This window comes from Parus major, chromosome 2 (genome assembly GCF_001522545.3).
Source record: "Parus major isolate Abel chromosome 2, Parus_major1.1, whole genome shotgun sequence".
In the NCBI taxonomy this organism is placed as follows: Eukaryota; Metazoa; Chordata; class Aves; order Passeriformes; family Paridae; genus Parus; species Parus major.
In genome coordinates, this window is record NC_031769.1 from 107,770,783 (window position 1) to 107,914,961 (window position 144,179).

Consider the following 144,179-nt stretch of genomic DNA (forward strand, 5'->3'; position numbering starts at 1 on the left):
AATCTGAAAATGACAGGATTGGTTTTCTTTTGCCATCTCAGACCTCTGTGGAATTTCTTGTAAATTCAGTTGCAGCATAGACACCAGAGCTTGTTTTGCAAGATATGCAGAAGAGGGCTGATAGCATAACTAAACACACCATAAGCCTTGAGGCTTCTTTCCAGCCAGCTGTCAAAGCTTTGAAACTATTGTGTGTTTAAGGCACTGAAAGAACCATGGAGCATGAGCCTGCTGGAATGCACGGTATTCATTTATCTCTGGAAGTTTACATGTCCTGCTTGATGAATTAGAGCTATAAAGTGATGAAGTGAAAGAGGAACGAAGCTGCAAAGGAGTAAGAGTCTCTGCAGTTAAAAACTGCTTGAAAACTTGTGTTCACAAAGCAAAACTTTTGATTGAAAATACTTCAAGGGATGAACAACTGATCTTGTACCTGACCAGATTGCACCCTGATGGTGTTTGACTCCAGTATGATTTCTAACAATTGCTCTAGAAAAGGACAATATTTTTCATTCTGTGGACAGTGTGAGCTCTGAAGCTGAATAATGAGTAGATGTCTGATCCTGTGTCATAGGGGAAGGGTAACAGGACAGGGAATGAGTCAGAAGTACACCCTAATCACAGAATCTTCTGCTTTTTCAGGCATCAGCTGTAGCTCTGTGCTGCATCTACAGTTTTGCAGATGGCTAGGCAACCAATTTGCAGCTGACACTGGATGTAAACAGCCTGTACTGCAAACTTCTTAAGAGTTAAGAGTGGTTTCTTCATTTGTATATTTGTTTTGAATTTAGCCTAAATGGCAATCTGATGCTGCAAAAGGTGACTGCAAGAACTGCTGAAGAATTCATTTAAGCACTCAGAAAACAAGGTCTAGAATGCAGCTCAGTTAAGTCATACAACATTGTTTCTGTAGTCACAGCATGTGGAATAACTTCTATAAGGGGAGAAATACATGTACAGTGTATTTCTTCAGAGGGAGGGAAAACCAGCTCACTGTAGTTCTTCAGCTGATGCTGTGTCTTGCTGACTGTCATCACCCTGCGCTCCCTCTGTAGTCACTGGGAGGAGATAAGCATCTCCAGCAAGTAATTGGGAATTTGGACACCCTGATTCATCATCTACAGGAGACTTCCTCTCCAGTGACTGCCCAGGGAGGCAGTGTTCCTATTTCTTTTACTCAAGTTAAGTGTTTACAGTTAAATATGTTAAAGAGTTCCCCAGACTAGCCAGGGAAGTCCCAAAGTTTTCTTCCATCTTCATTTCCTTTTCTGTCTTAGAAAGCAGGACAGGAATTTGTATTTAAAATACATGCGCTTCCTTCTGCAAATGAGAAAGGCATATCTAGACTGCCACAATATCTTTTTCTCACAGAAATAATCAGATTTTACTAATTGTTATCCCAAACTGCACTAAGACTTTATCCAAATGATTTTGGGAATAGTTTGGGCCTACTCAGCTCCTTTCCTCTTTAGACATAAATTTTATGCTCCTTCAGCTGAAGTTTCCGGTCTCACTGATGGATTCAGTTTAGGGGGTAGAAGGAGACAAAAAAACTACTCCTCCTATTCCTGCTCAGATATGTATATTACCTTTCAGGTACCTCCTCCTGGGAGAAGTAGCTTCTCTGAAGGATCACCTTTCCAGTGAAGGGTTGACTGCATGAGGAAAGGAGAAGGGTGAGCAAAGCACACTGTGGCCTGGAGTTCAAGGGATCTATGGTGGGTAGAAAGGGAATAGCACAGGAGCATTTGGAAACCAAGTCTAACAGACCCCCATCAATCACTCTTTGTCACTTACATTGATAACCATTTACAAAGTTTATGAATGACTGTTGACCACCTCTTTTGCTTGTCTCCTCTCAAAGTCTGTTGTTGGTAGCATGTAATCAGCCATCTATGTATTTAAGTCTAATAGCATATTTTAGATGCAAAGACAAGGAAAACTGGGAGCCCTTGATTAAAAGATGGAGATGGCTTTTGCAAACAGAGAGTGAGGAAAATGTCTTGCAGCTCATTACTTCCAGGAGGAACAGCAAGCTGTGCCTGTTGCTGGTGTTACAACTTGTAACTGGGAGCAGCAAGGTCCGTAGATATTTTCATGGGCCACAATTATGTACATGAGTAGAAAATTTGGTCATTAGAGGACTCTCTAACTTCAGTGAACTAAGCAAGAATCCAAAGTTGAAATCTGTATTCTAGAAAAACACAAGCTGTAAATGCAGTACCAATTTTTCAGATGGGAGTAAAATAAACATTAGACAAATAACCAGGGTGAGCAATGGAATCTCCAGCATGCAAAAGCCTTGCATCAGGACCAGATATATTCTGAATTATGTACTTTGTTTGAAATGCATGGCAAGTAAAATTATTGTAATGGTCCCCTCTAGCCTTAAAACTATGAACTGCTTCCTCTGGTGCAGCAACCTAGCTCAGCAGGCCGACAGGAGAAGGAGTTTATTGCACCAGCTACTGCTCTTAAAACCACGCCCCAAAGGAAAGGTGCTTGCGAGGAAATTGGTGCGGTAGGTTAATGAAAGGCAACAGTGACCAGCACAGAGAGAGGACTCATTCATCCTGCTCTCTGAACAACCACAGTTTGCACCAGCTGGGACAGGATGACCAGGAGAAACATCTGAAAAATCACAATTGAGACTGAAAACTGGGATTCAGTATTCTTCCATTGGTTTTGGTGGTCCAGCTCTCTAGTTTTGCATTCTATATCAGTGCAGAGACACTATCCAAGGACCACCTTTCATAAAGGTGATGCCTTTCTTCCCCAGAAGAGTTTTAAGTGCAAACTCAGTTCACAATACCCACCACAAATTACTTATTTGCAGATTCCTCAAACATTTCCAGATAGCTTCCTCCTACTCAAAGAGTGGTTATTCATGAACTGTATACTTTTTTTAAATAAGGGATAAAATCAGATGTGATTTAGAAAAAATTTAAGGTTTTAATTACCTTTCTCAAAACCATTTAAAGTTTACTGTAAAATGTTACTTTTTTCCTTAAAATGAGAAACTGCCAAGAGTTATAAATGCATCAGATAAGATTTTCCAGCCATTTCTGGAGATCAACAACAAAGAATACCCAACGTAGTGTCCATAGTGGGAGCTGGTGGGTTAGGTTGAGTTTCTTTTTGAAGTATAGGCTTTTTCTTCTTGATAAATCATGACTGAGTTTTAACAGGATTCTTAGAAACATTGTTCCCCCCTCTAATCTATGGATTTGGTATAAGTGGAAAGAGCTGTGTTTATTAAAGAGAATGACAGTCTGCTTTTTGCTTACTTAGCAATTTCCATACCAAACTACCAACTGCGTCACTGTCTTTCTCAGCCATTTCCTAAATCCAGTTGTACCAGTAGAGTGAGGCTGACTTATTGCCCTTCTTTTAGCTTTTTTGACAGCTGTTAAAAAAAGACTATTAACTTATTTTAGACAATCAAGTGTTTCACACAGAGGGAACTAATGGCATTCATAATATACAGAGTTTTCCTATGAGCATATTATAGGCACCTAGTCCCATTATCCAACATATTCAGCATGCCTTTATTCTGATAGGGTTCATTTATAGATTCTTCACATTTCAGGTTTTGTTTGCTGTTCCTTCCAAGTCTCAGCAATTGTAAATCCTTTCAAATATCTGAGCAATTGCTTAGAGTGAAAAAAAAACCCAAATATTTCTTTTAAAGAAAGATTCTATTGCACACAGCGCAGAAATTTTCATGTTTCCAGAGCCAGAAGTTAGACTCAATGATCCTTGTGGAACTCTTTCAACTCAGGTTGTGATTCTATAATTTCCCATTGTTATTAACATTATTAATAATATTGCTGCTATTATAAAACATTTATACAACACTGTGATTTTTATGAACATGACTAAACCCAAATTCTCTTCCACAAAGAATTAAAAAAGGGAGTTAGAGAGGTGCACATGCCTTCAGGCTATGATCTTATTGGCATCATGGAAACCAGAGGTGTGTGGGATGGCTCCTGTGACTGGAGTGTTGGAAGGGAAGGTCCTTTCTTTTGGAAAGACAAGGAAGGACAAGTAGGGAAGAGAAGGAGGTGGTGTTGCACTCCAAGTCAGTGACCAGTTGGAGTGCATGGAGCCCTAAGGGACAGATGAAGAGCCAACCAAAAGCTAAAGATAAAAAGGAGGGCTGGGAAGGTGGTTTTGTACAGACCATGGGACCAGGAAAACTGGGAGACCCTCTATGGACAGTGGAACAGCCTTACATTCACAAGCCGTGGTGCTCATGGGGGGTCTTCTGCTGCCAGGATGACTGTTGGAAGGGCAACACGGCAATACAGGAGGCTCCTGGAATGGTGTCAATAGTGAATTCCTTCTCCAAGTGACAGAGAAGCCAACAAAAAGAGGTTCTGTGCTGAACCTTATTCTACAAACAGGGAGGGTAGAAGCATGGAGAGGTGGTCTGGAAAGAATACAGAGAAATTGTCCCAACAGCCAGAGATTAGGTTAGGAAAGCTAAACGCCTGAGAGAATTAAATATGACCAGGGACATAAAGGGCAACAAGAAAACCTTCTATAGGTAAGTCAGTGATAAAAGAAAGACAAAGAAAAACATGGATCCTCTCAAGAAGGAAATGTGAGATCTGATTACCTGAGATATGAAGAAGACAGGTGTACTCAAAGGCTTTTGGTTTTAATCTTCATCAGCAAATGCTCCATCCACACCACCCAAGTCATTGAAAGTAAAGGTAGGAACTGAGAAAATTAAGAACTGACAGCTGTAGGAGATCAGGTTCAAGAGCAGCTAAGGACCCTGAAGATGCAGAAATCCATAGGACTTGATGAGATACACCCCCAAATCCTGAGGGAATTGGATGAGGAAATGGCTGTTACTATCCATCATATTTGAGAGGTTCTGGCAGTCCATGTCACTTATGGGAAAGAGGTAAACATAACCCAAATTTTTAAAAAGGTGAAGAAGAAAGACCTAAGGAACTATAGGTCAGTCAGTCTTACCTCAGTGCCCAACAAGACCATGGACCAGATGCTCCTGAAAACTGTGATGAGGGAAATGAAAAATAAGATGATTGATAGCAGTCAATGTGTCTTCACTTAGGTAAATCATGCCTGAAAAATCTGGTGGCCTTCTACATCAGGGTTACAAAGTTGGTGGATAAGGGAAGAGCAACTGATATAATCCACCTGGACCTCTGCAAAGCATTTGACATTGTCTGGCACAACATTTTTGTCTCTAAACTGGAGAGACATAAATTTGATGGATGGTCAGTTGGTCAATAATGAATTGGTTGGATGGTCACAAATGAAAAAATTGTGGTTAACTGTGGCTTGATGTCTACATGGAAACCACTGATGAGTGGCATTACTCAGAGCTGATACTGGGAATGGCACTGTTTAACATTCTTGTCCATATCATGGGCAGTGGGATCAAGTTTGCTGCTGACACCGAGCTGGGTGGTGCAGTCAACAAAGGGAAGGGATGCTATCCAGAGGGACATGGACAGGCTTATGAGGTGGGCACGTGTGCAACAATGTACTGAAAAGTGCAAGGACCTGGATCAGGGCAATTCCCAGCACAAATACAGGCTTGGCAGAGAATGGATTAAGAGCAGCCCTGAGGCGAAGGATGTGGGGCTGTTAGTTGGTAAGTTCAACATGAACCAGCAAAATGCACTTGCAGCCTAGAAAGTCAAGCACAACCTGAACTGGGTCAAAAGCAGCATGGCCAGCAGGTCAAAGAAGGTGATTCTGCCCCTCTGCCTGCTCTTGTGAGGCGCCTGTAGTACTGCATCCAGCTCTGGGGCCCTCAGCATAAGAAGGGTGTGGACTCATTGGAGAAAATCCAGAGGAGGGCCACAAATACAATCAGAGGGCTGGAAGATGTCTCCCATGAAGACAGGTTGAAAGAGTGGGAGTTGTTCAGTTTGGAGAGGAGAAGGCTCCAAGAGATGACTTACAGCAGCCTTTCAGTGCCCAAAGGGGGCCTGCAAGAGAGCTGGAGAGGGACTTTTTACAAAGGCATGTAGTGATAGGACTAAAGGGAATGGCTTTAAACTGAAAGAGGGTAAGCTTAGATTTGATTTATAAGAAATTCTTTACTGTGAGGGTGGTGAGGCACTGGAACAGGTTGCCCAGAGAAGTTGTGAATGTCTCATCTCTGGAAGTGCTCGGGGCCAAGTTGGATAAGGCTTTGAGAAACCTCATCTCATGGAAGGTTTCCTATTCATAACAGGGAGGGTAGAACTAGATAATCTTTAAAGTCCCTTTCAAGTCAAACCATACTGTGATAAGACACTTGCTATTAATTAACAAAAAGAGATAAACACAGTTACAGGCAGGTCACAGTCCAAAGGTAGGATGGCAAAAAGAGTATATATGGTTAGCAGAGTTTCCTATCCTTGCAGAACACACAGTACCCTCTGTGTTGCTTCCTGGAGTTGCACCTCTCCCAGTCACCTTGAAGTCAATGCCTGGTTGAAGTCGACTTTAGGTTTCACACACCTTTCTAAAGCTAGTTTGGCAGACCTACACTTCTGAGGTACACAGCTGAATCAGTGGATGAAGCGTTCTGCCTTGCTGGAGTTCAGCTTATCACCTTGGATGTGGGGTACAGAAACTGTTTATCACTCAGTTTCCTGAGTGACTGGTTGTTTTCTTAGGTGTGTGCCAGTACTCAGTGCACTATAAAGCCACACCTCTCCATTTTCACCACTCTCATTCCTTGTCTAATTATGTGTGCACTGTCATATCTTGTGAAACCAACTGGATAACTTGCTAATATCATGACAATGCTTCCTTCTTCTATTTTTTGTTGTTGTTGTTGAGGCATCAGTTTTATATTTAACAGTGATTGAGACCTTTTTAGTATTTAATCTTTGCTTCTTCTGACATCATTTATGCATCAGAGTCCTAAAGGTATAAACTACTGGTAATGATTTGGTTTTTTACAGAAATAAGCACCAGTGTGAAATCCAATATTTGAATACTTATCCCTATTCTTAATACCTGCTTTTCTTTTGTTGGCTTCACCTTCCCATCCTTTGTCCTTGTGTAAAAGAAACAGAAATGGTTTCAAAGTGCCCTGGAAGCTCAAAGATGGCATGTGGGAGGGTTGTGTGACAACTTAATCTTGTCTGAAGCTGCATAGCTGCATAGGTATCTCAACACCTTTTGACAGATGCAAGGTGTTTATACGTTCCCACCATATTGGTTAATTTCTGAATGTGTGTTCAAGTACATTGTCATATTTCATGCATGGGTTAGATATACCAAATGATCAGAGAGTGCACCTGTGTATCTTCCAGAGCTGCAAGGGAGCTCTCCTCAGCGATGACACCAGAGGAGGAAGCTGGGGGCTGGGAAGGGTGGAGGGGATGGTAAAGTTCTGGAGAGTGAAAATCCCCACTGCAAGTACCAGAGGAGGATCTACCACAGTGACCTGCCCTGAGGGACACCTCTGAGACACCCCCTAGGATGCCACAGGGCTCCATTCCAGTCCCTGCAAGCACTGCAAATTTGTACTGCCACTGGGGGTGTGTATCAGGCACTAGCAAAAAAAATAGATACTTTTAGATTTGTATGGCTCAGGTCTGAAATATTTTAGCCAAAATGCCACGCAAACAAAATTAGAAAAATCCATATCTGTTGGTTTTAAAGGGTTTTCTGGAGACAATTTTCCCACATAAGCCACCAGAAGGGGGGAAATAGCAAAAAAAACCCGACAAAACAACCAACCAACCAAGCAACCAAAAATTAGATTAGTCAACATGGAGCATACTTATTTCCTTAGATTTTCTCATGTACCTAGAATGCTTGTTCAATTTAAACTAAGCATGACTTAAAAATGCTCATGTGTCCTTTAGATAGCATACACAGGGTAAGTGAGCACTTGGCATCACCTGCTCCCACCATGCTCAGAGGCAGAGCTGTCATCATCATGGACATTGGGAGCTGTGGTGTCTGGGAAAACTGAGGAGACAACAGAAAGCAGGGAGTCCTCACAGGGGTAGTAAAAGATGTGTTAAACTGGAGAGCAGTAGGACCTGAAACTTTTTAGAGGGGCAATGTCTTTCCTCCATGTGATGGTGACCAAACAAGAAAATTAGTCTTTTAAGATTCAAAAGGAAACAGATCTGAATAAAATTCAGAACTTTATAAGAAATATAAAGCTCTGCATTGTATACACAATTAAGGCAAATTAATAGACAAATATTTTTGCAAGAAGTATTTTAAAATGAAGCTTCAATAAATACCGAAGGATATTTGCTTGCACAGAATCTTGGTCGTACATGTAATCCCAGTAATTGCTTCCTTTTAATTAGGCTTGTAATAGGTACCCAACCCAGTCTAGATGTTCTTCGGTGACTTGTCTGAGATGTCCATGGGCCAGATTGCAACAGAAGCTGGCAGAGGAACAATGGAATAACACACAGTGAGCCTTCCCATCATCAAGTGACCAGCACAAGGGTTGGTCATATCTTCAGCTCATGCAAAGTTTGGAACCCAGGCATAGATAAATCCCACCTGGCTAACTAAGTGCCTGCCCAATAAAGGCTATACAAACTGTGGTGATAGAAGGACAGTCATTTCAACTTTCTCAAGAGTCAGAAAGAGCCATCTCTGGAGACTTATCTTTGACCTGTCTGGAGCAGGTGACACTCTACTGATAATAGAAACATTTGTGATGCCTAACCTCGGCAGGTGACATGAATCTAGGCCTTGGAAGGAGGTAAGGGAAAGCTGGTCCACACAGCAGGTATGATAGCCATAGTGGACAATAGTGGACAGTTTATTAAGTGCTTCTCCAGCCTCAGGTTCTGAGGCTCTGGGGTACCCTTTAGGCTCTGGGGTATTTATTTCTTGGACTTAGAGATGAGAGAAATCTCCACCGTCTGCTCTTTGGCAGAGTTTGCAAGGCCTAAAAAAACTAGACAGGTGTCCAAAAGTACCTGTGTCAAGAGAATAAATTTAAAGCCTGGTTCACATAATTTAGGACTACAGCTTCATGGATCTGCATTCAAACCTCCTGTAGAGATGCTTCTTGTTATACTATATATGGGAAAACCCATTTCACCTACAGTAACAGATTTCCCCTCATGGGACCTATTCCAAAGTTCCAAAGGAAACCCAAAACCATCCACTGCCATGAATTCAATAATCTCTGGGTCAGTCACTTCCCAGAGATGAAAGACAGAATCCAGAACAACTGGAGAGATAAAACAAGCTAATCTTTATTTCCAGCAATGCACCACATTAATCCTTAATGGTACATAATGATGGTTATTTACAGGGAAGGCTTCCTCTTGATTAAAAGAGGTTTAGTTGTCATTCTTAGAAGGTGTGCTCCTTATTTTGTTGTGTAAGGCCCCATCATTTAGGAAGATGCCACTAAATAACTTGGAAAAGGTGACTAATGAACAGCTACTTATTGCTCTCATAACAGAGGGCATTCAGTGAAATCATCAGTCCTCATATTTAAAACAACAAAAGGAAGAACTTTTTCACATTGTAGTTAACTAAATCTGAGGAACTCACTGCCACAGGGTGCTTTGGTGGTGTAAAAGTGTTCAATTAATGAAGAAAGCTGCATCAAATACTGTTAGGTATAGCTGCATGGGTGCAATTTCCAGCTCATGAAGTTCCTAACCACCAATGACCCTCTTCCACGAGTTCTGTTCTGAACTTGGCTATTGCACCGAGCAATTGTTGTTGGCCACTCTCAGACTCAAGCTGGTAAGTTAAAGGGAGCTATGGTATGATAGTGATACATTTTTATGTCATTAAAATGAGACAATATTTTTATTAAGACATCTTCTCACAAATTCAGTATGCAAGCATAGAATATACAAGATATATTTAATATATATTCAATATATATATACAATATATATAGATACAGCATAAAGATCCTCAGCCAGATGTAATACTTTACAGGCTTTGAAACATAAAAAGAGTCCAGATGCCAACATTACTTGTGCTCATATAAAACCAGAAAATAACAATGCCACTGCACTAAAGAAGTTGATGTCTAACTTGTTATGTAAATAAAATGTAAAACAGAAGTAATACATTATGGAAAATATGAAAATACATATTCCAAGGCTTAAGCCTGGCCATTGGCTTTTTCACCGAGAAAATTCATTAAAAATCTGTCATCTTAAAGTATTCTAATTTTACTTAGTGATTTTCATGTTTAATTACTAATTTTTAATCAAGCACTGTGTTAGAGAGGTAATTTCAACCTTACTGGTTACTGTTGTCAATGGCAATACTGTAATGATGATTGCTAAACCCTATGACTTCCACTTTCTCATTGATCCCTAACACTACAAGCTACAGATACAAGCTACACCACAAAAATATGCCTTGAGAAAAGGACACAGGTGTCCATTCACCAAAATAATTTGGAGGGATAGGGCAGAACCTGAAGTCACTATCAGTGTCATGACTAAGATGGTAAAAAGCATCCGAGCAAATGGCTACCTCTTCAGGGACTCAGTTCATACTTGAATAAGGCTGGATTCAGAATATCTTTGTGCTATTAGTCATGCAATTCACACAGCAATCACTGCCTGAGCTGTCAGATTAGACAAGAAACTGCATGTTTGCATGTAGCTCACATACCTGGCCTATATAGTCAGTTGAAAAGAAGTGATCACACTCCCAGTAGTGCCCTGAGAGCTGGTTTGTTCGTGCTGTGGAAGCGCAAATGCTCCCTGAGCCTCGGCAAAGGCAGCAGATGAAGATTGCTGACCATGCCCTGCAGCAGCATCTACAAATACTTGGTCATTGCTATATAAAGGCAGTGCTGGGACTTCTCTAATCGCAATCAGGCATACCCATTAATTAGAGTACAGGCTCTAAGGGCTAGAAGGAAAGGCACTGCTTTCCTTTTACTCATCTCTCCTTCCTTTTTTCCCAGGAAGAAGGGGGGGTTGAAGGATTAGCTCTCCTTACACCACCTTTGAAGGCATTGTGAGGAGCATTCAGCCAGCAATACTGCTACCCCTCCTCTAGACCTAGTGTAGTGAGAGCTGGACTGAGCAGGCCTGTCTGTCTGTCTGTCTCTCATGTGCCCATCCTGCTTAGCAGTTTTCAGGAGGAAGGAAACACCTCAGGGTGTCAGAGATAAAGCTGTTGTCCTGCAAAAAGGACTTGAACCAAAATGGGAATGAGACATCTCTTGGCAAGAATGGAAAAAGTTGAAAGTAAAAGCAGGATGAGAGCACTATGCTGCAGGAGTTTATTTTCTTTTGGGTACTGAAAGCATTAAAACTAAGTAAAAAATACTGTTTAGGGCTTCAAATCCATGAATAATTTAACATAATATACTTAAAGATGGTGAACTTGATTGTTTTAGTTTAGACATACAGTCCTAGCTCATCTGGGGCCTGAACATGAATTTGGAATTATATATCAGAAAATATATGTGAATATTTATCTAAAAAATCTGAATTATCCTGTCATGAATGTTGAGCTCCTCAGGCTTATACCCAGACTCTATCCTTGGAGTTATCTTCTTATCATGTACACAGAGTTAGCAAGTCAGCTGAGGCAGGAACACCAGAAGAGTGAAGCAGGGTTCCAGACACAGATTTATAGCTTTGCCCTTTTTGCCCAGACATGCTTCTGCTGTTCCACTTGTTTATCTGAAGCCAAATCTGTTGAAAGTGATACCTAACTTTTCACTATCTAAATCAAATTCACCTTTAACTACCATAAGTATAAGGGTTCGTGCTTCAGCTTTACAAGACAAGGTTTTCTAGTTGGTTTGTTGTGCTAGTTTTGGTTTTTTTACTGACTGATGAAATTAGATTGCTTAAATCATCTTCTTTTGAAGTGATGCTGTGATGCTGTTACCCAACATGATTTTCTAATTGTCAGGCCTGATTTTAGCAGCAATAATTTGGTGGTGGTTTACAGGTTTCAGTGTCATGCCACTTAGATGCTTGGATGTGACTTCACAAGTTTGTTAGCTGGTAAGAGTTTTTAGAGATGTTGCTTAAAGTTCAGCCTCTGCTTGTCATAAAATTAGTCCTGGGTATCTCCATATTGCTCCTGTCCTCCTAGATCTTTATTTTCTTGGCACTTTCTCCCTTAAATCCAGGATTATAACTGTTTTTTGTCCCAGCACAGAGGTTCTCTTCTGTATATGTAAGCAGGACAGCTCATGAGATTTCTAATTTATTTTTAGTTAAACAAAATATACTGTAAAAGCAAAATTTCCAAATTAATATCAGTGTTTTATTCACTAGACACTGAAAAAAGTTGGTCTAGACACTCTAATATAGAACATATTTCAAACATTATGCCAGAGTTTTATTTATCCACATGGTTTTAGCCATCCTACTCTTCCCCAAACTAACCTTAACTTCCCTCGCATGTGCTTTACTGACTTTTTTTTGTTGCTTGGCATTTTTTTTAAACCTATGTGGATAAAATGTAAATTTTGGCATTATTTTATATATATATATCTATTTATTTCTTTTATATATTAATATTATACTATATATTTTGATATTTAATGTAATGTATAATTACATATATTAAGTTATATATACTATATTATATCTATAATATATAATATTATAGATATAGATATATAATGTATAAATATATTTTATATATTTATTTCTATCATGTGCATATATATGTATAATATACATATTATATCATATGTATTTAATATATATAATTATATTAATATATATTTATTATATACCACTAATTATCTCTCACATAATACTGATGATGCAAAAAAACTGACATAAATAATTTTTAAAATAATAATGTTAAAATATTTGCAATATAAATAGTAGATTGTTTCTGGTTTCAGATGGATGTTTCACTAACATTACAGTATCTTCAGCTCTGACAATCTTTCATTATTTATCTAGCTGCCAGTATTGTCACAGGTACTACAAAGAACAATTTTCAATAGCTTTAATGAAGTAAGGTATTTTATGAAATAATTCCAGAAGCATATGTGGGTTTCTTCACATATTCTTTTTACAGAACTGCTTTTTACTTTTTCATGTGTTTTAAGGGCAGAGATCAATTCCCCTCCAGTGCTTGTGAAGCCAAACAAATAGCAGTGTTCCCTTTGCTCCTCAATTCTAAGTGTGGTCCTTTTTCTCCAACCCCACATCCAAATAGAAATTTGCCATGGATTATATTCAGATCTTCAAAATGCTGTCCAGACATTGTCACAGCACAGGGAAGTACACCAATTTCATCCATGCCCAAGGCAAGTCAGGAAAATTATTAGCTGAAATATTTATAAATTGGCTGCTCTTCATGTAAAATTGGTAGATCAGTGTCTTTGATTAACAAGAAGGAAGTTAATTATATGTTGTAAGTGATGTTTCACGCATTACATTTAAAAAGCAGTAATACAAACCGTTTATTTTGCACTCACATGAACTTTGCTTACTGTCTGAATGGAACAGTTTTACTCTCTCCTATTGTATCAGAATGTTTTATTTTTATTTCTTTATTTAGCAAACTGGGAGAAAGCAGAACAATGTACAGGCAGCTTTATTCTTACGTGCAGCATCACAGATATGAGCAACCTGCAGCAAAGCAGCATACAGTTCCTGCCACTGACCTAACTTGTACTAAGACCATTTTCTCCCTCTAGTAAGCAACAAGTACACCTCTCATCTGGTTTCAGTTCCTGGCTCCAAGGATGCTTCCCTTCATACCTAAACATCTTCAAAAAAAGGCAGCTCTAAAATCACCATCACAGGCCAAAACCAGTGAAGGTACGGATTCATGATGACTTTGCTAATCCCACCAGGAATACAAGATGTTCAGCTTCCATTATATGAACCAAAAATTTCTAGGATTATTATATTCTATGATTCCTGAGTAAAAACCGCAGAAGTTTCTGAACATCTCCTTTCTTTTGTTTGACTTTGAAGTAACAGTTAGGCCAATGCTCATGTTGGATGCATTCAGAAATTCTCTCTGTACCAGGAGGCACTTCTGCATCCTATTCAGAGAAGTGATCCTGGGACTTTCTGTTGATCTCTCTGGTGAGAGTGAGATAAGATCAAGGGAGAGTCCACTCACCACTGATACTCTTCCTCCAGAAACAAAAGCAAAATCTAGTCTGGACAAACACCAGAAATATTTTATACACAACTGCATCTACAGTTTTGGAGTCCTGGGTGGCTACTAAGCCAAGGCCAAGCATCCTTAGATCTTGCTGGGGCAAGTGAGAACAGCTATATCTGGTTTCTGAAAACCAAACACAGGAGTAATCAATCAGCAGTAAAATCTATAAAATTAAATTAAGGTGATCATCACCCCATCTTTAAAGGAATAATTTGTGAGATTGACTACTGCATATTAAACTCACTCCCTAAGTAAGTTTGAATTAAACTCACTCCCTAAGTAAGTTTGATCTTTATTGCCCCTGGATTGCTGCTGCTTTCTAGAGCCTATTTGATGACCATTGCCCTGCCTTCAGGTCTTCCTTTCTAGGTAATGAAGATAGGCTAAGTGAACTCAATGAGAGAAAAAGAACCTGCTTAGCATCTTTTTCTCTAAGAGGCAAAGAAAGTGAGGAAGCTTGGGACAATTCAGTAGTAAGTGAATTCTACCTTCTCAATTAAGTCTTCCTTTTTAGGAGATAATAATTAATGACAGAGGATAACTTTGTGGTTGGAGGGAGATGGGGAGGGCTATATGGTCAAAAGACTTTCTTGACTTTCCCAGACAATACTTGAGGACCTCTGAAGAACTTCTGTGGTCAGCACCTCGTGTATTCTCTCATATCACCTCCCAGATGCTGCCATGCCAGTGAATGTTCTATTTTATACCAGAAGTCAGTGCTCTGTCACTGCAGATCTGCCTTATGCAGAAAATTTAAGGGAGTAGCATGGTTTGGACATGGTTCTTAGAGAGTTCCTGGGCTGTGTTTTCAGGCTCAGAAGCTGGGAATTACTCCAGTGGTTGTAATAGTAGAAAGAAGGCAAGACTGTCTTTCAGTGGTGGGACTCATCATTCATGGGGAGCTGTGTCAGTAACTCATTCAGACATCTGTATCCTTCATGTAAGTCTAGACCCCACTGCAAACCCCTGTACCACTGAACTTCACTTCAGCAGAGGATGAAACTTACTAGCTGTTCATTAAAAATAAAAGGAAAATTGTACCCCAGAATGGGAGAATAAGAAGGCAGCCAGGAGGTGCTAATTGCTGGGAAAAATAGCAGGTGACTGACTGCCACTCTTATGAATCCAAATGTTTTCCTGTTGCTGTTGAATCCAAAGGTTTGGTAGAGATAACAGGCATAATGTCAGAGTGAGCAATTTTGTGATTGCATTGCTCTATTCATTCTTATTTCTGCATGCTTTTTCTCATATGTATTTTCTAGTTTAGTTGCAAGATTGTCTTTCTGATTATGTCCCTAGGTTTGCCTCACACATTTTCAGCAACTCAGAAACAACATTTTTATAATCATGATTATTATCAACAGTCACTAGCAGCAGTATGCTGAATGAATAGGCTGCAAAAATTATCTATTCTGAGGAAACTGAAAATTGCCTTTGTCGTGATCCTGCCAAAATCAAATTTTAACATTCAATTTCATTCCCAGACAGATGGGTTGATAATATAATGAGAGAAATTCTTTTGGATTGATACACATGCTTAGCAATCTAAAATAGTGTTGACAGGAGAAGCCCATGCTGCATAAAAGCTTTCCCAGAAAAAAAAAACTGTGGTCCTGATATTAAAGTGAGATTCCCAGAATATGTCAAAACATAAGTATATGTTGAATCAGAAACCCATGTATCATAAGCATCGCAATGTGTGTCTGTGTGCCGTACCTGTCAAACAAGTCCCGGGAGCTTCAGCTCCATAAATGTAAAATAAGGTATATCAGAGGTGAGTGCATTGACATCTGCCACTCATAAGTTATCTTTAAGTGCACCAGGTGAGACAGAGTCCTGCCCCTACTTAGCTGAGATATTTCAGACAAGTCACTGCATCTTGCTGTGCTTTGGGTTTTTCATATTAGAACAAGGTAAATCTTGCCAACATCATCACACATTGCTTTGATAGAGTGCATAGCATTTCCTATTTGCCTTCCCTTCCTATTACAGAAACTCCCCTTTGTAGCCTTCCATATAGGTCTGAATATAACACCAATAGGATATAGGCTGGATTTCTCTTTCAGAATGGAGGTCTTTGTTAACTTAAGTATGACAGATTCTCCAGGTAATTGCTGAGTAAATAAGCTTCCTTTAATCAGGAGGGTAAAGTTAGAGCAGGAAAGTTTAATTGTTTCTGTTGTTGGGGTTTTTCCCTTCCCACACAGGGAGGTTAGTTTGAGACTACAGTATTAGGGTGTGTGTTCATTATTATCTCATGTAGATACAAGACCCTCGAGGGGGAAATTCCTTATTGCTGACCTGGATCAAAAGCCTCCTCACTGAACCCCACAACAGGGGCAAACGAGTCATATTGGGCACTTTGTGCCAGTATGGGTACAGGACCAAATATTTTCCTGTGAAATGTTCAGAAAGCTGACTGAAATTTGTGTACATGTATATATTTGTCGGAAAGTAGACTGCATCAAATATGGATGAGGTGGGTTTGAAATCAGCTGCAAGCTTGGGCTTTTGAAATCTTAGAGACCCATTTTAAAAAACTGACTCAAGAACTGTGTTTTAAAAGTAATAAGACCAGTGCCACATAAAAAGGGTGCTTTCAGAGGTACTTGAATACATCAGTTAATTCCTGAAAATGAGAAACACTAGGATGTGGACTCCTAGCTGGCTCTGTAATATTAGTAGGTGACTGGTTGAATTTCAGATACAAAAAAAAAAATCATTGAAAAATCTTTCCATGAAAATAAAAATTTTAATTAACTTCATTATACACTAATTACATTTTTAATTATGTATCTCTGTTTCCAAAATGATCCATGGTCCTTTACTGTTTTGTAAGGTGCTAACAGGGGTAAAAGAACAAACATAAAAACATCCAGCATCTAAAGGAGAGAAAAACACCAAGAGTACAAAATGAGTGTTGGGTTGATGCCAGTAGTACTGTTTTATTAGTTCCCATATTCCAAAAGGGGTCAGCAGATTAAGATTTCCTCTTCAAACTGCATCAAACTACTGTACATTTTTCAGTCATTTTTAGACTAAACTATTTTTTAAACATTGTAAATGTGCAAATTATTTTTTGAGCATGTATTTGAAAATCCTATTTTAAATTTCAATACAATTTTCCCATTGAAGAATTTTTCTTATTTATCTTTTCTCATGTGCCCCCTTCATAACGAGGTATGGCAAAGAAAGATAAAGTGTACCAGCTGCTACTTTTTCTTTCACTTCTACTGGGGCTATTGTTTTATGAGGCATTTTTTCATATTTTATAGATAAAATTATCTTCTGTTATAATAAAAAAATTGACTCAGCAAGGGATATTTTGGTCTGTAAAAGAACATGCCTATTTTGCAGTTGCAAGATATAATTTCTTCTATCCAGTGGTCAAAATAGAATTTCAGCATTGCCAGGAGCAGTTTTGAGTGATATATACTGTCCGCTGCTTTTAGCTGTCAGTCTGGTATGAAAGAATAAAAAATACAAAAATAATGTTTCAAATTCTGCAAGCAGAATCCAAACAAAACATCCAAATAGGACAACTAAACAATCTAAAAATAAAAAATGTTTTTAAATTGACTTTTTTTAAATATATGATTAAGCAAAAGTTCTGAAATAAGATACTTGTGTTCATAAAAGAACATGTATATTTTATATGTACAGCAATTAACTTCTTACTTAAGCCAAAAGCAAATTTCAGATTGTTGAGAATTTCCCAGAAAAGGAAAAATGCAGATATGATCCATTTAACGTTGCTTGTCCAGGTCTGCCTCATTGACTCACTGAAGGGCCCGTTGAGCTCGGTTCCAAGAGCTGAGTGACAGAAGGGGACACACACGACTGGCTTTGGCAGCCCTGGCCAGTTGCAGGACAGCAAAGTACCCATGATAAGTGGCATGGAGACACGGCAAGCTGCAAAGCTGCTTACCCAGCAGGAGCATGGGACCTCACCCTGGCAGGGGCTGAGCAGCCCCAGAGGTGCTGAGCACACTTTTCCCAGCTCAAGTCCAGCCCCAGGAGATGCCAAGCACCATGGAGGGCTCAGCAGGCTCAGGAGCACACCAGTGGTATTTGCACTTTTGGGGATGAAGTGGGCTTCATCCCCTCCCAGCTTCAGTTACAGAGCAGAAGGCCACTCTAACTTTTCCTTGTCCATTAAGGGGTGGCTCAGGTGTCCCAAAGACACAAGGAGGCACTTAACAATGCTTGTGCTGCAGAACAGGCAGCAAAGTAGGGAATCTTCTCTGATTTCTTTGTCCCCCACGCAACTGTGCTCTTGCCATCAGCAACGAGGCCAGAAGAGAGCCGTGCAGCACATCCTCTCTCTCCTCCACTACCTGTTGTTTTTGAGCAGCTCTCCAGTTTCTCTAACACTCTCCCTTTCCGCTGTGTCAGCTAGAGCACAGCCCATTGGAAGGGACAAGTATGGCATGAGGAGGCTTTGCAGCTGGTAAACGGAGAAAACCTTCCTCTGCTTCAGATAGTCTTGCAGCCCCATGAATAAAGCATTATTTTTTCTCCAAAATTAATATAATACTTCTTATGTGACAGCGCTATTCTGCTCTGAGTGCTTCCTTTCTGCAAACAATGTGCATGGAACTCACTCCTTTGTGCCTGGAAGTAAACAAATGGGCTTCTAATTTAAATTAATAATTTTTTTAAGTCCGTACTCTTTATGGTAATATTCATTAAGTTCTTCTGCTATACACGCTGCAAAGAGAAAACTGGAAGTTGCATTCAAAGCAATGATAAGTTACCATTTTAATGATTCCTTATGTTGTGAGTAATTTATAAATCACCCGGTATCTCCTCAGTGAAGCTTGCTTTCAGTGTTTAAAACGTACCTTTTTGTATCCAACAAAGGGTTTCAGTGCAATAAGAATTAAGGTGTGTCTCTTAGCTTTTACCTGCAAGCAATAATGATGTTGTCAAGCATTTCAGGTGAGACCAGCCCAGGATTTTGGGGTGGGGAAAGACACTCTGTTATACAGCATCTTCAGTTCTTCCCTCAGAGGGAGGCAGAGACACCTTGAAGGGCTGAGTATAAGGACATATACGGAGTGTCTTTTTAAATAGTCACCAGAGCTGGGGGGGGAGGGGAACAGGAACAGGCTGGTAACCATAACTCAGTTGGACTTGTTTCTGAGAAGTCAGATGCCATGGATTGGCTCCCTCACCGAACGGCTGCTTTTCTGTTCCTTTTGTTGGTAAGTCGGATTTTAAAACGATATCTGTAAACTCTGTGACTACGCCAGCTTCATCTTCCTCAGCAGAACATTGCATTCTACAACGTAAACTATTCCCCAAAAATATATTGTGAAATTTACCATAAAAACCAAAGATTTGCTCATTTTAAACAGCACTTCTGAACATTCTATAGAATTCAATTACTTTTTCATTAAATACTGACAAATGTTTCTTTCTAGACTTTTGGCGATCTGTTGATGTTCAAGATGTGACTTTCTATGTTTACGGCATGATTTTTCAGGCAAATATTTTCTGTGGCTGCTATTATAGTTATTAATAAAATGTTCATAATTATAAAAAATTTAATGGTTGAATATAATTTGGTTCTATGTCTTTACTTTTTTATCAGTTGAGGAAATACCGACTCCTAAAAAATTCAAATCTCTTTTTTCTAAAATTATTAGCAAGATCACTTCAGAGCTGACAAAATCCTACAGCTGTATGCAAGAGAGAAAAAAAAATGACAAAATTTAGAGATCTCAATTAAGTAAAAGTCAAGACTTGGCCTATTATTTCTCATTGCAAAGGATTCCTGTGTTGTTGTGCACTAGTGTCTGAGCCGCCATGTGCTGAGCAAGTGAATACATGATGAAAGTGTTGCTCTGGTTTTGTTTTTCTCACTGTAAAAGGCAAGTTGTGGCTACAGTCAAGTGGAATAGTTGTTCAATGTGTTCATCAAGGCATGGAAATTATCCAGAAGGGACTTAAAAAGGCTACGGGTGCCCTACTGCTCCTGCAATCTGATTTTTGTGTGGATTAATTTTACTCATCTGTGCTGACCTCTTGAAATTCGGTAGGGGTTTAAGGCCCAGAAGATTGAGAAGAGCAGGATTTCTACTATAGTTTTGTCCTGTGGTTTTCATGCAATTTTAGATTATACACAGTGTATTACTATGCTTAAATGTTCGTTAACTTCTCATTACTGTCTTCTCTAAAAATGCTATAGTTTGAGAAAAAGTTTGTGTTATAGATTAAGAAATTCTAAAACCATTAAGAAAATACAATCCATTAATTTTATGTGACAGCTCTGCAATCAGTAAAGTAGAACTAATTAACACAGAGCAGCTGCCAAGCAAACAAGGGCAAAACTTGGCAAAAGCAAGTTATGGTTCGGATAAGTTTCTGCTTGTTCAAGGCAGCAGAGAGGTGTCTGAGACAGGCCTGTTGCACATCACACTAACACTTCTGGATTTTCATGAAGCACTAGTGACTATTCATTTTACTCAGTTACCTGGTGATGCACACTCCCAGTGTGTTGAAGTTCAAAAAGCTTGACTGTTTTATGTCTATGATCTGCTCATTCAAAAGACATTTTGCTGCTTTACTTCTCTCAGCATGTGGAGCCATTTTCATTCTTTCAGTATATTGTTGTTAAAATTGTGAGTGATGGAGGGTAGGTGTTGGGTCAGAAAAAAAAGAGAGATTCTGAAAAATGCTGTTGTGTTTTGAGCACTAACAAATACTTGAACTTTTACTACCCAGAAGAAACCCTTGTTCTTGTTATGTGTTCTGCCCAGCAATGCTCATGATGTCCTCTACAGCTTAATAGCATCTTTCAATGCCTAATAGAAAGGTGACAGACAAACTGTCAAGATCAAATAAATTCTAAATTTATGTGTCCAGTTTTAGTGTATTCTGAGAAACAATTTTGGCTTTCAGCTTAACTAATCATTCATGAAAATCACCTGTCTGAATGGTGTGTCAGGTTACTATGTTGTTAATAAGTTGCATCAAAAAAAATTACCACGGAGTTATACGTATTTTAGTACACTCCTGCACTTTCAAACAAAAAGAGAAAATTTTCCAGCCCTGAAACAAATCATTTTCTCTATGGATTTCACCATTGGTGGGACTGATTCTGCAACCCCTGCTCATGTGACTTCAAAGCCATTATTCTCATGAGTAAGGGAGTTCTGTTTGTGATACTAGCACAGACACGTTTTATGGAAATAACCTGTTTGATCAGGTATGACTCTTCTCCTGCCAGCTATCATGTGACAGCCAATAATTTTAAATTCACCACATCTCTTATGCACTTTTGTCTGGATACATTTTCCCATGTGTTATCTAGGCTTATTTTCCACCCCCCCCCCCCCCCCCACTCCTCTTGTTAGGCTATGGTTACACATCCTACTCATAACTTGATTGCACATAAAAATAGTCAAAAAGCTAAATCCTCTCCTTGTATATTCATATGAAACATCTGCCAGGATTGAATCAGGAACCTGCAGGTTCCTCTGCCAGATAAATTTGTTGTAGAAAGAGAAACTAAAGCAATTCCACATCCAGGAATTATCACCTAAGATTAGGTACTTAAACCTGAAATTTTACATTCCTAGGTAAAATGGCTGTTAAGCAAACATGCATTTGCAGACAGAACACCCTCAGTCATATCAGAATTCAGGTTTTATTGAGGAGATTTATTGAGGGCACTTAGCATGACTAATTTGAAAAACTCAAATTTTAATGATAATGGCATACATCCTATATTGAAATTACTTTTCTGTTCATTTTTCTAATGATTAAGCTCAGTTACTCTATGGAAATGTATTGTATCTCCATACAATACAAGATACAATAGCAGAACAGAAACAATCTCAATGGAAACTTCCTCAAAGTGCTCAGTTCTTTGAATAAACTTATTTTAAAATAAATAAAACTTCAAAGTATATTATTCTGCCTGACATGAGCATTGACATGAGCAATAATTCTTGGATTATTCCTGTCATGATTGTTGAAACAGTAATGGATTCTCGATCCTGGCTGCAATTCAAAGTATTGCTAACATAGGAAACACCTGACCTCCTCTGAATTAGAAAACAAAATTCCAGAAAAATCTTTCCCTTTAAATTGGATGAAGTACATTCAAAAGTGACATATGAAAAGGTGAAGTGTAGAAAAAGAAAATCAAGTTTCAATTAAAAAGTTATCAAATGGCATATTTTTAAAATATGAGGGTTTGCCTTATATTTGAATTCTGCTTCTCATTATTTCAAAGGCACCGATGTATCAATTTTTTTAAAGAGATGCAGAATGAATAAAAGGGAAGGGTTCATTATTGCAACCCTTTTCTAGTCAGGGCTTTGGATGAGTAAGAAAGACGTAAAAGTCCCAAAACGCTGACAGTACCAGAGCTACCACAGCAGTCTGATGACTAACACAATACGTGTGAGTTCTCAGCACTCCTCCCATCCAGGCCAGCAACAATGCCACTGTTGACTTCAAAGAGAGAGAAGCAGATCCCATATGAATAATGCTGGGAAGATGTTAAAGGCGTGTTCAGTCATTTAGATTTGAGTAGGTGGAGGAGGGAGGATTCCGTAATTACGTATGATATTGCTTGGTACTCAATTAATGATTAGTTAATTCTTGTTTGTAAATTGCTTTGAGGGTGCAAAGAATAATACACATCCTATGGGCCTAATTCTGTCCCCAGCTTCATCAGAATAAATCCAGAATAACTCCAATATGTCCCTAAGGTGTCGTTTTGGACAAAGGGTCCAGGTATCATTACAATAAAAGACAAGCTTTCAGACAGAACACAGTGCAAATGACAAAAACCATAAACTTGTTTCCTGCCTGCCCACCTCCCAACCTGAAACAGAAACAGCTTGTGCAACCAGCCTCGAGATTCTCTGCAGCTTCCTTTTTTTCACTCTCTCAGAGACTAACAGGACAGCAAATCTTGGCATCATTCTGACCAGCTTGGCTACCTCAAGGTCCTCAGGATGCATCCCACACATTCCAGTGGCTCCTATTGCCTTAATTATTGTTTGTCCCTGTGTCTATGGAAAGTACTATACTTGAATAGTGGTTTAGAAGGGAATTTTTTTAACTACCTAGAAATTTGCTGGGGTTAGCTGCTAGGAGACAGAATTTATCTGCTGGAAATAGCACAAGAAATAAAAGGTTTGCATCCCTGATAAATATTAGAAATAGATAACTGGGTTAGGGGAAGACTTCTAACTGCTGGTGACAGGGGAGAATCAGAAAGTATTAGTTGGGGAGGTAGAGGAGCCTCCCTCCCTCTGGAACATGTAGGATAAATGTAACTTCAAAATTGTTCAGTTTTATCTCGTGAACTAGACATTTTTGTCTGATGCCTGCTTGCGCTCCTTCCTATACCACAGCCATAACTGAGAGACATAACAAGCACAGCCACCGAGTTCATTGGATCAGCCTTTTCCAATAGTAACATGAACTCCATTAAGGAACCTTATTCAATTCAAGAATTCAAAATCTTCCATTACCAACAAGTAGCAAAATGGGGTTTTCCTTAACTATCAGAGGACAAGTGTGAAAATATAGGGCCTGAATTTACAATCCCCAACATCACCAATGGACAAATTTCTGATGTTCTCATTTCTGGTGCTCAAAAGCAAAAGATGAGACTCTTTTACACTCCAGTGTAAAAGATGTATTTTTACTACTTTACTACTTTACTTTTACTACTAAATCAGAACTGCCTGTAGGCTGGAATCAAGAGGATTATGAATACTCATGTCCTTAAGTAATAGAATTCTTTACAGATATGATTCTTATTTCAGAAAAACTCATAATAGTTTTTCAGAGTATGAGAGTGATGTGGCTGGGTGTGAGGTATTAGTCTCACTGTTAAGTAAAAGGATAGGCCACAGGATGCAGACAGCAGACAAGATTCACTAGAGTTGCACTGGGAGGTACATACCCATACTTTGCTGGGTCAAGACAATTGTTTGCATGCCAGAAGGGATTTCAGCCTAAGGGTGGAGAGGATTTCATTGTGCTCACCAAAGGAGGTGGGACAGACTGATAAGAGACGTTCAATTAGCGTTATTTCTGGTGGACCTCATCACTCAGGTTCTCTAGTGAGTGTATAGTCTGTCCTCCCTTTGACTTTTCCATGTCCCCCTGGAACAGGACATATAAAAGAGCAGGACTGAGCTCCCACTGGGGTGAGCAAACTTTGCTGTTCACATGGAGTCTGATATTGTCCCTTCTCTGAGATGAGGAAGGGAACGGCTGCACGTGAATTTGAACCCTACTACTGAAGCTGAAGATTTAAACAGTCATGAACTCAACATAAGTTAAAAGATGTGTTGATGTATTTAGCACAACATGAATATATTGTAGTGATTTTCCTGTGGAGTACTTTTCTTAATCATTTATGTCAACAGCTTGCTCAAACAAACAAGGAAAAAAAAATCCTTACTCTAGTAAACAGTCAAAAAAATTCAAGCTATATTCACATGAAATGGGCAGATCCACAGTTTAAACATTGAGAAGCAGATTAAGGCATCCATTATAGGCCAAGGTCTCAAAGAATGTTTTGGGCAAAAACAGATAATTTGAAACATTGTTTTGTAAATGACAGATGGTGAACTTTTGCAGCATAAAGGCAAATGGGGAAAAGAGAGAGAGAGGAAAGAGGGTGAAGCTGCTGTTCATTAATCTGTTGCATGTAAGAAGTTGTCTTAACATGAAGTAAGTGGAAAAAATTCTGTGTCCGTGTTCCAGTCTTGCCAGTACAATGCAATAAATTTGAAGTGAGGAAAGTCCCATGATGTAATGTAGGATAAAAGATTGTCACAGATTTTATCCAAGTATAACTGACATAAAACTCCACAGATAAAACACATCAGACAAAAACAAAACAAAAAGCTATGGGAAATTATAGGGAAGTTAAATACTCACAACTGCAGCTGTTAACATTTGTTGAGAAAAGAGAAACACTGCCATAATTTTTGAGTCACCTGGATATTTTGTTTCTTCCAATGATGAATGAAACAAACATCCAGTCCTGCAAACCCCACATTCTTCACCCTATTGTCTGAAGAGAGCAGAAGCAGATCCTAAATTTGAAAGAGATGCTCTGTAGCAGGTACATTCACCAAGTGAACTCAATTTTCACACCTTATTCAGGAATAAAGTTAAACTGTGCCTTCTTCTAAATTGTGCTAATCAAGAAATTGAGGCTCCTCTCATTTAAATGTTAGTTTTAAAGTAATTACATACTGCATCTGATCCTGCTACCTTTGTTTACTTAAGATTAGTTGCATAGCTGGGTCTCAAATCAAAACCTACTCCACTCCAGGGAAATCTGCCTGAAAACTACAGGTGGGTTTTCATCTCACATTGAATCTCTTCAATCTCACTGGGAAGTTCCAAAAAACCATTTTCATTCTTTTTAGTTAAATTACACCATTAAGTACTTCAGGCTTATTTTTGACTTTGTAAATAAGAAAAAATAAAAAAATAAAAAAATAAATTATTTAGGATAAATACTTTTCTAGTTTCCTAGAGAGTTTGGTAACAACTCTTGTAACCGCTTCTTTCTTCAGCTGCAGTGTTAAAAATCTGTGTGAAAGCTTTATTTTGAGGAAGATATAGCTTGGAAATTGCTCTGGCATAGCCATTCAAACTCAAGGTTCTGTCTTGGAAGACAGAATAGATTTTGAAGGTTTTAACTGTCAGGGAATTCAGGTGCTGGATATGGAAAAAAAATAATTTCACAAACTCATTTGTGGAAATCTTGCAGCTGGATATTTCAAGCCTATTGCAATAGGCTTGAAAAAAGTACTGCTCCAGGCCTGCAGTATAGCCATATCTTGCAGCTGGGTTTTGCTTGCTACATTTTGCCTTGCATTTTTACATGCCAATTTTTTTATTGTTCTTGCAGGTACTCTTGGATTTCAGCACAGGATTTCATGTAGAGGTAATATATATTTCTTTAGAAACTGGTTTTCTGATTAAATGAAATGCAACAAATGAAAAAATTACATGGAAAATACTCAGCTAAGACACTTCTTAGCTTGAAGATTGAAAACATATTTAAATATTAAACAGCTGCAGGTAATAACCTGCTCACCCTCTCAAGAGAAATTCACCTAAATCTAAATTAATATCTTATACAAATGAGTAATTTTATAATAAACATATACAGTCATAGAATTTGGGACTCACAGACATTCAAAAAAGCAGATGGTCTACAAAAATCTCTTCTCTCCTTATTGTTGGAAATTATAATTGTCTGTATTTTTTTAAAATGGATTGAGGTCATATGATACTGGAACTTTCTGTCAAAGGTAAAAGAATGGGATGAAAATGGAATGGCAAGATGGAAAACCTTTAGAAGACAAAAACGTGAATGGATCAAATTTGCTGCAGCTTGTAGAGAAGGAGAAGATAATTCCAAGAGGAATCCAATTGCCAGAGTAAGTAGAAAGAAAAACACAGATATTCCCTGGCAAGGAAGTTTTCCCAAAGACAGGCTGATAAAAGCAGAGAGAGTTAAAAATAGGTATGCTTGGAGTATCAAAGCAAGGAATGTAGAATAAAAAAAGATGATGCAACATTCCCAACTCTGCTGAGGCAGTCTCACAGGGTGAACCCATGTGGCTGCTGAGGAGTGACCAGAACACTGCCATGAGTCTACTTGCCAGGCAGCTCCAACCAGTGCTTATGTTCTAGATCATGACATTTTTCTTCTCTCTCCCTCATCCCGAGAAACCCCTGAGCAGAAGTTCAAAGATTTTACATGACCTGCAGGAAACAGAAAAAAATATATACCTTCCTGTTCTCTCACTATGACCATGCCTTTACCAGCCACAGTGGACCCTTGGAGGTTTCTCTGTCCAACTCCTTGACAGATTTAAGAGAAAGCCTATCCAGTCCTTAAGAGGAGATGGATGATAGGTTGATGCTTTGTAGAAGAGCTTTCCATTGATTCTATCAACTGAACCTTGTAAAAAGTGATTGAGAAACTGAAGTTGTATAGAATTTTTTACAGGAACTAAGAATAGGAGAAAAAACCCTTTAGGTGTTCCTTGGTAAACTGGCATAAATTATTATTATTTGTTACTGTAGATCCGATCTGACTGTGAAGAAGACAATCCAATCACATACAGCATCTCTGGAGTTGGAATTGATCGTGCGCCCTATGGAATATTTGTTGTTAACCCGAGAACAGGAGAGATTAATATAACATCAATAGTGGATAGGGAAGTAACACCAGTATTTGTTGTAAGTACTTCCCTTTTTCTTTACCTTTATCCTGGATGGATCCAGAGTGGGGCAGACAACAAGATTGCTTATTTCAGATTGCTACTTTGCTTACTTAATTTCTGGATTTAAAAGAAGTAAATCTCTTTATTTAGATACGTTGCTTTGCTAAACACTCAGTAACGGGTGTTGATTTGGAGCCACCTCTTGAACTTCGAGTCAGAGTCCTGGATATAAATGATAACCCTCCTGTATTTGCACAAACTGTATTTACAGGATCTGTTGAAGAGAGCAGCATGGACAGTAAGTAACTACACTGTGCCTTTTACAGTACTGCTAGTGAAGCTCACAGGATACAGTTAATATAAACCTGGGGTGCTCTTTCTGCTTTTCTTAGGCAATCGCATATATTGGTCAGGGTCACTGCAGAGGAGGGAACTGCAGATGCTTCTATTTTGTGCTATTTCTCCAAGTGCTATTTGAGCCAGGGCCTGGGCTAATTGCTATAAATTAAACAGCAATGCTTCCTTCTCCCTTTCCTCCCACACACGAGTGCTGCATGTTCCAGTTTCTAACCATACCATCATGCAAATGCTTTCAGATGTGAAAATGTAAAATAAATAATTTCATTCCTTCTCATTAGAATAAAAAATATCATTGCACTTGCTTCCTTTGAGGGTATGTAAAACACATTTTCCCCCTTTTTCTCTTCCAAATATTTGTACTTTTGGTCTGTGTATTTATAATTGCAGCAGAATATTATTAAAGAACTCCATATTTAAACCATTAAAATGGTTCTTTTTACCAAAAGTGCAGCAATCAACATTAGACATGCAAATAGCACTGAGGCAATGGTGCCTAACAATAATTTTCTTCTTTCTAGAAATTCTCATTTAAAGCTGGGATTCTTATAATCTCTACAAGCTCAGCACTTATTGTATTTGCATATTCCCCATGGTGATTTAAAGAAGTTCTGTGAAAGTCTGCATTATTCCTTCTGACTTTGATTTTTAATTCATTTAAAGTCATCAGCATTGTCAGAATCAGTACTACAAAACTAAAGTTTTGGTTGTCTTTGTAAATGTCAAGGAATAGATAGCCTTCTGTCATTTTCATACACCATTTTAGTATTGTGTGAGGGTTTTTTGGTTTGTTTGTTTGTTTGTTTGTTTGTTTTGTGGATTTTTTTTAATTATTATTTTTTTTATTTTTAGACACATTGGTGATGAAAATCATTGCAACAGATGCAGATGAACCCAACCACTTGAATTCTAAAATTGCCTTCAAAATAGAGAGTCAGGAACCTTCTGGTCCACCCATGTTCATTATGAATAAATATACAGGAGAACTCCATCTTGCAAATTATCTTGACAGAGAGGTAACATTTTCCCTTCCAAAGATAAATAACATGATGTTGTAGTGTATATGTGCTATGAGAGCAAGAAAAACATAGAAGAGAGAGCAAGGTTGTGGTTTTTACAAATAGTAATGGAGAATTGCATGTTTTTGATGTGTCACAATAAAATGCCTAAGTCAAATTCCTGCCTTAGGAAATAGTAGCAAGCATGAGTTATTTATAAGATGCACAGATGGTCTTCTAACATACTCATTTCTGTTTTTGTGACAGCAACATAGTAGCTACACTCTGGTTGTGAAGGCATCAGACCGGGATGGGGCTGCAGATGGAATATCATCCCTTTGTAGCTGTAACGTTAAAGTTATTGATGTTAATGACAACTTTCCAACTCTTGCTCAAAGCTCTGTAAGTTTCCAGCAATAAAAGCAGCAACACTGATTTAAAACCCTGTTTAAAAGCCCTGTTGATAACAGAGCTCCTACTAACCCATAGAGAACTTTCACATTTACATGCTCCATGGGATTTATAGGGTTGTTCCCTTGAAGCATGCTCAAAATACAGTCGCTTGTGCAACAATTCTGAGAACATACACATAGATTATTTTTGCATTCAGATATGTAAATTGTGACACTGTCAGGACTGACTTCTTTGTATTCAGAGAAATTTTGTCATTCAGGTGTCCAGATTCCTGCAATATGGCCAGATTATATAGAATAACCCAATCCTTGGAAGATCATTTCTTACAGAAAGCACAAATCCTTTTCCTCTAAGATGCCTCTGATAACCTTGGAGGTGACACAGCTTTTCAAATCTGTAATCACAATCACAGTTTTTCCAGAGCACACTTTTTTTATTAAATTGGCATAGACTGTGCTGAGAACATCCTTCAAAAGAATCTCTGCAGACAGCTGTGTTTCCCTCACACACACACACACACACACACACAACATATATATATGTATATGTATATATGTATATATATATGTTTGCTAATAGGTATTTATCTGTCATTTCAGTTTTCAGCAAGCATTTCAGAAAATTCACTCAGTTCAGAACTGCTACGAATACAAGCTCTGGATGCCGATGAAGAGTTTACAGACAATTGGTTAGCAGAGTTTTTCTTTATATCCGGTAATGAAGATAACTGTTTTGAAATTGTTACAGATCGAGCTACAAATCAAGGAATCCTTAGAGTAATTAAGGTATGGATAAATATTGTGATTCAGCTCTTGACTTAAAATTTTAAGTAATTGTTAACACAATTAAACAGGCAGTAAAAACACTGTCACTCAACCAATTAAAATAAAAAATACTTTTAAAATATTAAAGGATCTTTTATGTATGATCTAGTTCTCTGTGGTTTACCTTTTAGGAACTGGACTTTGAACATATCCGAAGTCACTCACTGATGATTGGCGTGAGGAATGTAGCTGCCTTCCACCACTCTGTTGCACATGAGTACCAAATATTTGGAACACCCCTCACAGTAGAAGTAAAAAATTTGATTGAACCACCAAGATTTCATCCATCTTCAGTTGTGTTTTCCCTGGCAGAAGGGGCAAGAGTGAATTATGTTGTGGGAACATACACAGCCATGGATGAGGACACTAGAACTATTGCAACTAATGTTGTGTAAGCTCTGCTCTGCTTTAAGTCCCTGGATGGAATAATTCTTGAGATTTCAATGGGATAAGGAATAGGTATTTTAAAGGATGCTTTAAAAAACAGTGTTCATTGATTAGCAATAGAAAAATGGCAATAGAATAGTACTATATAGTATCAAATAATATTATATATTATATAGTATTTTATATTCTATATTATTATAGGATAGTATATAGCCCATTTTTGTGATATAATGGCTTTTCATTCCTGACTACTTTCCTCAGACTTATGCACAAGATGAACAAAATATCATTTTTCTAACAGGCTGTAACTTAAGTAGACTAGAATAGGGTTGTGGGTCTTTTTTTTTACTCAGCCTAACAATGTTTTTTCTTGAAATATTTTCTGCAAAGAGGGAATTCAGTAGCAGCTCAAGAAAAGCAGGCAAAATATCCCAATAATCATCAATATTATCCAATCAGAATAGAAGAGGTCCCTGCTAGCTCATTCTCTAGTAAAATAAAAAATTTACACTTATTTCTCTTGAAATTAACAATGATAACAGAGACCATCATTTGATTTTCAGTGTATGTAGTAATAAATACAACCTATTTACAAATATTTGAAAAAAATTTCCTATAACACAGAAATGTGTCAGCATATACAACTGTAGAATGTTATAGGAAGAGCTGTGGATTTAACCATTGATATCAACAAGGGTTCTAGTAAAGGTTTACAGGATCCAGAAAAATTTTACTTTTAGACTATGATGCCACTTTCAAAATAAAATGGGATTCTACACATTTGCTTTATTCCTAATTACTTTTCTAGTCTACATCTTTTGGAGTGGACACGGATTTGGCTTGAACTGGGTAAAATACAATAGGATCTAACACAGCCTAAGAAAAATGCTCCAAAGTGCCAAATTTTACCTACAAGATAAATTTGTAATACATATATTCGTAACATAATGCTGAGTATTTTTACTTCACCAAACACAGATATAGTATAGGACGTGATCCAGCTGCCTGGTTCAGAATCAACCAAAACACTGGGGAAATCACACTGAACAAAGTTATTAACCGGGATTCGGTCTACGTAGTCAATGGGCAGTACCAAGCAGAGGTTCTGGCTATCACCAGAGGTAAGAAAAGAGATTAAGTTTTCTGAAATAAACTCTTTCTATTCCAGATTTTTCTCAGTGTTTTTTTCCCTGTTTCTAGTTCTCCAACCCTAACTGCATAATTTATATTATCAATATTCTCTCTTGATCACAAACATCTTCTTTTTACAGGGGTTCCTCGATATACTGCTACTGGTACTGTTGTGCTTTCAATAGATGGCATCAATGCCAACTGCCCAACTATTAATACTGAAATGAGGAAAGTATGTATGCATTCCCCATCAGTGATTATCTCAGCAAAGCATAGGGATGGTAATCTCTATGCTACCCCCTTTACATTCAGCATACATGGTGAACCTCAGACTACATGGATTATCAGACGAATAAATGGTAAATTAACCTACATTTTATAACAGAACAAATCATAGTAATAAGCTCTTATCTAAGATAACTGGTTAGGATGTTACTTTATTAACAAACAAAACACTTATTAGAATCTATTCAAATCTCAGTTAAATAGGAATCTAAGAAGTTTGAAATAACTTTTAATTTGAATACATGCATGCATACATATACATATATTAGAATATTTAAATCAGAATTATTACATGTGTTATATTTTAAGGGAAACTGAAAATTTACTGATAAAATTAGAGCAGCAAGACTGTACTTTGAGTATGACAAGAGCTGTTACTGGTCTAAATATAATGAAGTAAATCAAAATGAGTAATTTGATAGTTTTTTATTTTGGTGTTATCTAACATATCTAAAATATCCTAAGCATGTAAAAAATCTCAGATTTGTTTATTAGAGTATAAAGTTACCAGTTACTCTTTTTTTTTACTCTTTTTTTACTTTTATGAGAAGCATATGAAAATAACAAATTAAGATTACAACTTTTTTAATTTATTGTACCAGTTATACATACTTGTATTTTAAAGAAAATTTAGTCAGTGCCCAGTGAAGCTTTGGCAGTTCGACATGACAAAATGATTAATTAATCAAATCCCATGCATTACTAAATGACAGAATTTGCATAACTTACTGTATACATAGAAGACTACATTAAATGGCAAGTATCACAATTGCAAGTATTCTTGAGTCTCCTACCTGTCCTAAACAGCTGCAAATATGCATTTTTAAATATTTTAAACCTACTGGAAAACTTTCTGAAAAACATATATGAGTTCCTTGAGAGAGGAAAAAGAAATGCATAAAACTTTCAACTTCTATCTTTACCATTGTGCAAATAAAATTCAGGAAAAGCAGCAGTGGGAATAAAAAATTTAATTTTCCTCTTTTGTATTTCTCAAGTTTAGAAGTGATAACTAGACTGATTTGGCTCAGTTTTTGCAAGAAAAAAAACAAGCATAGATGAGTATTATATGTTTCAGCTTTGAGTAAGTACTGTAGATGCATAAGTAATTGAAGTACTTAAAAAGGGAACACTTTGTTTCATTCTGTTCTATGAATGTAATATACAAGTAGTATAGATTTGTAGAACACTTACAGTCAATACCTTCATCCAAATACTTTTCTCTCTTTTTTTTGTTTTTTCCCCTCCAAGATTCATCTGCAGAACTAGTGGGCCAGAACATAGACTTTTACCTTTACAGGATCTATGTGGTTGTAAGAGATAGCCAAGGCCGGCGCTGTGCTAGACCACACATAATTCCTGTGCAAGCTTGCCAGTGTGACAGTCGGAATTACTGCACCAGTGGGGCCACAAGAATTATCATCATCGGTGGTGGTGGCAGCTCTGGTGTTGGCACTATTGATGATGGTGGTGGGACTGGTGGAGGAGACCGGGAAGACGGAGGACAACAAGGTGGTAATGATTATGGTGAGGTTAGACCTGGAGGAGATTTTGAGGACCACACAGAGTGGCAGGGTTATACTGATGGCTACGATGGAGGTGAGGATGGATATACTGCCGCCATTGATGACGGTTACACTGGAAATGAAAATATCGGCAGACAACTGGAATCAAACACCACCCTTAGTGGTGCTGCCATTGGCCTGATGTTTCTTGGTGGATTAATATTTGTTTGTAAGTATAAAAATAAGAAAATAATTTTATTATTTTCTAAATAACGTAAATAGTGCATTTTTTAATTCTTCTAAAATACCTTTTCAGTTGGTTGTTAATCCATTGGTTTCTATTGGCCATTTGACAGAGAAAAAATTGTCTTTTAAACAAAAAGAATTTCCATAAATTTTATGTTATACATACACACATTTTTAATTTAAAATTAAGCATTTCCTTTCTAAGACTTGTTATCCAATTCTTAGACAGAGCTGTCCTGTCACTTACATTTTGCAATTTGTACTTCCATTACATTACTAAAAGAAATGAGTAAGTATCAGCCCCAAGCTGGGTATCAAAGGATCTGAAGATCTAAGAAGATTCTTTTGAATTCAAAGCCAGATTTCAGTAGTAGAACAATAAATCACAGATTTTGAAACTTTTGGCTACTCCTTCCAAACATTACATCTAATACAAAAAAAAAAAAAGAAAAAAAAGTACCATTTATGATAACAGGATCAAAACAGAACATTAATTCATTTGTCCTAGCATTCATGAAGAATTATGAGCTTCATGGACTCAAGTTAGAATTTATGCAAGCAATTATTTCTCAGACTACCACAATCATAGGTCATCAACCTTCTTTCATGGCCTGGGCATCAAGTAATCAACATCTAAAATTCCCCATTGCAGAAATACTGGCTACTAAACCTGAGGCAATTGATTTTCTTTCTCCCTGATTTTTTGAGAAGAGGAGTTTGGTTCGAGTTTTGATCTTTCTTTAGTAGACTTCAACACAAAATTTTGAAGCCTCAAAAGGCTGTTCAATTTGTAGTCCCCAGATGGTTCATCTTAGAGCAGAGACTGTCTTTCTGCCTTTGGAAATCCTCCCTCATAGTCCGGAGTAAATACGCCCTTAGTCATGCCGTATGAGGCAGCACTTTGTACATAGTATAGTCCTTTCCCCTGTTCATTTCTCTTTGATGTTCAAGTAATAAGAGGGCTGCAGTGACTTTCCTATGAAGACAGGCTGAAAGAGCTGGGACTGTTCAGCCTGGAGAAGACTCCAAAGGAAACTTTAGGGCAGGTTTCCAATGCCTGAAGAGGGCTTAGAAGAAAGCTCGAGTGGGACTTTTTACAAGGGCATGTAGTGACACAACAAGAAGCAATGGATTTAAATTGAAAGACAGTAGGTTTAGGAAGAAATTCTTTGCTGTGAGGGTGATGAGACAGAGACATATGTCACCCAATGAAGTTGTGGATGTCCAGTCCCTGGAAGGGTTCAAGTCTGGTTTGGATGGGTCTTTGAGCAGCCTGATAAGTGGAAAGTGTCCCATGGCAGAGGAGTCAAAACGAAATGGTATTTAAGATCTCTTCCAACCCAAGTCATTCTATGATTCTATGAATTAATATTGCATTGCCTTTCAAAAATAAGCTGTGTTTTGATGTTGGCCATTACAAGCATTCTGCAATTTCCAGCACTGAGTTCTTTAAACAACTAAGCATAATACAGCTGTTTGGGAAACCTGACTCACTCTACGGAAACATTTGGTGAAACTAGGGCTTGGAGTTTGCCCCTACTGCATTTCCAAATCAAGCATTATGTATATGTGAAAATTGCAACAGGAGCCTTAGCCAAAGATCACTGTAGTCAGGTGGATTCTCCACCAATTCTCATATGTCTATTATTACTGATGTGTATTTATTTTCAATTACAAAACTTGAAGAGAAAAATGTATGCTTATATATCAGGAAAGAATAACACTGAATGCTATACATAGTAACACTGGTTCGGTTTGTTTTATTTTCATATGTATGCAACTCATATTGGTTCAGCTGAGATAGATCAAAGTCTCTTCCCAGGTGTATAAGCATAAATTTGGAGTAACAGCCCCACCCCTCTGTTGCTCTGCTATAACTAGAGGTACAAATTATTCTGAATTTCCAAATACAGGCATCTCCATAAGCAGCTAATGATTCTGAAAGTCAGACTTAGAGGCTGCTTGGTTAGAAATATTTTAAAGGCATATTTTCAAAAGTTCATTAGCACCTGCCCTCTGGGGAGAGCAGCTATTCCTGTGAGGAAGAGATATTCTAAATCCTTGTTTCTTATTCCTTTCCTGTTAAGTGATTCCAATTTTGATGTCAATGAGCGACTGTTGTGGCTGTGGACCTGGCGCTGCAGGTGGAGTTGGAACTGGATTTGAACCTGTACCTGAATGTACAGAAGGGGCAATTCATCCATGGGGAATAGAAGGTGCACAGCCTGAAGACAGGGTCAGTACAACCCATGTTTCTAAAACCAGAAGTAATTCATACTTAGAGTGAACCCTGTATTTGACTATAAATAGTAACACTGTGTCATCTAAAACCAGTCAAGCATTGTCAATAATTGCCAGGCAGATATGAAAGATGATTCTTAATTAGCATTCACTGATGGGGTTTATGTGTTTTAAGCAGTGGTCAGTTTGGCATAACAGTTTGGTGCCACTGTTCCTTCAAATAAGCGTAATAACTAGCAAACTTCTTCAGTGCAACTTTAGGAGAAGGGAACACAAATCATCTTCACTGATCATTGTTCGTGCTGACAAGGAAAAAAACTTGTCTCTTTTTTTTTTTTTTTTTTGTTTGTTAATGGAGATGGTGATAATAACTATCATTAACAGTTTAGACTGCTAATTCCTTAACATAATTCACAAAGTCTTGGTCTTCATATGGGAATTTCAAGGTAATCATTCAAGGAGTCACAATGTTGTTTTCCAGGATGTCTCGCACATTCTTGCCCCAACAACTGCTGCAGGAGGTGATTTTGGTGAACCTTCTGGTAAGCAAATCCTTAAATCTTCTATGTTATGCTGTCATAAAGCTGTCTTCCAGAACTTCATGCCTTCAGATTCATGGAGTCCTTTGGTTTCCCAGCTATATAACTCAGCCCTTTCAATCTCACATCTGCAGATATTAAAACTCATTCATAAGACCTTCAGTATGAATATACAAAGTCTGGGGTTTGAGCTTTTGAGCAGATTAATTTCTGCAAACTACACTTATTTTGAAATATCTGCCAAGGCTTTCAAATCCCAGGCAATTTTTCTCAATCAGCACAGCTACTGAATGGAGAGCCTTTTCAAAATACCAGTTTTAGCAGAAATCAATCTTTAGCCAGAATAATATTTGCTTTCAAAACTTGGGTAAAATCTTTAGTTCTTCCCAGTTTCCTGCTTCCCACAAGGGAGCATGTCAAGTAGCTAATTAATTACTGACAATTTGTGTGTTAACCTAGACAAGCTGATACATAACACAATAAATGTATTCTTCTGAGATAAGGTTCCTCCAGGAATCCAATGATCATAGAGAATAAACTCAGATGCGCAGTGCCTCTTTCTCCTTCTCCCTCATTCCTTAGTTCAGAAGAGGAAGGAAAGATGCTGGCACAGATCTATTTGTACTAGCTTCTGACAGGAAGAAATGTTACTCTGCAAGACAACTTCTCTGCTATTTATTATACAAGAATGTTCTCAGATTTCTCATTTCATCAAAAATGAAAAAAATAGATAATTTAGCCTATGTTTCCCAATCAAACCATAGTCAAGACTACTGTATGCAATTCTTTTATTATAATATGTGCTGATCATTAGTAAAATTATTTCTTTGTTATCATGTATTAAAAAATACAGCTAAGATAAAATCCTTTAAGTATTACTTTATAATTTATTTTAAGGACCATTTCCATTCTGGATTATAAACTGGTGGTTATTATGATCCATTGTTGTTCTCCCCTAAAAAAATCTCACTATTAGAAAACATAGAAGTAGTTACAAAACTCTTTATTTTCTAAATGTGTAAGGGAAAAAATTTCAATGCCAATATGATCACAGATACGCATTTATGTATTTGCATAGATAAACATCTGATTTTCTAACACAGAACCCATGACAGCATATATATACACTAGACAGAATAATCTTTCCAGCCAATAACAGAATAAATCACTGATTTTCAAAAACACATGTGTACATGCTGCCTAGCCTCAGGAATAAAATCAAGCGCTCAAGTGTCATTAATATGTATTTAATTATTACTGCAGTTTCAATGTTTGGTACCTGTGCATGTACCTGTGACTGAAATTGCTCTAAAATACCTCTAGAAAATCCATAGTGTCATTATAGCATTTGTAAAAACAACAGTTTGTGTGTAAGGTTTTGCAGAGCATAGGAAGGATATCTTTTTCTGTTTTCAGATATATATAATAACACATATGGAGGAGGAGGAGTAGTAGCTTCTGGTGTTGAAGAAACTACAGGTGTTGGCTATGGCACTGGTACTGGCTACGGAACAGCTGGAGGAATTTCTGGAACAGGGGAAGCAAAAGGGTCAATTGGAGGAACAATAAAAGAGTATCGAGAAGGAGGAGTGAACATGGCCTTCCTAGACAACTATTTCTCTGAGGTAATTAGTTGCTATTCTTTGAGTTAGATTTGTCAGCATGCTTCCTGTTAGAGTCTCCTTCCCAGGTTACATGGTGGAAATCCAAATTAATTCTACTCAAATTGAAACTTCTATGATGTAAGACTGCTGTGAGAGCAAAGCTGATCACACTGGTAGCAGTACTGACTTTGAGCTGCTGCCATAGTAGATGGATTGTTCAACATCCTTTTTGTAAAATTGGTGGACACACTGCATGGTAGGAAGTAATTAAATGATTTAAACTTCCTAAGTACCCACCAAATTTATGTATTTTCCACCTTTCTCAGTGTATAAATTTATAATACCTTTTTGGAGTTGTTCACTCCTACTTCCTGTACAGCTTGTTTCATGAAGTAATTTTAATTCTTAAGAAATTTAAACATCAGTTTTTGCTTATTTTTATTGCCATTTCTGCTCCCTAAAAGACTTGTCAACTACCAGCGGCACTGATAATGTAGTTTTTCAATTGACAACACCTTAATGAGTCTTTACATATGGGATTAAAAATGGTATGGAATTTACATGATTAATGGTTTCATGGGCTATATTTTTATTCATATGCATGAACTGTGAGGCATAAATTTTATAACTGCATGTCACCAAAATATCAATTAAGATATAAGGATTGCTATACTACAAATACAAGGTTCAGCAGATGAGAGAACAGAGCAGTCCTGACATCCTGAGCATGTATTTCTCCCAGACTGCAATCTTCTTGCCTATTTTTGTTAGGAAGTGGCCTGGACCACTACGTATAAATAGTCTGCCAGCCATAGGCTACACATACTATTCCTGCTATCTTCCTGGACCACCTGAATCCTCAAACTCACTGACTCTCCCTCCCAGGCCTCCCATTCCATTCTTTTTCTGCTTCCTCCAACCTCACTCTGCACTCACTTTAAATTCTCCTCTTTCCTGCCTGATCTCCCTGCAATGACCACACCAGGATCCCCAACACCATCCCCATTTGGCAATTTCCTTCTTGCTCAAAATGGACTTCCCTCTGGACTCACCAAACCTCCCCCACTGTGGACAATCTTCCATCCCATCTCCTCTTTCCTGGTCTCTTCATTTCTCCCCTTGCCACCCTGCTTCACTCCTCTTCCCACCAGTTTGTTCAGACACTGCTGCTCAAAGAAGGCATCAGTTTGCTTGTCCCTTTTGCCCCATAGACAGAGCCATTGTTGACAGACCGAATTCAAAATGCTACGTGTTGTCAGAAACAATAAAACACAGTAATATTTAAATAAACTTATTTCAAGGTTAAAAAACGTTGAAGGTATAGTCTGTTCTGTTGATGTCCTGTTTTTCAGGTTAGCTGGGCCCTACTGTGGTTAGGGAAGCTTTACTGTGGTTTGAGAGCTCATGGTTAAAAACCTGACAAAATTCACTCTGTTCTTCTGTTCTATTTTTTTCTTTTTTCATTTTTTTGTTTTTACAAACTCCAGAAAGCATTTGTGTATGCAGATGAAGATGAAGGTCGGCCGGCAAATGACTGCCTATTAATTTATGATCATGAAGGAGTAGGTACTCCTGTCGGCTCCGTGGGTTGCTGCAGCTTTATTGGAGAAGATACAGATGAAACATATTTGGATACATTAGGACCAAAATTTAAGACTCTAGCAGAGATCTGTCTAGGCAAAGAGATTGAACCTTTCCCTGATGTCAACCCACCCTGGCCAGGCATCAACATTCCCTTCCCCAGCCCTGAAAGTGATTTAAACCTGCCGCCGCCTGGCACCACCATCGTTGTCAATGGAAGTGCACCTATGCCTCCTCCAGTTGGCACTACGACGGTTGTTACTGAAAACACCTACACGTCTGGGACAACCATACAGCCCCCGAGGCCAATGCCAGATCCCTTGCTCCACGGCAACATGACGGTGACCGAGACCTACACCTCCGGCTCCCCCTCTCTTTGCGTTGACCCTCTGCGTGCATCCAATGTCGTCGTGACAGAGAGGGTTGTCGGGCCTGCGTCTGCCTCTGATTTGCGTGGCATGCTCGATATCCCCGATCTCACAGAGGGCTCCAACGTTATCGTCACGGAAAGAGTAATCGCGCCTAACTCCCGACTCCCGGCATCTCTGAGCATTCCTGATTTGGTAGATGGGTCAAATGTGGTAGTGACAGAAAGGGTGTTCAGGCCTGCCTCCGGCATGCCGGGCAGCCTAATAAATATTCCCTCAGAGTTATCCAATACCCACAATGTGGTGGTCACAGAGAGAGTAGTGTCAGGGTCTGGGATGAGCAGCCTGGGAGGAACAAGCCTGGGAGGAGCAAATCTGGGGGGCCTGAGCAGCACGAGTCAGATGCTCAGTGCCGACTGTCATCTTGGCCAGGGAATGGGCACAGCATCTCCAGGCACCTCCCGGAGACGAGTGACAAAGTACAGCACCATGCAGTACTCCAGTCAGTAAGGCCTCTGCTGGCACCCCTTCCTGCTGAAATCGCCATTTACACCGACACTCATTAGCTGCCACCCATCGAGAATATTGTTATTATTTATAACTAAGAAATAGCGCTAGAATTTCAGGGATTCCTGCTTGTGTGAGGATCTCTGATGGGTGCCCCATTTTGAGGTCAAATGCAGGACTTTGTCAGTGAAGGGAAACTAGAAGTTAGCTTTAAATTTATTTCTTTCTCTCCACCTAGCACTGCAAGTGTATAAAGAGACTAGTATCTTTGGAGAGATATCTAATGACTGAGTGCAGTGAGAGGGCATCCTTGCATGCACACAGTACCAACATGAATTGATGTCTTTCAAAAGCATGTTAAAATACTGTGCAGCTGAGTGATCTCTCACAATAAGCAGATTTGTGTTAATAGGCCCTCACTGACAAGAGAGGAAAAGAATGTATTTAATAATTAGTCAACTCTAGACTAAATAAGCACTTTCAAACGCATCATTTTACTTTGCATGTAATTCAAGAAGCGCTACAAAACGGCACTTTCAACCATTTCTCCCACCACCAACCATAGTTATAAATAATAATTATATGAATATAGTGCACTTCCATTGCTATCTTAAGTTCTCAGTAAACAAACACCCTGACACAGCCTGCCATGCTGTTCCTGTCATGGTGAGGAGCGATCCACCGCAGCTGGTGCTGCCGCGTTGACAGTCACCCAGGAAGATGTTGGCTTCATCCTTTCTCCATTGCCATTACAGCTTTGCTTAAACCTAAAAGGACTTCAGTGACAACAGGAACTCTTAGTCAGATTTTTTTGCCAAACTATGACTACCGTTTAAATCACCAGTGTCAGGTTATATTAAAAGGGCTATAATATATTATGCCAATTCTTGTCTCAAATACTGATAAGACAAGAAAATCTTGGAAGCTTTGGGATGTGAGAAGGCAATAACAAGTATTGTATTACTGACACTGGTAGCTGAAGTCTTCCTGAAAAGAAAAAAAAAAACACTTGGAAGCAATATAAATTTGCTAATAAGCAATGTGGAGAATTTTTATTTCATATGTCAATGTATTTTGCATTGATATTTTGAAAGTTTATTTGAATGTATTAATTGAAAAAGTCTTTATGAGTCTTTAAACTTAATTAAATCTGGCTTTTATTTTCCCACAAAAACAGCTCTACTGGACTCTGTTATTCTAATAATACCTTAACATGTCTTAGAATGTGATCTGAAGGAAAAAAATACTGAAATATATCTTCTATCTCATTTTACTTCTGTATCATATGTATAGTAACCATAGTGTACCCAATATTGCTTCAGTGTAAATAAAATAGAGTTATAGGGAGGACTAGCTTTTTTTGCTAGACCACCAAATCAGTAGTTTCCCCATAAATTTTGCTTCTTTGGCTTTGACAGATAGGTTGTTGAAAAGTTTAAGAGTTGTCTGTGAACCTCCCACTCTATAAAATGGAAAAGAAACTCAGTTGTGTATCCAAACTTACATAAGTAGGGATGAATGACCGGTTTCTGAGCCTGATGCCAAGAAAGACTTTTTAAAAGATGTTTTTGGAAATGCAGCTAGATCTGCTGTGAACAACAGCCTGCAGTGCCCCGAGTCAGTGCCACTGTCAGCATCAGTAATCCCCAGGAATCATGACCAAATCCAAGCCTACCTCCAGGAAAGGTCCCTTCCATACCTTCAGGTTTTTTTCTATGGCAACTGAGCATGCCAGATGCTCTCCCAATAAAATCTGATGTACTGCTGGTTTTGCTTCTATCTGTAGGCTTGATCATCATCTTAAGTATCAGTAAAACTGCATTGACTTCAAAGGGATTAGTCTTTCCTATAAGTTATGTACCACCTGTAATTATGGTTCCTGGAACCATTCTTTAAAGAAGGAAAGTAAGTACTAATATATGAAGCTATATCCTTTTTCATCTGGAGAATTTGTGCAGAAGTTCACTAAAATGCTGACAAACTCCTTTTCATTTTTAATGTAAACCACCTGTTTACATTAAAAAAAATATTTTAAACATGTATTACTATCTGACATATAAAAAGCCTATGCAATACACCCAAACCTCACTAGACAATATTTTAATGTAAAAAAAAAAAAATAAGCCTAGTGTAAATATTTCCATAATCATCTTAGGCAAATCAGAAATGTTTTTCTGAATTGTGTTCAAAGTAATGAAAATAGTCTTCCACAGCACATGCCAAATTCCTTGAAAAGGAATGCTGTGTGAAGTATGAGTGTCTGAACTATGGTCTCTTGCATGTCTAGAAATAGGGGAAGAATGAATAGAAAAGAATGGATAAATAGAAAACTAATAGAGAAATAGAGAAAAAAATGTTGTTTCAAAGGACAGATTTTGGTTATGTGGTGGTTGTCTCCTTCTAGTACTATCTTTTACCAACTTTTATTATTAATTATTATAATACAAGTATTATGATACAGTATTATAATACAAATTGTAATACAATTTCTTGAAATATTTTTAGCATCTTTTAATATTGGTTTCTCACAACAAACAGCAATTTCATTATCTAGTTCACTTCTGAATGTTAACTCCTGTTGCTGTGTAATTTTTACAAACTTCCTAAAAATTGTTTTCTCAGTGAATTGAGGATTCTTTTAGCAGTTACTACAAATTGTGGAAGAAAAAAATACATGTGAAGATGTAAACAAATACTTGGTTCATTAAAAATTCTGTTCAAATTATTTTTCTAGCTTCATTGTTTAAAATATAGCATATAGTTTACTTCAGGATAGCAGACATTCGCTTGTTTCTTTTCTTCCAGCTGTAATTTAAAAGCCTGTTTGCTGTCTTACCTTTAATTGTAATGTTTAACAATGAAGAAGGAATGGTTTTCAGGGAAGAAAAACAGTAGTGATATCAGTTCTACTCTAAGCCATTCAAGAAAATTGCTCTTACTTAAAGTCAGCAGCATGCAATACCAAGTGCATGTCTTGCTTCAATTTTATATTTTTTTTTAACTCGGGTTTATTTGGGAATAGGATCCTACAGCTTCAGACAGGCTCTTTGAGACCTTGGCATGATGAGAAGTATACTGACATGGAAGAAAACAGAGCCACAAGCTGAGGGCCTTGTTAGATTTCTGTCTTAGGAACACTGTCTCAATTTGAACTGCAAGTCTCCGTACCTTTTACTCTGTCCTAATTCTTTGGTAATAAATAACACTTTTAAACTGTTGTGAGCAGCATTTACTATGCACAATATGAAAAAGCCACACAATTTAAGCAACAATTAAAAAGAATTCCACCATTTTGCTTGAATTAACATAACTGCATAATTCAAATGCTCCTCACTACTGAGTCACCAAATGCATCATTTTAATTTTATTTAAAATATAAGTATTATTACTATGGGCTTGTGTTTTCATAAATAAAAATTTAGAGATTCATTTGTAATAATTTCTGAATGGCACTGAAAAAATACAATAAATGATCATTTGGAACATCATATTTTACATAGAGTGGCTCAAGATTTATTTTTTTTTCCCATTTATCAGTGGGAAATACAGTTTCCTTAAACTGATGGGGTTTTTTTCAGAAAAAAATCTCATTCTTTCATTACAAAAAAAAAAAAAAAAAAACAGTTTCCTTAAACTGATGGGGTTTTTTTCAGAAAAAAAATCTCATTGTTTCATTACAAAAAAAAACCAAAAAACAAACAACAAGAAACAGGTCTTGATTTAGAAAGTCAGGACATTCCAAAACAAAATTATTTCATGTGTTAAATTGGCAAGAATATTTTATTTCAAATTGTCAAGCAGAAATGTGTGTCAGGTCTCACAAGAATTTACAGTATAATTTCCTCAACCCATCATTCTCTGCACTGTTCTCTGTCTTTAGACAGCCTTTTCTGTGATATCCTTTTCTCCTGCAGCTCTGAAAAAGTGCTTCAGAGGAGCTGTAAATTAATGCTGGACTGCAAACCACAGAGAGGAGAGCAGAAGTCTCTAGAAACCCAGTATTTGGGCAGCACAGGCATCACAGGTACATTCACTGCACACTGGTCAAAAGGAGCTGAACTGAGGGAAAAGCACTTTGGTTCTAAAATTTCTTTGTAATGTTCCAGACCAGTGCTCATGATAATAATTATTGTTTGTACTGAGATATTTTCAAAAAGTTTTATCTGAACTCCATAAATTACTGCTTTTAAAAGAAGTATTATGTATTAAGCAAATATATAATCTGTGATTTTATTTTGCCTTAACACTTTGACATCTTTTTTCTACAGTTTCATACAGAATGATTATTGGCACTCACACATATTTCAGCTAATGATTTAAGTGTCTTTTCAGGAAGTCAGAAGAAAAAAATTGTCCATCTTCAAATTTATAGCAACTTTGCTATCAGTCTGATGATACTACCCATTCCAATGCAACAAAGATAATTTATCATTTATATTTTGTGTATTTAGAACCTGTCGAGACAGAAATGAACCAAAATTGTGTTACATACCAGTTTTTATGCTCAAGAAATTCTAGTTTCTATAAACAATGTTATTTCATATTCCAAGTGCACTTAAAATTTATAAAAAGGAGAATAATGTCAAAATTACAACTGATGACAGTTTTGGATGCATATTTGACCAATTGCTAAACAGCATCATGTAATTCAGCATACAGTGCAATGAGTTATGATATAGAACATGATGATAACTTAAGAAATGATAATTTAGGAAACAAAAGCTGCTCAGTTGACATCCATCATGTACTCCAATTATTGATGTTCATCATGTGCTGTTTGGCCTAACTGCAAATTTAGATAGTTACCTGCTTAATCTTTTTATTTTTCATACTCTTTGGAAAAGCTCTAAAAAAAAATAATAAAAAAAATACATATATTATTACAGGCTTCCTTCCAGCTCCTTCATTAAAGATTTTTCTCAAGTCAGTAAAAATCTAGGTAAAACGAATGGTAATTTTGTACCTGCAGGCTTTGATTTTACAGTGATCCAGTACCAAAGAGCTAGGTGAAGGTCTGTTCCTCTGACAGTCACTGCAGGCACAGGTTATCAGGGAGGTGAATTGTGACACCAGAGCCAGACTCATGAGACAAAGGCTCCCCAGGATTCCCTATAGGATCTTGGTAAGTTGCTTAACTTTTCTGAATTTTCAATACATTGTCTTTGAAAAGGGGAATTGCAGCTTAATCTCTTCCCCTTAGGAATATGATTACAAACTCATCAATGAGCAAAATGCTCAGGTGTTAAGGTGTTTTGGTAACCCCCATAAACACATTGTCAGTAATGTGCCTGAAGCACATATGCAGAGGGACATCTTGAGTCTTTGATGCTAAATGTCTATTTTAATGAATGCTATTTGACTGTAAAATCCACTCAAGATCAAAAGTTTGAATATAAATAGCAAAATAACAGCTATCGAACATGCAAAATTTATAAATACTAGCAGGAAAGTAATGCCTTTCTTGTGCTGTACATCTGACTTTTATCTTTGTGACCTTCCTAGTTAATATATTACTGAATAAAAGTGACCATGGTAAGCTGTAAGTGCAGCTAGAGCCTTAGGTAGGGACTGGAGAAATTCATGTGTAACAGGTCAACAAATACAAACTAAATAGCCCCATCTGGGTGAGTACTAGGGGATGGACTGCAAACAGCGTCCAGGCTTGTAGACACTTCCTAAATGGCATCTCCTATTGCCATTCCCAGAGACAGAATGCAAATAGTCCCCATTTTTATTCTGAGACTTACTAGTTCTGCTCCACTGTCATGTGAGGGCTGCTCTACATTTGATTACACCTAAGTTGAGAGTTTAAACTAAAAATTCAGCAGGATTTCCAGGACTGAAAATAGTTTTCTACATCACCTTTGAAAAGCTGTCTAGTCTCAGTTCTGAGAGATTGTCTGGGATTCACAGTTCTTGTGAAGGAATCATCTGAAAGCATCTGAAACCAGTAAGTCTTAATGGAAAATTGTCAGTCAACACCGATGTTAGCGAATATGGTTTTCACGTTCATAGATGTGTAACCATAAGGGAAAAATAAAAAAGCGAATGCAGCCCCTGGGTTATTTGGGATTTTTCTTTTTTGCCATTTAAATCAAAATATATTTTGATTGAACAGAATATCAGTGGTCTTGAAGTGGTGGGATACATATCCTGTAACCATCCCACACAGTAGTGTGCATGTCCATGGCCCTCTCTGACGTCTTACCAGAGCCAGCTCTTACTTTGTTCTATCACCATTTGTGATTCACAGAGTAACTCACTTGATATTTTAAGCTCCTGAAAGTACAGTTTATTATTTCCTCACTTATTCTGGAAATCCTTTGTTATTCAATTTAGCTAAGATTAAAGTATGTTCAGGCCTTATAACACTAATATTTGGTGACAGGCATGAGTCTTTTTCACAGCATTGCTTCTTTCCACTTTTTTCATCAAGTGAGCGCTCTTAAACGCTTTTAAAACTGGTCACAGGACAACCCTACAGTATGAACATAAATAAATGAAGAGTGAATCTAGGAATTCAAAGTAAAGCATACAAGCAATACTCAAGAAAACAAGGGCCAAGGTGCAAAGTTCATGTAAAACTAGGCAACATGGCAAATTCTTAGAAATACATATTCTTGTTTTGAATTGTAGGTTAAAAGTGAAAGAGAAGGTGAAAGAACATCTAGTCTTTTTCCTGGGGGAGAGGATGGTCAGGTACAGTGGGACAAAAGTTGAAAAGAGGGGGGGAAAAAGGTCTAATTCTGGGAAGTGCTTTAGACCACAGCACCATCCATTCAAGTAATTACAAGAAAAATAAGTGCACATGAAGTTATAATGTCACAGTTTACAGCAGCCTTCCAGTACCTGAAGAGGGCCTAGAAGAGAGCTGAGTGACTTCTAACAAGGGCAGGTAGTGATAGACAATGAAGAACAGCTTTAAAACTGAAAGAGGGTTTAGATTAGCTATTATGAGGAAAATCTTTACTGTGAGAATGCTGAGACACTATGCCCCCATCCTGGAAGTGTTCAAGGATGGGGCTTTGAGTAACCTGATCCAGTGGAAGGTGTCCCTGACTTTTTGCAGGGCTGCTCTCTGGTCACTCCTCTCACAGTTAATACTCATTCCCAGTTTTACTCCACCATAGGTGCAGAATGCAGCATTTCAACTTGTTCAATTCCATTCCATTAATCACTGCCCAGTGCTCCAGTCTATCTAGATCTCTCTGCAAGTCATCCCATCCAGGGAGGTTGAAATTAGATGATCTTTAAGGTCTTAAGATTCTGTGATTCTACACTAATCTAATCACTAATAAACAGCACCTGACTATCTCAGCAGCCCCTCTCATGTCACCAGGAGATGCTGAATAGGAAAGCTCGATGCTTTAAAGAACTGGAGTTCACTGTCCCATCTAACTTGCTTATGTTTTATTCAGTCAGACTTGCCTGATGCAAATGGGAGCAGAAGAGACCCAACAGAAATTCAATTCAATTCTAGCACTATCTTTCCTGTAAAATGACCATCCTAACCCTAAGAATTTCCATTAAGGAGGATTCAACAGGCTCTAGTTGTCCTTTTATTCCTACTGGAAAATTCAACTGGTAGCTTACTTAAATCTTCCTTTTTTGCAATTTCTCCTTCTTTGTAAATGCAGAGAGCATGTAAGTCCTTTCTAACGTACCTTTTAAAAATCATGGAATCATAGAACAGAAAAAGGCCTCTTAAAAGATCATCTAGTCCAGTCTCCTGGGCTTGTGATTGCTGCCTTACTGATGTTTCCTGAAGCCTCTAAGAACATGGGAACCAAGATTCCCTTTTATCTTCAGATTTTATTAGTGTAAATCATGTGACTCCTCCTGAGCTTACTTCTCACTTTATATATCAAAGGCCTAGAAAATTTGAGAATATGTATATATAATGCATCCTGGGGGGTTTTATAGTTAATTTGGAATTATTATTATTAATATATTATTATAGCCCAATCTAGTTGAATATGCTCCTCTTCATTGCATTGGACAAAATGACTTTTAAATGTCCCTTTCAATCCAAACCATCCTATGACTCTATAAAAATGTGAAATGATTTTGTTATGACCACCAGTCCATTGGTAACTGGCATTAGAATTATAGAATCATTACAGAATCTCCTTTATGAGTTGACTGAAATCTGCCCCAAAAATCCATTGAGTTCTCATCCCTGAATTTGCAACCAACACACTCCAAACTCCATCTATCAGAGTTCAGCATTCCTCCAATTTCCAGGCTAAACTTCAGGTCAGTTGATATCTGGTTTCCTGCCTGCATTGTTCTTCAGTTTTAAAATTGAGCCCTCTTTTTTTGCTAAATGAATCCCTTCTAAGGTTACCTACTGACATAATGCAGAGGCACACACAGTGGTTTTATGTTTATTAGCTCATGTACCTCAGATGTGATAGAAAAAAATAATAGGATAATGCTCTTTTTCTTCTGAGACAGGGAATGCCACATTCCTGTACCTACAGTCCCTGAAAACTTACACCATACCATTGCAGCTAATACTGGACTTGACAGATTAGAGTAACATCAGCAGAGATTTTATCCAAGGTGCAATTTTTCTAAAATAACCTTTCTGTTGAATGCAGTTCGTTGTCCAGCACTGATGAAAATTCACAGACCAAAAAGAAGCTAATATTTCTACTTCCACCAAACACAAGTACAACATGGGAAAGAAGTGGTTGCAGAGCAGCCCTGCAGAGGGGGATCTGGGGGTGTTGGCTAGCAGGAGACTCAGTGGGAGTCACCAGTGCACTGGCAGCCCAGAGGGCACCTCCCAACCTGGGGTACATCAAACACAGTGCACCCAGTCAGTCTTAAAAGGAAATTATTCTGCTGTGTTCAGTGTTGGTGCAGCCTCACTTGGAGCACTGTGGGCAGTGGCCTCACACAAATCACAAAGTATGTGAAGGTTGTTTAATGTGTCCAAGGAGACCAACAAAGCTGGTGAAATGGCTGGAAGGAATGTTCTGTGAGAAGTGTCTGAGGACTTAGGTTTGTCTAGCTTGGAGAGAAGAAGGCTAAGGGGTGACCTCGTTGCTTCCTACAGCCTCTTGAAGAGAAGTGGAGAGGGAGGTTTCCACTGTTGATCTGTTCTCTCTGGTATCCAGTGACAGGACATGTGGGAATAGCTCAAAGCTCCACCAGGGGAGTTTCAAACTGGATATCAGGAAGCTTCTCTTTCAAGAAAGGGTGTTCAAAGACTGGAACAGGCTTCCTAGAGAGAGATGGTTGATGCCCCAAGCTATCAATAGTTAACAGGCTTTTCAACTGTGCCCTTAATGACATGCTGTAGCTTTTGGACAGCCCTGAAGTGGTCAGGCAGTTGAACTGATAGATTGTTGTCTCTTCCAGCTGAGCTATTCTAGTCTATTTATTTTATTCTATCCTATTAGCTGCACAGCAGAGCAATTGTTTATATGTACACACCTAAATGCTCTCTGTCGTGAGTTTTCCCAGAAAGAGAGCCACACCACCTTGAAAAAAGTCTAGAGGCAATTTCAGAGCAGCTCCAGTTCCTCTGCAAAGGAAAGCAACAAAAGGGTTACTCTGCCACGCCTTGTTTCACACACACATAAAAGGCGGTATATCACTCTGTCAGTAACAAAACGCCTGTGTTCAGGACAAGGATCTGGCCGGGCTATTTTACAGCTCTGCCAATCCCACAGCTCGCAGCTCAGCAGGCTTACTCATTTCCACAGCTGCACCTCTCACCCAAAAAGTTAAACAACCTGGCTACACCAGCAAAGGGGAAAAAACAACCAAAAAAAAAAAAAAATTCAGGCAAGCAGCAAATAGAAGACTGCATATAAGGGAAAGAGCTGAACAGAGAAAAATAAGGAAAAAGCATTTAAGTGAGAGAAAGGAGGAAAAGCAAAAGAAAGGGAGGGATTATTCCTTCTTGAATTTGTTTAAGGTGCATGACAGGAGGCATGGAGAATCAAAAACATAGTTAGCCCACACAGGAACAACGACTCCATTTTTAGAATGCCAAGTGTTTGCTTAAAGTATCAAATCCTGGTGCTAATCTACTCTCCTCGGTTAGAGCATTTTTGCCCACAAAAAAAAAAAAATGCATGTGCTTGGTCCTGTGAACACTTCGAAGCTGGTGACTGTGCCTGTTGCAATTGCTCCAGTCTCAAGAGCTGTCTGGGACCTAGAAACCCTTTGTGATGTAGATAATTTTTAACATATTATGCATTATCCATTACCTATTTTGAATAAATAAATGCTATTTTGATATATCCATGCACTGCCCTGATAATCTGTTTTTTACTGGGATCTTTTCCCAAAAAATGAGCAGCTCTGTGACCACAGTGCAGTAAAGACTCTTTAAACAATGCAGGAAAGATTAATGATATAATCTCAAACAATGCAAAATATTTGTATAATAGCTTCACATGACTATAAATGAATTTCAACATTTCATTACTAAGAATATACACTGGGTTTTCCACCTTAACAGCATTTGCTAGGTTCCACACTTGTGTCATTTGGTTGAATCACTTGTCGGGAAGAAGAAACTATTGTTCGAGAAAAAAGCAACAACAAAAAACATTGTTGTAAAGTTAACCTTGCTTTTTTAAGAAGCAGAGATGGACTCTGCTGGTCTGATCAAGAATGTCCTTGTCCTCCACCCCAGGGAAGCCAGAAGCTTCCTGGCACTGCTGTAAGGAAGATTAGTCAGCACGAATAGGGAGCGGCAGGCAGAGCTGGGGGCAAGGCAAGGTTTCTGGGGAGTCACCAAGATCCAGCCACTATGGCAAGGGTGGGATAGTAACTTGCTAGAACACCCATGCTTATGGCTGTTATTCCTGAGAGCAAACACTCTCCCTCCTGACAAAAGTTAGGCTGTTATAGATGTTCATTAATTTGCTGTTAAAGTTTATCAAGAGAATTTAGACAGATGTTTGTATTTTGAGACAACGCAACCTGCTGCATACCTCACACCTTGAAAGGCCCTCTCCTCGCCAGGCACCAAGAAGGACTCAGCTGCTTTCATGGTTTAAAAAAAAAAGATTAACTTTCTCTTTGTTCTGCAGTGTCGGAGAACGCCGAATTGGTGCTGTCCCCAGCAGGAAAAATCTAATGCTCAATGGATCCTCCCACGCAAACTGCTTGTAGGGACAGAAGTGTGGCCTGGTTGTGGGAGGAGGAGTGTTTAGCTGCTGCCAGGTTAAAGTGAGAGAAAGGCAGAAATTCAGCTTCAGTGGTTGCTGACACACTTACTAGCTGTTTTAAAACAAAATTGATACTGTTTGACATTCTTTTCATAACAGCAGGTGAACTATTTTTGTAAAATAGGAATAACAGAAGTTTTTTATACAAGGCAGCCAAGTTAAAGAGAAAAAAAAAAACAAACAACCTTTTGGTGATAGCCGAGATTGTTGTAGGATGTCCAAGACATGTAGCTGGCCCACACTTCAGCTATAAGCAACTTAAGAACAGACATCTAAGTTCTGGCAAGGTAATTTGCGGAAGAGGTCCTGTACTATTGAGCTCTGGGAAAAGATTATTCTACTCATTTCTCCTGTAAGCACATGTGACTTCAAAGGGAAATCAATGCTAAGGAGCTAAGGATTTTTCAGAAGGAATTAGTTTAGATTTTTACTCCACCATATCAACATTTAAAGTTGGCAAATAGTTGTGTGTATATATATATATATATATATATCTACACACACATATATATACTATCCTCTCATTACAAGTGTGTTGGATAGACAGTGAAAAGCTATTTTAGAATTCCACAAAGCAACCTGCAGATTGAAAAGAAAGTTGCAATACAAGGTTCTTCTCTTACAGCCTTTTGATGAAAAGAAATACTTAAACATCAGTCTAGGAAACATAATATACATTTGAAAACAGAATCTACTTCTAAATCGCCAGATTAAAAGGGTTGTAATATGAATGCTCTTCAAGACATGCTCTGCCTCATTTATCTCAAACAGGAATAGCTAAAAGAAAATTTCATAGTTCTTCTACTACCATTAGCTGCAGTAGCTACAATGGCTGTTAAACCTGGGCCAAAATACCTCCCTGTCCTCGAGAGCCTGAAGATCTTCACAGGATCTGTGCACAGTTCTGTGTGGTTATACAGTGACCAGTCCAGCACAGTGACACAGTGACAGAACAAAGCCATACAAAAGCCCTTAAACATGTGCATTTCACATATATTGGCTTGTTTATGCCTTTTATTTTCTTTAAATTAAGACAACTATTTTTATGCAGGAGTATCAGCAAACTCTGTAAATTGGGACATTCTAAGTAAGTAATGCAAACAGATATAAGTCACTTCAGAAAAACCTTTGAGGTAAAACTCTTCCCCTCATGATGGCCATGGAAATTATAATTTTTGCAACTGACATTGAATTATTTATTGTGCATTGTTACAACATGCAGCAAAGGTACATAATGTGATTGGAAGGACTCCCGTAAGGCTGGTTCCCCTCTCCGACCCCAGTAGTATGACAACCAGCAGGTTCTGAAGTTACTTACCGCAACTGAGTGTGATCCTGGCAAGATTAACTAGGCAACCGCCTCAATGAAGAGAGGATGTACAGAAAGCACATTTAATTGTTTCACCATCATGAAGAATCAGATACGCCTTCGTAAGCATCAATTACTCAGGTGTATCCAGGAAAGATCTCTGCCAGATAAGAGCAGGAAGGATATGGCTCGGAGCGCATAAAAAATGAGGATTATAGGGAAGGCTGTCCTAAAAACGCTCACGATTTTATTTGCCTATGAGTCTGCGCTCCCCCCAACCAATTACTCGTTTGTTATTTGTATCTGAGAGCCTCCTGCACGCTCCGGCTCGCCTTCCCCGGCGGAAGCGGGGCAAACAAACCGCAAACTCCGGGAGCTTTGGGGAGCCGGAGCCTGGCGCTCGGAGCGCTGCCCTGTGCAGCCTCCGCGGGCGGAGCTCGCTCGGCGCGGCACGGACGGGACTCGCCACCGCGGGCCGGGCGGGGCTCGGGGCTGCCTGCCTCTTGCCCCCTCCCGCCAAGGATCCCGCCCGGCACACTCCACCCACCCGAGGCTACTTGTGCCCCCTGCACGGGCCGCCGGCATTCCCGGCTTGGGCGGCGGGAGGAGCTCAGCCCGGCCCAGCACGGAGGTCATGCCGCGGGGCCCCGGGGCGGCGGTGCGGCTGCTGGCGCTGCTGGTGAGTGCGGGGTGCTGCTTTGCTCTGGGGCTCCCTCGGTACCGGGGCGCTGCTCTTCTGCGGGATGCAGCCGCGGGGGTCCCGAGTGCGGCCGCCGGAGAGAAGTGCTCCCGTCGGGATTCGGCAGCCCTCCCTACGCCGCTGCCTGTGGCTGGGAATGGGTTTTCTCTTTGGGAATTAGATAAAACAATCGCCCTTTGCTACCTGAAAGCAGGTGGAGGTAGGAAGTCCCAGCAGGAACAGTATCTGGGATGGGTGGGGTTGCTGAGGCGCCGCGAGGAACAGGAAGGCAGCGAGGAATTCACATTGTTGCCGTCTTAATGTTCAACATACTCTCTATACTGGTAAATTGCACTTCAATTCTGAGGGAACAACGCTAGCAGGAAGATGAAGCAAAAAGTTTGTAAGTTTTTATCGCCTTAGAAGAATTGCACCAAATTCTTAATAATCCAGGAGACTTCAGGCTTTGTCCTGCCCTTCCCTCACTGTATTTCAGCCATCAGCCTTTAGATCTTCCATCCTATAGGATACTTTCTCAGGCTGAAAGCAAAGACTGTCTCATAACAAACTGAGAACGAAACGCTTGGTTTGTTGGATTTGGACTGATGCTTTCTAGCTCTTTCTACCTGGTTTACAGCAAACTCTTTGTTGTATCTGCGGCATTTTCTTTTGCTTTTCACCTTTCCAGGCTGGCAGAATGCCCTGCGGAAGTTGGGCTGCCGCCACTCCATGGTGAGGGTGGCGGCCGTGCCCTGGGCTGTGCCGGGAGCTGCCGGGCAGGGATCAGTAAGGACTTGTTACATGGACAGAATGGAAGGTGCTGAGGGTCGGGACCTTGTTCCCTGGGCTCGGGAACCTGCAAAATCGGATTTGTTATCGGAGACCTGTTGCCTGATAACTTTAATACTGATGTATGGTTGCGGATAAGTTGGCCAGCAACAGTTAAACCTGTTTTTACAGCAAGTAAAAGCAAGTGGTTGGGGGTTGGTTGGAAAATGTTTTTCCCTCATTTTGTCCCAATTAATGATGGAAAATGTGGAGTTCCACTTGTGCCAAAGGTTTTACATACTCTGTCTGCAATACCTGAAGCCACACCATCATCCATTTTGATGGGCTTGTGCTGGCTCAGGATGCTGATAGTTTTTCCTGAGGAACGTTATTTTTCTCTATCCTCATTATCCTCAGTTTCAGCTAAAGTTGGGTCAGGATATGAGGTATTGAGAGCCAAGTCAGTTTGGCCTAAAAGACTCATTGTTGGGTAGAATATTAGAATGAATAAACCTTCCTTAGTTGGAGGATGCTAGAAGAGAAAGAGAGGCACTGCTGGGTTTTGAAATTTTGTTGGCTTTTTTTTCCATTCTGGGTATTCATATGGCAAAAAGTCAAGTTTCTTATTTGAGAGTATTGGAGTAGGGTAATTTATTTTTTATGAATCTTAAGAAACTACTTAAAAACAAATTTGGTCTAAGAGTAGTGTCTTCTCAAAGCATCTTCTACCTTAGAAGCATCAGGAATGGTAGGTTCTTCCTCTCTCAGTTTTTCCTGGAAGTATCTCTCAGTGTTCCCTCCCTGCCTGCAGGCTGCTTCCCTGTATCATCATCCCTAGGTACCTTGTAGAGGTCACGACAGATTTCCCCAGGCCCCTGCCTTTGACCCTTTTCCAGGAATGTTTGTCTGTGCTGAATACTGGTGCACCCAAAGGGTTGGGCTTGACTTGGAGCATGTCCAGGGCACACACCCAGAACCATGGGCCTGCTGGGCGGGCACAGCTATCGAGGATTATTAGACTGGGAGGTTTCCCGGTCATTTCTAAAGGGGGTGGACATCATGTCTTCAAGAGAAGAAGTCTTGGAACATTTCCTGCATTTGAGTGAAAGAATAGTTGACAGAGATGTATGAATCTTACTATGAGAGCAGCAGAATTTACCTTTTCTCTGAATGTCTTCCTCAGATTGTACTTCATTGATGTTTGGGATGTTAGACTTCGGCTGGGTATGATGAAAATCTGGCCTGCATATATTAGATCACTGCTGTAATGTCAGAGTCAATAGCAGTTAATTTTCAGAAGTCATAGAAACAAGATAAATAAAAACCATCAAAAAGTGATGTTTGATTTTATGAAGAGCAGAGGTGAGCTAATTCAAAGCAACCTAGCTTCTGTTGCCAATAACATGTTGAAACGTGGTAGAAGTATTTACAAGCATCTGTGGATTGATTCAACATTTTAATATTGTTCCAAAAATGAGGGAAAACCCAGCTGTGGTGAGGTCTGAAAGCAGCTGAGAAATATATAAGGTCTAGTACTTTATTCATCCCATTGAACTGAAGTGGTACATTACTTTTGATACCAGATTTCAGAAAAAAAATGAATCTATCCAGGACAGACTACAGACCAGTAAAAAAATGCAATCTGAAGTCACAAAATCCTGTTTTATGGTTGTTTTAAGGGGTACTAAAAAACTGGTATGTGAGAAAAAACAGTGAGTAAGATGTTTGATAAGTTTGCAGATACCTGAAGGGTGGAAGAAAAGAGCATTGAGAAAAGGGAATTGCACCATACAATGAGAGCATTGTCAACATGACAAAGGAGGTTAGTTTTGAGGCCAAGACATCTCAGTGTAGATGTTGAAGTTTCTGTTAAGGTATAAGGAGATGCAGTGGATACTGAGTGCACCTGTTTGATTAAATCAGACTGTACTTTTGAAGAAAATCTCAAGAGTGTGTGAGTGGTATCCCTCCTGGGTGAAACCATGTTGGGAGATGCATCCATCTTCTTGTAGGTGTTGGATCTGTGGGAACAAGCTAATTCTAGTCTGAAGGATCCATCAGAACATGAGTTGTGTAGTGTTGGGTTCTCTGCATCAGATGCTCTGCTCGACAAATCCTCCTGTGTTGGGTTTACAGTACATAATTGCACATGCTTACAATCAGTCGAGCTCAGAGAGAAATAAATATGGACTGGCTTGGGCACGAGTTGAACAGCGCTCCAATCTCTGTTGGTATTGGCTTGGCTTCTGCTGGTCATAATGAAAGTTTAGGCACTTAGCTTTCATTTAGATACACAAATTTGTGTGTCTTACTCTGAATATCATGCAAGCAGCAATATGGCCAACTTGCAAGGAGCTAAAAATTAGGATAATAAAATGAAGATGAAAATTAACAGCCTTTTCATCTGTAGGACTACCTAGGCATCCCCTTAGGTTAGTGAGGCTGAGGGACCTCCATCCCTCATTTTTAAGAACAGGATAAACAGTTGTCCAGGAGTATTTGGGTGTAATTTGTTTTTTCTCAGGGCCAGAAGATGTACTAGTAGATGACCTTGGTTGGTCCCCCTGCTTTCTTCTCTGAGGTCTTCACTTGTCTTCATCACCAAACTGACTCACAGGAGTGCAAGCTCCAAATCTAAGACACAGCACATGGAAAAGACCACATTTCTAGGCACTGCTGTTTCATGATGTAGTAAATACAGACACATACCTTCTTGGTTACTCAGTCTTTATAGCTTTACAGCTTAAATCTGAGCTTTGTGTTGAAAATCTGTCCTTTAGTCACTTCCTGACTGATGAACAAGGATTTGGGCAAGAGCAGCCTGGCAGTCACTCCCTTCTTTCCCATGCCTTCTTGCCTATTCTTGCTGTTTTCCTGTAGTATTTTAGTATTTCATTCCAATTTCATTACTTCAGGACTCAGACTTTTTTTTTTCTTGTAACCATCCAGTTTTCTTCTGACAAAGTGTTCTCAGCTCTGGTCAACAGGTGTTATCAGTAGATGTCTTGTTTTTTGAGCCAAGGCTATGATCCACAGCAAATGACAGAGCTTCCCTACTCTGAGCCATTTAACAGCTGTAAGATACTAAAAAAAAAAAAAAAAGTGGGGGGAGGGGGAAATTCACATGTTCAACAGGCAGTAAATTCTGACATTTCACTTGTTTTTGAAAAAAAATGTCACTGAAAAGTGCTTTTCCCCCTATTTAAAATTTTTGGAACCTTTAAAAAATTTTAATAAAAAGGCTGGATCCCTTTATGTATTTTTTTCTCCTTGTATTTATGCATCTTGTAAATAAAATTGTCATTCTTAAACATTTTCTGTAGATATCTCCTAAGTCCCTTATGAGGCTACCTGTGGACTGTAGATTGAATAATACCAGAGCAAAAGTATTTTTTACTACCTTAGCATTAACCAAGAATGTTTTGAGGGACATTTGCTGCCATGCAAACAAATTGATATATAGTTATCTTAATGAAAGATTTCTTTTTATTATGACTAGTGCAATTTTTTACACATTTTTGACACACATCTCAGTGGAAGATCTGCTTATTCTTGATCTTCAGACACTTTTGTTTATACTGGGCTCTCGGGTTTCCAATACAATGAAACTTCACGTGCCTCTTGTCTCCATTCAGTTTTGAGACAGAAACAGTTTTCCCTCCAGTTTACCAGTTAGAACAACCAAGGATGTTTCTGATGACATCTTGACAATTATTCACCTTCCAAAAGAGCAGCAGCTTCTGTGGAAAGCCTTGACTATAAAGCAAAATTCTCCTGTCACTCTTGCTGGTATAACCTCATTAGCCATGAAAATAAATTTTGAAAATCCATACAATTAGTAAAATCAAGTAAGACTAAGAACATCCATGAAAACAGCTTGGTGTGAGAGCCTGTACTCTTCATGATGCATACCCATTAGGAAACTTACTGCTTGATAATTTTTGTCTTCAGAATATATACGTTGGGAAAAATACCATTTGTAAGACAGTTTTGTTGAACAAGTTGAAACAGAAATCTGCTGTATTGCTCAACATGGTCTGCTGGATTGTGTGGGTTCAAGATAACTTTTTTTTTAAAAAAAAGAAGCTGTTATCAATTCAGTAATCAAGGCTGAGTCAGAGGGAGGACTAGGGAGAGCCCAGTGAACAGACTAGAAACCAGTCAGAGACTGACTTATTTGAGTAGAAAACCACCTTTTCTGAGCCTGCTTTGCCTTAGGGAGTAGTATGCCTAAGAAAATAATCACCCAAGTTGCAAAATATAAGTAGTAATAGTTTTCAGAACAGTATTTGCAACTTGTACAAAGTTCAAAAGCTTGATTTGTAGGTTTCCCATGTTGTAATAGCCTACTTTTTATTGTTGCTGCTTCCTAATACCTACATTTTTTTGCAGTTTGAGTGGTGTTGTTACTTGCAGAGTCTTTGGTGCCTGGAGAGTGGACATAAACATGGGGTCTCTGATAAGTGGGCTTCTTCCCCCCAGGGTTTGTCACCTAACTGAGCCATTCAAGGCCATGCATAGCTGTCCTGGCCTATCCTGGTGTGTGAAGAGGTGGGCAGTACTGAATATTTAGTATTTAGAACTTTGCAGCTAGCCTGCAAGGTTTTGTCAGAGCAAGCACCTCTGCCTTGTTTAAATAAGTGATGTCCTTTATCCCTCCCAGCAAGGTTCTGAGTAAGAGAGCTGCTTCTGTCATGTACACTTCAGCAGATGTTTGGGATTAGTCCTTACCTTTAAACACCTTTTATCAGATTTTCTTCTCTAGTGTGATTGGTAGACCACCACAGCCACAAATCCAAGGCTTGCCCAGAAGAGGGAGCTTCTCCAAAGTGCTGCCAGCAACCAACACTTGTTTCCATCAATGGCACATCCTCATCGTTTTGGAGTACTGAAGCATTATTCAGCACAAAAAACCATGGTTGTTTAAACACTACTATGAAGTCTGAATTTATTAGAAAAAAAATATTAATTGCTTATAATCTGGAAATTATAGGCTAAAGGTGCCAAAGTTGTTTATTGTGTAGTTGGAGTGTATGTTTTTAATGTCAATGGTTATGGGTGAATTTTTTCAGAAGCTGTTATGGGTAAATAATAAATATGAATATATACAGGTCAGAAGCCTTCTTCCTTGTGGCTTTGCTGCTCTTATGAAGCAGGTCGCAAAAGTTAAGTTTTAGTGCTGCTGAAGTTGACATGGAATTAACAATGACTATCATAACTTCCATTGCAGATCTGTTTGAATTATGGACATGGGCTCTATGTGAAGGTAGGATATAATGGAAAGATTTTTCTTTATCAGTGCCTGTGGAAGGGTTCTCTGAGCAACATGTCAAAGCCACACCTTATTTCAATTGATAAATGTCTTGAATTCTACCATTTTCTGAAATGTGAAAGCTGCATAATGAATAGAGAAATGAAAGCTGAAAAGTAAGTGAATAGATTCCTACATCCATCACCTAGAGTGGCATTGAACTTTGAGAAACTTCCCCTAACACAGTAAAAATGTAGATTGATTTTTGAACCCAGTAGATGAAAAACCACTGTTTTATTGAATATGTTAATCTGGGAGTCAACAGAGACAGTAGAAACTAAAGTGGACAGAAGGATGAGGGGTGTCATGCAGATTGAGAATGAGGTGTAGTTAAATGGGGATAATTAATGTAGTTAATGGGGATAGCAGAGACATTGGGTGAATTGAATAGAAGCCTGTTCTCCATGTATTGTTTCAGAGAAAAGGTTAAATATGCAAGGCAGTATTGGTGGGAAGATAAACACGATGGTAAGGCAGAAATGGTGGTTCAAAACAGCCTTAGTGCCAAACTTCTTCCCACATCTGATGACAAACATTTAAATCCTCCAGAGCAGGTGCATTTTCACCAGCCACTGTCCATGAAAACTTGATCATACTTTTAAGGCCTGTCTTGCCTTATTCTGTATTGATGAAAAGACCAGAGCAGTTTTCCTCTTCAACAGCTTGAGGACTGCATAGCTCTCAGATTGTGACTCAGAAGGGTGGTGCTGCTCCATGATTTTGAAGTTACTAGCTATTGAAAGAGCAAAAGTTGCTCATAAGTCTTGGCTACAGCAGCAATAAAATGTTTATCTGAAATGACTAAATGTAATGCTGACGTTCCATCTTGTCTTTTCACAGGTTTATAATCGAAATGACAGGAGTGGCGTTTTGTCTCATCCCAACAGCCTAGTCAGACAGAAGCGAGAATGGACAGTCCCTCCAGCTTTCATACGGGAAGAGGAGGACAATTCCTATAAGAATCCAATTGCTAGAGTAAGCCCAGAAAACATTTTAATATGCAGTACACATAAAAATAGAAATGAAAATGTAAAATAAGAGTGTAGCTTCCCTAAACACGTGCACAAATATTTCTTTAATTTTAAAGGACTATTGAACACCATTTGGAAATTGACACATTTCCTTCTGTTTCCTTTACTTTTAAAGCCTAGTTTGGCTCAGTCACTCATCTTTTCATAGCCCCATTTTTCATTAAGCCTTGGGGAATGCAGTATCTTTGAGATTTTTTTTCTTCACCACCCATACTCAGATGGGGTTAAGCTTGACAAGCGGGTCCCAGGTCTGCTAGTGGTGATCGAGGAGAAGCATGAATATGTATACCTAGTCATTTAGGAAACAGTGCTAAAAATAACCATGGTGTTACCCTTTGTGAAAGAGTGATATGTGCCTGGTTCAGTGCCAGTGTTGAAACCTAAATTCACCACTCCTGCCATTTCAGCATATAAAATGACTGCAGGTGGTGGCAAGATGTTTCCCTCTGCTTGGGCTGCCCCTTGATGGTGATACTGGCACAATGCACACTTTTCCAGATGTTTTGAATATCTGCTGACAGCAGAGAAAGGGTGTAATCTCTAGTCTCTGCAGCCTCTTCTATGTGTTCATCTCCAGTTGTGACCTTTTTTTCCTCTACCCTATCCCTTCTCCAGTCCTGATATTTTTGCTAGCTTGGGTCTGACCTCTCAGATCAGCTCCTGGATCCAGATGTTTCTCATCTCCCTGCACCAGACTATCAAACAGAACATGCAGCCCTTCCTGCATTCTCTACATCTCCACAGTCAAAGGAACGTAGGGAAATGTGTTTGTTCATTACAAGATGGAAAAAATATTTTGTTGCACTTTTAAATGTAATTTTATTTACTGAGTGGTATTTAATTTGCTATATTCCTACTAGATACATTCAGATCTTGAAGATACAGGAATAGTAGTAACATACACTATATCTGGTCAAGGAGTAACAGAACCCCCTTATGGATTATTTGTTATCAATGGAAAGACTGGTGACCTGAACATAACAGGAAGGGTGGACAGAGAAAAGACTCCAATTCTTCTTGTAAGTTGAAAATTATATTTCTTCTTTTTCCTCCTATCCATTTTTTATTTATTTCCTTTAAATGTGTCTGCTTGAAATAATACATATATATAATGCATTTCTGGTTATTTGTGTATACCAGCTTGTATTTGTAAGCATATGTAATAAGCCTTTATAATATTTATACTTTGTTATATATAATGGGTGTATTTCTGTTTTGCATATGTGTTTGTATATATGACAGTCACTCATTGGATTGGTTTATTGTTTCTCTCTGTATTATCAGGTCCGAGGCCACGCACTAGATAAGAATGGGGCAAAACTGGAAGAGCCAATAGACCTCCCAATTAAAGTTGTGGACATAAATGACAATTTTCCAGTGTTTTCACATGAAGTTTTTGTTGGTTCAATTGAAGAATTAAGCGAAGCAGGTAACTTTATCTTTTTTTTCTTTTAGCTTTTCCCAAGATATGCAAGGGGACAAGTGAATATGCACTTTGGAGCAGCATATCTGCAGTAACAGGCACATTTTCTTGCTGACATAAGCCAGGTTATCCATGTGTGAATGAAGGTTTTTATTCAAGGCTGAGCTGTGTTGTGTGATTAAGGAAGAGCATCCCCCTAGGGGCAAGAGAGAACAGTATTCCCTCTTGTGGCACCTTTGGGTTTGTTGTCAGAGCTACCACAAATCCAGGAACCAGAGTTCTTCTGCAGGAATTGCACAGGAAATGCAATCTGCCTTCTGGCCTAGTAGTCACAGCCTGTTTGGGAGGGATTTCAGTCTGCCATCCTCATCCAAAACCCTGCTTTGTCTGTGGGCTGGAGAGGTACTTTGCTGGTAAGCACATATGGCTGTGCCATAACCATTGAAGAACAAGTTAATGGCCATTTTCCTATTGATATCAGTAAACATAAGAGCAACAGATTATTTTCAGGAAGATTAGAAAAGCTGGTATAAAACGACCTAATAAATAGCTGGCAATGTGTCTGTTTTAATGTCACTATAATCTGAAGAAACAAATTCTTGCCCATCCACTTGGGTGAGGTATTGAGTAACCTCAGCAATCTTTCAAGTCAATAGCAGCCATATGTAATGGCTCTGGGCATGATTTCCAGCTAATGTTAAAACTTAGGCTCTGTATGCTGAAGTACACCCTCTCCCAAAGAACAAGACCCCCTGCCAAATTGTAAGGGGATTGCACCATGGGTACAACCACGTATATTGAGTGAAGCTGTTGGAAGACATCAAAACAGATCAGTGGTTTGAACAGATCAGATTCAGGTAAAGGAATAATTAATGCTCTCTTTAGAATAATGTGTGAGAGAAATGTAGCTCTTTGTTCTAAGGCTTGCATTTTCTGCTCTGTGGGGTATCTATAATTTTCTGTTAGATTTACTGAGAAAATTTAACCTGTTGTTTAATTTGTGCATTGAATTCTGTGAGTTACAGATGTGTGGATACAATTTTTTTCATGGCTAGAACATATACTTTTAACATGTACCTTTTGGGCTTAAGAGCACTTCTTCAATTTCATGCATTAAATAAGTAAAGTCAGGAGCATCAGAAAATTGTGCAGTGCATCTAACAAAATGATCTTATCTTTGACATTACAGTAGAAATACTTACCAGTACATTGTGGTGCATATTGTGTTTTCCAGGTACAATCGTAATGAGGATAAATGCAACAGATGCAGATGAACCAAATAATCTAAATTCCAAAATTGCTTTCAGGATTGTTTCCCAAAGCCCTAGCGATGCATTCAGCATGGATAAGAATACTGGCGAGGTTCGAGTAGCAAAAATAAACCTTGACAGAGAGGTAAAAAAACCCTCCAGTTCTGGTGTTTGTCAGTAGTGGTTTTCTGGTGCCCATTGTGTCACCCTCAGCCCTGCCTGCAGGATGAAGAGCCGGCCCTCTCACCTTTCTTAATTTCCCTTGGGATTAAAGCCTTGTCTGGTTGATGGCTTGCTTTTCAGGGGTTGAGGGAGGAGGCAATGGGATTGGGGCTATATCCCCCATCACCTCCCTTGCACAGCATCAGCCTGATGATCATTGCTTTCTGTCTCTCCTGTGCAGTCAGGGCAGCAATTACACAAATCAAGGCATCATTTCTTTCTGCTGGGGAGTGTATGGCAAAGATAACCCAGATCACCACCTGCTAAGATGCTGGTTGCATCTGGACCTTTGTAGCTTGCCGTGCAAATTGCAGTTCAAAGTGTTAGGACAGGTGCTACTGATGCTGCATTGAAAGACATTACCAGGGACATGACCTGGTCTTGCAGAGTTTTCCCTGGCCAGCAGATGGAATGCTGTCTCTGTGGCTGAGGGATGTGGCTCTGCCTCTGGCCATGTTCTGACATGCAGATGCCACTGGTCCTGTCCCTGCTCATAGCCACTTGAATTTTTTATTTTGCTATGTAAGTACAGTCTGATTCTTTGTGGGGGAGATGTGAAAATCCTATATCCCTTCCAAAGCCTCAGTACCCAAGCAGAATCTACTAAGCTACTTGTGTGTGAGATTTACTTCTAGCTAGAGAGGAGTTACAATTGACCATAAGAGACATTACCAAAATGTAATAGAGATAATATAGCAAAGAATTAATTTTTAGCCTGGATTAAAGACCTTTTTCTTACCATGACAGACACAAAGTAGCTATTCTTTGGTGGTGGAAGCAAAGGACCGCGGTGGTGAAACAGGAGGGAATGCTGCAACGTGTTCTTTAGAAATCAAGATTCTGGATGTCAATGACAATATACCCATTGTTGAAAGTCGTACAGTAAGTACAATTATCACAATTTTGAGCATGTTCCTCCACCTGCCAGTATCCCATAATAAGACGCTGTGCAAAAACTTATTGCATTGATAAAATCAGGTAATCCATGACATCTTTTTAAAGAGTGGATTTTTTTTTTTTTTACCACAGTTTGAAGGAAGCATTGAAGAAAACAGGGCAAATGTGGAAATTATGCGGATAAAAGTATTTGACAGAGATGAAGAGTTTTCTGATAACTGGCTGGCAAACTTTACATTTGTTTCTGGCAACGAAGGTGGTTTTTTCCAAATTGTAACAGATGCCCAGACAAATGAAGGAATTTTGACCGTTGTGAAGGTAAATATACATTTTAGAGATTCCACTTTAAATATTAGAATAATTTATCCACCTGTCCTGACAAATTGTGTTTATTCAGTTAATATGTAAAATATGTGGCTACTCCTCCTTTGCCATATTTTTAATGCATTCAATAATTCCATGCAAAATACTAATTTTGTCAAGTTTTTCCATTTGCATTCTGTGTGATCTCAAATATAACTAGTAGGTTATATTAAACACTAGAAGTCCCCAGATTTTCCTTGCCCTTTGGGCAAAAGTACTAACATGCTCTAACCTTTCACATTTCTGCTGTCCTTGATGATCTCAGTATAAATTTCTTTGTTTCCCTGGGCCATTGATAATGTTGCAGGCAACACCTGTTCCATAGGCCATGGGCTACAGACTATTTTATGAATTTTTGTAAGTTGAAATGATGATGAAATTATTTTCCATTAGTGGAAATGTCTATTTTACAGTTTTCACTTTTCTTTAGTCCACAAGTACTGAAGATGCATAATGTCCTAAGTATCTTTTTTCCTGCTTGAGTTTCATTATCTGAAGATTGATAATTATTAAAAAAAAGAGGATTATTGAGTGAGTGATTTGGTTTAAAAAAAAAACAAAAAACCACATAAATTTGGAGGAGTGAGGTAATTGAGGACTGTTTCACTAAAGGCATAGGCAGAATATATGGCTAGGACTCCTTTTAGATACCTTAAATTAGTTTAATTCAATAATATAAAGCCATTCCTATGGTGTCATCCATTAAAAATGAGCAAGAGTAGCAGATTAAGAAACTTCCTTTCACTGTAACACCCTTGCTGATTAAATATTAATTAAATATTTACATCCTTATTATTTAAAAAAGGATGCTATTTGATTTTAAAGTACTAATTAAGTATTAAATGTACTCATGTTGTCTAGATACTGGATTCTGACAAGTTCTAAATGTTTTTTATTATTTTCTGTATTGCTCTAGGAGCTGGATTATGAAAAAATGCAAAGCCTAAACTTGGGTATTGTTGTTACAAACAAAGCAGAGTTCCACAAGTCAATTAAACACAGTTACAAAGCAAAAACAATTCCAATCAAAATTAAGGTGATCAATGTGCAGGAAGGTCCTGTGTTCCCTGGTGGCACAAAAATTATTGAAGCAAGTGAGAAACTGCAGATAAAACAAGTTATTGGACAGTATCAAGCCTATGATGAAGACACTGGAAAAATAGCACAGCGCATTACGTAAGAATTTTTTTATAACCATCACAACTGAGCATGTCAGAAGTCATATCTGATTGTAAAAATTTGCATGTTGGACTGAAATAATTTCAAAGAAAATAATTTTCTACTAAGGATAATTCACACTTTAAACATCAGCATCATCTTTAATATTCTATTATGCAGAAAACAGATGATATTAAAATCCTCCTTCTTTCGTTATATATGGTGAAATGTGCTTGTGCTGAAGTTGTCTGTGTTTGCGTGGTGTGTTTGTCATACCTGTCTACTTTTGAGAGTAGATTTACCAATCTGATTTCATTGTCTCCAGTAAAATTAGGAAGGAATATGCAAAAACATGTATCAGCCAGGCAGAAAGGGTGTAACACAGATATGTCTGCATGTGTGTCCTTGGGTTTTGAATCACATCTTTTCAGCTAGATTAAATTTAACTACCACCATGGCCTTTACAAATGGTGCACAGTAGAGTTGAACACCCAGGGGTGGACCCCTTTCCCTCATGCCTGTAATACAGTTTTTCTAGGGTGTCTAATGCTCAACTTTTGCTGGGAGCACAGATGGAGGGTGCTCAGCAGTGCAGCTCCATGCAACTCCTGCTCCAATCTCACTCCCTGATTGTATTTTCTATGATGCACCCTTACCTAAATCTTTGATCTAGAGTGAAAAGCAGCTCTCAGCATTCAGGATAGGTTTATGCTTGTAACCAATTACAGTGGCAGGAGCATCAGACCTCAGACTGAGGGATTTGATCTCTGTTTTAAATGATGAGTAAACATACTGTGGAGCTTCTTTTTTCTACTGATGGCTGTTTTCCTCATTATAAATGTGTCCATCTGTGTGTCATTTTCATCAGCTACATGAAAGGAAGAGATGCGGCAAACTGGATCACAGTAGACCCAGTGACAGGTGAAATCCGACTTGCTAAAAATCTTGATTACGAATCACCTCATGTAGTAAACGGCACCTACACTATCACCATGTTGGGTGTAACTACTGGTAAGTTGAGAGGGTTTTGTTTTCACACAAATTGGTTTGTTTGCCTGCCTATAAGGGTAGTTGGTTTAACCTACCCATCTCTAAGGTTTGGCACCAAGTGCAGTCTCGGTATTCACAGGAGAGACAGGCAACTCATTTTTTGGAATGGGTTCCCAAGGCATCTGTTTCTCCCCTTTGACTAGATGGAGGTGAACTTTTAGGAAAGTTTTCAAAGACAGGTCTGATTGGAAACTCTATTGTCAAGGTGGGAATTGCCAGTATCTCAGTATGCCTATCATCAGACTTCGTAGTCCTAAATTTTCATTTAATATCCTAATTCTTCATTTATAATCTGCATGTTACTGTGTAGCTATATAGAATTTCTTTTTTCAAGTTAAAGTAACAAAACAGCTTGCAACTTCTTCAGAAGAACTTTGTCAATATATTTATTAATATTGGGAATGAAGCACAGCTCTCATAAGCTCTTTCAACTTACTTCAGCAATGTTGGTGTTTTAGAAAATGCTACTTTTTTTTATGTTAAGATAATTTTTTGTGCACAAATCAATTTAATTTTTCATATTTCAAATTCTTAGATTCCCCAAGGAAAACAGTCACTGGCACAGTCATCATTCAAGTTAAAGATGAGAATGATAACTGCCCAGTTATTGTGAACCCTGTGCAGACTGTGTGTTCAGATGCAAAATTAGTTGATGTTACAGCTCATGATTCGGATGGTTACCCATATAGTTATCCCTTCAGCTTTACTGTCATTGATGAGCCAGAAGGAACAGCAGCAAAGTGGATAATTGCCTCTGGAAATGGTAAGAAAATGTATTTTTAATTACTCTCAGTTCTTTGAAGTCCTAAGGTCATCATTTATTAATTCCAGTCAAACTGACGGTTTGGCTGAGTGAGACCAATAAAACAGCCCTTTATATGGAGTCAGGCATTAGGACCATAATTTGTATTCTGCACCCTTCTCTCTAAAGGTTATAAAACCCCAGACATGTCCTGTGGGGGTGTGTTGCTTTCCCTCAGCTGGACCATGTTTTATGTTTACATGTTTGACAGGAACAGGTGTTTTGTTGACTCCTGATCTCTTTCACAGACATTACATGTCTGTGACATGTAACAGATGAATCTCAAGACTGAAGCTGTTTCTTCGTAAATTCAGCCTGTATCTGTTCAGATTACATGGTTGTGTCTATACAGGTGATTGGGCTGTCTTCCATGCTAAGTCTCTGGTCATGTGAAATTTCACAATTACCTGATGCTGAAAGTGGTCATGGTTGCTCACCAGCATGAATTACTTAATAAAAATAAAAGCACATGTACTGTAGCAGCAGCTAATTAAACTTAATTCCATTGCATTGACTGGGCTTAACTGAAGGGGATTTGTTGGAATACTCTAACAGTTGTATTTTAGTTAGTTTACAGAAGTCAATTTTCTCTGCTCACTTCTTGTCTCTTTTTCTTTTTTTCCTTTAACCTCCCTCCACCTCTGCTTCAGACACCAGCGTACAGCTGGTACCACAAAACCTGAAGCCAGGCAGAACTGAAGTTCCCATGCTAATAAAGGATTTCCAAGGGGTCAGCTGTGCTCTGCCACAGACCCTGCAGCTGAGTGTTTGTGAGTGTGCAGATGATGGCGTGTGCCAGGAGAAGTTTGTTGGTGCGAAGTCGGTGGGTCTGGCACCAGCAGCGGTTGCACTCATCATCTTGGCATTTTTACTTTTGCTGCGTAAGTAATTGTTTCATATTATCTCAGAAGCACTGTAAATGTGGTCTGCAAAGCATCAGGGAAGAAATAGTCCAGCTCCCAGGTTTTATCATCTTGATATACTCTGTGTAAACTCCTAGTCTTGCGGGAAGTCATGGCAGATCCCCAGATAGTTCTGGTAACATCAGCATTTCAGCCTCAAAGCATTTCAAGCTGTGTGTTTTAAAATTAATATGAACAACTTTTAATATTTGTTTATGGTGCAGTAAATAACAAGTGGGGAAGCAGTGAGGAATGCTTTTGGTATTCTGAGATGTCCCCAGGTGAACTCTAACTCTTCCTACTCAAACCACAGCACATTCTCCACTCTCTTTTCTGTCACTGCAGATTCACTGCCTTTTTCAGAACAGCATATGACACTGTTCTTTGGTGAGATAAAAGGAAAATAAGAATATTTGTAATTATGGTGTGGCCAGGTGTAGCAGTGCTGCATTTGAACTCTCAATAGCTTATTGCTTGTGCTGGCAGCAATCTAACTGTGATGAAATAAAGTTCACACCACAGGAATAATATTCTCTGCTTCTGAAACTGGGTTATTTTGAGTTCCCCAGGCAACGCTCTAGGCATGTCAAAGGAGTGGTGAGATGGAACTTACATGATGCCATGTTGTTATCTAGTAGTAAAAGAAGAGGAGTTAGAAGTTAGAAATGCTGAGGTTGTGCAGTGACAGCCAGGGCTTGGAACTGGTCTTTGAGATCTTTGATGAATTATAGCTACATACATGTGTGGCCATCAGTCCCTAATGTGTTAGTTGTCAGTTTGCTCTCTAGGAAACTGGCCTCAGATATATGCTTCTAGGAAATGCCTTGGATATTTAGGAACCTGTCTTCACTCATTGCCAGCCCTCATCCTGATCACTAGCTCCTAGAAAACACATTTGAGTATGGGAGCTGGCCAAACTTACAGTGGCTGTAAGTATGCTAAGGTCCTAATAACCACACAGTTAATGGCAACTTTCTGTTTCCCTGTAGTTGTTCCACTGTTACTGCTGCTGTGTCCTGGTGGCTTGGGAGCAAAGGGATTTGGTGGAGCAAAGACATTTGCTGAAATACCAGACCACAGTGAAGCCATGTTGCGTCAGTGGAACAGTGAAGGAGCAGCTCCTGAGGAGAAGGCATGTATCCCTAATAGCCCTTCTCTTTGATTTCTATCTCAGTGTTCAGTTTGGCACCTCGGGCCCCTTCCACACTACAGATGGATATTTCAAAGCTCTACAACAGATTTTAACAGCACATGAACATTAATTAAAATTAACCCTGTGAGGCTCAGCAAAGGATGTGTGGGAGATGAATTCTACCAGCAGCTGTAGAAAAAAGCAACCATAGCACTTAAATCCCAAAATATAGGGAAAGCAATCAAGCAAATGTTGATCATATCTGTGCAGAAGATATCTCATTGAACCAATAGAGAGTGAACCATTTGCATTTGCAAGCCTGGAATGCTCTGCACCCCTTTGGGAGCATGATAAAACTGGAAAAAAATGGGTTGTAATGCTGAGCTTCCCGTCATTGGTTTAAAGTTTCAGACTGTTTTAAATTACTTCCTTTTATATTTTCTTTTTTAAACAGAGGAAATTCCTTAGTAAAAAAGAAAAAGCCAGAAAAAGGTGCAAATCTGCAGAGGGAACAGTAAATGCCAAGAGAAATTTGCTCTTTGTTGTTATGCTACAAAACAGGGCTTTCAAAAAAAGGGCATGACACTGACATGCTTTTGCACAATAACAGAAACAGGAGGAAAAAGTCTTTGATTCGGGGCCAATACTCACACCAAATTCTTGTTAAAAGATAATTAACAAGGAAGCCAAACTGCTAGGAAAAAAGAAAGGGCCGGACAGCACCACAGAGGTGGCAGGCAGTGCATACTTCCCTGCTTTGTGTCTGAGGAAAACTGGGCAGTTTTTCTTGGAACAGCTGAGCTCCCTAGAGTTTTGCAAGCCTTTTTTTGATGGGAATTTTTGGTAGGGATTTTTTTTCATTTTCAATCCTCTGAGTTTCAAGAAAACAATGATCTATAGAAACATTTCCATGAACCTTTTTGGCAATACATTTGTGGAAGCTGCACCCTGTTTTAGGAGGCCTTTTACTCTTTGCAGCAACATGTATAAGTGCAAATTCAAACAAGTCGTAATACAGCACCCTCCCTGTTCCCACCCAGCCCCACTGCTGGTTTGGTGAGTTCCATGTGCTAGACAGCAAAGCTTTCATGTCACATCTTAATTTGTCTTATTTATGTAGCCAGTACTAAGCTTCATTCCACCCACTGCACTTGGGAACTTGAAAGGAGGAACAACAACAGCAGCAGCAGCAGCAGCAGCAGGAGGAATGAGTGGAGAAGAAACTCTAATAGGAGCAGGCAGCTCTGCCTCTCACGTAGGAGAGCATCACAACACTGTTACCAGGGAAAGATGGGAAGAGCAAAGGCGTCTTCTTTCTGCTGCCGACTATGGAGCCATGTCAGCTGAAGGCATGGCAGGTGTAGACGGCAAGACAGTGGTGTCTGGAGGAGGAGTTGCTGTGGGAGCAGCAGGAGCCATGAATGAAGAATTCTTAAGAGACTACTTCAATGATGTAAGCATATGACCCAAAAATAACAGCATTTTGATGTTTATGCTTAGCATTGTAAAATATCATTCATGTTATGACAGACAGAGATGAGTAGATATGTAGATATAAACAGTCCTGATATTGTGCCTGTGGAGTTGGGGGCATTAAGGATTTTTGGATTAGCCACACATGGGGGGACTTGGAGTGTGACAATGCTCAGTCTTCTAGCACTGAATGCTTGCAAGATGCCACACAAATAGACCCTTCTCTCAAGGAAGGTGTTTGTGGATGGGATCCAGAATATTCAGCAATAGCAAAGGAGCGCCTTGTCCGGGAAAAAGCCCTGAGAAAGACACTGTGATCTAAATCTCAGGGACTTAAGAACATGAAACTGGTCTCTAGGGAGGCACCTGTGACTCATCATGTGTCACAGCTCCAAAATTTACCACGGAGCCGGTTTTTGAAAGATAAGCCAAAGATGTCATACACCAGTGGGTGGGGCTGTATTTTCAAAGTATCTGATGCAGTAAGTGGTGCTGACTTGTCTGTTTGCCCAGCAGCCTGGGTAAAGGGCCATTCATCAAAAGTGTATGAGGCATATGTTGCAATCCCCCCCCCCTTTTTTTTTTTTACTAACCTAACCATTGGCCAGTAGGTTGTTTCTACTTGTTGAAGCTGTTTCTCTTCATGTTACGCACATCCTTAGTCCTTTGGGTGGTGAGCTCCTTGTAGTGAAAGTCTGACTACCATGCACCATCACCTGTACAAACAAAACGTCTTCACACCCTACAGCTGGCAGATGATGTGGTTTTGCAGGGGAGTAGCTGTGCAGATTTGAATCACCACCTCAGGCCAGGGAAGGATTTGAGCTTTAAGTACTTGTATGTCTCAGAGTGCTCTAGCTACCGGCCTCCTGGGTGAACAGATGCAACAGTAGCAATCTTCTTTTCTTCCACTCTTTGTGGCATACTTCAAGCATAATTGTCTGATGAAGTCTGCAAGAGGGAAGTCATACTCTGGGAGGCTAAAATATCTCAGATTAGGAATGAGGAAACAGACAAGTAACCAAACCAAATAGTTTCAGCTGCTGATTTTTGTGGCAGATTCTTGGGTTGTGTGCCTACTTCCAGGATCAAGTGCAGGTAAATATGCAGAGTCAGATTGGGTCTTGACATGTAGCACATTGCACAGATGCCTGAGCTAATTTCCAGTCCAGAACTTCAAATGTGGCAGAAAGGTGGTTCTGAGGACCAGCCAGGAGATATATTACATAAAGCTGGTTCAGCAGGCCCAGAGGATTTGGCTGCCTTCACTTTTGGAACTGGAGCTGATGCAAACACATACACAGATATTTGTCCATGGCAGACACTGCTTTCAGATGGAGCTGTAGCCAGAACTCATGAACCGTCCTTGTTGCCAGGTGGCCTGCATAGAGCCTAAGAATTTACATGATGAACTATTCACCCATGCTTTACCAATCCATTCAACTTTTTGATTTGTTTCCTGTTGGTCATCTTGGATGTGATCCTGTAGTCTGTGCTAGTGAAAAGGGCCATGGTAGGTGATATCATGTCAGCTTATACTCAGTAAATGGTTCTTTAAATAGGATACACTCAGAAAAGGTCTTGGTGTTCTCCCACAAAAACCTAGTTAGAGGTGAAGTTCATTCGCTGAACTAAAAACAATTTCTTCATGAATATAGAGGAGTATCACAAATGGCAGATTTACTGGAAGGAACAGCAGCAGGTGGTGATGGTATCCAAGGTTTTAAATATAATCTCAGATTTTTCTTCTCATCGAGTGTACTGTCAAGTTCAGACTAATTTTAAAAAAGAAAAAAAAAAAACATGTTAGGTACTGCCCTTGCTTGGTTGACAGTTTCTGTGGGATCAGTTAAATTTCAATCTTTTTGTCCAAGCATTTATGATTTTTCAAAATTACTAAGTCTAGAACTGGCATTAATGAACTTTTGCTTGCTTTTATTTTCTGTCTGCAGAAAGCTGTCTCTTTTGCTGATGAAGATGAAGAGCAAGCTGCAAAAGACTGTCTCCTGGTTTATTCCCAGGGAGAATCAGGCTCCCCTCATGGCTCCGTTGGCTGCTGCAGCTTTATTGAGGGGGATCTTGATGACCATTTTCTTGATGATTTAGGAGACAAGTTTAAGACTCTAGCAGAAATATGTATAGGTAGACAGATCAACATGAAAGATGGTGGCTACAAGAATGAATCTGGTTTTGGTCTTAGTGAAGCAAAGTCACAGTTCTTAGATCAGCAAAATGTTTCCACCTCTGAACAAGCCTTTGCCTCAGGCAGTGGCTTCCAGTCCATCCACACAGGCAGTGGCACAGGAGAAAGCACCCTGTCCAAGGAGGTGGTCACAGAAACAACCTTTTCATCATCCCCTTCTGGGCAGCACAATGCCCGGCACCTCCCCACATGCCACGCGGAGAGCAGTGTCACCATGACGGAAACATCCTATTCTGTGGGGGCTCCTGCCCGCTCAGCCCCTCTCTTTTTAGATCCCCAGATTAAGGAGAACGTAGTGGTGACAGAGAGAGTGCTGGCACCTGCATCAAGCATTCAGGGGATGGTAAAAATCCCTGATCTGCCACACGGAGGTAACGTGGTGGTAACAGAGAGGATGGTGAAGTCGGCAGGTGCAGGGCCAGGAGCCCTGACAGTTCAGGATCTCCCTGACTCACAGTATGTCGTGGTGAGGGAGCGAGAGAGGGTGCTTGTGCCTGCTGCTGCAGAGCAGGGCTCGCTTAGCTTCCCTGCTTCGACAGAGGAGCGCAGCACGGTGCTGAATGAAAGGGTGGTGACAGCCTCGGGGCTGCAGAGCAGAGCTGAGCAGGCACCAGACTCCCCACTTAACCTGATGGGCTCTGACTTACAAGGGATTCCTGCCAGTGCCACACTGAGCAAGTCTTCCAGGGTCACCAAACACAGCACAGTGCAGTACACTCGCTCATAGCCTGGCTCCTTGCTGGGAGTGTCTAGCACCCTTCTGTCTGTATGCATCCTGCCTCGGCCTTTTCCATGAGATCCAAATTTGCTGGAGCTTCCAGAACGACAAATGTACTCATTTGCACTAGTTTGTATAAATATGGATTATATGACCAGGAAGCAAGTAAGGAAATCTGGTGTTAAGTTATATTGGCAGGGATGCTTTTGAAGTGGAAAGATGTGGGAAATACTTTTTTTTGTTACTGCTTTTTATTGTACAGATAGTGTAAGAATACCACATAACCAGAGCTGCATAATTTTGGGAAAACAGGAAAAAAGTCTCCAATCTAGTGATGGATAGCAACCTGCAAAGCACAAGTAAAGTTTTTGAACTGCTATTGAGTGTATCTGAAGCCCTCCTGTGTGGGGAGTCAGTTTCTCATTGTGTGTTTGCCATTGTGTTGCGGGCCCTGGTAGCTCCCCCTGAGCCTTGCTAAAAAATCTTCCTGAGAAGCCCAGGCCACTAAAGCTAGTATGCCTGCAGTGGTGTGTTGATCTCCTGAAGGGATGTCACAATTTCAGGTTATCAGAATTTGTAACTTAAGCAATCAATACTTGCATGTTACCACAGAAGTTAGAGAGCAATTAGCAAAAAAGCTGAGAACTGCATTTTTTTATTACCTCAGTCTAAGAGTTCCATTACTTGGTGTGGGTCTACGCTGGCATGGACAAGTAAGCATTTGCATTGTTATATTTTCCACTTTATTCAACTTATGAGAATCAGACAGGGCTTACCTTAGCCTTAGAGCCAGAGATTCAGCCAGTGGCTTTGTCAGCAAAGCTTATGGCGCTTGGACATCCATAGGATACGATTGACAGGTGCAATTCGGTATTTGGAATTGTGTGTGTCACCTCACAGACACAGAAATCAGCCTTGTGTGTGTGAGGTTCCACTAGTTTCAGTACCAGAGCTCGACTGGCTGGTAAAGTGCTGTGTAAGGACAGCTTCCCTTGGCTGTGACAAGACAAGAGGAAGTTCCCTTTAGCTCTGCTTTGCTTTTCTTGAAGTTTATGTGGTAAAAGCAGGAGAGGGTACTGCACTGGTTGGCAGTACATACATATGCACGTGTAGACATTTGTATGCCATTTGGAACATTCTGAAGTTAATTTTATACAAGAAAAAATGTATTACACTCCATAAGTTTTCTTAGAAGTATTTTCGATGAGGCATAGGTAGGATATTTATCTCCTACCTGTGAAATCAGCAAGATGGTCATAAGGTAGTGAAAAGCCTGTGGACCTGCAGAACTTTCAGGTTGTCTCCATCTCCTGGAATTTTCCTGCATCTGCAGCGTTATTTTTTCCACTTATGTGTTCTACCTTTGACTAGAAATGCTCTCAGGGTGTTTAGTTTTACTAATGGTAAAAGTTGCTTTGAAGACATAAATACATAAACTTGGAACCATTGCTGTGCTCAACCATGACAGATGGGTCATTACATTAAGTGGAGTAGTATTTCCAGACTCCCTGCTTGGCTGGACTTATTGGTTATTTATCTCTTACACTACGTTTTTAAAATACATGTATTTATTTCTAAGTGAGCCTGCAGTTCCAAGTGGTCACCACTTTTCTGACTTTCTAATAGAGTGTCTTTGTGGGTTTATGCAGTCTTAAAATAAAGAATTCTACTGTATTTTTTTTTAGTTCTTCATTCAGTGAAAACACTGGCTTTCCTACTGCAAATAAAGAGTTTAAAGATGGAATGAGGACTGAGATTTCCCAAACAGCCTCAAGGAATATCTGAAAGATGCAGATGTAAAAAAAGCTGGTGTCCTGCTATAACAAAAATTCTGACAAAAATGTGAATTCTGCCTTAGTGGTTAAGTGCACTAAATTTTGTAACTCGATGCAAGAGAACAGCATCCCCTCTGTAGATTTACTGGGCTTTGGGGAAAATCCTTCAAATCAGTTTTATGCTTCCAGACAACATGGCATAAAACAGCCTCGGTTTTATAACGTGTTACAACATGGAGCTGTTAACATCCAGAAGAGATGTAAGAGTGTAATGTTTGTAAATAAACTTCTTTCACAGATCTGCTTGTAAAGAGTCTATTTAAATAGATTCCTTAAGAGCCTTAAGGAATCTATTCAAACCTTAAGAGTCTCCATTATTTGACTTAGTCTTATACCAAGGCTGCAGCTGCTATCAGCATATCAGCGTGTGTTAATGCTGGCAGAACATCCATCAGATTAAGCCACTCACTTCTAATGGAGCTGTGTTTTGTAAACGATAGTGACTGGTGGGAGGAATGTACAGACCCAAATTAATGGAAGTTCCTGGTTAGCATCTGACTACTAGATAACCTCGAGAGGGGAACTAGCCCCAGACATTTATCTTTGTGAGGGATGCCTTGTTTTGACTTCAAAAGGAAAAGCAAAGTCTGTAATTTTCTTATCTAAGAATAATAGAGCACAGTTATGCTGAAATGCCAGCATGACAGGGATTATATCCATGCTGCTCTTCTGTGATTTATGTTACCTGTGAGTCCTTGCTAAGTATGTTGGATCTGTGAGTATGAGCCAGTCTGCCAAAACAATGATGCAGCCTGTGTCCTGCATACCCACAAGGAAGTACTTCTGTCATTCCTCAGTGTCTAGTTGGAGGTAGGTTAAACTTTGCAAGACAGTACAATTTTTTCCGGGCTCCATTCTTTCTTGGGAATTTGACCATGAGTCCGCAGTCAAAGGTTTAAAGCTTGTCAGAGTTATCAGCAGTAAATCAGTTTCTAAAAAGTTAAGTAAATCAGCTGCTATCCCTGGAAGAGTGATGGTAAGTGTTTATGGCCCTGAGGCATCTCAAAAATGCATCACTCCTTCATCATGTGTTGCAGTGGTGGAGCTGATGGTGCTGGCTGTCTCCTCTGCTGGCCCCTTCTCCTCCCTGGTGGCCTTTGAGCTTCCTGGGAGTAAAAAGTGCATTGACAGCCACCTGTCCTTCTTACCTTATGTGCAGGAAGGTTGGCCTCCCTCTGCTGCTAGTGCAGGCTGTCAAAGCACATAGAGTTTGCACAGTTTCAAGACAGCTTTTATTTTGGGGGTTACTGAACACACAGAAATGGCTTCCAGACATAGAAAAAGCTGAGAGCCCTGTTAGGAAAACCTCCTTCCACAGGCATCTTTGGGTGGCTGCTGCTACAAAGATGGGATACTGGATGACAAGGACTTTTGGCATGAGCTGGGCTCTCCCAACTTGCCTTGGCATCAAGTTGTAACAGGACAGCATTCACCTGAGGCAAAACAATGCATTGAAATGACTGGATGAGATGCTTTCCTTGAATAGACAGCACTCACTGAATAAAAAAAATAAAAAAAAAAAGATGGGGGGCAGAACCCTGATTGCCCAATAAGCCATGCCCAGTGCCCCAACCCTCTGATGTGACTGGTGAGAGTCACTTCCAGGAAACAACTGCACAAATGTAGCCAGTGTGATTCTTGAACCACACAAAGCGGTTGCAGTCGCCAGCTCTCAGTTTCTCACCCCAGGAGCCAGCACTGCAGGTGGTCATGTCTCCCCAGCACATCATATTGCTCAGCACCCTGGCAGCCAAAATTCAAATGCAGAGCTGGATACCTGTTCCCTATTGTGTGAGGCTGGTATGTGGGGAAATTGTCATTTCTACAGCTACCCATTCATGGAGCCACAGATGCTCCATAATGAAAGGGGGCATAACAATGGGGCCACTGGTGAAAATTGTATTTTTATGTAATTCTAAGCAATTTTTTTTTACATGCCAAATGGTGAAACTTCCAACATTATCTTGTATTAGTTAGGGAAGCCCAGGGAGAGAGGGATTCACACTGTGCAGATGTTCCTTCTATTTAGTTCATTAGATAGATAGTGATGTGTATGGAGTGGTAGCACCGGTTTTAAAATTGCCCTGAAACTCATTTCATTTAAATATATAACAGAAGGTGTCTTCAGCCATACAGTAGGAGTGCATTCAGAAGGTGCTGTGGACATGCTGGGGGAAAACCACATGGCAAAATTTGTTCTACTTTGTGCTGGGGAAGCAGGAGGGTTTATAGCCTTCCCACCTCAGCTCCAAGCTGTTTTCTGACCTACGTTTCAAATGTTTCATCAGACTATTTCTCTTAGATCTGTTATCTGTTATTTGCTAGAGCAAATAGAACTCAGAGATATCACCTCACAATGCTTACGCAAAAAACAGCATTGATTCCCTGGCTAATGATTATCCAAGATCTTTGGAGCATGGCTGAAGTTTAAACCCTGGGGGAGAGCAGGAGTTTGAGCAGACAGTGCTGGTACCAGCTGATGGGTCTCCCTCAGGCCTTGAATCCAGCCTCCCAAAAAGCTGTGGGACATGGGGTGGTGGCAGACTGAACTGCTGGGACTATCTGAGTGCCAGTGGCATGGCACTGCACAGCAGGAGGGCACAAACCCTGGGCTGGGTACCAGGAGCAGATCTGTCACAGCTCAGGACAACCTCCATCCCAGCTGGGTGTTTTCGCCACCTTTTCTTGCCACTCACTCAAGCTTGCCACGTCAAGCTGATGCCATCCTTGCTTCCCTAGATTTCTTTCCTTTACAAAAAGCTCTCAGGTCGCTCTCTAAGGCAGATTCACAATATTATTATTATTGTTGTTGTTGTTATTGTTATTATTGTTATTGTTATTATTGTTATTCCCTAAATATTACCAATTACTTCTTTCTTAAAAATAAGACTAACAGCAGAGCTTTCAACTAGAAGGAATTATGAACTCACAGCATCATCTTTTAGATGGAGCGAAATTGCATCTCCCAGGTGATGCATCTCACCTGATCTGTCACACACCTGTCAGTGGCACAGCTAGTACTGATGGGCAGATTTACCCTGTGTGCCCTGTTTTGTTATTCATTATCATTTATGTGTGACTCTTCTGTAAACAGCAAGCTTGATTTTTGCAACAGCAGAAAAGACGGAGAAAAAGAGGAAGCCTCTCACATCCTTTTTGAGTCAGAACCCCAGAAGTACTGTCAAAATAATAGACCTGCTAATGAAAAGTTTCCTTGTCATCCATCCTACCGTGGTTTTGTGGGAAAGAGGTGGGAGAGATGAAATACAGATCCATACAAATATTTGATTTTTCATAGTCCTGGTAGCTTGGAACTCCCTATACTCTGCCTTACTGGAATAAAATATTTTCCCTAACACAAACAAACTAAACCATATCAGCCAAGGTTCTGTGTGAGGTTTTTCAGGCATCTCTTAAAGCAAGGAAGCAAATTAAACTTACTGTCAGATGGGTAAAAATGTTCTTCAAATACCCTTTTCCAGGTGGTGCTAGTGGAATTGGTTAGTAGTTGAGCTTCCTGAATTTTGGATAAATGGCTGTCACCTGGGGTAGATGAAGTCCCTACTACAGCAAAACAAGCTGGAACAGATCTCAAGGACATGTCCTGAACAAGGAGCACAGGGGTCTTTCTCACAGCCCTGTTCTTTGAATTAATGAGCATTTAAATATTTGATACCATGTGAAGCAAGTCCAAACAGTGTGACCTTACAACACCATTGATGTTAGTTAGGATGTGCTTATCGAAGAAAGGGAAGATGGAATGGAAATGAACAAAATTCAAACATACATGAAAATTCCCCTTACAACTTGAATAGAGTCAACTGTCATTATAAACTCTGATAAATTACTTGGCTCACTCTGCTTGTGTTACTTCCAAAGATTAGTTCAAAATACTCATGAGACACTCAGGATAACTTTTTTTTAAAAGATAGGGTTAAAATAAGAAAAAAACTTAACTTTAAATCCTCACAATTTTCCATTGTATTCTTCTCCTTTCAAATTCAAGAAAAATCCTGCAAACCACTATCAAATTAAAAGATACAAGTGCAATAACACAACATACAGTAACAGGAGCTGGGAAAGCATCCATCATAAAATTTGTGAATTAATCCATGTCAGAATAGAAGTGTAGTTGTTTGTTTAAGGATTAAGTATTTTGAAGGAGATATTTATAAAACATTCTGCTAAAAAATCATGGACTTTCAAGACACCCACCAACACACTTACAAGAGGTATTTAAGTGTATCATTTACCAAAGATTTCTACCCTTTATTGTGATCCCCTTTCTACAAATCCCACTGATAACTTGCAGTGCAGTCTGGCATCCCACTGTACTGGCTTTGGTTGGGATAGAATTAATTTTCTTCGTAAAGCTCCTGTGGTGCTGCTTTTCATTTATGACCAGAATGGCGTTGCTAATACAGGGATGTGTTAATTATTGCTGAACAGCACTTGAGAAGTGTAAATGCCTTTCTTGCTGCTCACATTGTCCTGTCAGCAAGCAGGATGGGGGTGGGCAAGGAAGGGACTGAGCCAGGACACTACATCCACAGTGCAGAATCCAAAGGGAAGGGTAGAACATGATGCTGCCCCAGAGTGTCTTCACTTATTTCTCAGATCTATTATTCAGGTTTTTCACTGAGAAGGAATATTCTGACATGTGACAAACGAAGAAGAAGAATGTTTTTGAAGCACATGAATGGAACAAAAACATTCTTGATGTGATGTGGTTTGAGGAGCAATAAAATAATTTGAGGTAGAAAGTCTCCAAGCAGTGAGGTTCTGCTATAAACACAATTTGAGGCTCTCTTACTGCAACAGCTGAAATTTGAGTTTAGTAGAAAAGGACAATGTGACACAATATGTGTCACAACATCGTGTGGAGGGAGAAGCTGTTACTTTTTAAATTGTTTCTGGAAAAAAAATGTGCTGAACATACTGCTGAGTTTACAAAATTCACAAAATTATCTGCCATGTATTAGGGAGAAGTACCCTGTGAAGAATGTTTGCTGCACTGGAAGGAATTTGTACCACAAATAAATCAGCAGCTAGTACCACCAGGGTTCATTTCAGAGAGAGCCTCCTTTGGAAGGCCCTGCCCCTCAGATAACCCCTCTTTGTTTCTCTCCCACATCTACCTTTTCCTGCTGTGCTCTACAGCCAGATTAAAGGATCAACAGGAATTGAAACACTCCACAGTGCCGCCTACTCAGGCAGCAGACTGGGTGGTTTTTTGTTTAGAGGAGCTGGAGTTTGACAATATCTATCTAAGTGCATTAAGTTTGTCTGTAGAGCATTAGGAAAGAAATCCAGGCTTTCAAAGGGCTGGGAAATGGAAATCTGCCTTCAGCATATATTTTTTTTGTTTGTTTGTTTACTTTGGTAACAGAATGATTTTTTGGGGGGATTTTTTTTATTATGTCTGGCTCTGTCTGCCACCACAGATAAGCTTCTGTATCACAGCAACAGAGGAATGCCTGACATTTTTCCTGGTGTCAGTGAAAAGACAATAAAAGAATTGGTTTGTTATCTTTATTACCAACAGATGACCAGCTGCTTCCCAGAAGGCACCAAAGGCATAACACATTTCACAGAGCAGAGCCATTAAATCTTTCCTTCATGGAATTACAGAATTGTTAGGGTTGTAAAGGATCACTGAAGATCAGCTACTCCAACCCCCTTGCCAAGGCCGGGTCACCTAGAGTAGGTTACACAAGAATGTGTCCAAGTGGGTTTTGAGGGTCATCAGAGAGGGACACTCCATGTCTTCCCTGGGCACCTGCTCCAGTGCTCTGCCACCCTCAATGGAAAGAGGTTCCTCCTCATGTTGAGGTGAAACGTCTTGAGTGTTAGTTTATGGCCATTACTCCTTGTCCTATGTTTGGGCAATGAAAAGGGTCTGGCACCATCTTCTTGACACCTGTCTTTAAGATATTTACATGGATTAACGAGATCCCCTCTCAGTCTTCTCTAGACAAAACTGTTCCTGCAGTCTCTCCTCATAAGAAAGGCCTCTCATCATCTCTGTGACCCTCACTGGACTCTGTCCAGTAGCTCCTTGTCTCTCTTGTACTGGGGAGCTCTGAACTGGGCACAACACTCCAGATGTGGCCTCACCAGGGCTGAGTAGAGGGGGAAGATCATCTCCCTCAACCTGCTGGCCAGCCACACCCATCCACACTGCAGCCCAGGATTCCATTGGCCCTCCTTCTGTGCAGCAAAGGTCCCTCCCCACTGCCTCGCAACCAAAGCCAAACCAACCAAAACAACAAGAAGAACAAGAAGTGTTTTTCCTGGAGCAGGAGGAGGGCGCCCAGCGGTGTGAGGAGGAGGCGAGCGGTGCCTGAGGCCAGCAGGTGGCAGCCCGTGGCCGTGTGTGCCCTGCCCGCCGGGCACGGAGGGGCCGGGACACCCTGCGAGGGACAGGCAGGGACAGACAGCCGTACAGAGCTGCCCTCACGCCTCACACCACAGACACCCTCGCTGAGACTGCTCCGGCCTCCCTGCATCTGCGAGGTTTTTGGTTCGGCTACACACACATCGTTAGTGGCATTAAAATGTAACCGTGCCCATGGGAACCAAGGTGTGCGGTGGCTTCTGTATGGCCATCGCTCTAAGTCAAAAGGAACAACCTATCAGTGACGTCTTTAGAAAGGGACCTCTTATGGATGTTGATTTTATTTATTTATTTTTTCTTTTTGTCAGTCTCTCTCTTTTAGTGCTTCCTTTCATGGAGGTAACAAATCCCTTCCAAATAATAATGACCTTTTTTTCCAGCTTTGTCATTGATCTCTTGAATAAGATGTTCTCTGGCAACATACCAACACATTCCTGCTCTCAACAGATGAATCCCTTAGGACCCCCTTACAGCATTTTTCTTTCAGAAGTTTTGATGCATGCAGTAATGAAGAGAAACAATATACAACCTGATTAACAAACTGCAGCTAACAAACAGTGCCCTTAGGGATCAGCACTCTAATCATCAAGTAATGCTAGAGCAACTCTGCATCCCCATTTCCATCACTCTTTTTCTTCTCAGCTTTGCATTGTTTTAACCTATGGAGGAGACAAAAAAGCATCCCAGCCCTGCAGTTCACTGTGTGGTGGCTTCTGTATGGCTATCACTCTAAGTCAAAAAGAACGACCTGCCAATGACATCTTTAGAAAGGGACCTATTATGGATACTAATTGTTTTTTTTAGCAGCAAAAATTTGGAAGTAGTTGATAAAAAATGTTGCACAACACAGCACAGGATGTCCCCTAGGAAAAAGAAAAATCTAGCTATGTACTTTGCAATAGGGTATGTTTTTCCACCCCTTTTCTCTGTCCATGTTTTATAGTTTTTCCACAGAAAGCAGTTTTTCTTTTATCAATGCTTCTTTCTTTTTCCACCTCACTATTCTGGAAGATTTATAAGAGGAAACTAAACTTGACCTGGGGTCAAGACTAGACCCTTTTGTGTTTGCTTCATCCAGGTTCTCTTGGTAGTTTCCTCAACACCTAGGCAAAGATACCATGAGAGGGTCCAGGAATTCTTTTCCTTGTGAGCAGAGCTCAGCCTGGCATGAGAGACAAGTGTCATTCTAAAGGGAGTTTCTGTAAATCGCATCATATAGTTGTATAGGGGAACATTTGTAATTACAAGGTGAGGAATAAATTAGTCATCCTGTCATAAGTGAATACTCTGGCAAACATCAAGGCTGGCATAGTCCTAGTAATTATTTTTTATGGGTACAAGCAATTTAGTTTTTAACCAGGTAAGTCTGGTTAAAGTTGGAGTTTAGACTGCAGGTGACTAATCACAAAAACAGCAGGATGTCTGTAGGAATGAAAAGAGAATGCTCTCTATTTTTTAAGAGTATTTTTCTTCCTTCCAGAATGACTTCAGAAGAAAGGGCCCTACCTGATACTAGACAAAACCTTTTTCTTTTTTTATTTTTTTTTTAATTTTTTTTTTTTCCAAAAGCAGACTGCTCATGGGGTCAGCAATCACAAGCTATATATCACTGCTCTGAAGTACAAGCTGGTTCATCTGCCTGCTCACTTCCCCACATCTCCGTATGGCAAGCTTTTCCAGGGACTTACTTCTGGAGTGGTCCATGGGCACTGCCATGATGAAGTCAATGCTACCTCTTCAGACTGAAATTCAAAAAAACTGTGTCTCATTCTAATTGATTGGATGAGGAAAGGAAGGAACATCCTGTCCTCATCCAGGGTGCTGTGCCCAAACCTCAGGGGCAGTAAACACTTCTTGCAGTTTGCCAATTCTCTTCTTTGAGTCTGAAAGAGACCCATATCATACATGGGAAAAATCTTTTCTGGTGTAGGAGCCACAAAGTGAATGTGTACTCTGTGTTTGAATGCTGATTCATCCCAGCAATAGGAGTTCCATTTTTAGACCCACTACTTTAGGCAGTATCTGCCCTGCTCTGTCCACTGAGCTAAGACTGATCTTAGTGAGCATGGTGTCCTGTTTGGAAACAGCACAGTTACCTCCCAAGAAGAATTGCATGCAAAGCTACAGCAGAGTGGGTTGACAGGAGAACTATACAAGCTCTTCACAAAAAAGGACAGTGTATTCATTCCTTCTAAAATCTGAGACCAAAAAACCCAGTGTCTCCTTTGCAAAGAGCTCTGTAAAACAAGATGTCCAGCAAACACAGTCTTGAGTGGGCACAGGACAATGCATGTTTAATGTCAGTTACAGTTTAAAACACAGAGACTGACTCAGAAAATATTATTTCAGCCTTGTTTGTTCTTGAGTTACTGCTTCCCTTGGAGACCTGAATATAAGACATTGAAAATACCAGTCTCCTGTAAAGCAGGTATATTGAACTGCCAACAGATTTGCTTTTCTATACATTGCTGCTTTCTGCTTCTGTGTTCTTTATTTGTATGACAATGTGTGTCCATCACCACCTGAATCCTCTCTCCCTGCATACAGCCTTCCCTTCTGCTGTTTTTGCAGCTCTTGTTTCTCACCATCGCTCCATTTCACTTCTTCCTTTTACTTGAATTTATGCCTCCAAACATCCCCTTTCCCTGCTCCTGTTAAATGCTTAGTTCATGTTCTTTCCTCCTGCTCAATTAGAGAGGTGGTCCCCACACAGCTCTGCCGTTCTTCTGTCTCCTGTTCCTTGCATGGTTCTCCCTGGTGCAGATTTTTTACTTAAAATATTTTTTTTTTTCATAAGGAGGCCTTTGTTCCTCACTCTTCTATAAACTTGCATGCTGTGTACTACCACCTTCTCCTGACAGCTGACAATCTACATCTCCTTCCTAGACTTCTCTTTCAGTCTGTATTCCCAGCATTAGTCAGATATGCTGTTTCCTGCTTTTTCTGTGCCCTTTCCACTGTATTCCCCTCAAAACCCACTCTAAACAATTTCTGCCAGATGTTCACCCTTAACATTTAATAATTACCTCAGGCCCTCAGGCTTGTGTCTTCCTCCAATTTTGATGTCAGTTTACTTGGCCACTTTTACCTGAGAGAGTGGAACATAATAGCTTGGAAAAGAGAGAAAAAAAATAGGGAATTTATCAGTGGAGGAAGCAAATTGGTAACTTCTGAAGGGTCTGAACTCTTTAAACAATTTTATATATTCTTCCTGCTTTCTCCCAAAATAAATCGTTCCAAAAGACTAGGGTGGGACCTTAGTTTCTGAGACCTCCTGAGAGCAGAGACCTTTGGGATACTCTTGCAGGCAGAGCCACCCCAGGGTGCAAAGGCTAAGTGTGGAAAGGAATGGCCAGTTTATCAGGACCCTGAGGATAAAAATCTCTGGAGGGGTGAGGCTGAGGTAGGAGCGCAGAAGCTAAAGCTCAGTTCTCAAATAAGTAACTGAAATATATAATTACACAAGAGCACTGAATAGAGGTTTCTGTTAATCTGTGATCCGATAATCTTCTTTCATTGCCACTTAGCAACAGAATTACAAACTGAGGATGGAAAGCCAGGTTGACTTAAAATTCCTCTCCTTGCTGGGCAGAGATGAAAAAAAGTCTGTCTCCAAGCAGGCACAACAGGTTTCCCAGCTACTGGGAATTGTGCCTTTCAGCACAATGTAAGTACAAGCACCTGAATTTCAAGTTGCCTGAAATTTGACAAGCTCAGCTGGGTAAACAACATTGTTTATAAGAATTTGTAAATTCTACTCACAGAAACACAAGATTAATCCAGACACACATGTCCACAAACTCCATTAAAATCATACATTTTCAGAAGGGGGAATGTGGAAGAAGGGACTGTTGGGCCAAAACTGCTGCACTGGAAATTATACTTAACTGGTGGGTCAAACAGCAATCATCATGTTTTTGGGAGATCCACAGTGTCACAGAGATGCTCAGGAGAGGTGCAGGAGAGTGGTATTCCTTAGCAATGATCCCTGCCAAGAGCCACTGGCCTTCACTGTCCTCTCTTCGAGAGACATTTTGCACCCAACAGAGTGCCAGCTTATCTGAGGCCTCCCAAGTTTGGCTATTTTCATAAATATCAGAAAAGAGGTAAATTTAGGTGTCTGCCACCATGCTCTTTATATTTCAGCCTCTTCTTTCCATCTCCATCTTACCTTTTTTTTCCTTCTTTTTCTTACCTTTTTTCTTTTCCTGCACTTCTTGACTACAGAGTTGAGCAGTCAGATAAGGTATCATCTTTTGCAGTGTTGCTGTGAGTCTGGGACAGAGAGACAGCTCAAAGACATGCTAAAAGCTCCTTAACAACCAGGCTCAGCCACATCACGGACTGCCTGGTGGCACTGCATGGCCTGCTTGGCATTCAGCTGATTCTTCCCATAGTCCAGCTCGGATTTCCTTTGCATGTGTTGTGATCCCCAGAGACAGGACTCCTACGACAGCAGCTTCCTCCCACCTTGAGCAATTTGTTCTGTGGAAAGGATGGGCTCCCATCCCAGTGGTGCTGCCCAGCAGCTGAGAGAGGGGAGGTATTCCAGCCAAAGGGCAACAGACCCAAGGGTGCTGTTAAAATGAAAGTTTAAATTAATATTTACATTTTAAAAGGATTGAATTTGCTTTGCTGGGTTCATCTTCAGCCAAGGACATGGCTCTATTTTTGTTGGTTTTTTTTTACAGTAATGTTTTGCTCTGAAACTGGACAACCAAGACCTGCCTATGCAGACCCATGCACCCTGTTTATGAGAGGCTCTTTGTACAACATGGCTCTGCTCCAGATTGCTAGAGTTCTTCATGCCTGACCAAACAAAATACAGTGGCAGGGGTCTGTCCAAGGGGCCTGCAGAGCTCCATGGCTGCTGGCCATGGGACTGTGTCTCCTCAGGAAGGAGCTGATCTGCAGGCAAGGAGGAAGGGCAGAATAGGGCACTCTGTTACCTCTTCCCTGCTGTTTTGGGTGGCTGTGTGCAAGGAACAGCCAGAGGAGTTCTGGCTTTCAAAAGAGCCCAGGGGGTGGTTCCTCAAGGCAATTACGCCTGTGCTGGTAGATGTTACAAGAACAGTTATGGACTTGTGCAGGAAAGAAATCCACCATCCACAGCTGGATCTATGCAGTTTTGCTTGCTCTTCAGGCAAAAAGGGGGTAAAAAGTCTCATAAGCCATGTAGAGCTCAGTGCTTTCCTGCACTGAGATCTCCCCAACTTCTGCATGGCAACCCTGGGTGTAAAAAAAAGACAAATTGCTCAACAGAAAGGAGTGTGACTAGCAATTACACACTTCTGCTATTTACAGCCTTCCTCACATAATGACACAAAGAAGGAGCAAAATTAGTATGTGTTCCTCTTTTCATGTGACTTTTTGTACTTTGTAGAGAAACTTCAATAGACTCATCAAGCTGATACTAATAAAAGATCTACAGTTCTGTCTATAGTCAAATATTCCCCAGATAATAGTCGTGGGCTGGAGTTATTTTCTGGTTTTTCCCACCTCAGTCTATGCTTCTTTCATCATTTTTTTCAAAGACTAAAGCACCTACTTGCTAAGAATCATCTTTAAAGAAAAAGCTAAAATTTTCTTTTTCCTTGCCACCAGGAGCTCAGTAGCTAATGATGTCAAGCTCATTGGAAATCAGCAGTACAAGGCAGTAGCCGGCAGAGTAGTGAAGTCCAATACTGAGAACAGAGGGAATATTTTAAATTGCAAGGGAAGAAGAATAAAGAAAGTAATTCAGAGTGCATGAGTCTTTTGTCCACTATTGAGGGAGAATACTAGTTAACAAGAGTGGGTAAGGATTTTGATTTCAAAACCTTCTGAAGCATCCAAGCAATTCTAAGGGCTTGTCTATTTGGCCATACTTGAGGGTTTATTAAGGCAGAATGAGAACATAAAGTGTGGCAACTGCTCTGCTAGGTGTGGACAAGCTGCTGCCCTCAGTGCCTTCTCTGGCCTACATGAGAGGGATTAAAATTCTTTTGAATCACGCTTAGAGGAGAAAATCAGAGAGATGAAGGGGATTAAACGAATTTAGTTTACTAGTACATATTTCCCTAAGCTGGTTTCCAGTGGCTCCAATATTATGGGCTGTGATACACTTTCAGGAGGACACGGGATGCTGTGCACTGCGTCATGTACTAGTGAAGGGACCATAGTGCTGCCCAACAAACAGGGAGGGCACTACCTGGCCTCCAGGACCAGATGTGGCTCCCAGATCAGCTCTGCATGAAGGCTGGTGTGACGAGGAGCAGGAGTGTCTGGTCTGGGAAGTACTGTTAGAAGGGCAGAACAGCAATCACAGCTCATACTTGACCTCCACATCTCATGAGAGTGAGGAGTGGGAATAATTCCCCAGTAGCTCCATATTCATCCAGAGCTCTGTTTCACTCCACTTGCTGAGTGGGATTTTTTTAATAAAATGTTTAAAATCACTATGTGGACTCTAGATTTGTAAGGCAAGCTGTTAGGGGTCAGGAACTCATACTTCCTTTCTCTTGGACCTGAGTACAGTCAATAATCATTTTTCCTAACTCTAGCAGAGACCTAACTGGCTTCTGTAAGCCAGCTACTGTTTCACCCCCTGGACACTGCAAACTACATGACACATAAAGGTCTGTCAGATAAGATGGTGTTTGCTCTGCTTGAGTTAAAGACACAACAGACTGCTTTGCTACAATTATTGACAAATGCAGAAAAAGTTGTGAAGAGTCCAGAGACTGAACAGTTTCTCAGCAGTGGTATGTGGGGTCCTAGGTACTATGCAGACCAAGAAAGAGAAGTTAAAAGCTCCCCAGAAAGACCTTACACAAACACAGGAAAGGGATAAAATGCACCTCAGCTGCTAAAAGCAGATTCTATAATGGCTGTGACTGTAGATCTAGAACAGCACCACAGGAATCATAGATACAGCCAAGCTGTAGGCTCAGCTGATATTTATTTTATTTTTGTGGTACAGGAGGTGTTCTGAACCTAGTTCAGAGATAGCAAGAAAAGAAATTGCTATTTTTATCTGCAACAAGTGTTGCATTGACCTATTCAGAAGCTTGTACTCTATAAACCTGAGCATGTATCTGTTACCTGATTGGAATTCAGTCTCCCAGCTTGGCTGCCAGTAGGTAAAGTGGGCTATAACCACAGTGGTTACTCATGAAAAAGTATACACACATTGCCTTTGTCTATCCATTTAAGCAGCAATCTGTGCTTGCCTCTATGTAAGGCACACAGCATTTCATGCAGAAAGCACACTGGAGAGTTTGTGAATTTACATACACAAGCAAGATTTTCCTTTACAAGATACCAAGGAGTATCAGCCAGTCAATCTCCTGTTGATTCACATACCCCACTGCATTTCAAAGTGTGTAAATCATTTTTGTCTGTCCAGCTCAGTGTACAGGTAACATGCTGAGAAGCACTACCTCAAAGCTACTCCTATTTTGTTTAGTATTCCTTGAGCAAGAACTGCCTCCCTGGATCATAGAGCTAGCTTTCACATCTGCTGCTGGCAGAACTAGCAAGGGTTTTTGGCTCAGAAAGCTAAAAAATCTATGACCATGGCTTGTCTGAAATAGCTATTAACACTTTTCTTTTGCTGGTTCCACACCATGGAAGTGTCTAGCCCTTGGGTTTTTCTCCCTGAAATGTTGTAGTCTACTCTATTCTTGTCCTTAAAATTTGAAGAAGAACAAAAAGGAAAAAAAAAAAAAACGTAAAAAAGACAGATGTCATTAATGCATTGTACATAGGGTCATGATCTGCTCTGTCCCTTTTCTTTTGAAATCTCTTTTTCTTTCTATCCCTGACAAGATATAAGGCTGTTTCCTCTCAGATCCATTTTCAGGAGGCACTCATTTGGTTTTGTCAGAACAGTGACACTGGTAAATGCTCTTGATGCCAAAGTTCAGTGAAGCCCGTGGTGGATACAGAAACTCTGTTTATGGGATAAAATGCATAATATATAAATGCATAGCATTTCCTCAGAGCTTTTGGCAGGAAGCAGGCACCAGTTCAATTAATAAAAGAAAGGCATAAATGTGTCACTGTCACTGTTACTCAGTAACTTCCCACTCAACAACATGCCCAGGGGATTTTATTGCAGGGCAGAGGAGGATCTTATTCCAAGGTGGGACCGATGGGCAGGAGGGAGATGCGGTCTGGGTGGCCCAGGACACATGACATAGTGCAAAGGCACTCACAGGCACACCAGCCATAGTTCACATGCATCCATGTGAGTCCATGTGGGGATCTGGTCCCTGTATCTACAATGACCTCCACTAAACAGAGACTTGAGTAATTCAAAAGACATTAACCAATGGCTAGTTTGGCCCTGTGCAAATTTGTGGAAGCTTTTCAAGAGCCTACTCAAGTGGCCCTGCATGATGGGAAAACAGGCATTTCCTCACACCTATTTGTAGTCAGGTACCAGAATGAGGTGCCCTAGACTCAGCATTTTACAATCTTAAACAGCAAGATGATGAACAAAGTACATAGCTGCAATAGCTTAGCAAATATATATAACCTAAGAAAAGATTGTCATTTAACCCTACAGAACCTATTTTGGTCATTATTGCTAGAGGAAGATTTTCACTGCTATATCTGCTCTAATTAATAATTTGATAACTGCAGTCCACTTAGGACAAATCACTATTTGATGGAAATTCGCTTAAAAATACAATACACTCCCAAAAGAGCCTAGCCAAGACCCTAGGAAAATAGTGACCTCTGCTAAGATTTCTTTTTGCTATTGAAGCACTTGCATCATGCTGCAGATTGATTGTATGTTTTCCTGTAAGAATGGCATAAAAGATAAATATAAAATATAAACCACCTAATCATTTTGCTTATAAATAGATTGACCTTTAAAAACATTGATCTCATGGCAAGTTCCTGCATCTTTCAGACACAGGAAATATTAAGGCTGGTACAAGGATATTCAGTTAGCTTTGTGCATAAACTGAATTAGGGTTTCCTCTTCAATCACCTGTCTAGACTGATAGATTAGTATGTAGATATGAATACATATTCAAATTGAATAACAGCAGTTTGTTTTTGAGAGATCACAAGACCTATAGGGGTAGCTAATGAAGTAGTAATGATCAGTGCCCAGTGACCTTGGAATTTAAATGCTTCAGAGCCTGCTGAGATGAGCAGGTGCCAGGTGAACTCATACATTACAAATGCCCTAAACCAAGAATCATCTATTTATATGTTTCTTTTTTTGGACTTTGAGCTATGTCCCAGGATGCTCCTTGGACAAAACCTTGGAAATGATAAAAAACCCTGTGATTTTATACCTCAAGACCAACCCAACCCATCTGTCTTCAAAATTGTTTGCTAACAGTATCCACTTCCTCACTTTTGACGTAACTGGATTTGATTTAAGATACAAAATAAGGATGTTTTCCTTATTTTTCTGCATAATATCAGTAGTGTTTTCTTACTTCCAAATAAATAGGTAGCGTTAGTCCTGTGAAAATCTGAGAATGACCATTAAAACTCAAAATACAGACATACTCCTCAGTAAAAATGAAAACTTAAAAGGTCGATAAGCATGCAAACACCATGCATACCTGAAATGCCACAATTTTTAATACCATTCTTTACAAATTGAAATTCAAGCTCAAACATGAATCTCCCTGAGCACATTTATTAATTAGAAAAGCATTATCCCTGGCTTTGCAGAGAGGGGAAATGTTATATAATTATCAAATAGTGAAAGCAACAAAAAATTTCTTGGCAGCTTCAAGCAGTTACTGCATTGAGCACTCTAGTTAAGTGCCAGAGCTCTGCCACAGCAACTCAGCTGGAAGACTTATCTGAAGTAAAACTCATAGAATTCTTGACTCTAGCTTAGAAAATTCAGGTGAACTCCTTTGAGAGGTAAATCTCAAGTCTTTTTCTGTAAGTCCCTATGGAATGTTACTCCAGAGAAGTGAAGAAAGGTGTCACATTCAGGTCCCTATATTATAGAAAGGATTTTTTCAGAGCCCAGGAATTCATTAATTCTTCAAATGGTACTAGAGAATTCTATCCAGATTACTGAATGGCTTACCCATCTATCAGGCCCTTTCATTCCAATGTCACAGGAGAAGCTTATAGGTTTTTATGGTCAAAGTCAGGTATTCCAGCCTGTCTGAGCATTTTGTTATGCAGGAGCAGTTGGCTTTCTAAATAAAGTCAAATAGAAGGGAATGCAGCAGAGAATAAGGAGCTTATCTATGTAAAACAAGCCTAAGTGTGTGAGACTACATAGAAGAGAGAGAAAAATACTGTAGCATAGTGGGAAAAATCCTTGACATAAACAAGAGTATTAGCAAGACACATTTGCCCTTGACCTGAACACTGTAATGCTCCCAAGCAGGGAACACACTTTCATTAGAAATAGGCATTAATCCTAATTCTTCAGAGATGAATTTCAATTGATTTGGAATTCAGATAAGCCTGAAAACATTCACATATTTGAAGATTATCTAAATTTTTCCATAACTGAGGGTCTCACACTTGTTGACTTCCATAAAGCTGAGGTTACTGGGCACACCAGGGACTCTTGGCTGTTCTTCTCTCCAGCACCTTAATAACCCTGTATGCTGGGTGAGCACCCCTTCTGGGTTTCATGAGCCCTCTAGATCCCAGATGCTTGCACTATATATCCTCCCACTATCTCTGCTTTAGCTATGTAACCCTACAGCTTCTTCCACACCAGGATTACTAAATATCTCTTTCTGTTGAGTTTTCAGTAACTCTGTTGACTTTTTCCTTACAAAAGGGCATTTATGCTACTGCTCTGGTCTAAGGCTCTGTGTTGCACCATTTTCCTGTGCCATGTATCCTGCTACATCTCAGAGCTCAGCCCCTTTTCATTTCTTTATTGTTTGTCTGTGATAAATTATTCAGTATTTAAGTTTCAGAATCCCATTGCACTAAAAATGTTTAACAGCAACAGACAGACAGTCAATCAGCATCTGTTGGATGCTCAGCAGTTACCCATCTTCTTTCTCCTTTTCCCTCCCACAATCATGTTTTGATTCTCTACCAAGGGAGAAACATCTTTTTCTGCCAGCTGTTCCAAATCCCTGAGCTTTCACATACATTTTATGGAAAATATTACCATATTGTGGTACTAAGTTGAGACTGACATTGGAAGGGGGAAGATCTACCTAGCATTGCTTTCACTAGGCTATACTAATTGTAAATTAGGTTTACATGGATTTCAGTAGAATTCTGTATAAATTCTAGATGCTTCATGATCATAGATACTGTAGATACTTTTTTTTTTTACCTTCTCACTGAGTTTACCTGCATCTTAGAATTTACAGAAATAATCTAGTTGTGTGCAAAACATGTGAATGGAGATTCACAAACACACAAAGTCTAATTTCCATTCAAACTGGTGTCCCTGCTAGTAGTAAAAAGAATCCCTGTCTGGGTTGTGTATGGGATGTTGAGAGTTGAAAAAAATGGCAAATGAAGGGCAAGGGGAAAAAATAATGTTTGGGTTAGAGTTTTTCATGCTCATTATTCACTCTAAGAAGCATCTGCCCAAAGGACAATGTTATAAAAGAGGGAAGTAAAATAATATGGGCAGGCAAAATGTACTATCACTGTAAACCTGATTTTTCAGAAACTGCTACTTTGCAGGAAAACCTAGGAGAAAATCATTATTTTTAAAGAAATTGTCCCATAGGAGAGCAATTCCTCATGCAGACAAGTGCCAATACAATTAACTCCTTGGCGTTATTTCCTTGCAGAACAGCTGACAGCAAAACACAGGACAGCCTACTTGCCCTAGAATACAGATCATTTCTCTTCCAGACATCCAAAGCTCATTGCTTCAGAGAAATATTCACAAATAATGAGAACAAAATAATGAAGTAATATGTTGTTGCACAGATACAGGAGCAGCAATTAACTTTCCAGGATCTGAATATAACCCACAAGTACTGGATTACAGTATGGTTTGTTACTGCTGGGCACCTTGCACTGGCTTCTACATGCAGGCAAAAATGTGTGTAGAATGTTACCTACGTATCAGGCTGCTTTGCTGTAAGGACAAAGGGCACTTTGATCCCAGTGCAGGAGATTACTGTATTATAGATTTTTTGTCAAAAATCAACTTTGCCTAGAGAGAAAAACTGCATAAAGCAGCCTGAAGGCATGAAAGTCTCTGGAGAATACCATTCATGATTTCTCTCTAAGACCTTCATCATAATCTTATTCAAGTTATGGGGGAAAACTGCTTTTTGTTATAATACTGTGAAATCTGTAAAAAAAAGAGTGCTACCTCCTGAAAAGTACAGACTCAGGGTTGTCTGGGACATGGGGAAAAGGAACTGCTAAATGAGGCAGTTTCTTTGTCTCTCAACTAGCACAAGGTACAGAATGTACAGTTTATGTGATGCAGTTGAACAAAACCAGCTATACCATGCCATGTCCCCCACATGACTTCTCCCAGCTTAGGCTGGGGCTGAGTTCACCCCTGAAAAATCTCTAAAATGTACATTTGTTCTCTTACAAATGTACAAATGTACAAATGTAACAATAACATTCCCAATGTAATAAAGCTTTGGCAACTAGAACCTTAGCCAGATGATAACAAAAGCTTCCAGTCTTTTCTGGCTGTCTTGGCTCCTTCTGGACTCATTTGACTTTTCTGAGACCAGTGACTAAGAGGAGACCTCAGTGTCTACCTGAAGATTGGGCAAGATGAATCATTAGAAAGTTTTGGTGTGTGGGAAATTTTATCAGATCCCACTCAAAACAGAGACATTGCTCCTTTCCAGCAAGCAGGGAGACTTATTGGGAATCCATCACTGCTTGAGCCAGACAATGAACAAACTCCACCACCTTAACACTGAGTCTGCATCTGTATGTGGGATCTGATGCTCAGAAAGCACTTGATACACTGAGAAGAAACACTATATAAACACTTGATATACTGAGAAGGGAAGGTGCAGAGAAAGCATTGGGGCATTATCATGCACAACCCGAGGGCAAGATGAAGTTCTCTTAGAACTGGTTGGATTTCTGGGCAAAAAAAAAAGGTCATTTGTGTTATTTTGTGGAAGGCTTTCTATGAGTGTAATCTCCCCAGGCAAGGGTCATGTTTGTGTCCGTTACTTATTTTCTTTGCTCTAGTGATCCTGCAGTTCTTCCATTGACTTCAATGGCAGTGCTATTCATGGACTGACTCTAGGATTGGGCTATTTACTAAGCAAATAATCAGAATCAGCAGTTTTGGAGTCATATGGGCACCCAATAAGCAGCCTGTTTTGTTGTTGGATTGGCTATAAAATCCCAAATCCCCTCAGCTCCTGGCTGCTGGCACCAAGGCTCACTAACAGCAAGCAGAATGGCCTTTCAGTCTGTGCTCTTTGTTTTCTTAGCTGGACTGGTATTTTTCTCTGAAGCTGCACCACTGGTGAGTTTCTTTGTATTCAAACTCAATCATGACAAGAATGATAATCTAGATTTTCTAGATGACTAGCATCCTTCTCATCCATGAAATTCTGAAACCATTGGGCTTTGCCAGAATGCTATTTCTGGGTTTTTTATTTATAGTGACATCTTCAGAATTATTAAAACTTTTTTTCTTTTCTTGCCATTTACCCACCTATTTTAAGCTATTATGGAAGGGTCAGGGATCTAGTTGGTGTGGACCTTTTCGTTCCTTTGTTTCTATCTATTCATGACTCATCCTGCATCCTCAATATAGAGGCAGCTTTTCCAAACAAGCTCTTCTCTAAAGCACTGAAAAATATTTTTGAGGTATGACTAATGATTCCTTATAATGTAATGAAGCCTAAGAGTGGGATATTCTTTCAGCTTTAGGCTGTCATATATATTTCTCTGTTGGTTTCCCTAGTTAACATACTTTGTCTGCACTTACAAGAATTAACTGTTTTCATATTTGTGATCTCATTATAAAGGTATAACATTATACCATTTTCCTAGAGCCATTTAAAGCAACTCTAAATATTGATCAAGCAATCTGTGTGTGTGTAAAAATTTATCAGTATTAAGCTCTAAGATATTCTGCTTAAGAAATAGATGTTTTGAATAGCATTTGTCAGAGAATTTACTTTTCAGTGAATGGTAATTCTGCAATTTGAATCCATCTTTTCACTAGGAGAAGGTTTTTGCAGGCTTGGTGAACAGTTCCTATACAATTTCTCCTCCTTTCCCCAAGGTGTCCCATGGCTCCGTTGATTCCAAATGCCCTCTTATGGTGAAAGTGCTGGATGCAGTCAGAGGAAGCCCTGCATCTGATGTAACTGTTAAAGTTTTTAAACAGGCTGAAGATGGAAGCTGGCAGGACTTTGCTGTTGGGTAAGTTGTGTGGTCTTCTGGAGCCATTTTCAAGGTGCCTTGGGAGAGCAACTGAGGAGTTAACAGAATGGAGCTCTGATCAAAACAGAAATATATTTCCTGACACATGTACCATACCATCAGTGTTCACAGAATATGAATTCTGATCTAAAATCCATTAGATTTAAGTGGAATTTATCCATGACTGAAATGTTAATTGCTAAAATATATTCAGATGCTTATCTTAGTAAGAAACTAGTTCTAATTCTTTTTTTTTTTCTCCTAGCTTCAGTATTATCTTTCCTTTCTATAGAAAGAAAAAATAAATAAAAATCCTATTTACCAGCACTTTGTAGATAATCCAGACTAACCTATCTTCATATGCAATGGTTATAGAGCTTTATTTGCAGCAGTCACATACAAAATCCTCTCTGTAAGCTTTGTCTGTACATATGCAAATAATAAGTGCATTATTCATCTTTTGCCATGTACCAAATGTGCTGGTTGGAAGAAACTCCTTGACCAGAAAGTTTTAAAGAGTCCTATTATAATGCAACCCAGAGGAAAAAATTCAGCATTTGTTTGAGGTAATTTCTCTAGCTCTGAATGTCTTTTTCTAGAATGACAGACCGATACCAACAGATACCTAGCATCCTCACAAATACCTTAGCACACCACAGAGGGTCAGACATCTTCAGTCTGTGACACATGTATGAGTAACAGAAGAACACAGTTTACTAAAATCCAAATAGCTGAGGCACTCAGATATTTAACTTTCATTGCAACAATTTGTTGAATCAGATTTTTAAATAACTCAAGAGGTCTCCAGTAGTAGCAGAATATACAAGCACAGAGTGATAAGCACAGAATGATAAGCACAAAAATGGACATGAGTCAACTGTACATTTTATTGTCTTTTACTAGGATTTTTTTATAGCTTGATTTACACAAGAAGAGCAGAAAAAAAAAACAGAGAAGAAGACTATTAAACGACATAGCTTTCTCTCCATCTGAATGGTTTCTTTTTATATAATTAAAAACAAAATACACTTTTCCCCAATGAAAAGTACCAAGAAAGTTTACAAGATTAAAAGAGAAACAAACAACTCCACTCCCAAGTGCTGAGTGTTAACTTAGGAATAAATGACTCCTAAAATGGATTTATATACTTTAATGAACAGCGAAATTCCATGAAAAATGACACATTTTTTTCAAGGAAAGCATAAACAGGAAAAACATCTTATCCCTAGTGACCAATCCTTTCATTATTCAGAAACCAAATTATTTCAAATGTTTCATCAAGTGCTGTTTAACATTTAATGCAAAATACAATTTACAGAAGAATAAGTTAAATGTAATGTCACTATTAAATGCCCTCACTTCTGGGGGATAACAGTTGCTAGTTTGCATCACTGCTCTCAACAAACCCACGGAGACAAATCCTGTAGTTCTTTGGCAACTTCTGTTGACGCTTTAGGGTAGTACACTCAAGAAAATCTAATCACTTCTTCTTAAATATAAATTGAGAAGATTAACCCTAGGCAAGTGAGAACCATTTTGCTGGGGATGGCAGTGAAGGAGCATTAAATCACAACTTTTACTGCAGGTAGACTTTGACCTTTTTCTTTGCTTGCATCATAACCAAAACTGCTTTGAGTGATACCATTGACTTTAGGTGATGACAGTTGTCTGAACCAAGTTTTCATATGCGATTACAATTTTATTATTTTGGGGATACCAGAGTCTGCCTGTGTTAAAACAGCTGAAAATATAACTGAAGTCCAGGTACACAGTCTGTAAATATTCCTCAGGTGAATAATATTTTGAAGTTACAGTACCTAGAAGATACATACGAGAAAATTACATTTTGTACAAATGTCTGTTGTAGTTATGTTTTTACCATTTTATTTTCTCGTTTTTACTTTCTATTGGAGCTCCTCACATGACTAGCTTTGGCCTTCTTGCTACTCAAAAGTTTTTTGAAATCTAGGTCTTATCATGTGATTCAAGAGTTGCAGTCAGTGAACACAGTTTTCATGTGACCTAGGTCATCAGTCATGAAAGAAAATATTTCTGTGCATTTGAAATGGTTCCCCAACTCTCCTTTTTTTTTTTTTAACTCTAAAATAAGAGCTTGTGTTCCTGAGATACTTCCTCATCAGTCTGCATCTGAAAGCCTAGTTTATCTCAATGCAGTATGTGTCCTAAGAGTTCATAAACATCGTTGTACAGACTGCAGATTTAACCTGGCCACAATATAAAACTAAGGCCCAGATAGTAAAAAAGAGGATCAGGATTGCAGTATGAGCTGGCACTGTAGTAACTTTACTGGAAAAGCACAGCTTTTTGTCTTAACTGTCCATCTTACAGCAGATGCTGGCAGTCCACATCCAGATCCAATGTAACATCCACATTACATTTAGTCCCTGGCTCAGACAGATATACAAGTGCTGTTCAGAAGCAATCACAGAATTTTGCTACCAGTGCTGCATGCTGAGCATCCTCTGCCTTGTGCTAATCCCCTCCAGGCTCTGAATCACACCCTGTCCTGTTGGTTGTCTGTGCAGCAGTAATGCTGAAGGGTTTCCTTGTGAGACCAGTTGCATTGAATGGCTACCACTTAATAACTAAAATACAGGAAGTGCCATTAACTTCTGGTAGTGGGCATGCCTTTTCAAGTCAGCTCTAGTTTCCAGTTTCATGGCTGTTCTGGGTGGTTAACCCCCTAGGGAAAGCACCATTCCAGCTCCATCCATATTTTCCACAAACTAAAACTAATTTGTTTGTCTGAACAAAGATTTTAAGGCAGACACCATTTTTTCCTTTTAATTGCTTTGTGTCTAGACTGTGCAGATTATAAGCAGAAGTACATGGATTGCTAACCTCTTCTGTAGGATCTCAGTAATTCTGTTTCACAGCTTCAAGAACACTCACAAAGGAATTCTTTCTTCTTTTATTAAAGCAATATAGATTAAACCAGGAATTACTAATTAAACTAAAAGACAACAGATGCATACACTTCACAAACTGACTGGGATACTTGTTTCAAATAGGACTTTGATTCTCTGCAGGTTTGGTCTGCCCTGTATACAGCTGATTACGGTTGTATTGGACCAATGAGATTTTGTCAGTCTTAGCAAATAAGAAAAATAAAAATTTGCATGGGATTTTCAATCCTGTTATCTCTTAATTTAAGCAAAGCTCTGTCATTCAGTCTTTTTTATTTACCACCATTAACCAAAGATTACAAATAATGTGAAGGAGGAGAAAGAGACTGGGAAAGTAAAGCCCAATAGCACAACTGATTCTGTCCCAGGTAAGCAGTATGCCACTGCTTTCTCCACTTCCTCTCCTCCTCCTCCTCAAGTTTGTTTTCTGTCTTGGCAGTTACTTCTTGTTATAAGACAGGACAGTTCCATTAGTTCTTCCAGTCAAGGCTTTCTTCATTATTCCTTCAACTACACTTCATGTGATTATGAAGTGCTATAAATATCAAATAAATATTTTCAGCAGAAAAATATACAAACAAAAATAAACAAACACAAAAGGTTAAAAAATCAAAAACTAAGTGAAAGGAGGGAAAAGAGATAAATGTGGTTTAGGAGCTAAGTATGTAAATATTTAAACAGCTGTCATACAAAGCTTGAAAAGCCTCCTTTGCAAACAAATAGGGTGCAGTGACAGCTATATTTCCTTCTTGCTGCTGGAGTTTCTTCATCCACAGTTTTTTGCTATGAGCTGAGCACATAAGCTCTGAGCTGGGAATTCCTATTGCTCATTTATATGGTACCCAGTGGAAGAGGCCCCTGCTCTTCGACCAAGGCATTGTAATTCAAATTATTAAAATCTTGTGATGCTAAATTGCTTTTCCAAGACATTACCACTCAGGGTCACATAAAATCACATCAGTGCAAAGGAATAAACTCCAGAGCCTTGGTGCTAATAACTAGAGAACAAAATAATTTTCCAATAAAATTTCTCTTCTCTCCTTAGTTTCATTTTGAGATTTGACATCTTGCCTTTCATCATGACAATACTTCTCCTAAGACAGTAACTTTTGGTTGCAGAGGACTTTTGGTACAAGTTAAACATGATACTATAAGAGGGACCTTAAACCAGCCAGCCTTGATTTGTGATGTATATGGGTGAGTTGGTAGCAAGGCCAGACTCTGCAATGTATGGAAACATACACTACATAGAGGGAAGGAATCATTAAAAACTGCTCAATGTAGAATTTGGCACCTCTGCTATTTAATATTCCACACTGACTGCTTCTGTTTAGTGTCTAAATGTCAGTATAAAATATTTATATGGCTATTTAATCATTACAGGAAAACCACAGAGTATGGAGAGGTTCATGAGCTCACAACAGAAGAACAGTTTGTAGAGGGAAAATACATGGTGAAGTTTGAAACCAGCTCTTACTGGAAGGCGCTCGGGCTTTCAGCATTCCACGAATACGCTGATGTAAGTAGTGGCAAATATCCTCAATAATAAGTATACACTGCCTTTGTAGTGGCATCAGCTGGAAAGAGCAAACACAGCCCTTTAATAATGAAGGAGTAGCATCACTCAGGGAAGTGGTTCACTGCCACACAGCACTAGACAAATAAAGGCAGTAAACATCCAGCTAAGCCAGAGGAAGGAGCCAACTACCCTGCAAATGCTGACACAGCTCTTCCAAAGTGTAGCTGTGCCCATTCACCCACTCATACCAGTAGGGAATCTTGCTTGAAGAGAGCTACATTAGTCAAAAGTTGATAGTGTGTATAAAAACAAACAAGGAAAAAAACTGTTCCAAGAAAAAGAGATTGCTTCTACTGATGCCGAAGGAATGGAGAGATTAGGAAACCCTAATTTTATAGGAAATAAAATATGCTTAAATCAGAGGTATTTCCCCCATATCAGTCACATGAAAATCCCTAATTAAATTCATGTATTCTAATATGACATGTAATTACAGGAAAAAACCTATTCTTTCTGGTGTGCCTTTTTTTAAATGATGTTCAGTACCAAAATGTGTAATTAAAAAAAAAAAAAAAGTATAAAAAAGTAAAGAACTATAGTGGGAAAGGAAAAGTTGACTATTTCATTGATATTCAAATTTCACAAGCAGGCCAGCAATATGATATTGTCCTGTCTCTCCCTTTGCTTTCAGTCCTACACTGATTTATTGTGTGCACTATCCTACTACATTTACTTAGCACACCCAAAAATCTGTTTAGATTCTTCAGGCTTCATCTGTCATTAAACTTAAGTTTCCCCAATTTAAGTAGTCTGGAAAAGCTACTGGTAGTGTTGTAGAACATTTCAAACCACAAGTTCATGGAGCTCTGTGGAAGACTGGAAAAAATGACTGAGTCCCATTCCATAATAGTCTGAGGTGCAGTTTGGGTGATTTAGGTGAAAAAAAACCCCTCAAAAGTATTCCCTAACCATTTGGATGTCTGAAAGTGGAAAGGGCTACAGCTCAGAAGATGCTTTAAAGTGCCTGACTAAGATTGTTTCAGCTAGGCTGAAGAAGATTTCCCTCGACATAACAAGCCTACAGGTGAACAAGCTAGCCTGGGAAGTGGGTAGAATTCAGTCACTGACTGTGTACAAGGTAACTGAAGCCTACAGTCCTCATGTCCCAGCTGCTTAGACTTTGGTCTTAGGAGACAACTCTAGTCCACTTATAGAAAGTACATCATGGTTTAGAAAATAAATCAAATAGTAGGCTAAAGAAATCTGGAATTTAACCCAGGTGACAATACTTTCCTGGGAATTGGGTGTCCTAAGTCCCATTGGACTGATTTGGAGAGGAGGAGATTTGAATTGTCTTAGGGCAAGGGTGTCTCCTTGTTCTGGCAAGTCTATCCACTCAGTTCTTAATGCAAAAACTGACCCATCACCAGTGGTGTTAAAAACAGGAGGGGGCACTGAAGTACAGAAAATAGCTTTGGGCTCCAACTGCCTGCCTTTTTTGGACACGTCACACAGGGGTTGTATTTAAATTCCCTGGGTGGAATTTCATCCCTGTCTTTCTTACTGGTCATTTGAGAAACCTCCCCCTCACCCTCCTATTCCACATCACAAAGCAGTTTGCCTGGCTCAGATTTGGTATTTCCATCCAGCTTCGCTGCAGCTCTTAGTGGAACTCAGTCCAAATCTCACAAATACCTCAGTCCCTCACAGGCAGTCATAAAGTAGTGGGAAGCATTACCCTTCAGAAGGGTAAAAGCATTGAACAGAACTAGCCAAGTGCTCTGCAGATGATGTGAGTGGTTGCTGCTTGGTTTTTAATAAGGTAGCTTTGGCTGTTTGCTGTTCATCATGACCACAGGTTTTCTCTTTTCCAGGTGGTGTTCACTGCTAATGATTCTGGTCACCGCCACTACACCATCGCCGCTCTCCTCAGCCCTTTCTCCTACTCAACCACTGCTGTTGTCACTGATCCCCAGGAATAAACATGTACTGTCTTTTTCACACTTTCCTCCAATAGAACTATCATAGGCTTTTAGGAGGAAGGTTTTTCCTACTGCTAAAGCATAACTTTTTGCTACATTAGTTGTTGTTTTTTTTTCCATTTTGTAACCTGGCAAACTTCAGACAAGTCAATAAAATATTACTTCTTTAAAACAATTTTGACTCAATTAGTGACATTTTATTGTTTTCTAAAGTATTATGATTTGCATCGAAGTGCAAAGGATGTCTGAAAAGCATGCGTGGGATGACACTTGATTTAGTTTTGTTATCTTCCTACCACTACCTTAAAGAAATCTCACCAAATACGTTGGCTCAAAACAGGAAATTCACATAGCTGTGTTACTGTAAAAAAATTACCAAATAAATGTACTCAAAATAAGAAAGTCATCTGTGCTACTCCAAGTTTACACACAGAAAATATGGTCCCACTGTCAACCAGCTCAAAGGGTGAACAGGTAAAATTCTGAATATCCAGCAGCAGAACAAACTGCAGAAACCATTGAAATAAGTATTTCCAGAGAGATGAAAGAGTTAAAATCTGACTAGATTTACTTAAAACTTCAGGTAAACATCAACACATTGATGTTTCAAGAGGAAAGTTGCCTGCTCAATCAATCTAGAAAGCACTGAAGTAATTTCAGTTAGCGCTTTTTTAACATCTTTGATATTAAAGTAATTATTTGACAGCACACAGGTGGCTACCCTTTACAGGTGCATTCCAGTTAAATCCCTAATAAGTCAGATCTGTAGCCATCATTAAAAAGAAGTCCATAAAGAGAAGCAGCATCTTAATACTCTCTTCATATTTTTAGAAATAGGAAAAGGTAAGCTGTGGAGTGACTGTGATTCAAATAAAATTGCTGATAAACTGACTAAAGACTTTCAGGGCTTTAGCAGTGATTTCTGTAAACCCATGGCCTATTGTATTTAAAATATCCTGAAGCAGAGGAATGGGGTTTTAACTGGATTATGTAAATTACAGAGAAAGAAACTGAAGTGGTGCCAGCCAGAAGCCTTTAGCACTCATTTGCAGCTGACCTTGGAGTTCATACCCAGAGCCTGCTGGGATGACGGCATAGCAAGTGAATTCACAAGTTACAAAAGACAGCCTTTAACATTTCACTGATTACTTTTTCACGGATTTCTAGATGCTACCATAGTTACACAACTCTTGTAAGCAGTGCAAACAGTTTCAAAACAGCACCCACCATGAAGTATGGAGATTCCATGGGATCCTGCTATCCCTGGAGCTTGAAAGGTTTCATTTGAAATGTGTTAAGCCCTCAAAATAGGACATAAATTTACTCATATAGATATACTCGGCAAAAAAAACAAAACAAGCAGAAAAAAACTTACTCTGCTGGTAGCCATCCATTTGATAGAGAGGATAAACCTAGTTAAAGAGTGTATGTACATATGTCTAAGCCAAGATCAGAAAGACAAAGTTTAATTTCAAGAAGTAGTATTTCCAACAGTTGAACCAGATGCTTCTGGTAGGAGTTGACTTGCAGGTATACAGGGAAAATCCTGAGCTTGTACTGAATCTAAGGGAGAAGTGATACAACTTAAAATACTGTTTAAATGTGCTTCAGAAGTTGGTGTGTTGAAAACGAAAAGGAATATTGTTTTCTTCCTAGGGAATACCTAAGGTAACAAAATAGCCCACAGATTATCCACCTACCTTTTATTAAAGGTGGGGAGGAGAGTGACACAGAGAGGAATCTTTTAATGTATAAGCATGGGTGACTCAATTAAATCCAGCCATAACCACAGAGAATTTCTCACTGAAATTGCTGAGTTGACATAATATTTGTATATCTCTCAGTTATGAGGTCAATACATCATTATTCCTCAATTAAAAAATAAAAAAGAAAAATAAAACAGAATAGATATTTCTTCCAAGAAAATTGGCACAGTAGTTGAACTAGGCCATGTTCACAGTATTTCCACAGACAAGGGTATTAAAGACTTATTTTCACAAACAAGGTTCATGTTTGTATGGGTTACTTATTTTCTCATTATTTACTAAGTAAATAGTATGAATCTACGTGTTGGAAGTCATAGGGGTTTTCTGATAAGTAGCTTTGAGAGCATTTGAGAGGCCTTGATATAAAAATCACAGGTCCCAGCTGTTTCTGCTTGCTGACAGAAACTTCCTAGTGGTAGGCAAAATGGCTTTTCATTCTGTATTTCTGGTTTTCTTAGCTGGTCTGGCACTTTTCTCCGAAGCTGCACCATTGGTAAGTATCTCAGGACTGAAGTCCTTCTACTGATGTAATCCAAATATTTTTATTTTATTATTTTTTAATTAATGTAAGAAAAAGAATTCAATTTTTTTATTATTATTATTATTTTGATTTTACTGACTGTAGTTCCCTGGGGCTGCTCTTTTCAGATCCTTCTTTCTCCTTCTCTAGTGATTAGTGAGAGGACTTTATGTATGGGTAGAGGAGTAGCACTTGTCATTAGACATAGCAACAATACGAAAAGCAATGTAAAACAAGAAAGGGAAAACTATCATACTCACTAGACAAAAACCCTTGAGCATTCATAACATAATGAACAAGCTGTGTCACGAGGAATTTCATCTCCTGTTGCAAAATCCATGCTAGAGAAAGGCCTTGTTTAGACTTCTGCCTTACTGCTCTACCACTACAGCTTAATTCCATGTAAGTAAAAAAACAGAGCTAAAGTCAGGATTCTTCTTCCAGAGGGCTCATTTATCCCAGGAAACCAAGCTAAAGACTCAGATGTTTCAGCCTGAAATTCTCCTACAACAGCCTTGTCTCTCTCTCCTCAACTAGCCATTTTTCCTCTCAACTGTGATCTTTGGGAAAATAATACCTGATAAAAGTTGTTGAGGAATTAGACTTTCCTTGAGCTCCCAGGGTGTAAAAGTCAGGAAAATCAGTGGTGGCAGTGCAGCCCTTCTTGCCAAGGTCTCACTAGTAACACCAGTGAGGAGCCCCTGCATTCCAGAAAGGGAGCATGAGGAATCTGGGCATACAGGCAGGATAGATGGATGCTGATATATTGGTATGATGCTAGACAGGGTTCATGAAACATCCCAGACTGTAAGAGGGAATGAAAGAGAGGGCTCTTAATTTTTAACCATCTACATCACAGTTCATTTTATAATGATTAAATGGATATCAGCAACTGCTATTTTGAGATCATCCCTGTTTAGCACCTTCTACAAAGCTCTATTTTCTCACTATTCATCTGCAGAATTAGGTAAGCTTGAAGCCTTGATTCACCTCTATTTTTGAAAAGGTAAATCATCAGGCCATAACCACTACTTGTGATGAATATGTGGGGATGGAACTATAGCCATGCTGTATTTGAAGGAAGGATTTTCTCTCCTGTCCTTGTGTAGCTCCAGGGTTGACAAATCTGATTCAACATGCGGTTAGGAGAGAGTCTGCGTGTGGTGCTTAACACGTTTACAGCAGAACTGTAACTCTGTGGAAACTGAGATAACTCTATGACAACAAGGTATCAGAGGCTCTCAAATCCAGAAAGATGTGCTCAAATTGCCAGTCCAAAATACCAGGGAAGAGTTGGCAGATTTTTAAACATTCCTACTACCTTTGAGGATGTATTTCCTGTTGAGGCCACAATTTGACAACAATGAAGTTACAACTTCTTGCTGGAGATGATTTGTAACTAAGCCATGCCAAAAAAAAAAAAAAAAATAGAGACGTGGTCTCACATCTGCAGTGCCTCCCTGGTGTGCATGGCTACATGCCCAGCAGCTCCTGAAATCTTGCTTCCTCGCTCCACCATATCCAGCCCCCAGAAAGCTTCAGATTATGTTTCCTCAGCACACAGAAATCTTCTTGTGGAAAATATGGTCTCTACTGTACATCTGAATAATAACATTCCTTACTGTTTTATGATGCACTGTCACCTATCCTTCTTGAAACATAAAAATTCTCTCTTCCTATTGCAGGACCCTCCTGATGCCAAGCATCCTCTTTCTGTAAAAGTTGTGGATTCAGTCCGAGGAAGTCCAGCTCCAAATGTTCCAGTTAAATTATATAAAGAAGGTGCAGATGGATCTTGGGAACTGTTAAATTCAAAGTAAGTCACACTAAACTAATGAGTGAAAGATGGGAAAGGCAATAGGAAGAGGCCAAATAGTCAAAGACCAGTTCCACATTCTCTAAAATGAGATGTCTGTTTTGCTCAGAGGAAAGATAACATACAATTGAATTAACTTCCTGCAGACTGTCTTTTAAATGTACTACAGTTTAAACTACCAAAATGGTTTTATAATGCCTTATAATTCCTATGAACACAAGAAAGTGTTTTCAGCTGTCCTTTAATTCAGTCATCCCTTCTCTTTAATTTCATTGCAAAGGTCTATATTATTTTTAAGTACCCACTGATGAACTGCTGCATTGTTACCAGAAGAGTCAGACTCTTACATTTTGAAACCAAGACTCTGGTTGAGAACCCAACCCTTACTGGCCATTTTCCATCTTTGTAAATGGATTTTCATTTCTTAGAACACCACAGTTTTAAAAAGAAACTGTTTTGAACATATACCATATCGTATTTGATAGCCTTCTTTACTTCAAGATAAATTACTTAGCCAAAAGGAGAAAATCTGGGGATAAATCTTTTTCACCTTCTCTCCCACAGAGAAGCAATAACACCTCAAATAACATAAAAGAATCTCCAGATATATAAATTTTGCCATGTCTTTTAAAAAACATAATTGTAGAATTTAAAAATGCAGATGACTTTTTTTTTAATTGCCCTCTATTTTAGTATGTATTAACACACAAAAAAAGAATAAAAAGAAATTTTTACTTATAGTCTGAAATTAAATTGGAAAAATTCTTAGGGGATACACAGAATGACTATTCTTTATTCACCAAGCAATATTTCACTTCCACACTTAGCTGCTCATGATAGCTGCAAAGTCTCACCTGAGACTTTTCCAGGTATGCTAACAGTCTATTCCACCTTTAAAAAATAGGGCTCTCAAGGGTCTGGCATAGCCCATGAAATTCAACAGTGAATTTCCAGACTCAGATTCATTTCTAGAAATTCCAGTAGAAGCTGTTCATATGGATGTTTGGTGTCACGGAGCAGTGGGCTGGCACAAGCAACACTCCTCTCATGTGTCCTTGAAAAATATAGGTACAGTGAAGGGCACACATACAGTGTGGGGAAAGCAATCTATTCATGTTGTCCTACTTAAATTGACTTGCACCCTCAAGTGACAAGACAATTTCACACATATCCCATCACTATTCTATTATCACACACTGTAAATGTGTGAAACTTTCCAGTAAGAGTGTTCAGTTCACTTATCTTCATTTCTGAGCTTAGAGACTCTACATAAAGATACTCATAACAGCTGGATGTCGACTAAAGTCTTAAAAACACATTTAACAATTGAAACAAGGAGCAAAATAACTTCAGAATAAGGGAAGCAAAAGTATTGCTAATACTAAATCAACTTCTCCCACCTTGATAATTATTTGTAAATAATTGAATGCTAACAAGAGGTCCCACAACAAATGTTCACAATCAAAGATGCATTTGGTATTATCTAAAAAAACTTGTTAGAAAAGTGATCAGTTATTACTGGCAGCCTTGCTATTTGTGGATAACCTACCTAATAAAAAATTATTTTTATTACAATTATTTTTTATTATTATTTATTGCAAAGTTTATTTTACACAAGGTGTTTCAAAAAAGGGACATATCTGCGAGACAGCATTCAATATTGCTTCTGGACCCCTAAATGGGTTGGTGTTCAAAGATGTATGGTTTCAAATCAGTACTAGGGCTTTATGTAACACTGATAGTATCTTCAAATCAAACAAAACTGCCTGTTTGTTGAGGCCAGCACAAACCACAAGGAATTCTATGAGGCTACACTGCTAGCTGACCTATGGTCATTTTAAATAGCAGATCTCAAATTTCTGATAGCCAACTGTAAACAATATTTATATTGATGAAACAACTCAATACATTTAAATAGAAAAGAGAACCATGGAAAAAACAGGACAGTTTACCCTACTTAGTAGCACAGTGAGTGCATCATAGAGCTTCCACATTGCTTACAGCAGTGAAGTTTTCCCTCTGAGTGGGTTCATTTAATTAATTCCAGGAGTCTGCCAAGAGCCTATGAACAATAATGCCAGTTTTTGGCTCACCCCCAAACCATGCAGAGTAAGTGAGATGGCAGGCAGCCATCTGCTGTGGTCACTGTGGAAGTAGCAAATGCCAAGATAAGCTCTGAGGCATCCATAATACAGATGGATATAAGCCATTCCAGATCAATAGAAGTATTCATCCTATTACTTAAGCCACACATCACTCAAGTTCAATTGCTAAAAGCTGCATCTTTCTCAGGCTTTTAACCAAACTATAAAAGTGTGTTCTTCTACCATTACACAGACAAACCAATGAAAAAGGAGGCCTCCCAGAGCTTACAACTAGAGAACAATTTGTAGCAGGGTTATACAAGCTTGAGCTTGATACAGCCTCTTACTGGAAGAGTATGGGCTTGAATCCCTTCCACGACCATGCCGATGTGAGTATTCCTTTTTTCCTCTATTTCAGTTTCAAAGAATAAAGATACTTAATTTGTGTAACTTCAGTTACTAACTGCATATATTGAACTTTCTTTTCACTTTAAAGTATTTTCACATTAACACTTTAAATCCACAGTCTCAAAGCTTTGTAGCAACATAGTCATGACAGAACCTAGTTACTAGCTCCCCCATAAGTCTCAAAGCTCCTAGATGCGATACTTATGAAGAGGTTTTCCATCCTTCTACCTTCCATACCTTCTGCCTACTTAAGCCCATGATTGGTTTTGTGATTATTCAAAGTGTTTGAGGGACAATAAATGGAGTACTCTCTGAAGTCCCCTGGGAAAAGCATTTATCTGCCTTTCAGAGCAGATATTTGTATGGTTACAAAGTTCATATTTAGATTTTTAAAGACAACAAAATTATGTATTATGTTCTGGATGCTTGGAGCCCCATTTTAAAACAGAAAAAAAAAAAAAAAGGTACAAAACGCCTCTTTATTTGCATGGAACAAATAAACTGGTTAGAGGAAGGTGTTCCAAAACAGGTACCAAGTGAGGCCTGATGAAAGATTTGTGACTCCTTGGGGACTGTCTCTGTCCCCTCAACAGCCTTAGTGCTTCCCTATGACTTTTCAGTAGCAGCAGTTCGATATTTGTTCTATGTTTGTTGGACTGTGACACATCTGCTCAGCTATTCCTTATCTCTGTGGAGAAAAGGTGGCAAACACCTGGATTAAATTTTCTGTCTTCCTGAAGCAAATGGAAGATGACATTCTTGTACTAGACAATAGGATAGTCTGGATAGTCTTGCCTTCTGTGGGAACTCTAAAAAAGAGGGAAGATGAAAGATTTAAAGCATGCAAGTAAATTGATTGTATATCAAGATAATGGTTGACTGGAAATTAATTTAATCTACAGTGCAAGAGCTTTCTTTCTTAAAAATAAGCCTCAGTAGGGAACATATTTTGCTCAGTTCACTGATTGTTTCATATGCATCTTTTTTATTAATATTGAAAGGAGCACAAGCTGTGCATCACGGAATGCTATTAAACTGTCTGTTTTAAAAGCTGACACTTCTCATCTCACAACAAAAAATAATGTATTATGTGGAGTGAGAAATCAAAGGACAGGATGTGCTGGTCAGGGAAATGTTAATAGGGCTGTGGTAAATCATTCCTATGTAAGGTTATTATCATACTGTGGCCAACTTCTCTAACTACTAGATTTTAAAGCAGAACTAAAGAAATTCACTGTTTTATACTCTGGCCTAATGATAACTAGTGTAGCACTGTTTAATTCTGTTCCTTGAAGTACAGAACATGCTAAGAGCAACAAAAGCACTCCAGCACTTGAAAGAATGGCCAAATGGGTTAGCTGGTTTTGGTTTTTTGGTGTTTTCTTTTGTTTGTTTGGTTTGGTTTTTAACAAAGAAAATCAATGGGGTTCATAGTAAACCTCCATAAGGAAGCAATAAGGAAAAAAGAAAAAAATCTTGTTGCTATTTATGAGTACCAACAAGGAAATGCCAATTTGGATAATAAATAAATTCTTAAATAGTGATATTTATACTTTTAACAAAGGATATTTAACCAGTGGAAAAACTGTGTGTTAGAGGAAGTCACAGCTCAGAGTGAGAATATTTCTGAAGTTTCATGTGAAGTTGCATACAATGATAACAATGGTTCTATCTGGGCTTTTATCTAGAGACCACTTCTCATTTTGTCTCGCATTTGCTTTTTCTTTTTCCAGGTGGTGTTCACAGCTAATGATGCTGGTAATCGGCATTACAAGATTGCTGTTGTCCTTAGTCCCTTCTCTTACACAACTACAGCAGTAGTTAGTGACCCAGTGGAATAGAAGCTGACATTAAGCATGAAAATTCAGTTGTGTAAATTAAAATTTCCAGAAATGATAAGAACCTGGTATCTGACTGTATCAACAGCTTTAGATTTCATAGTAAATCACCAACAGTAAGTTTTTTATTCACTTTGTTTACCTTAGGAAGAAAGTGTATTGACTTTGTTTCCAAATTCTCTTCTAAATAAAAGTATTCTGCATTTCTGTATTGCCAGTATTGCCCTTCAGAGTAGAAGTTTAGGATTTGAAAAAAACACATTAACATTATGAGAAAATTTATTGAAATTCCATTATGGGGATTCTGAGAATAAACCACAATCTTTCATGAAGCTTTTAAACTAAATTTCTTCTTGCAAAGGAGTTGAACAAAACACATCTGTGAAAGGCATCTCATGAAAAGTAAGCAGACAGAAAATACAATCCACCACTACCATCTCCTATGTTTTATTAATGAAGCTCACAACAGATGAAGTCACATGGGATTAACTTCCTCAGGGCCCCACACAATTATCAGATAAACTCACCTCTCAATTCTGATTTTGGAGACATTTTTTTGAAGTGAAAGCAGGTAAAGGTGACAATGTGGTAGAACAGCATTTAAAGATGCTAAGCAGGCTACACATACTTAAAATGCCTTCTTTCCTGTTTTCCAATATATCATAACTGGTGACATCTTCAAGGACAGACCAGAAGCCTGTGTTTCAGAAAAGTATATCGCTCAAACATGCCTGAAGAAGCTCATTCATGTATTTGCAGAAAATTCTGCAAATATTGTCCCCAGTTGAAGTACTCTCCAGAATTACTTGCATACCTCAAACCATCAGACACTTTCGTAATAGTGGTTAAATGCAATTAAAAATAAGGATAACTGATGAATCCTGAGAAAATGAGTTTCCTATTTATTGCCAGGAGAAATTTGGATGAATCCTTCTATTGACATTCTAGTAATCCCTATATAGGGAAAAACCATTAGGAGATTCAACAGAATAGCAACCCTCTCTTGGAAACGTATGCAAAAAGGTTGAGTTACTTAGCCTAATAAAACCAAAAGCTGAAAGCCTATAAATACAAACTAAGGGAAAATGCCCTTCAAGCCTAAGGCTTGATCCCATCACAGCCTAACCTGATGTATTTGGACAGGTGTGTCCTTTCTTTTTGCTGTTACTTTGGGGGTACAGGACACTAGAAAAATGAGCATTTTATCTAGAAACAAAACACAAATATGATATCTTTTCCACAGAATCTCAGAATAAACAAACCAACACAATCTTTAGAACATTATATTTCATAAAAGACAATGATAAAAAAGTACAAACATTTTCATGAACAACAAAAAAACCCAAAACTATGATAGTACACAGGAAATTCCCAGCATTTGTTTCAGTGCATTTTTTCATTAAGCCTATCTTACATACCTCTACAAATAAAATAATCTTAAGTACACTTCCGCTTGCTGATATGCAATGGATCCTTTTAATTTTTTTAAACAGCTGGCTCATTAGTAACCCACTACAACAATTAGTAAACGTAACGATAGAAAAATAGAGTGGCAAGATCCAAGAAAAAGGACATTTTGCACTTGCTTTTCAATACACTGCCTATTTGAAAAATGGACTTTATATTTTATATTCTCCTACTTAAATCTGAAATAGAGAAAAGGGGCTTGAGAGTATCTTAGCACATTAACCAGATTCTACTCTTAATATTTCTGTAATGTTTTTACTTGCTAATTTGCAAGACCTTCAGAATCTTGTAAAATACTCCCTTCTTCTCACTCCATGTTCACTCCTTGAAGACATCCCTCATTTGCCTTGTCAGCAATGCAAAAGCCAATGTGATTGGCTTCTCTCTACATTTTACAAGAACCATGAAATTATCCAAAGGAATGTGCACAACTCTTAGTTCTGCATCATATTTATTGTGTTTGAAGGCACTGTCTATGTTAAAATTCACTACAGAAAAGTACTGAGTTCAAGCAGGTAGTATACAAACACTAGTTTGATGTAATTTAAGATGGCAACTTCTAAAACTTCCAAACAAAGTGATAAAAGGTATTTAGAGAAGAGTGTTGGTCAGCAATTCATAATTTAACATCCATCATTTTGGGGCACCAAAATGTAAACTTTTTAAGAACTCAGCTATATGTCACAATCCATTCACAGACTGGTTTAAATCACGTTTTTCTAGGACCATACATGATCAATCACTTAAAGCTGTAAAGTTATATTAGTTCAGCCACAGCATATGTGTAATATAGTATGTATATATGTAAGTATATATACATATATATGCATAAGATTTTTTTTATAATTGCACATATATTTCACAGAATGCCTAAGTAATTGGCACAAAAGCATGCTTCAGAAAACAGTACAGACCTACGGTACCAAAAGATGTTTCATGATCGTAGGTGTGAAATTGTAGGTGAACCTGTACTGAAAACCAGAAATCACTTCAAAATTACATGAGGGATTTAAAAATTTATTCAACTGTTCTTAAAGAACTGTATTGTAGCCTGCTATGAAATACGACTAATTTTATTTTGGAGATATAATTGTTCATACAGTGTATTATCTCTCCTTTCTCCATATGCTTCAGAATGTTCTATATACCCAGTTATAGAAAAATCTATCAGGAGGTGAGCAAACCACTTATGCATGCTTTTGAAGGATGTTTTCTTCACTTTATGCTTTTAGTTATTTTCAGTGTATTACATCGTTCCTAAAGCATGTTAGATTAACTGGTAGATATTAAGGTAATTCTAGTATGGTATAAAATATCCCTTACAATTGTTCGTAACTACTAAATTAAATTACAATATTTCTACTAAATATTTGGGATGCTTACAGCTAAGCTCATAACATTACTGAAGGATGGCTAAGGGCAGAATTTGCTGCTGGGATGCCAAAGAAATAAAAGGTGTTTATGGCAAACAAACTTAAAATATACAAAGCACTACACCATTTGTGGCAGCAATTCAGGAAACCAACATATAGTAATGACTTAAAGTTAGGATTCTTTGTCAACACTCTTACAGAACACTCTATGGATAAACAATCCTTATTATATATACTGCTTTCCATTCTTTATGGGAGCAGAAGTCAGTCTTTGGTTCCTAAAGAGTTGAGTAACTGTGACAAACAAAACAATTTAGCATATCTTGGTCACTATATTTGCACTAACATAGAAAATAAATGACCTGGTCCTTTTCCTTTGTATTAACAAGGGATGTAAAAAAATATTAAGAAAGATAATAATGCTTAGCAGTGGGATACTTTTAGGTAGCATAACATTGCAAGCAAAGAGAAAATAAGATAAGGAAAGAGGCTAGTTATTCATACGTTTAACACCACAAAAATAGAGAAACAGACAGGACCAATCCTTAGTGGGACTGTGCAACCTCAATCTCATTGACAGTCATCGACTTGAGGATCCTCAGTGCATCATAGAAGCACTCAGCACTCTACCAGAATAGGCCCTTAAATAGCTATATTGAATAATATATTATGAGTGGAATTTTAAAAAGCACTTGGGAATGGCCTGCTTTCTGTTCTGCTTATGTCATCACCATCCTCATCAGCAGAACAATGCGGCCAACACCGTGCTTCTGAAAATCCCACTCTGCAAGCATTTGAACTATTAGAACTATGTTTTATTATTCTCTTAAAAATCTAACTTTAATATTCTTCCAATGAAGACATATTTTTGGCTCTTCTGATTTTGGAGGAAAAAAAGTGCTGTTTACTAGAATTAAAAAAATAAAAATAAAAACAAAAAACCAATACCAAAGTACTGTACGCACCCAGACACATCGTTTTAGGCATTAAAATCCCTGACATTGACACTAGTGGCACACTTGGAAACAGTTAAGAGTTCCTGTAGATCATAATATGCAACAACTGCAAGATTTTTTGTAATACACATGCAATATGCATATAAATACAATTCAGATGGCAGGCAGGGTATCATACAATTTTGCTGGCAATAAATAAAATTAAAAGCTTTCTTTCTAGCAGGTTCGTATAAGAAATTGATTTTTCTATATAGATATGCAGGAGGCCTAGAGCTCAAAACTAGTATAACAGTTTACAGTCATAGCTGGCCAAAAATTAATATTTCCTTCATTTCACATAAGGTATAACCTTTTTATAAGCATACTTACATTTTACACTTGTTCTTTCATGCTAATAAAAACATTCCTATAGAATTCAAATGAGAGCACACTCAAATACATACCAAAGCATAAAATATTGAACAATTGAAAAGCAATGTACACACATTAATTTACATCACATATTTACAAAACACATTTTAAAAAGAAACAAAAGCATTCATTTAAATACGAGGAGGGGCAATTTAGTATAAAAAAATTCCTGGAAGAGGCCTGTTCTTACTTCCAGAGAAGCTACAAGTCTGTTTTCTGCAGTTTGTTTAGTTGAGTAGTTAAGATAGAGAGTGTGAAGAATGAAGGCTTGAACAGTAGTCTCATGCTGTAAACATCTGAGTGGTAGCTGCTGGCTTTTCTTTCAGGACAAAATGCATGGTACATACAATCACTTCTCATCCCAAATATGCATCATCAGTTGGTCAAAAAACTAATTCTAAGCTGCTGTTTGTTGGTTTTGCTTTGTTTTACAGTGTTTATCAGTAGCTTCCAGTGTTAAAAGTTTATTCTGGTAGGATATCTTGCCGCTCCACTTCCATCAATAGTCTCTAACAGGAGCAAGTTCTGGTATGAGATTAACAGTTATATTTTTATACAATCTACTGACAATTATTTTAGGAGTATATACTAAATTGTTCAACCCATCAATGTACTGACGTTCTCTGGAATACCTCAGAAGTTTGTATCTGCAGAAGGAGTTGGAAGAAGAAAGTTGAGAAAGATTTGCAAAAAACAATTCAGTTGATGTTAGACATGATACTGTGACAGTAATTTGATTTTGAAGTATACCTTAAATTCTGAAACTACTCTTCAGACCTTTGAAATTTCCAAATAACCTACCTTAGGTTTAAAAGCAAGTTTTAAAGAATTTTAATACAGCAAGATTTTATGGCCACAAATACAAATTAATATTAAGACTAAATAACTTAGGAGGCATTCAATATGCAAATTTTTTATGGTCTTGAACTAAATAGCTTTTTTTTAAATTATTCCATTTCTTCACATTATTTTGCTATAAAATTCACCTAAGGAGCTCAGGAAAGATTTAGGAATCTTCACTATTCTTCATTATAAATTTGAATGTCTGAAATTATTTTCATTTCACTCTTGATACTCCTGCATTTGCAAACATCTAAATTTGAGGTGATTTTAAAAAAATGTTCCCTTCCCCCAGATTACCCATATATACATTTTAGTTTCCTATAACAGATTTACTCATTTCTACTGCACATGTCTATAATTTTATTCATAATTCAAACCTATGAATAAAAGAGAAAAAATATGTTCCCAGAAAAAGACACCCATTGTGTCTGAACTGAGCAGTATTTCTAGTTACCTTTAAACACATATCATAAACCCTTTATTTTGTGTTTCACCTTCTAAATTTTATGGGTAGCTCATCTGCTGCATTCTGGTTTCTATTCCATTCCAGAGCAGCCAGAACCAGTTGGCCAGTTTAACTGTTTTGTATCTTTGAGCAAAAGAAAGGAACCTCAAAAGGAAAGGTTTAAATCAATGTATGTAGGAAATTAGAAGACCTGAATCTCAGAAAAGAATTAAATATGAGGAAAGAAACCAATCCTTGAGGAGTTTTTAAGTCAGTTTTCATGCAGGAGTCCTTTGCCCTAGCTGCACTGCTTCCTTTTGCAAAATATCCAGAATAGCTAATTTATGGAGCCCTGCCAGCACTAAAGTCCAAACTATTATGGAATAACGTTATGGATCAAAGGTTATGATGATAATATCTTCCAACACACAAATTTAGTCTCTCTCATGGTTAAATAAAAAATATCTGAACAGCAAACATGTTTTTAAGAAAACACAAATTTTAGCACAAATGAGGAAATAGCACTGATAAGAACTGACTGCTTATTCATATCTGTAGATTCAAGGAAAAAATTTCACATCTTTAGGTGTAGTATTTGAATATTTCTCTGTTTGTCTTACCGTCCTAAAAACTGGACTTCACCTCTGTGATGGTGAGGAATGGATTTGTACTTCCCTAAATCACCTTCTGGTCTTGTTACATTGTATCCAGCATAGTGAACCCTGCAGTATAATACATAAACACGTTTGTAAAAACATCTTCTTACAACTCACCACACAAGTTAAAGCAAAAGTGAAAAATACACATCAAATATTTTAAAGATATGTCTTTCTGTTCACTAGCATACTCTTCCTAAAAAAAAACAGCAAATGTCCAAACTCAAGTAAAAAAGCTAGCAAATCAAATAGAATAATGAATAATAGTAACAACAACAACAACAACAACAATAATAATTATTCTTCAATATTTCCTGCTTGTTCCAGCATAAAAGTATGAGAATAAGCAAGAAAAAAAGTATGGAAACAAACTTCTCCTTTAAAAGGTATCTCTTTATAGACACACTCACAGAGATGCTTTCAATAGCTCAGTTAGAACAGTTTAGACTCATTCACTGTGAGCAGTTGGTAATGTCATGAGTAGGGCTGTCCATTGTCCAGCCTGGGACTATCAATATATTCACAAATGAACCTCTCTCTCAAACACTTCCTCTAAGATATGAAACTCTTGCTTACACTACATTTCTGTGGCATAGTATTTCATAATGTTAGCAGTAAGAGTGATGCAATATGCTTAGTATGGTTACCTGTTGTTATATCCGTTGTTATAAGACCTAGCTCTTAAAAACCTGCTAGTTTTCCCCAGGCCAAGAAAAAAAGAACATCATACTTATCCTTTCAAATTATATATTCTGATATTTCTGAAGCAAACTATGTAGAATTTGTCCATTTAAAACAAATTACAAAAAAGTTACAAGTAACAGAACAGAAAGCACCTAATTGGTCTCAAAGAGTGGATGGTACAGAAAGACCTAAGCACTCACCTGTTCCAAAGATCATCATCTTCTCCACCCCATCCCCAAAAGGCATTTGGAAAACCATTGATCTTCTTGAATTGTTCCACTGTCAGGCCACTTACACCACCAAAGAACTCATTGTATGGTAGGCTGGAAACAAAAGACAAATTCTACATTGTTAGCTGAACTGTGATGGGTAGCCCTCTCTTTGAATAACACCATTCCAAAAGAGCAAGTGCCCCAAACTAAGGACATGATCAGAGGCTGAATGTATTCACTAATGGAAACTGGTGCATAGATTGCCAGCATTAAGTAACGTACATCAAGTTGAACAAAAGGTTTGCAGTAGTGTCTGATTTGTATAAAAGGTGCTCTTAAACTGTAGCTCCAATTAGTATCACACATATGAAACAAAAGTCTACCAGGTATTTCAGATCAGATGGCTGATTCAGACCCATAGCTGAAGTGTTAAGTGAAGCCCTCAAACTACTTATGTTGACATTGTTCAACTGAAAAAACCCTCTTTAATCAACTGAAAAATTGCAAATCAGTAATGCATCAATTAAATAATTTCAATTCATTACTATATTCTACAGAACTGTCAAAATTTGACAGAAACAGTTTAACAGTACATATTAAACAGTGAATGACATGCTGATTTAAAAAAAAACCAAAACATTTTCCAGTTTTTAAAAGATAAACTTTTGAATCAAAAGGATCTAAGGGCTTTCCTGTCAGTAAGCAACAGTATTTGCTAACACATATAATTAAGCAGTAAGCAGTTGGTCAACATGAACAGCCTATCTATAAAACATATTTTTCCCCAGCCAATGTGATTTATAGGCCTCCAAACACTCTGTTAATCAAAAAAAAAAAAAAAAAATTAAAACATTTAAGTATCTGTATTTACTTCCATCAATATTAACTTGCATCCTTAACCCAGAAGCTGCTACAGTAGAGTAACTTTCTTTCAGAAGCAGCACACAATCTCATAAAACAAAAGTCTCTTAGGAGACACTTCCAAATCTGGAACCTTCAAGGGGTTAAGACCATCCACAAAAAGATTTACCATTGCTTAGGACACAACTGCCACACTGAATAAGTCCAGAATGCAAGGGGAAAGAAAATAGAAATACACAATCATGCAATTTCTAATCTCTGTGGAAACACAGGATTCAACCAAACCTTAATAGCACGTGGAGAAGGTTGCAATTGTATTTGCCTTCCAACATTTAACTGAAAGAGAAGGTGTTTTAACTCTCCTCCTCCCTTCAGAAAATCCCACATACATAGCTCCAAAATAACCAAAAAAAAAAACATTGCCAACCCAAAACCAACTGGAATATGACAGTTAGGCTTTTTGAGGTTTATTTATTTTTTGTATTTTACAAATCTGTCTTGGTTTTTTTATACAAAATGTATCAATTTACTTCTTTAGACATTATATAAATGCATAAAGTGTTTCATAAGTACACACAAAAATAGATGAAATCTCTTATCTATTCATAGGTGCTAATTTATTTATTTTTAAGTGTGTGTGAAATGTTTAAACATTTAACTGCTGATTGGCTGACCACTTGAAGTCCAGACACAGAGCAGCCATGGTTTTAAAGAATTGCTTTTAATTTACCAGGTTGTTGAGTTGATTAATTTCACAAATAAATTTCAGGATAGCAAATACATACATGTAGCAAACAATAAGCCACAGCTTTATGTGAAGTGATTCCAAGAATATCGTGAGATAACAGAGTGTTAAGAAGCAAGAGTAATGTAAACTGACAAGAAGAGAAAGAGGTAAGAAAACTGCAGGTCCCACTACATTCACCAAATGTCAATAGAGACTGAGAGAAAATATGCAAAATGGTCTAGCAGGAAGAAAATCATAAGTTTAAAAAGCAGTATGAAAAATAAATAAAAATGTACATTTAAGAGAAAATATCATGTGATATTTTCCTGGAGATTATCTGTTTTTCTTCTGTAACATCCAGCAGAGGTGTTTATGTAGCCAGAAAACATTTCTAGTAATTTAGGTAAGATTTTCCCCCTTGATATACAAAGCCCTTTTTTTTTTTCCGAGATCAACCTCATTGCAATAAGCTCAATATTGAAAATCATATAAAATAACGATAATATAAAAATAATATATTTTAATTAGTGACGCATCAAAAGTAGATACTAAAATTAAATCTCTTTTAGTAACTAAATATTCATTTCTCTAAATAGCATAGTAGGAAGCTGCTTTGTTCTTTTCACCTACTGTATATAGTGTCACAAAATCCATACACTTTTAAATATTTTTGGGTATTTAAGAAATAATGTGACTAAAACTATTTCCTTACATGTACATGTACTTGTCCAGCTTTGCTGCAAAATGACGTGGCATTTCTCCACATCCATAGTAATTTCTGTCACTTTCAGGTAAGTGATCCACATCATGGAATATTATGCAGTCCCAGACAGCATCCTTCATTGCCTCTTTGAAGCCAACATTAAAGAGCATTGCACGATTAAAAGGTTGTGTACCTGTCTTCATACAGAAAACAAAGGAGACATTGTAAAAATCAAGAAGAGACAAAAAATTCAATACTATGAGAAAAACATACTCTAACACACACACACACAAAAAAAAAAAAAAAAAAAAAAAAGATTGACAATGATGCCCCTTTTGACCTGCAGCTCATGTTGGGTTGGCTGCACCCCAGGATGGGGTTTGCCCTCCTGGCTGCCAGGGCACACACCGCTGGCTCCTGTGAGGCAGGGCTGAGCCTGGCTCCTGCTGCCAAACAGCAACCCCAGATCCCTTTGTGCAGGGCTGCTCTCCAGTCACTCCCAATTTACACTTGTGCCTGGCTTTACTCCATCCCAGGAGCAGAGTGGGACATTTTGACTTATTAAATCTCATCCCCTTAATAACTGCCCAATGCTCCAATTCATCTAGAACCCTCTGCAAGGAATCCCATCCTTTAAAAGTCAACCACAACCTCCCAGCTGGATCTCATCAGAAACTTGCTGATGGTGCATTCAGCTCCTGCATACACTGAACGTAAAGGCCCTGGAACTGAGCCCTGAGGAACACTGCTGCTGACCTACTTTTTTGCTGTGAAAATTTACAATGACAATAGATTCTAAGAGGTCATCTTATTACCTACAAAATATCAGTACAATAGAAATATATATATCAATATATCAATATATCAATATATCAATATATCAATATATCAATACAATATAAATACAATATAGTTGAAGAAAAGTGTCATGGCTCTGGCCACTGCTTAAACTGGGGAATGGAGGTGAACTTTCCTGCTTCACTTAAAGAAGTAGAAGAATGGAGTAACAATTTTAAAATTCTGGATTCATCCAAATCTTGGTAAGAATATCAAACCCCTTTTAGTAAGGAATCTTAAAAGTCACTTTTCAAGTAGATGCTGTTACCTGTTCAACAACATAGAAGGCAAATTCCAGCCTCTGCTTCTGCAACATAGGTATCAGATGGCGGAAAAAAATTGGAAGATGCTCATGACGATTCCGAAAAGGAATAAGGATAGCCACCTTCAGAAAAAAAACCCCAAAACTATTATATCAGCATTTTAAAATTTTAATTTTTCAGTACAGATCAAGTTTCCTGTGGCTTTTCAACTTTTACATTTAAATTGGCTCAGTGTTTTACATGTTGGTTCCCCCTAGGAAAGTGCGCTAGAAATTTGCTCAAATAATTAAGAAAAAAAATTTGAGTAAAATGAAAATAAGATTTTTCTCTTATGTTCACTTACTTCTAGTTATGCTTCAAGCAACAGACACACAGGACAGATTTGCAACCATATAATGAAATGTTTAATAACTACAGCTAATGAACCTTTAGAAGTCCTTGGTGATCCATTTCAAATTTTTCTCCTAGCTGAAGTTTCTTCCTGAGCACAGATGGCATACTACAAATACTATAATATACTAAATATGTAGCACCAAAAGACTGAGTGCTTGCAATGGTAAATTATTCTTACATACCAACAAGAAAAAATAAACCAAAACAGAAAATCAGCATCTAACCTTCCACCGTGGCTTACAGTCATTTGGTTTCCAGTGTCCTCCTGGTTTAATGTCTAAATCTTTTGAGAACAGTTGCTGAATTTCATCAAAACTAATTTCACTCATATTGACATCAATAAGGCCTCCTAAAGAGAAGAAAAAAAAATATATACTAATTTTAATTAAGACCTAATTAATTGACCTAACACTACAAGGAATATCATGGACAAATGGCATCAGAAATTTGTAGCTACACAACCTACAAGGAAATAAGAAACAATTTATACTATCCTCTTAATCTTGAATTCTTAAAGAATTAATTTTTAGTGTTTCCAAAAAGAAACATTCCTTCCATAAAACCCATAAACAAAATACTCATTTCAGAGGACACAGAACAAGGCAAATAATTTGAATTCTGCATGTTTTAGAGAAAATTTGGGTTGTCTTTCAAGTACCACTAGTAAAAATCCCACATCACCTGCACTACTGCACCTTTACTCAAATTCTGTGTGCCTTCCTGCTCCATTTCCACGTTAAAAGAAAATGAATCATCACTACACTCCACAAACTTCCTCAATTTGAATTTTAGATGATGTGCACGTAGTCTTCATCCACTAATTCACCACTATTTGCTTCAAACTAATTCATAGCAATGGGCTGGATTTGAGAATTACCATTGGTAAAACTAATGACTCCAGTGGGAAAAGCATTTGCAAAAGACATGAGAGTGAAATTCAGTAAGTTATTGAATAAAGACCACAATAATATTTGAAAAAAATCAGATTAGTACCTACTATGAGAAAATATTACCTTAGTTGACAGTTGAAAGTTGTCAGCCATTAGTTTATGCATGTGTAAAAACTGAAAATAATGATTCATAGCAAATACCCTCAAAAGCAATAGAAAGAATCAAGGAAATCTGGGGAGAAGTATGAATGAAGTATGAATGAATGTAACACTCATTAATTAGAAGCTCAAGTTTTCCTTCAGCAACTACTATAATCTAGATTATCAAATAAAAAATTTGCAAGAACTTTCTGACAAACACCATAAAATATTCTTTTTACTTTTGTCTAGAAAGTTAAGTATTTTGGTGCAGGTTGGTTTAAAGTCAGTAAAAATAAAAACACTCCCATTTTCTCCCATGTGTCCATACCCAAAAGATCCTCTTTGTGCCAAATAGATTGTTTGTGTCACAAAATGAACTAGTTATCTAAATCTTTTGAAAACATTGAAATTTTTGGAACACACTAGGAATAACTATTGTTTTCAGAAGAAGGTAGAAGATACTGCAAGAGCTATTTTAGTTTGAGGTATGCTTAAATATAGTACTACTTGCAAATGAAGAAGGTAACTTTTTTAATGTAAAATCATAGGTGGAAAATTATAAATAACAGTACATTATGAAGCTATTTCAAGAGATTCAAAGAAACCCATATTTTTTTCATTATTTTATGAAAAAAGAAAACCTGGCAATTGCTAAAAAACCTGCATAGATACAAGCTAGTCCTACAGAGATTTAAATACAAATTTTTAAATAATTAAAAATTCAAATAACTATTTAAAAATAAGCTTATATTATCATAATGGTTGTGTCTGAAACTCTTCAACAACCCAAAAAAGAAATCTTATGAAATATAGAGTCAAGGTCAATCAACAAAGGACCAGTATATGAAAATGTACAAATAAATTTTAAAAAAATTAAAAATTTAATTTAAAAAATCAATTTCAACTACCAAGAGACAGAAAAGCAGCAAGAGTCTTTCAGTTCAAATACAGAATCTAAAGAGAAAATAAATAAACGTCAATTACTACACCAGAAAGTGAAGGGAATAACACGTGATTCAGACACCTCAGTCCTCTGAGAAAGTGCAGATGCAATCAGATGATTATACAGTTTAAATCAGAAGAAAACATTAAATGGTAGAATAGTATTTAGATAAAGCCTTTAGATAAAGGTGCTTCTAAGTCCATGGGACATGATGAAATTCCATCCAGAGTGTTTAAAAAACAGCAATAGTATTACTATACTAATTATAGTATATAATTGTACTGAATTATAAGTATTGGTACTATCAAAAGTACATAGGAGATGAGTGAATAGATATCAGCATTTTTTCCCTGTCATTGGTGGGGGGCAGGAGAAGGCATCTCTGTAAATAACTGCTTATTATTCACTAGTTCCATCAGTGTCTAGCAGGCTGCAATAAAACATATTTATGCAATCCACAAAATAAGAAAGCTGAGAAAGCAAAAAAGATTTTGAAGAAGAAAATCAGAAAAAAAATTAATTCAACAAATGACATACAGAAAACAATAAAGTAAAATTAATTTGAAATAATAAAGGATGGTGTGTTAATGAAGGAAAAAATGAAGCATGCACAACAAAACAAGCCATACCTGGCTGCATGATAGATATAGAATATATGCAGAAAGACAGTTTTACAGTTTATAATGGATTGCACATTAACATAATCCAATGCAATGCAATTGTACAAAAATAGAAAATCTTATCCTGGAATGTATTAACTGCTGCTGTGTGAAAAAAAACAAAGAGTTTTCCAAAACTAATTTGTTTTGTAGGCAGGATTTAAGCCAGTTATGATGCTTTACAAAGAAATCAAATTAAAGACAGTCTATGATGCAAAAAATTCAAGAATGACAAGAGCTTTAGAAACTATGCAGTCTAGAAAGGTTGGAATTATCAGTTCATCTACAAAGGAAAAGACAGACAGATTCTTGTACTGCTTCTATCTTGAAGAAGAGGTGTTTTGCTTACGAATTACAACAGCATTGCTCAACCAGTGGGTTATAACCTGTTATACTGAGTCACACAACAAAAGGCATTAGCTGTTCCTATTTTAAGATCATACGGACTTGGGACCAAACATGATTTTACCATGCCCCTCTCATGATATAAATATGGCAAGTGGATGCAAAGAAGAAAAGTTGACTTCTATAATAACCTTGGACTAATTAAGCATGTCAAAGTATACACGACTCAACAGTCTTTCTTCCCTGGCTATTTCACACTTCCTACAACATTTCTTTAGATTAAAAGATCTTCAGAGATGATTTAGATTATAAATAGAAAGATGATCATTAAAATGCCATACATAGAAACCAAAAAGGGAAACACATATCCCTTTGTTGAAAAGCAACTTATCTAGTGAACCATTTTCTATTAAAATTAATATTTATTAAATTAAACAGGATAGAAGAAGTACAGAGCAATTACTAACAACAACAAAAATAGTGGAAAAATGAGAGCAGCAACAAGGAGATCTATAGAGAAATTACTAGTAGAACTATTTAGTTTTGAACTAATCTGGCAGAATTCCAACAGCCTGGTCTTTTGAAAGTGCCATTAAAAATACTAATTTATATGCATTTTTCAATCATCAAAAACATCACATCTTCTTTCTCTGATCATCCAGATTTGTCCTTTGGTGAACATTTTATGTTTCCAAACGTAGCTAAAACATTTACGAATTAAATACTTTGGTTGTATTTGTTCAGATGTTCAATATTGTATAAAAATGTGATTTTGAAAGTCAAACCCTATCTCTGGAGGGAAGGATGTTGAAATAAGGCTATTACGATACCATGGGCCTAATTACTACCTGGTTTAAGACAGTTTTCTATCTGATTTAGTTTCATAAACAACAGCAACTGCTCAATACTTTTGGCTCCATGTCTGTATATTTAAAACATAAAACAAAGTTTAGAATCTGACATTACTGAAAAGAAACACAGGTAACATGCACTGTTTCTGTTTTCTTCAACAGATAAGCTCAGTTGAGATTAAAAAAAAAAAAAAGTTATAAAGGAATCCAGGTTATCCTAATAAAATCTACTCCTTTTCTTTGAATTAAAATTGATCAGAATTCAGTTCAGCTGCCAGCAACATTTTTTGGTATGGATCTGAACTGATATGTTAGATATTTAATTAATTGCTCATGCTGAATGACAGCTCACAGATAAAGTCAGGTGTCTAAAAGACATGAGATTAGAATTCTGGAATGCATCACAAATAACTTCAGAAACTATATGAAATTTTCTCTCTTACAAATCAGTAGTTCAATTATTTGATTTCAAATTAGTAAATGTGATTAGTAAAGACACCAAAACTTCAGAACACATTAGTTACAGGCAAATTTCTGCTAAGCATCATTGTGCATTATCAGATGTATTTTGTCCACTACTTTCTGTTCTATACTTAAGACTCCTTACAATTTTATTTTAAATAAAAATAACTGTGTCTTGTTTAAAATACAATTCAATTTACTAGATAAACATTAAGATCAGTTTAAAACTTACTCATATAAGGCAGCTTCTCTGGACAAGGTTGGTAAGGAGAGTAGGTGAAGTTCTCTGGAAGATACATTGTTGTTTGAGCAACCCAGTCACTAGAATTGTTTCCTTCAGGATAATCTTAAAAAGAAGAATTGATTTTTGTAAAAACCTGTTATCCACTGAAATTCTACCACAGCATCATTCAGGTAAGAGCATTAATTTTTGGTTAAAAAATTCCTAGCAGCATGATTAAAAACATAATTTTATTCCACTAGAGGAATTATAATTAAAAACAAATATCTTTGTTACAGCTAATACAAATCTTTCCTACTAAAGTGAACTGAAAAATAGTAACTATTTGACCTTGACTCCAATTTCAGAGAAGTAGGACTTGGGTCTAAGTTTTTATGATCAAGCTATGTCATTAGTGAAATTAAATAAGAAGTATTCTTACCTGTGCCATTCAGTGTAGTATTTTTGTTAGTGTACAATCTTATCATGTGTCCTATTGTTTTCACATTTTCTCTCAACATTATACCACGAGCTTGCACCATAAAGAGATATGTGTTTGCTGATAAAACAAAAAAGCAGTTTTGAATTTGTATTAAAACTATGTATTTCCAAATTATTCTAACATACATCTATAATGTATTTGACATTTTTTTTACTGTGTCTGAAACCATGGTCAGTGAACAACAATTCTTTGAGATGAGGGTCCACACAGTGAAACCTAACAGCAACAATAAAAAAGAATAAAATGGATAACCATTTTATAATAATCATAGCTCTGTTCAAACCCAAAAATAACAGACTGTCAATAAACATTTTATATGACACTTTCATTTCTCTTTAACTTACAAAAAGCAACTGAGAGTGACAAGAAAATTTAATTTACCAATAAAAACATTTTCATATGTAGATACATGTCTCATATATAGATCTACTAAAATATCATTGAAATATAGGACAAAGAAAAAAGCCTAGAAAATCTTTCAGTCCCATATAATGGTCCCCTTTTTTACACACTAGTTAACACAATTTCCAGTCAAAATGTACTGTTATTCATTCACTCCAAACAGCTGCTTTGTTACACAACTGTTACAAATCTCTGCCAATCTAAAAGTATTAATGTTTTATAATTATACATGAAATATTTATTATAAGCATCAAGGGTGAGTAAATCAACATTCTGAGTAATTAAGTGATTCACTAACAACAGCAGCATGAAATATTTTTCTGTCTCAATCTTGCACCCAAAGCCCCAAATATGATCTCAAGACATTTCTTGGTATTCAACAGAAGTAAGTAAGGTAGAAATGAAACTGCATTTATATCTGAGTGAGCAAATGTCTACCCAGAATTCAAAGAGCTAAAACAATATTGCAAAGGGAAGGAGAAATTTCCTTTACAGGAGTTAGCAAAGAGGGTCAAAGGGATCATCTGTCACTTCACCTACATTAAACACCCTATTGCCTGGGGGATTTGGCTCCCTGTAACTAGCAACCACCCTATCAACAAAAAAAAGTGCTCTGCATCTTAGGGGGAAAGAACTAAACATACTAGGGATTAAAAATAAATAAAGAGATTAAAGAAAAGTTGGAAAATTATCTCAGGAACTCCATCAGATGACCCAGCACCAGTGGCATACACAAGTAACTCCAGATCAACCAATAACTTCTTATAGCCCAAGGCAGAGTCTGGAGCTACAGAGAACTGTGTGCAAGAGACTGGGGGCACTTCCAGAGAGGAAAACATGGTGATTAATTCCACCACATTAGCAAACAATATTACCAACACCTACAGAGATAAAAACACCAGCACTGTCCTTCAAGGACAAGTATTTCAAAGCCCTACAATAATGTCTTTATTTTTAAATGAATGAATGGGGGCATTGTCCCAGCTTTCAAAGAACTCTTTATTAAAATAAGGTATATTAACAGCTAAGAGTCTCTTAACCTGTCAGGTGCCATGCATGGCATGTAATTCTCAAAACCTTGGCCAGCATGACTAGCTGTGTTTGTCAACAAGAGTTTACATGAGTGTGAAGTTACTCAGCTGCTACCATCCTGAAGTCGTCTCAGCACCTTCTGGCCACCAAAACAGAAGCAAAGCAAAACAAAAAAGCTACAGCCTTGGCCTGACAACAGGTAGGAAATCACAGAAGAAAAATTCTTACCGGGATTCAAGACAACAGATAACAATCAGATTTCCTTAAACAAAAATTACACAAAAACTTCTCAGAAATTTAAACCAATTCTCGTAAAGTTCCAAATATTTAATTCCATTTGTAGTTTTCCATTCAAATACTGGAATTTTTAGGGTGTCTCTACCAAGCATTTAAAGGATTTTATTCAATCTGTGAATTCCTATATGAAGTTACCTATTCAAGAAATCTCCTCCTTTAGGAACCAACATAAAGGAAATTTGATCTGTTTTGCCAAGAACAATTTTTTACCTTCAAACAAGCAATTTCAAAATTCAAGGCTTTCCTGAAAGTAAAACCATGTGTATCTTTGCCTTTCAAATAAAAAATGCCTAATTAACAAAAAATTCCTTTCTTCAAATTTCAACATATTTTTCATTGGTATTATTCCTTCTTTTTTCCCAAATAATTTTTTTCTCCCATAGGCACAGCTCTTCTCTTCAATATCTTCCTATTCCAACACTAAAATAAAGTGGGGGTTTTTTATATAAATCTGTTAGTAAATATTGATTTCAGAGCTAACATCTGGAAGACTGTGTGCTTTATTATCCTTTTTTATGTGATACCAAAAGCTAAAGTCACTTGAATTGTTAAATCTGCAGAAGGTTTATAGAGCTTTCAGCAGGCTTATAGAAGGATAACCTTAATTCACATAAACCAGGTATGGTAGGTTGATGTGGCTAACAGCTAAGTCCCCACCCAGTTGTTTGCTCACTCCCCTGAAGTGAGATGGAAGAAACAATAAGGGCAAAAGTCTTAGGAACCTGATATTGTAAAGAATTCAGACTAATGATTTTCAAACAAGTCCACAAAAATATCAAGAGGCCATGTAAATATTCTCAATTTTTATGGGAAATGTTACTGCAGTCCAGATAATGTAGACATAAACCTTGGAAAAACAAGATTTTCTGCAAAAGCATCTTCCCTTTTAGTGAAGTACAACTTATCCCTTCTGACACAGAGGGGAAAAATTTGAACAAACACAAGACCTTTGTGAGAGAGAAAGTTAGAAAAGGCATTTGTCTTAAAAATAGACATCATGAAAAGACATAATTGAAAAAAAAAACTCAACCAGGTAAAGTCTGCTGCCACCTTGGTTTAAGTATGCAAGAGCTGCTCTTGCAGCCAGGAAGATCTAACCTGGCCATGTTTTTATCAATTCTTGTCTACCTCCTCTTTCTTGCTGAACTGCTTGTCAATTCACTATCCAACTCTACACATCAGGAATGAATCAGGAATAAAACATTCTCCTTTCTGGGCAGTCTTTTTCCCACTACCTGGCTCTCCAGCACAATCACAATTACAAGGAGTACAGATCTGCTCAGTTTATTCCACTATCATTCAGCAGCTGCTCAGGTAGCAGCAGATGCTTGAGCAGCCAATTAATTACATCAGAAGCAAACATCAGACAAAAATCAAAAATATTAATTTAGTCCTAAAAATAAATCTAATCTATTGGTACAGGTCTGTTGGCAAAGATCTGTGACAAAGAGCACAGTTCACGTGTCACATCAATCAGCAGCAACAGGAACTAAGCATTCAATCCACACAGGCCAGCAGTGCAACAGGGAAACTCAGCTTTTCTTCTAGGGGGTGGGGGATGGCTGACAGCACAAGGCAGCCAGATAAAACTCCAGGAGTTGCCCTGGTGGCAATTTCCTGCCACAAGTGCTAGAGCCAGTGAGAGGAAGTGATCTGCAGAACCTCACACTTCCCAAGGAGGAGGGGTTCACTGGGGATATGAGGATCAAGGGCAGCCTTGGCTGCAGAGATCATGAGATGGTGGAGTTTAGGATCCTAGGGGCAGGAAGAAGCAAAAGAAACCTCATAACACTGGACTTCAAGAGAGCAGACTTTGGCTTCTTCAAATATCTGTGTGATGGAGTCCCATGGGATAAGGCCCTCAAGTGAAGGCAGGGCAAGAAAGCTGGGTAATATTCAGGGATAATCTCCTTCAAGCTTACAAGAGATACATCTCAATGACTATGAAAATAGGTAAAATACCAGGAGGCCTGCATGGATGAAGAAAAACCTCGTGGGAAAAAAAAGAATCCAACCCAAAAATAATACAGTGGGCAGAAGCAATCACAGGTAATGCAGGAGGAATATAGAAAAAATATCTGAGCATCCAGGAATGCAGTTAGGAAAGTGAAAGCCCAAATGGAACTGAGTCTGGCCAGGAATGTCAAAGACAATAAGAAGCATTTCTGTAAGTACATAGGTGACAAGAAAACTCAGGAGAATGTGAACCCACTGCTCAATGAGAAAAACACACAGATAAGCCTGCAATGCTGAATGTCACCTTTTCTCAGCCTTTATTAACAAGACCAGTCTTCAGGAAGTCCAAATCCCCAAGACCAGTCTGGATCAAGGAAGTTGCACTCTTGCCTTTGGTGGAAGACTTAAGCAAACAGGACACAGGTTAAGTCCATGGGCCCTTATGGGATGTACCAAGTGCTAAGGGAGATGGCAAATGTCTTTTCACAGCCACTCCTGAATATCTTTGATCAATCATGACAAGTGGAAGGAGGGCCTGAGGATTAGAGGAAAGTGAATATCACTCCTATCTTCAAGAGGGAAGACCCAGGGAAGTATAGGCTGATCAGCCTCAGCTTGATCCCAAGGAAGGTGATGGAGCAGCTAATCCTGGAAATCATTCTTCAGGTACACAAATGACAAGAAAATCATCAGGAATAGTCAAACAACTGGGTAACCTTCTCTGATGAAAGACAGATAAGGAAAGAGCAGGGGGCATTGTTGCCAGGACTTCAGTAAGGCCTTTCACACTGTACCCCATAAGACCCTCCCAGACAAATGTTGATGGCTGATGTTGTTTGCTGGCTGAGCAAATGGTAAGCTGGATGAAAAACTGAATGACCAAGCCCAAAAGGTGAGGTCAGTGACCAGTGATGTACCCCACAGGTCAATACCAGGTTCATTCCTGTTAACACCTTCATTAGTTATCTGGATGACAGGCAGAACATAACCTCAAAATGTTTATTTGTGACACAAAAACGGGGTAAGTAGCTGATATGCCAAAGGGCCATGTTGCCATCCAGAGGCACCTCAGCAGACTGGAGAAATGTGCTGACAGGACCTTCATGAAGTTCACAACGAATAGAGCAAATTTCTGCATCTGGGGAGGAACAACCCCATGCGCCAAAATATGCTTAGGGGCATCCAACCAGAAAACAGCTTGGCAGAAGAGGCTTTGGAGGTCCTGGTGGACATCAAGTGGAACATGTGCCAGCAATGTGCTGCAAAGAAGGCCAACAGCATCCTGGAATGCATTAGGAAGCATGCTGCCAGCAGGTCAAGGTGATTCTTCACAGCCTTCAGTCAGCACTGTTCAAGCCACACCTGGTATATGTCCAGTTTTGATCTCCACAGTGGAATAGAGCACATGGACATCCTGGAGTGCATCTAACAATAGGCCATGAAGGAGAACAAAGGGACTGAAGCACTGTTCCTGGGAGGAAGGGCTGAGAGAGCAGGGATTGTTGAGCCTGGAAGAGAAAGCTCAGGGGGTCACATTATGTGTACCAAGGCAAGTGTATATGTATACAAGGTATACGAAGGGAAACTGCAGAAAGGGACAGAGCCAGGCACTTTTCAGTGTTGCTCAGGGACAGAACCAGAGGCAGCAGGCATGAAATGAAACACAGGATGTTCGACTTGAGCACCAGGAAACACTCCTGTACTGTGAGGGGGATGGAGCACTGGCACAGATTGCTCACAGTGGTTGTGGAGAATATCCTCAGAAATAGCCTAAAGCCTTCTGGACACGGTCCTGGGCAACTGGCTCCAGGTGCCACTTCTTGAGTAGGGAGGTTGGACTAGATAATCTCCAGAGCTCCCTCCCAACCTCAGCTAACCTGTGATTTTTCTTTTCCTTCTGTCTTTCTGCATTTGTATCAACCATCGCTGTCATAGTGCAAGGCAAAGCACAAACCAGGAAGGCAAAATTTCGCATGTAACCAAAGAAAACATCTAACAATGTAACCACCTAAAAGCAATTTTACTCATTCTTATTTCACTGTATATGGTTCATAATAAGCAGGAAAAAGAATTTCTGACTCAAGAAACATAGAATCCAGGCTGTCATACAGTTTACAAGTTAATCAGATGGAAAGGGCAGTGTGGAATATAAAAGAATACACACATATAGGACACCTTGGAATCAATTCTATACTCAGTGGTCCATCTCAAGCAACTGCAAGTGTGAGCTCAAAGCTCATAATTAATTCAGATGAAGTTTTCCTATCAATTGATACAGATCTGCATCAGCAATCATGAACATACAGCACCTATCATCAAAAGTCCTGGTTTTAGAGCATTATTTAAAACTCATTCTGATAACACACATTAGGGCATTAAAGGGATCATCCTGTATTTCAGAGGACATATTAAAAATATCAGGTGAATCATTTTTTGTCTCGAATTTTAATAGCTCACTAGTTATTTTAAGTGTTAGACTGTTGGGGGGGGGGACGACCAATGCATTAATTCTAGAAGTATAAAAATATCTATAAAAGTGGCTCAATGTTTTAGATCAGGTAGCTTTATATAAGTAGTCACTTGAAGACTATTTACACCTTTTTTTTAAAGAAAATGGTATCATTCACAGATAACTCTCCATTAGGGAATCAAGCTCCTTACAAGCAGTACACCAAAACCCAAAGCATTTCTTACAATACTGCATCAGTTTATCATCCCACAACTTCACAGGAAAAGCACAAGACTCATTTTTATATAGAAACTTAGTAAGTTATCATGCTGTACTCATACACCAAAGCAAAGCCAAGAAAATATGCCACGCACTTAGAAGCATTCAGTGTAGTAAAATATACAACAGAACAAGTGAAGTTGAAACTAGGTCAGTGACTGACATTCTGAACAGGACCAGGATGTTAGAAATGTGATTACTTTAAAACATAGAAAAGTATTAATTATTACTAAAAAATTATTTTAAAATGGCAAACAAAAGATAAACTTGGAGGTCACAAACTTGATTTTAAAATGCAGCTTTTATTCTGCCAAAGCAAAACCAGAAAACCAAGGCCAAACAAACCCAAAAACATAGGAAAAAAGCATTATGTCAAGAATATTTTCAAAGTAATTAGTAAAAAGTTAACATGCCCAGACCTTAAAAAACAAAGACGATCTATCATCAGAACAGTTGTAGCAACATTATACACTGATCTTTCCAGAAGAAGAAATTCCTGAAAAATTCAGATAGGAAATACTTCATAAAGAACCCAAGGATTCTGCAAGATTCAAATGCAGTAAATATGGCTGTACAGAGAATAGGTCTTGACAAATGACCAGTGCCCCTGAAGTTACTCATCTGCTAGTCAACACCTGTTTTCATGGGACTTCTGAAAAGCACATTTAACATATTGCATAAAAATTGGTATGGATTCAAACAGGTTAACAGAAAGTTCTCCAGTAGTAATTGTAAATGGGGAATCATCTCATGGAGCATTTCTAGAACAAGTCCCATATGGATCTCTTCTTATTTCAAGGTTATGCAATATTGTTCTCAGCAATACTAGAGTTAGAAATATATTATTGGCAGAGTTCATGCATGGCAAATTAACACAGAAGTGTTAAAGATTAAATTCTGTGATTAATTTAAATATACAGTAAATAGAGGTCAACTGAAGATTGCTTTTGAAATATCACAGTTACAATTCTAGGAGCTAGAATATTTTCCACAAGATGATGACTTTAGTCTGTGAAATTGATTCATTAAACAACTTAGCAGTGAAGGACAATCCCTCAAGTAATGTAAGACTGCTGTAAACTGGTTCCTATTCAAAAATAGAAATTCACAACAAACATCAATAAATACTATTGTAAGTGTTCAACTTCCTTAGCATTGTCTTTATTTTTACACATTTGTTGTTAATTAAAAGTTGTTTTTAAAACAGATACAACAACGAAAAAAAAAAGAAAAAAAACTATGTGCCTTGAAATATATTCTTTACTAGATTTGTTTTTTAATATTCAATAGCAGTTTTGCGCTATTTGTAAAATAATAATAAATCAAATCTTATTTCACAGGGATAGTGAGTCTCCATTTGTGTCTGTATATGTATACCTCCTTATAAGAAAAATATCTTATAAAGACATAAATCACCTCAATCTGTTCAAAAAAACCCAAAAGCTACCAGTGTTTCTGGAGGCTAACAGTGATCATTCAAATGGTGCAGATGGACAAATCTATATCAACTGCAACAGAGAACCTTCAAAATTGTTTTTTTAATACTTCAGACAACCTCTGTATACTCATTGCAACAAGGGATACACCAAATGGATGAGTCCTCTGACTGAAAGTCTGAGGAATTGAATAAATGTCAGTTTACTGTTTATTGGAAGACAGTAAATGAGGGGATCTCCATTTACAGTGAAAAAATTGAATCAAATTTTCTTTCTCTAGCAGTAGTTTTAAGCATGATATAGTATACAATGCTCAATATAATTTCTAACATATTTGATACTATTCTATCCTCTCAGGCTATTAGTTGATTATACAGTAATAAGTAATAAGTAGAATAATTCAATAAATGCACAATGAACTGAAGCTAAAAAAAAAAGGACAACCATAAATCTAAAAGTGAACTAACTATTGGCTGTTTGCCAATTGCAAAAAAACATCTTTTGTATTTTTAAGTCCTGAAACCAATCTCTGCACTGTGCTCACAAGAATCTAGCACTGGATCCCACACAAAGCATAATCATTGTATGCTTCTCCCTATAATGTCATTACATAATTTGAATACAAAAGATTACCTAAGAGTAAGAGCTATAGAAAAGCAAGCAAAAAATAGTCACTTGTAGAAAAAGTCTTATTAATCAAAAGCCAGTAAATAATCTGTCTTTCACCACAGACAGATGTGGAAATGGTTAAAGCTTTGGCCATGTCAGTAAGGCATCACAGTTCAGATAAATGTCCCCAGGGTATGCAATCTCTCCTTCTCAACCCATGAGAAGAATGCATTCAAATAACTGGCTGGTTTAAGTAAAAACCTCCTTTCATATGAGGTCTTATAATTACTTTGTCCATGTGAAGTTAGCTGCACACCATAAGTACCTGGTTTTTCTCTGTTTTCTGACTAAGAAGAACATCACAAAATGAATACTGATTGAAATCTTATGCAGGCAAGTTCCCTGACTAATAACAAGTAATACCTAAGGGCTTTAGGAAAACTATCAGCTAAAAATGCAGAACTACTGATTCAGAAACAAATATGCATGTTTAGTCAAAGTTAATCCGTTGGTAAAAGTGAAAGACAGTCATGAATGACAAGACTACAATAATTTATTCAGCATCAGGTTCTAGGAATGACTGTGCTGGGGCAAACATAATGGAAAAGTCTTTGCTCCTCCCAGGCAGAAAACTTACCCGTGATACTGCCAGAGTTCAATGGGTTCAATGAGATCAAGCCCTTAGTCAGAATGCTGAGGAACGTTTGATCACTGGAAATCAGAGATCAAGCAGAGTGCTTAAACCTCAATTTCCTCTTTGCACAAGAAAAAAGGAAGTCCCTAATAATCAGAAAGTAAACTACAATCTCACAGGTAAAGGATTTGATGATAATTTGTGGAACTGACATGAAAAACTGCAATGCAAGCAAGAAGGCGGCCTCTGTAGCTCACCAAAGTATTCCTGCCTCCAAATGAAGCCTTCAATTACAGGTGAAATTTAATAAAGGAATATAGCTAAAAACAGCTCCTAAATAACAACCAGTTCTGTAGTACAGCCATTTCCCTGCAGAAATTGTGAAACAATGGGACAGACAAGTTACGTTTACTCAAGAAACTTTTAAGAGACCCATGAGAATAATTCCCTAGAAAGAAATAAATGAAGGCAATAATGGGGAAAGAAAAATACAAACATAAACATCTACCACACCCTGCAAAACTCATCAGCCTTTTATCAGTTACTTCCACACAGCATGAGAAACAAGCCAGTTGTATTAATTGTATTTTACTGCAGCCGTTGAGCTGCAGTAAACCTATCTATACCCAGGCTCTATTACAAAACCCTCAGAAAAGGTATTACCAGCCACCTATCATTGTAGCAAACACAGTCAACAGTATCCTGCCCTGTACTGGCAACAGGATAACCAGCAAATCAATAGGAGCAGCTGTCGTCTATTCATCAGCTTGTGAAATCATATTTGGGGTACCATGTTCAGTTCGGGCATCCCAGAAAGAGACAAACATTAATTCCAGAACAAGCCAAGAGGAAACCTTCCAAAATCAAGCATACTATGTACAGAAACTAAAATAAATGGGGTTTTTTCAGTCTTAAATAGAAATGGCTAAGAGGAGGATGCATTTTTTTGCTGTCTTCAGTAATATAGTACTGTGGTACAGAGAAGACTAAACTGAACATTTGAAAGTACTCAGTGAAAAGACACAAGGCAATGAACATAAGGTGGGATGTTACAATTATAAATTACAATTTTCTCACAGTTGTCTGACACTGGAACAGGTTTTCCAGAGAGACAGCAAAATTTTCATCCCTGGATTTATTCAAAACTCAACTGGACATGACCCTGAGCAATTCAATCCAGTAGGATCTGCTTTCAGCAGGAGGTTGGATCAGGTGACTTCCAGGTGTCCCTGCCAATCTAAATTATTCTATAATCAAACAGCAATTTATTATGTATGTAGTATTTAGAAATACTACAACTGCCACAGATGCCAGGAACAAAGAATATCAGCACAAAGGCTGTGCCCATATTTATGGGCTCAGAGCCAGGAAGCATTGATAAACATTTATCTTGCTGACAGCATTTTCAGCACTCTCCTCCATTTCTCCACAAGTTCAAAAAGGAGTGATATCATTCTTCCTACTAGGAAAACTAGTTCCTAGTAACAGAACAGGAGACAGATTTATATAAAATTGTGAGCTAAAACCAATAGAGATGTTTCCAAGTTCCATGTATGCTGCACAGCTACCTTTTGGTTAGGACTAACAAAGAAGCAGAAAGATTTTAATAAAAGAAGAAGAAGACCATAAGAGAGAAAACATTTGCTGTTTTTTCCTCCTCAATCTCATTTCACCATTCAGGATTCTTAGTTACTGATGTCAAAGCAGACTGCATCTTCTTTGATCACTGCACTGTTTCATAACCAGTTCTTATTTGAACTGCATAGGTCATTACATCCAAGGTAGACAAGCCAGAATCACAGATATGGTGAGTTGGAAAGGACCCATCAGGATCATCAAGTGCAACTACCAGCCCTGCACAGGACCCCTCCAAGAACATCATCATGTGCCTAAGAATGTTGTCCAAACACTTCTTGAACTCTGTCAGGCCTGATGCTGTAACCTCTTCCCTGGGGAGCCTGTTCCAGTACTCAAGCACCCTCTGGCTGAAAAACTAGACTGAAATTAACTACAATATGGAGAGCTCTAAGATATTCTTCCACTCAATCTTGAAAAGGTTTTTTGCTGCAATAAGACAGAAAGGAATAACCCAGGGATGAATAAGACACTGTTTTCTGAGATCTATTATGTTGTCCAATGTAATTTCAGTTTTAATGCTGAGAGCAAATGAGAAAAACAGGAAAAAAGGGGGAAAATTGTCTCTTGCAATACTCAGGTTGGTTTGACAGTGAAATTAGACCAGAAAGTGCTCTCCTTTGGTCACCATTGCCTTGTTGATTTGTCTTATTCTCCTAATCTTTGGATCCTTTCCACAATGTAAACTCAAACCTACACACGGGTTCTGGACACCTGTCAAGACCAGATATGGATTGGGTCCCTTTCATTACTACTTTTATCTACAACACTGAAAAAAAAACCCTACTGGTGCCAAATATTCCTGCTCTCAGCTAGCTTCTTCAGCTTTTAACTAATACATGAATATTTGAAACTTTCAATATATCCATATTCATATATTTCAATGAAGTTTCAGAATCACAGGCTATTAATTCGAAATACAAAATTTCAGTTTCTGCTTTTACCAGAGGGGCATCAATTGAAGTACTGTCACAAAAGTGGTCATTCTGGAAAAGCAGCCCCTCTTATCTGCTTTCATTGAGTACTTGAGACTATCACACAAAAGTTCATTAAACATTTAAATTAAATTTTTTAATTATAAACATTTGAATGTTTTTTTGACCAATTTAACTTGACATCCTATCCCTTAAGGTTTTCCTCTGAAATATCCACTGAATCAAAATTAAAAAATTAAAGGAAAAATTAAAAGTAGGAAAATAGTTAGAAATCAATCTGCTCTTGTGTTTCAGCTCCTCTTACTATCAAAAGATTACCAGGGTGCTGAGGTAGGGCTGCAATTACCTCTACCTCATCCAATCATCTGTGCTTACAGAAAAAGAAAAAATGAACAATCCCAACATAGTGTATAAATTCTTTTCAACCATTTAAACCCTATTATATTAATATGATTTAGAGTACTATTTGTCTTCATCTCAAAACACAGAACTATGTCTGAAAACATGAAAATGTGGTTTTCCTCCCCTCATATTCTGAAGTATATGGAATATTAAAAGCTTCTATTTCCCAAAGAACTAACATTCTGAGAGGTCTCCTCAAAAAACAAACAAAACCAAAACAAACAAAAAATCTCCAGTGATATTATTGCAATATCTGTAATTATGGTGCAAATGAAAACTTTTAAATATCAGACAAATAATTAGATACCTTAAAGTAAGTAATTAAGATTTCTTTCCTTTAAACAAATTGTCAATATTTCAAGTTGACCTCAACTGCATTTGTTACAAAATTTGCAGTTCCATCCAATAAAAAATGCAGTAAGTATTTTATAGTTTGAAGGACAGAGGGAATGAGATAGTGACCTCCTTGAGAATTCTTCCAGTGCCAAGGGCTTACATGTGCAGATGTCTTTTTCTTTTGATAAGCCATGAATTTCTTGCCAAGGGTAACTCCCACTCCATTAGCCCATAAGAATTTAAAATTTCAATCAACTTGGACATCTCAGGAAACCATTCTGCTGCATAACTCACTTTTCCTCTCCCAACTTCCAGTACACTGCTAGTCCATAAAACATCTGGGAGTCCAACTTCTCCCTCTCTTTTCAGTTCCTCTACCACAAAGAGAAGCCAGCCAGGGAGCAGTTCCAGCTCCCTACAGCACAATTAACAATTTTCCTCCCCTCTGACATTGTACCTTGTAGCTTGTTGAGGAAGAAAATTTTCTGGTGAACTAAAATATATTCAGTAAAACTTATCTGTACACTTAAATTATGACAGATTCCCAACCATTTATGACTTAGCTGCAGAATATATTTAATGAAAAGCTGCTAATAGGTGAAGTGGCTGAGCTTCAATAAGCAACCTTTAGCCTTCCTCCTCTCCACACACACACAATCAGCCTTGACTTAGATGCATCTATTTCATTACACTCAGTCAAAAAGTGCAAGTACAGTGAAATATTCTATTCTATCACAATATGCAAATGCCATGACCGTACAGCATAGGATTATTAGATGAATCATCTGCCTGTAAACTTGGGTGTTCCTAAGTGCTTTGAAAATCTTCTGTTCTTACATTTTCACTATACTGCCAGGAAGCTTGTTGGTTTTTAGATAATATCTGACTTTCTCTCTCTCCATTCCACACAGGAACATTTTAAGGAGCAAATTCCTGGGAAATCAGCATTACATCTGCAGGCTGTTAGGCTGAGATATAGAACTTTCCTACTGCCCTTTCCTTTACCATTTTCTATATTCTCTTCCCCAGGATTCTTCAGACCAGCACAGCACAGCAGCATTTCAAAATGGACATAAGAAGTGCCACAGACAAGGAATAGAATAAGTTCATTATTGCAGGGTTTTGACTTAAGATGGATGAGTTCACAACACAACCAGATACAGTCAGGGCAGCACTACATTGATCAGTAGCTAGAAAGAGTTGTAATCTCACAAACTCATGTAACTACCCAAGATTTTTGCATTGTTAAACCACATCTTGAAAGGGACAACTACAGCATTTGTATCTGAGATAGCAAGAGAGACTAGTTTGATTCTTTTTTCCCCTCAAATTAGATCAGACCTAATTAACCTACCTCAAGAACACTTTTGGTACATACAGTTGATTTCATTTAATTCCTGGTACAAAGGAAAGTGAATACACATGTAATCCCATAGCTGAGAAGAAAGATGAAGTCAGAAATTAAAAGTCTCATCACTAGAGGCTCTGATTCTCAACAAGGTACTGCATAAGCCTTGCTTAGTGAAACAATGTACTTCCTAAGAAAATACCCATTAGCAAGAAACATTTAAGTAACAAAGTAAAACTATGGCTGCAACATTATGTAAGATGCTATAAATTCCACTTATAAACATGTAGAAACTGTGCTCTGCTATTCAAATCATGTATCAATTACTTGCAATAAAAGTCTACTTTATTTATGTATCCTCCACTAGCACCTCAAAGACTTAAGATGTCTAAATGGACATCAGCATCATTCTCACATGGAAGACTACATCACATCCCTTTCAGCAGAGAAACACTGCCAGACAAGAAAGCTCAGAACTCCAATCCTATAAATATTACATATTTCCTATTTTTTTTAATTTATTTGAACTAGAAGAATAATTGGCAGACTTGTCAATATTGTTGGAAGTACATAAGTAAAGGAGAACTATAGAACAATAGGTGAACTATATAGAACTATTTAAGTATAGAAGGAACAATTGCACCTTTAAAGTGTTTTCAAGTTAAATAGAAGATAGTGAACAAGAGGGAGCCAAACAGCATAAAGACACAATCAACAGGAAACAATTCCTGAAGATTCAGTGTGGACAGTTTGTAGTAAGGACTACAGAGAGAAGTTATAAGCACTAAGGATAAAGAGAGAGGTGATTTTGCAAGTATTTAGGTAGCACCTGATAAGCAAGGAGATGTGCAGAAAAATGCGGCAATATTCCTTGGGGGAAAAAGAAAGGAAAACATTCTCTAATCAAGAGACACCCAAAACAGGGAAATCCCATGGAGCACCATACAGAATACCATTGGCCTTAGCTCTGGGGTAATGCTAATCAGTTCTAAAAGGATCATCCACTGAGAAAAAGCCTGATGGTCTCTCAGTAACTGCAGAAAAGTAAACTAAGGAAACCAGCACTTTTTTTTTTTGGTCTGTTTTAGACACAAACTTGCACAGCTATTTTATGAAGCTTCTTCTAAATCAACGGTTTGTCTCCCTCTGAAGTGGTTTCTTCAGAAGTGGAAGTTACCCAACTGTAAAACCTGTGAAGAGAGAGAGATCCCACTAACAGAAGTAAATAACAAATGTTCAAACTGGTTCTTCATTTTTGTTCACACAGGCTTTATTATTAATGCAAGTTACTAACAATTTGAAAGATCAATACATTTAAGTGACTCCAGCAGTTTTGCAGTTCTTTCCCGATTCATACCACTGTAACACGACGAAACGCTGAGCAGCTTTAGTGCCTCACTTTGCCAGCCTGAGAAGCAAGGGCAGCATCCACCTACCTCGCGATGGCAGATGAACCTTCTAGAGCGTTTGAAAGCAGCAGAACAAAGATGCGGGATCAGCGCACGTTACCGCCGCCCCCGCCGGCCGCCCCGACCCTTCCCGGGCGGGCGGGATCGCGTTCCGACAGCCGAGCCGCCCCTCGCCCGGCGCCGCCCGTGCCCTCCCCGCCGCGGTGACAGCCCGGGGGAGGCGGGCGCGCCCCCCACCACCGCCCTCACCCCCGCTCCCCGAGGGGGAGGCTCCGGACTCACCGATCCCGGGGGCCACATAGATGAAGTAGAGGCAGGATGAGGAAAAGGAGAAGAAGAAGATGAAGGCGAGCATGGAGCGGTTGGAGACGCGCAGCGCCTTCCGCAGCAGTGGCATCCTCCCGCCGCGCCGGCCGCCGGCCGCTCCGCTCAGTCCCGGCGAGCCGCGGCGGCGCTTCCTAGAGGGAGGCGGCCCGCTCCTCCCATGGATCGGGCGGCAAGAAGGTGACTAGGGGGCGAGGAGAGCCCCCTCCCTCCCTCCTTGGGAGCGGGGCTGGCAGGGGCAGCGCCGCGGTGTGCGGAGGAGGGCGGGCGGCGGCGCTTTGTGGCCGGTCCTGCTGTCTCCCCGCGGGCGGCTGGAGCGGGGATGCCCGCCCGCCTCCGCGCTGCGCCTCCGGGCGGGCTGAACCGCCGCCGGAGGGAGGGGCCCCCTTAGCGCTGCCGCGGGGCTCGGGGAACGCTCCCGCCGCTGCTCACATGCCGCCGGGCGCCGTGGCCACCCGCTCTCCCGCCTGCAGTCCCCGTACTAACGGCGGCGGCGGCCGCAGCAGCAGCAGCATCCCCGCTACCAGCGAGCAGAGTCACCTCCGCGCTGCGGCCAGCCGGGCCCGGCCCCGCCGCTCCCGCTTCGCCCCGCACCGGGAGGAGCCGCCCCGCACCGGGAGGAGCCGCCCCGCACCGGGAGGAGCCGCCCCGCACCGGGAGGAGCCGCCCCGCACCCGGAGGAGCCGCCCCGCACCGGGAGGAGCCGCCCCGCACCCGGAGGAGTCGCGCGGCCGCTGCGGCGGTTGTGGCGCGCGCGAGCCCCGGCGCGGCGGCGGCACTGCGGGACTGCAGCGGGCGGGCGGGCGAGCGGGCGCGCGCGCCCTTGCCCCGCCCCGCGAGCCCCGCGGGCCAATGGGGGGCGAGGTCGAAGCGAGCCCGCGGCCGCCGATTGGCTGTTGCGCGCGCGAGCGTTGGTATCAGCGGGTTGCGGGAAGGGGGCAGGGAGCGGGTGAGGCGGCTCGGCCGGGCCCCGCGTCCCGGCCCGCTCCGCTCGCCAGGCGCTCCCGCTGTGGCCGGCCGGCCGGCGTGGGTACCTTTTCCGTGTCCAGTCACCTCGGCCTCGCGCAGAACACGGCGGGGCCAGGTTCCTGCCCCGCCCGTGCCCACTTTCCAGCGCTTTTGCCTGTTCTTCCCCTTCCTTCCTAAGCCGGCGCTGCGGCTGTGACACGGGTGGATGTCCTTGTGCTTCCAGCTGTTTTAATACAGAGCAGTTGGGAA

The 144,179-nt window shown here is 38.8% G+C and overlaps 5 protein-coding genes and 2 long non-coding RNA genes across 8 annotated transcripts; 5 read left to right on the plus strand and 2 right to left on the minus strand.

Moving 5' to 3' along the window:
* The first annotated feature begins 19,003 nt into the window (after window positions 1-19,003).
* Window positions 19,004-43,819, plus strand: LOC107200651 (desmoglein-1-gamma-like). The gene is made up of 16 exons (XM_015619428.3): window positions 19,004-19,316; window positions 26,015-26,050; window positions 26,421-26,549; window positions 27,202-27,357; window positions 27,492-27,639; window positions 28,551-28,714; window positions 28,964-29,098; window positions 29,710-29,895; window positions 30,066-30,325; window positions 31,300-31,442; window positions 31,593-31,811; window positions 32,989-33,471; window positions 35,576-35,724; window positions 36,211-36,271; window positions 37,685-37,893; window positions 39,360-43,819. Exons 1-16 carry the CDS (start codon window positions 19,269-19,271, stop codon window positions 40,329-40,331), a joined length of 3,498 nt encoding a protein of 1,165 aa, XP_015474914.1. The 5' UTR covers window positions 19,004-19,268; the 3' UTR covers window positions 40,332-43,819.
* A 9,455-nt stretch (window positions 43,820-53,274) lies between these two features.
* Window positions 53,275-76,288, plus strand: DSG2 (desmoglein 2). The gene is made up of 15 exons (XM_015619429.3): window positions 53,275-53,511; window positions 59,510-59,545; window positions 60,431-60,565; window positions 61,482-61,640; window positions 61,906-62,050; window positions 63,279-63,439; window positions 64,264-64,398; window positions 64,546-64,731; window positions 65,693-65,952; window positions 66,803-66,945; window positions 67,520-67,747; window positions 68,437-68,667; window positions 69,678-69,820; window positions 70,941-71,273; window positions 73,246-76,288. Exons 1-15 carry the CDS (start codon window positions 53,467-53,469, stop codon window positions 74,221-74,223), a joined length of 3,318 nt encoding a protein of 1,105 aa, XP_015474915.1. The 5' UTR covers window positions 53,275-53,466; the 3' UTR covers window positions 74,224-76,288.
* A 5,285-nt stretch (window positions 76,289-81,573) lies between these two features.
* Window positions 81,574-86,926, minus strand: LOC117245493. Its single transcript, XR_004500216.1, has 3 exons — window positions 86,642-86,926; window positions 85,473-85,556; window positions 81,574-81,973 (listed from the first exon to the last, which is right to left on the minus strand). It is a non-coding gene; the product is annotated as an uncharacterized LOC117245493 (long non-coding RNA).
* Window positions 86,927-95,691: 8,765 nt separating this feature from the next.
* LOC107200039 (transthyretin) lies at window positions 95,692-103,377 on the plus strand. The gene is made up of 4 exons (XM_015617965.2): window positions 95,692-95,866; window positions 96,635-96,774; window positions 101,085-101,220; window positions 103,095-103,377. The coding sequence occupies exons 1-4, from the start codon at window positions 95,798-95,800 to the stop codon at window positions 103,200-103,202; spliced, it is 453 nt and encodes a 150-aa protein (XP_015473451.1). The 5' UTR covers window positions 95,692-95,797; the 3' UTR covers window positions 103,203-103,377.
* A 1,956-nt stretch (window positions 103,378-105,333) lies between these two features.
* On the plus strand, window positions 105,334-111,968 carry LOC107200040 (transthyretin-like). Its single transcript, XM_015617966.3, has 4 exons — window positions 105,334-105,461; window positions 107,174-107,304; window positions 109,642-109,777; window positions 111,530-111,968. Exons 1-4 carry the CDS (start codon window positions 105,393-105,395, stop codon window positions 111,635-111,637), a joined length of 444 nt encoding a protein of 147 aa, XP_015473452.1. The 5' UTR covers window positions 105,334-105,392; the 3' UTR covers window positions 111,638-111,968.
* Window positions 111,969-112,901: 933 nt separating this feature from the next.
* Window positions 112,902-143,550, minus strand: B4GALT6 (beta-1,4-galactosyltransferase 6). 2 transcript variants are annotated; one of them, XM_033512247.1, is made up of 10 exons: window positions 142,920-143,030; window positions 141,235-142,418; window positions 127,419-127,535; window positions 126,989-127,102; window positions 122,690-122,814; window positions 122,078-122,194; window positions 120,982-121,169; window positions 118,670-118,792; window positions 117,750-117,851; window positions 112,902-116,488 (listed from the first exon to the last, which is right to left on the minus strand). In XM_033512247.1, exons 3-10 carry the CDS (start codon window positions 127,516-127,518, stop codon window positions 116,341-116,343), a joined length of 1,017 nt encoding a protein of 338 aa, XP_033368138.1. In that variant the 5' UTR covers window positions 127,519-127,535; window positions 141,235-142,418; window positions 142,920-143,030; the 3' UTR covers window positions 112,902-116,340. The 2 variants fall into 2 exon arrangements, with proteins under 2 accessions (XP_033368138.1, XP_015473448.1); XM_015617962.3 differs by lacking the exon at window positions 141,235-142,418 and having other exon boundaries at window positions 142,920-143,550.
* LOC107200041 lies at window positions 127,097-129,534 on the plus strand. Its single transcript, XR_001519467.2, has 2 exons — window positions 127,097-127,170; window positions 129,370-129,534. It is a non-coding gene; the product is annotated as an uncharacterized LOC107200041 (long non-coding RNA).
* Window positions 143,551-144,179: the final 629 nt, after the last annotated feature.

What these genes read in the sequence shown, in the direction of transcription:
- LOC107200651 (XM_015619428.3), top strand. Translation starts at nt 19,269, where the DNA reads ATGGATTGGCTCCCTCACCGAACGGCTGCTTTTCTGTTCCTTTTGTTG. An exon ending in CAAATTATCTTGACAGAGAG is followed by an intron (nt 28,715 to 28,963) that starts GTAACATTTTCC and finishes TTTTTGTGACAG; the next exon opens with CAACATAGTAGCTACACTCT. An exon ending in TAGACAACTATTTCTCTGAG is followed by an intron (nt 37,894 to 39,359) that starts GTAATTAGTTGC and finishes TACAAACTCCAG; the next exon opens with AAAGCATTTGTGTATGCAGA.
- DSG2 (XM_015619429.3), top strand. Translation starts at nt 53,467, where the DNA reads ATGCCGCGGGGCCCCGGGGCGGCGGTGCGGCTGCTGGCGCTGCTG. An exon ending in AAAATAGCACAGCGCATTAC is followed by an intron (nt 65,953 to 66,802) that starts GTAAGAATTTTT and finishes CATTTTCATCAG; the next exon opens with CTACATGAAAGGAAGAGATG. An exon ending in GGCATTTTTACTTTTGCTGC is followed by an intron (nt 68,668 to 69,677) that starts GTAAGTAATTGT and finishes GTTTCCCTGTAG; the next exon opens with TTGTTCCACTGTTACTGCTG.
- LOC107200039 (XM_015617965.2), top strand. Translation starts at nt 95,798, where the DNA reads ATGGCCTTTCAGTCTGTGCTCTTTGTTTTCTTAGCTGGACTGGTATTT. An exon ending in TCTCTGAAGCTGCACCACTG is followed by an intron (nt 95,867 to 96,634) that starts GTGAGTTTCTTT and finishes CCTTTCCCCAAG; the next exon opens with GTGTCCCATGGCTCCGTTGA. An exon ending in TGGCAGGACTTTGCTGTTGG is followed by an intron (nt 96,775 to 101,084) that starts GTAAGTTGTGTG and finishes TAATCATTACAG; the next exon opens with GAAAACCACAGAGTATGGAG.
- LOC107200040 (XM_015617966.3), top strand. Translation starts at nt 105,393, where the DNA reads ATGGCTTTTCATTCTGTATTTCTGGTTTTCTTAGCTGGTCTGGCACTT. An exon ending in TGGGAACTGTTAAATTCAAA is followed by an intron (nt 107,305 to 109,641) that starts GTAAGTCACACT and finishes ACCATTACACAG; the next exon opens with ACAAACCAATGAAAAAGGAG. An exon ending in CCTTCCACGACCATGCCGAT is followed by an intron (nt 109,778 to 111,529) that starts GTGAGTATTCCT and finishes TTCTTTTTCCAG; the next exon opens with GTGGTGTTCACAGCTAATGA.
- B4GALT6 (XM_015617962.3), bottom strand. Translation starts at nt 143,034, where the DNA reads ATGCCACTGCTGCGGAAGGCGCTGCGCGTCTCCAACCGCTCCATGCTC. An exon ending in AGAGAAGCTGCCTTATATGA is followed by an intron (nt 122,815 to 126,988) that starts GTAAGTTTTAAA and finishes TCTTCTCTTTAG; the next exon opens with GAGGCCTTATTGATGTCAAT. An exon ending in GAAGTCCAGTTTTTAGGACG is followed by an intron (nt 116,489 to 117,749) that starts GTAAGACAAACA and finishes CTCCTTCTGCAG; the next exon opens with ATACAAACTTCTGAGGTATT.